The 107,863-nt window shown below is 32.3% G+C and overlaps 3 protein-coding genes and 1 long non-coding RNA gene across 15 annotated transcripts; 3 read left to right on the top strand and 1 right to left on the bottom strand.

The window, feature by feature from the left end:
* The first annotated feature begins 20,943 nt into the window (after window positions 1-20,943).
* LOC132748323 (DC-STAMP domain-containing protein 2-like) lies at window positions 20,944-45,912 on the top strand. 3 transcript variants are annotated; one of them, XM_060737903.1, is made up of 9 exons: window positions 20,944-21,349; window positions 22,018-22,227; window positions 22,908-23,746; window positions 24,353-24,411; window positions 24,457-24,483; window positions 24,888-24,986; window positions 25,718-27,890; window positions 42,627-43,670; window positions 44,478-45,912. In XM_060737903.1, the coding sequence occupies exons 1-7, from the start codon at window positions 21,151-21,153 to the stop codon at window positions 26,874-26,876; spliced, it is 2,592 nt and encodes an 863-aa protein (XP_060593886.1). In that variant the 5' UTR covers window positions 20,944-21,150; the 3' UTR covers window positions 26,877-27,890; window positions 42,627-43,670; window positions 44,478-45,912. The 3 variants fall into 3 exon arrangements, with proteins under 3 accessions (XP_060593886.1, XP_060593887.1, XP_060593888.1); XM_060737905.1 differs by lacking the exon at window positions 24,457-24,483 and having other exon boundaries at window positions 20,945-21,349; window positions 24,353-24,429; XM_060737904.1 differs by lacking the exons at window positions 42,627-43,670; window positions 44,478-45,912 and having other exon boundaries at window positions 25,718-28,368.
* Window positions 34,198-37,541, top strand: LOC132748324 (DC-STAMP domain-containing protein 2-like). The gene is made up of 3 exons (XM_060737906.1): window positions 34,198-34,419; window positions 34,586-34,740; window positions 36,383-37,541. The coding sequence occupies exons 1-3, from the start codon at window positions 34,198-34,200 to the stop codon at window positions 37,539-37,541; spliced, it is 1,536 nt and encodes a 511-aa protein (XP_060593889.1).
* A 9,139-nt stretch (window positions 45,913-55,051) lies between the features above and the next one.
* LOC132748321 (uncharacterized) lies at window positions 55,052-93,479 on the bottom strand. 10 transcript variants are annotated; one of them, XM_060737894.1, is made up of 9 exons: window positions 84,018-84,299; window positions 71,237-71,287; window positions 63,140-63,229; window positions 61,086-61,422; window positions 60,046-60,237; window positions 59,571-59,753; window positions 59,074-59,183; window positions 57,724-58,490; window positions 55,052-56,485 (listed from the first exon to the last, which is right to left on the bottom strand). In XM_060737894.1, exons 2-9 carry the CDS (start codon window positions 71,284-71,286, stop codon window positions 56,154-56,156), a joined length of 2,061 nt encoding a protein of 686 aa, XP_060593877.1. In that variant the 5' UTR covers window position 71,287; window positions 84,018-84,299; the 3' UTR covers window positions 55,052-56,153. The 10 variants fall into 10 exon arrangements, with proteins under 10 accessions (XP_060593877.1, XP_060593878.1, XP_060593875.1 ...); XM_060737895.1 differs by lacking the exon at window positions 84,018-84,299 and adding an exon at window positions 73,598-73,744; XM_060737892.1 differs by lacking the exons at window positions 71,237-71,287; window positions 84,018-84,299 and adding an exon at window positions 93,187-93,479.
* Window positions 93,480-97,745: 4,266 nt separating this feature from the next.
* LOC132748320 (uncharacterized) lies at window positions 97,746-107,030 on the top strand. Its single transcript, XR_009628238.1, has 3 exons — window positions 97,746-97,867; window positions 106,357-106,428; window positions 106,963-107,030. It is a non-coding gene; the product is annotated as an uncharacterized LOC132748320 (long non-coding RNA).
* Window positions 107,031-107,863: the final 833 nt, after the last annotated feature.

The following is a 107,863-nucleotide window of genomic DNA, read 5'->3' as shown; positions in this document are numbered from 1 at the left end:
ACAAACATTTGTGCCAAGTTATTTCAAATTCCTTTGATAAATGACAAAGTTATGGACCGGACACGAAAGTGTGACGACGGACGGACGTTCTCACAGCAGAGTAATAATGTGGCTACACTATTGTTCTCTCTATTGTTCTTTTTAGCCACACAAAAGAAAATAGCCACATAAAAGCATTACGGAATGAATGACATCAAAGAGAAAGAACTGTTACCTACATGTATTGTCCCTCTAGCCACATAATTACTGTCCTGTGAGTGTGGACAGACGGATGGAACCTATTTCTATATCCCCCTTTTTTCTTCGAAAAGGCAGGGGACAATAATTACCAGTGTTATGTGCTGAAGATGCTGATGACCCTGGTATAGAACCAGTACTTCCAGCACGCCCGAAAACAAACTGCTGGGCTGTTGTTGGACTAGCATTGATCTTTTTCAATTCATTTTCAATAACTATAAAGAGGAAAAAAACACACAAAATAAGTGAGTTAACAATTTAAGGACTAATGACTATGACTAAAACCAATATGGCTAATGAAATGTGTGTGAAAAATATTTGTTACATCATTGTAAAAATATGACTAAGTTATATTTTATGAAGACTAAATAATAATTTATATGACAAATTTATAATAAATAACATAAATAAGAGCCACCGCCAGGCCGGGGCAACACTCGACCTTTTTAACTTTTACTAAAAGCAAACAAATAAAAGGTTTCAACAAATTTTTTAAAATGTAAAAGGTCATTGCAGTCATAATTGTTGTTTTGTCCAGGTATGAATCATTTCCATACAAAAATGACAAAGTTAAGAAAATATTAGAAAAATTCAATCATTTGACCTTAATGGTTAATCATTTAGAGCCGTTAAAAGGTCAAATTATATATAAATTATTCAACATGTGGCAAGTGTCCACATAATAATTAAATCCTTACATAAATAAAAAAATTATGACAATTTCAACAAAATCAAATAATTTGATTTTGAGCGTCAAGGTCATTTAAAGCTCAAGGTCATTTTAAAGAAGGTCTTGTCCAAAAATGTTGTTTTGTCTAAGAATGTAGATAATCCATTTTTCAATTACAAAGTGACAGTCAATGCCTGTCTAATCAACTAGAAGCTCTATCCCAAATGCTTGTTCTGTCCAAGTTTGAATACAATTCATTCAAAAATAACAAAGTTATAGCTACCATGAGCAAAAGTCAAGCAAAATCAGACATCTGACCTTGAAGGCCAAGGTCAGCTCAACCTTAAAGAAGGTCTTGTTCAAAATGTTTTTGTCCTAATTAGTACTATGAAGACAATCCATGTATTTATTACAATGTTGCAGCCAATTATTGCAAAAAATAAACAAGTGAAAATCCAATAATTTGACTTTAAAAGTCAAGCTCATTCATTAGTCAATGTCGATTTCAGTGTGATATATATGAAGGTCATGTCCTAAAAGATTTTGCATCTAAATATTATATAGGTTTTGGACACAGGAAGGTATACCTCTTGTAGTGTCAGAGTTATGTCACAGACAAAGTTCAAAGTGTAAAAACAACCCAAATGTTGCGCGCGACACATTGTCTCAATATGGTGATCATTTCTGTAAAATAGTTGTAAAATCAGACTTCAAATAACAAAGTTATGTCCAGGACACGATTTTCCTGCAAGGTCATGCTGTGACCTTGACCTTCAAGGTAGCCCCCCAAATATTGCACGTGAAACATCATCTCAATATAATGATCATTTCTGTGAAATAGTTTTAAAATACAACTTCAAATAATGAATTTATGGACCGGACACGATTTTGCTGCAAGGTCATTCCGTGACCTTGACCTTCAAGGTAGCGACCCAAATGTTACGCCCGACAATTCGTCTCAATATGGTGATCATTTCTGTAAAATAGTTGTAAAATCCGACTTCAAATAACGAAGTTATGGACCGGACACGATTTTGCTGCAAGGTCATGCTGTGACCTTGACCTTCAAGGTAGTGACCCAAATGTTGCGCGCGACACGTCGTCTCAATATGGTGATCATTTCTGTGAAATAGTTTTAAAATCCGACTTCAAATATTGAAGTTATTGGCCGGACATAATTTTGCTGCAAGGTCATGCTGTGACCTTGACCTTCAAGGTAGCGACCCAAATGTTGTGCATGACACTTCGTCTCAATATGGTGATCATTTCTATATAATAATTTTAAAATCCGAATTCAAATAATGAAGTTATGGACAGGAAACGATTTTGCTGCAAGGTCATGCTGTGACCTTGACCTTCAAGGTAGCGACCCAAATGTTGCGCACGACACGTCGTCTCAATATGGTGGTCATTTCTGTGAAATAGTTTTAAAATGCAACTTCAAATAACAAAGTTATGGACCGGACACGATTTTGCTGCAAGGTCATGCTGTGACCTTGACCTTCAAGGTAGCGACCCAAATGTTGTGCATGACACTTCGTCTCAATATGGTGATCATTTCTATATAATCATTTTAAAATCCGAATTCAAATAATGAAGTTACGGACAGGAAACGATTTTGCTGCAAGGTCATGCTGTGACCTTGACCTTCAAGGTAGCGACCCAAATGTTGCGCGCGACACGTCGTCTCAATATGGTGGTCATTTCTGTGAAATAGTTTTAAAATGCAACTTCAAATAACAAAGTTATGGACCGGACACGATTTTGCTGCCAGACTTCCCGAAATACGTCGGTCCGACGGACATGTCCGATAAATTTTGATCAGGTCCGACGATTTTTTATTCTGGATCGGTCCGAATGTCCGGCTTTTATCCAAGCCACATGTATACGAAATGGCGTCGCTAAAGCTGCCAAACCTGGGAAAAACGAAAATCTACGTCAGAGGAGCGCGCAGAACAGCAATAAAAGGATGAAAAGAATAGACCTGAGACAAAATTTAATGAAAATGGAAGCAGGACCATGAATCGTTGGTGTATAACAGGGAGGAGATGAAAAATTCAAAATGCACTGTACGGAATGTGCCGATTTTTACGGCGAAAAAATTAAAAACAAAAAGTGTCTTAGAAATACAAACACAAGTTTTTCTTTGATTTTGATCAATTTTATTTGGTCTGACAGATTTCGTTTCGGTCCGACAGGTTTTCATGGTTTGTCAGACCGAATGTCTGACAGTTTTTTTTAACTTTCAGGAAGTCTGGCTGCAAGGTCATGCTGTGACCTTGACCTTCAAGGTAGCGACCCAAATGTTGCGTGCGACACGTCATCTCAATATGGTGATTATTTCTGTGAAATAATTTTAAAATCCGACTCCAAATAACAAAGTTATGGGCCGGACACGAATTCGGGACGTACGTACGGACAGACGGACAACCCGACAACTATATGCTCCCCCGAAATTTTTCGGGGAGCATAACAAAATAATACCCAGTTACTGTAACAAAATCCAACAAAATCTTGTCGCATGGGTTGTTGTGGCCAAGTATAAAGACAATACACCAAGAAATAAAAAAGTTATGATTAATATTTATGGCAACAACAAGATGTGAGACAACAGCAACTGAACCCCGAAATAACTCTTTTTTTTTTCTTTAAAGAAAAAAGCAGAGCTAAAAATGATTAAATCATATACAAAACACAGCATATAATTTACACAGTAACTTACAGCTTGACTGATCAAATCCCCCATCTCCAAAGGAATTTTCAGCCATTCCCCTGAAACACAAACACACAATAAGTTCTAACAAGTGTTTTTTTTCACCAAAATATTCGGCGAAATTTGGCCCCATTCCCCCCCTCAAAATAGTATGTTTTTTTCCGTCCTCAAAGCCTAAATTTCCCCCTATATGGCAGCACGAATTTGCCTGCAATAAATTTACTTTTTTTTGCAACTAACTGCCGAAAAATGTTTTATTTAATGCCTGTAAGAGTTACTGTTAAGCAAGGTTGTTTACAAATCGTTCTCTGGTAGGTAAGGGGAGCTACTCCCGGCATCCCAACAAGTTTAACATGCGACGCATCAATATTTTAGATCCGTATATTAAGAAAAAGAGACATATTTTAAACTTGTGTTGCAAGAGTTGCTCCCCTTTTCCACCGCAAAGAAAACAATATAAAATAAGTAAACAAAAAATAATTCCCCCTCCTATTGCATTTTTCCGCCTCCAAAGGGCACTGACCCCCTTCCCCCAAAAGTGAAAAAAAACACTGAATGAGTATGAAAATATTTTTCTTAAAGAAAAAACTTAAAGGTTATATTAAATAATTGTTTACAATTATAAATATCTAACCTCTAACCTTGTCATTTCAGAGATTTTTTAAGTTTTTACTATAACATTTATAAAAGGAAAACTTATGACCCCCCGGGTGGGGCCAATTTTGGCCCCTTAACTATAATTTAAACAATCTTGGTAAAGGTGTACTACACAACGATTCAAGTCAATTTCTAACCTCTAGCGGCCGTCTTGTACTTATAATTTTTTAATGTACATGGATTAAAGTCTTTCAAAGAGGGACCTTTCTGTGTAATTATCATGAGTTTTATATTATAACTTGTTGTTCAGTCTCAAACATCCAATGGACTGTCTTGATATGATTATGAACTTTAAATCCTCTCTCACATGCTACAGAAGTGACTGGGAAGACAAAAATAATTGACCTTTTCGAAAACCTAGCTAAACACTGTTTTCCGGTATGTTATGGATTTAGCTCTGAGGAATTACACCTATTGAAGAACACTATTATGTGATATTGATCATATTTCTATTTTTCTATCATTATTTTATCGTTTATGGTGGAAAAACTTGATGTGTTTGAAAATTATCAACCTTCCTGTACTTTCTATCGCAAATTTTCAAAAAAAAAAACCCAGTTATTTTTGTAATAACTAGAACTCTGCGAGTCGGATGTGTCACCTTGTGAACAATATAGTTTAGGAGAAATGGCCAGGACAAAAATGAAATATGAAAATTAACAAAGGGCAATAACTCAAAAAATAAGAATTGCAGAGCAGCAGTTTCTGTGCACTGCACTTCTTATCAATAAGATCTATCATCCTATGCAGTTTCAAGTCCATAGCTTTTATACTTAAGGAGAAATGTCCCGGACAAAAATAAAGTATGAAAATTAACAAAGGGCAATAACTCAAAAAATAAGAAGTGCAGAGTACCGGTTCTTGTGCACTGCACTTCTTCTTAATGAGATCTATCATCCTATGAAGTTTCAAGTCCATAGCTTTTATACATTAGGAGAAAGGGCCCGGACAAAAATAAAGTATGAAAATTAACAAAGGGCAATAACTCAAAAATTAAGAAGTACAGAGTGCCGGTTCGGGTCATTTTAAGAAGCATGCATACCAAGTTTGAAGTCAATCAGACTTATAATGACTGACTTATGCTCCGGACAAGCTTAAGGGGACGTCAACACCGCTGACGAAAGTAACCACTATAATTATGTCGCCTTTTTCAAGGCGACACAAAAATCTGTAAATTAAAACAGTCGTTGTTGTATCTGCCATAATAGATGGAGATATTTTCAGCAGAAACTTAATTACTTATGCATTTACTTTATTTTTTGTATTGAATTATTCATACAGTGATATGATATTTAATTATTTTCTAACAAAGAAATAATTGTTTTATAACACTTTAATCCAAAAAATTACCAAAAACATACTGGCATGCGAGCAGTTCCCGTACAGAAGCAGTACCTGTATTTTTCATTTAAACGCTTGATTTTTACATGCATTCTTCAAAAATTCATTTCAAATCAAGCAGATACATAAACGAGACAAAATCTAAGTGTCAGTTCGGCAGTACGTATAAAAAGTATCATTTTAAATCACTTTCACCTGTGCGTTGTCAAAACGTGACCTTGTTTTATCTGGGGAATTCCGTCCTTGCGCGCATGCGCAAACATACTTACACGTGAGGTATGTTAAAGGGTTTTCCACTAATACCACCTGTTTACAGATAAGAAGACAATGTGATGAAAACTTGTTTAATTATCAGAATTTTGACCAATATTACTATATAAAATAATTTTATGGCTTTGATGCGTAAAATATCATGCATACAAGCATGCGATCGCATGTGAATGCGTAGGGGGTAACGGTACCGGGTAATAGATACACGCGTTTAGTCTACTTTCTATTTCCTGAATTACATCTATTTATCTCTTCGAAAATGGTCTTTTCAACAATTATAAATGCAAAATAGGTCCGATATAATAAAATATTGTATAATTATAATGGGTTAAATTTTATGTACGGGAACTACTTCTCTTCATACAAAATAATGGATAATTTCGGTACCCCATATGAGGCCTCATAACTAAGGGTTATTCTATGTTTAGAACATGATGGAATTTCCATGATTTGTGTGACGAGCCGAATATTGATGTGTAACATTCAAATTTTGGTGAGTGAGCGTAATAAAAAATAATGATTAAGTAACTACGATTTTTGTACGGAAACTGCTCGCATGCCAGTACAGATCGTTACTACACGCACTTTAAGTGAATTCCCCAGAGCTGTGTACAGAAAGTACCGGTAAGCCATGTTTAGCTAGGTTTTCGAATTCGTAAATTGCTTCGTTTTAAAGCACCAAGCACAAACAGAAAGATAAGTTCCGTCTTTCCTAATTTTTTCTATCCATGGTACTGGTTGGAGACCATCAAAACCGGACAACCATCAAACCCGGACGGCCCCAAAAATGCTTAATTTATTCAGAGGTTTTCGATCTATCAGTCACTTTATTATCAACATGCATGTTTCTTCCACAGGTACTTGAAACAAACTATTTTTAATGTTCTATATAGGCTATATACTATAATAAGACATAGTCTTATAATAGTATATAGTTTGTTTCAAGTACCTATGGGGTTTCCCAGGGCTTACGCAGTCGGTCGCCATATTTTTATAAGATTGGCGATTATTTTGGCTACACAAACTGGCGATTATTATTTACTTCCAACAGTTTTTATATAAGGTGAAAAAAATGCAGTAGAGCGGGGTTGATTTAATCGAGTATCAAACCAAGAGTTGGAATTAACCTTTAACGATTCGCAACTTTGTTTATTTTCTTTCTCCGTAGGCCTAAACGAATAACATCCGGCCCGGTCTAAAACCGTAATGGATATGCTAATGTCGCGTACCCGTACCATTTCGCAACAAGTTCGGTATTATCCCGGAACAACCAATATTCAATCAGTTAAGCTGTTTTTATCCAATATTAAATGGAAGGACTAATGATGCTTTAAAATTATATTAGCTATTAATGCATCTATATACATTTATTCGTTTTTTTAAGTTTGTACATTTTTTAGTCTGCTTTTTGAACAGTAAAAAATAAAAGACTACAGGTCTAAGAATGCTGCAGACAAAATTTGGTGATCATCCATCAATTAGTTCTGTAGAAGCAGACGTTTAAAGGTATTTTTATTTTTAGCTTTAGCAGCCCCTAAAAGGGGCCAATAAAATTAGTATGAGCAAACTTGATAAAAGACTACCTAAGAATGCTTTAGACAAAGTTTGGTGATCATCCATCAATTATTTCAGTAGGAGATGATGTTCAAAGGTTTTTCTATTTTTAGCTTTAGCGGCCCCTTAAAAGAGGCCAATCTAATTAATATGATCAAACTTGATAAGATACTACCTAAGAATTCTACATACAAAATTTGATAAGCATCCATCAAATAGTTCTGAAGAAGGAGACGTTTAAAGGTATTTATATTTTTATCTTTAGAAGCTCCTAAAAGGGGCCAATCAATTAATATGAGCAAACTTGATAAGAGACTACCTGAGAATGCTACAGACAAAGTTTGGTGATCATCCATTAATTATTTCAGCAGGAGATGATGTTCAAAGGTTTTTCTATTTTTAGCTTTAGCTGTCTCTAAAAGGGGCCAATCAAATTAATATGAGCAATCTTGATAAAACACTACCTAAGAATGCTACAAACAAAGTTTGGTGATCATCTATTAATTTTTTCTGAAGGAGATGATGTTCAAAGTTTATTCTATTTTTAGCTTTAGCTGCCCCTAAAAGGGGCCAATCAAATTAATATGAGCAAACTTGATAAAACACTAAAGACTACCTAAGAATGCTACAGACAAAATTTGGTGATCATCCATCAATAATAAGTTCTGTAGAAGCAGACGTTTAAAGGTATTTCTATTTTTAGCTTTAGCGGCCCCTAAAAGGAGCCAATCAAATTAATATGAGCAAACTAAATAAGACTACCTAGCTACATGTTTTTAAAGAATGATACAGACAAAGTTTGGTGATCATCCATCAATTATTGCAGTAGAAGATAATGTTTTTTAGCTTAGCGGCCCCTAAAAGGGGCTAATAAAATTAATATGAGAAAACTTGATAAAACATTACCTTAGAGTGCTACAGACAAAATTTGGTGATCATCCATCAAATAGTTCTGTAGAAGCAGACATTTAAAGGTATTTCTATTTTTAGCTTTAGCGGCCACTAAAAGGGGCCAATCAAACTAATATGAGCAAACTTGATAAAACATTACCTTAGAGTGCTACAGACAAAATTTGGTGATCATCCATCAAATAGTTCTGTAGAAGCAGACATTTAAAGGTATTTCTATTTTTAGCTTTAGCGACCCCTAAAAGGGGCCAATCAAATTAAAATGAGCAAATTTGATACAAGACCACCTAAGAATGCTACAGACAAATGTTGGTGATCATCCATTATTAATTTAGTAGTAGAAGATGTTTAAAGGTTTTTCTATTTTTAGCTCTGTTGACCCCTAAAAGGGGCCAATTGAAATGGAATGAGCAAATTTAAGTGTGACTGTCACAAGGGTGCTACATACCAAACTTTAGGTAAATCTGCCCATTAGTTTCAGAGAAGCGCATAACGCATGACGACGGACATCGGAGTATTCCCCTTTGATACTAATAGCTCACCCTGAACCTTCGGTTCCAGTGAGCTAATGAAAACAATATGACCCACTCCAGTCATTCCCAGGAATATTCTAACCTAAATTCAAACAGCAGGTAATTACAAATGAAAAAAATGTTCAAGATATTAAAGTCAGGGCTTCCAAAAGTTGTAGAAAATTCCACAACAGTCTATTCAACGATTTCTTCAACAGTTCTTTCAAGGTTTTTAAAAAAAACTTGCACTAAATGTTATATAACATTGTACAATACAATGCATTGGCATGGGTACAAAAGGGCAGTTAAAGGTGTCACTTCATAGTACGCTTATTAGGGTGCAAAATGATTATGCATCCAACCATTGCAGCAAATTTACATTTCCCACTTAATAATATTATCAAATATGAAAACTTGTCTAGATCCTCCAGTTGGTATCACTTTAAAAAGACCTATTCTACAGTCATAACTTCAAAAAAATTGATAACAAACTAAGATTTGCTACTAAAATAATGAGTATCATGAGTAAGTTTTGGATATTCTATTGCAAATGATTATAGCTAGTATAAGAGCTTGGGTTTTGCACTCTTAATGTCCAAATGTTCATTGTCAACATTCTTGAGATAGTATTAAGATATTAGTGTTTATTAGCACTTATGAACTTTGAAATCAATTTAATTACTTAATTATAGAAGCATTTAATGTTGTTCGACCACAACTGAACAAAGAAAAAAACTTAATCTGGCATTTTCTGGGCCATCTTTGTTTGATGTTTGTCTGGTTTGGGTACAGCATAACTTATATGATATCTGTGGAATAACAAGAGCTGTCACAAAACGGACGAATGCCCCCGAATAGGCTTCTTAAGCACTCAGGTATTATGAAAAGAAAAGCCAATGAAAGTAACTAATTGCTTAATACTGTTCTTGTGTAATGAAGTGCTATAGCAAACTTAACACCTTGGGACAAGCGTCTTTGATGCGACACATCATCTTGATGTGGTAGACATTTATGCCAAGTAATTTTAAAATCATTCAATGCATGACTATGTTACAGTTTGGAAACTAATGTGTACCTTCAAACTCTTCTTATGAGCATAAGTAACTTCAAATTATTAGTGACCTTGACCTTGGAGTTAGGAACATGGATCATACACATAACATGTCATCTTTATGTGGTAGACATTTGTGCCAAGATATTTTAAATTCTTCAATGTATGGCAAAGTTATTGTCCAGACACAAATGTGTGTACCTATAATCCCCAACTGTGACAGTGTGAACCTTCAAAATATCAGTGTGACCTTGACCTTTGAAGAAGGGATGTGGTTCTAAGAACCGACACAACATTGTCATGTGATAGCATGGGTAAAAACAGCTTAAATGATTGTACCACGTTATTTCAATATCCCGTAATGCATGGAAAAGTTACAGTCTGGACATGATTGTTGTGTAAGTGGGGAAGCACGGATGGACAGACGGACATGAGCCTTAGCTCGAACACATCGTCTTGATGTGTTTGACATTTGTGCCAAACTATTTTAAAATGCTTCCATGCATGACAGTAACACTCTGGACATGAATGTGTATCTTCAAACTCTTCTCAAGAGAATATGTACCTTCAACTATAAGTGTGACCTTGACCTTGAAGGTAGGAACATGGGTCTTGAATGTGACAATGTTGCCTTCCACCTCTGGCAACAGTTCCAAATGTCATCCCTGGTACCTCTGGGCAACAGTTTTCCACAAACACCAAAGAAATAATTGTATAATGATGCCTCACCGTGTGAGGAATAAAATATATTTTGTCAATTAATTGTTTGTGCTATGTTATTGAAAAGATTGCTTATTCAAAGATATTGAAGTAAACAGTAGGGAAAGCGCTTTATTGGGTCATTCAGCTCGCCTTATTTTATGCAGATATTGTGATAAACTTCTTGCTTTTTAGTAAAAACCACTCTCTCAATTATAAGTCCCCTACTGGAATATAGAACTCACAGGTGAGCTGTGTGACTGCATTTTGTCCCATCATTTTTCATCCATTGTTATCCACAATTTCTAAAACTTTTACCATATACTAGTACTCATAATATTAGAAGAGACCTTAATCAGCAGGCCATCATCAGCCCTCTGTTCCTTGTCTACACTGTACACTATTCAGTCTGTATGTATTTTCATGGTCTACATTGTTTATCTTTATACATGTACTGATTGCTTGATGAAAACCAAAATAAAACAAAAGCTTGTAAGTCGGTCTTTATTGTAAAATCTAAATCTAAAACTAATTTCACAAAGTTCATATTTGTATCTAAAATAGTGCATGTTAAAAAACATTACTGCAGGTTTCTAGCTATTGCTAAAGAAAAACAACAGTTCAAAAAGATGGGATAGGGCCAATTTTGTTAAGCTTTTACATTGTATTTAGAAGGAATAAAGTTTCCTTTTAAAAGGAAAGGCTTGCTCAGTGTAGCTAAAGATACTTCAGCGAACAGGTTTTATAGTTCTGCTTGACCTGTTACTGTCGCAACGTCAAAATAAAAGCGACATATAAAGTTATGGAAGCCAGAACTAGCTCAGTGTGTCTTCATCTCTTCCCTTTAAAATTGTGGGGTTTTTTCTTGTTTCAATTTATTATCACAATTTGTTTTGAATTACGGTATTTGTATATCATAAAGGGTTTATACAGTTTTTTTCTCGAAAAAAAAAGTTTCACTTTTAAAAGGATAGGTAGGGTAAGCCCAAGACTGGACGAGCACCTGTGCCCATTTGTTTGAGCACCAGTGGTTATGCGTAAATAGGGACCAAAAGTCCACTGTTTATAACTGAACGGGAACATGCTGACGATAACAGTTGCAACTTTTTTTGTAAAAAATAATATTTTTTTGTCAAAAACGATTCGAAACCTATTCTCTATTAAAATAATCAATCGTAAAAATACTAACGTTGGCTCTCACGTGGAGATCAATTTATCGTACTGAAGGACATTTCATTTCCACTTTTTTCGCAGAGAGAGTCATTCGTTTTAGCAGTTGCTAATTTCATTTCTATAGCAGCTTTAGAGACAAGTGAATGCACTAAAAGACTTCGTTACGTGGTACCAATTAATAAGCATGTATCAACTATGTTACACCTAAAATATCTATGAACGCGGTAAGGTTAATGATATGCATGGGCTTTTTTTAGATTACCTCAGCAAGACGTTTAAACTATGTCAGTAGATCTAAATATAACTTGACCATGCACTAATATTCTGCTTGATTCGGTCACGATATTTTGGTAAGCAGGACCGCCCTTTGGAGACGGAATAATACTACAGTAACCATTCTCTATTTTATAACACTAATAAATACAAAAACCAATTATAAAAGAAACTAACTTTTGCGTCTTGAAAAAGAATTTAAACGGAATCAAGTAAAAATAGAAAAACAAACTCGGATTTCCAAAGTATCTAAAATAGCTTAGATTTCCGTAATATTACTTCGTCTGATTCCGCAGTATGACGGAATCGCCCGAATTGTCACGATTGCAATCGGAACAACCTCGGCTATTATAATTAATCCGAAGAGTGACGGAAAGGGCCGAAAAGTTGCGATTGGCACGATTGCAACTGGTTTCCCGTTCAATCATGCACTAACAAATGTAAGCAGGAAACCACCTAACCGGAACAACTTTTCCAAAACAAATAGGCTTGCAGCCGTGGCTGCAAGCCAAAAAAATCAATTACCCCCCCCCCCTTCCGGTTTGGGCCAATTTTGACCCAAGGCTTTAAATTTCAACAAATTTGGTAGACACCTACTAAAAGATGTTTCACTTTGTGACAGGTGAGCTAAAACCTCATTATTCAGTTATTTTATACACCTGCATTTTGTTTGTACCATATGTCAATGATGATACTGATTATAGATTGAAATTTACAGTTATTGATGATTTGTTGTGAAATATTCATAATGAAATATTCGAATTACTGCAACAATTGAAGTATTGAATGGAAATATTAAATAAATTACAATGTAAGCCAACTTATAAATGAACATCAAATACAGATCGTGTGCAATTAACATCAAAGGATGCTTAGATGTCAAAATCTACTTGCTTCAGTTTCAACATAAACAACATATACCTTATATGTATATACACGTATATATAACAACTCTTAATATAATATTACATGTACGTATGTATAGAAGTTAAAAATAATTGTAGCACATATGATTAAAAGTATCAACTAATTGATTGAAATAATTAATTAATTAATTAACATAAAAGCGTGGTCTCCTAGTTGACTATATTACACTGGACAAAGCTTTAACAAGAGCTGTCAGTAATGGAAGAGCAAAAATGTTAAGGGCAAAGAGTATATAATTTTTTCAAATTAAAATTATAAGTTCAAAGTGGAAATAAATCTTGAAAAGTAAGTGTTAAGAGTTATATGAACCTTGTTGTGCATGATATGAGTAATGACAAAGAACAATATTCTAAAGCGTAAAAGTAGATACTATTAAATTTTATTATAACAAAAACAATACTTTTTCAAATAAAATAAAAGTTAAAAAATTAAATGTAATTCTGAAAATATTGAAGCTAGAGTTATAAACCTTGTCATAGTATTATGATATGGGAGTTGGTCTGAAACTTGAATTTAAAGTTTAAATCCTTTAAAATGTAAATCCTTTTAAGAAAACAAGAAATGTCGAACAACACATGTGCCCCCCCCCCTTCTAGCCCTTGACTCACATTATTGGTTATTTTGTTATAGAAACTTGCCATAAATGGATACATGGAAGTGTTCGATTATGGAAAAATAAAAATAATGAAGACTTTGTGATAAATAGTTTTCAAGATAATGAGACATTTAAGACCCCTGCGACCTAGACCTTTAAACTAGTGACCCAAAATCAATAGGGGTCATCTAATAGTTATGACCAATCAATATTAGAAATATGAAGACTTTGTCATAAATAGCTTTCAAGATAAAGAGCTGAAACCATACAAACATTAAAGAACCCTGTGACCTTGACCTTTGACCGAGTGACCCCAAAATCAATAGGGGTCATCTACTAGTTATGGCCAATCAGTATGTGAAATATGAAGACTTTGTAATAAATAGTTTTTAAGATAATAAGCGGAAATCATTCTGACATTTAAGGCCCCTGTTACCTTGACCTTTGATCTAGTGACCCCAAAAGCAATACAGATGATCGGTTGGTTATGACCAATCACTATGTGAAATATGAAGACTTTGAGATAAAAAGTAACCAAGATAATAAGCGGAAATCATATTACCATTCAAGGCCCTGTGACATTGACCTTTGACCTAGTGACTCCAAAATCAATAGGGGTCATATACTAGTTATGACCGATCAATATGTGAAATATGAAGACTTTGTGATGAATTGTAACCAAGATAATAAGCGGAAACCATTCTGACATTTAAGGTCCCTGTCACCTTGACCATTGACCTAGTAACCCCAAAATTGATAGGGGTCATCTACTAGTTATGACCAATCAATATGTGAAATATGTAGACTTTGTGATGAATATTTTTCAAGATAATCAGCAGGATATCTTAATGCAGGTAGAACATACTTCAAAAATGTTAGTTTTAAACCTAACTACCAATATATGTTCTTTTTTGTCACTTTTTACAGACAATTTTCTATGAATAAAATTTGTTTAATTATCAAATTTATTATCTCGTGGCCACGACTTAGTAACATGTGCCCACGACAAATTATCTCGTACGCACGACTTAATTATCTCGTGGCCACGACATAGTACCTCGTGCGCACGAGATAGATAAATAAAACGCACACATGTCACCTCTGTGTCACCGTAGACATAGGACATAAACGACTGAGTTTACAATGCGTCTTCTTCAAATATTTTCGTGGCGGCATTATATGTAGTTAAGCAAGTCAAGCGAGACAAACTAACCTTTCCAAGTAAAATTCCAGATTTTTTAAAAGAAATATAAATATATTGATATTCTTATAAGCTAAATGTTAGAAATGATGTGCTATACATGTATATTGCCTTTTGTGATTGGAAGAATAACTTGGTATATCTTTTCTTTTAAACCTTTAGATGCTTTAATACAATTTGTCAGGGTAGTAATTCTGGAACACTTACAATGTTTCAGAGCACTCTCATTCGGTCAGAGACCATAAGTTTAGTTAAATGTTGCAATACTGTGTACATTTGGGCCACATAAGTCTATATAACTTATCCATTTATTTATTCAGAGGTGAACTTTAGTGATAAAATGATATTCGCTCTAAGTTATTCGTAAATTTTATAAGAATGATCCTTAGGTAGCCCTCCACGAAAGTTGAAAATGGATCCAGCTTGATTCATAAAAAAAGTTCATGGGCCCTGAAAAAGTAAACGTAAGAAAAAATGGTTTATTTAAAAGTCTGCTCCACAGAAACTTCAAAGCCCTTAGTGTAGATATGTGACATTAAGCATAACTTTGTGACTCTTAAAAAATATAGTGATTCGTAGATCCACGCTTACATTTATAGTAACACACATTTAAACCATAGCTTTATTGTAATATGATCCGCCCCATTGAAGCCTCTTGACTTTCTAGTGATGGACATCGTGTCAAGGATGTAGAGTCATTATAAATAAATATATTTTTTTGTAGTGCTAATGGGGTTCTACATAACATGTATTTTGCATAAAGTAGTAATTGTTTAAAATGTACATCTACGAGTACAATACTAAGCATGTCGGATTTCACTTTGACATATCATTCAAAATTATAGTATTTTATAATATTGATGAATACTTCAATGCAATGCACATTTAGCTTATAAAATAATATATAACGTTTAAGGGGAAGTAACTCAATTACAAGTCAGAAATGATTCTAAATAAATTACCTTTCTTGATAGCATGTAGAACACCTGCATGAATATAGAACAAATAGTGATAACACTTGGATGAATATAGAACAAATAGTGATAACACCTGGATGAATATAGAACAAAAAGTGATAACACGTGGCTGAATATTGAACAAATAGTGATAACACCTGGATGAATATAGAACAAATAGTGATAACACTTGGATGAATATAGAACAAATAGTGATAACACCTGGATGAATATAGAACAAATAGTGATAACACGAGGTTGAATATTGAACAAATAGTGATAACACCTGGATGAATATAGAACAAATAGTGATAACACCTGTATGAATATAGAACAAATAGTGATAACACCTGGATGAATATAGAACAAATAGTGATAACACCTGGATGAATATAGAACAAATAGTGATAACACCTGTATGAATATAGAACAAATAGTGATAACACGTGGCTGAATATTGAACAAATAGTGATAACACGTGCATGAATATAGAACAAAAAGTGATAACACTTTGATGAATATAGAACAAAAACACGTGGCTGAATGTAGAACAAAATGTGATAACACCTTGATGAATATAGAACAAAAAGTGATAACACGTGGCTGAATATAAACAAACAAAGTTACAACACGTGGCTGAATACAGCTGAACCTATATAAATTATGTCTACATTATAATTATTACTAGATATCACATCGAATTTTTGTCAAACTATATTTTGATATGTTTCCATGTAACCTAAAAAAGCAATGAGCGTATGACACAGATAATAAACTGGTTCATCTGTTCAGTTACAGATATTAACAAAAATTGTAAAAATTGATACAAAACCATTGTCAAACCACAATCTCTTTCGCTCACAATAAAATGGATTAAAACATTACATTCACCTCTGATTGTACAAAAAATCTTTCATAGATTGATTCTTGTTTAACATTGACGCAAAAGCTTTTGAACATGACAGAGGAATACGAATTTTATATCAAGATATATTATCTCAATTTAAAACGTCTAAATTGAAAAAATAAAATGAATTTGATGTAAACAATATCTTATCGATCTCAATTTAAAACATCTAAATGGACAACATAAAATGAATTTGATATCATATGATATATTATCTCAATTTAGAGCGCCTAACATGACAACATAAAATGAATTTAATATCAAAATAAGTTATCTCAATTTAAAACGGGTAAATTGACAGCATAATATATATATATATATATATATTAAATTACTAAAGTTTTGCAAATAATAATTATTTCTAGATTGCATAAAATCAGCATAACTGCCTATTCACACCTTATGACAAGGGATTAAACATCCCCTATATAATCTATATTGAACCCTTTTTTGTTTAACCTGTCTGCAAATTTCGTCAGCAAAGTATACCGACCCATCCATTTTTGCGTATCAAATTGAAGCTAATGCATCGCATTTTAAGTCATTAGAACCAGTCTACAAGATTTTTTTGGCGCAAATGGCACAAAGTTTGAATTTCTTGAAATATTGTGGTTGGAGACATGCAACTTTATATACTGTTAATTCCAATCAAATGATGAAAACATTTTTTATGTAAATCTGGGACTTAAAATTGTTTTATTAACATACTTAATGCCCGTTTTGGAAAATCTCTGTTGCAGAGGTAATTTTTCCATATACTTACCAAAACATTAATCGAAAATTTGATTATTGAATTTTACAAGAGACTTTTATTTTGATACTACTTTTTATATGATAACATAACATAAATTGTTCCCTTTGTAAAAAAAAATATCCCTAATGCGCCAAGAAAATGTCCATTTATTTGGTAACATTAAAAAAAGTGATGTGAAGAACAGACTTGCATTATCATACTATATTCAATATAAATAATATATTTCATTTTTTGTTAAATAATTTTAATTTATAAACATTCATTCATTGTGCCTGTCATGTAAAAATATCTCCTAATATTTTCGAATTAAACACATCCTCCACAGCAAAAAGACTTCTCGCATGCTTCTTTTTTAAGAATCAAACTTGTACTTTTCATACATAGCGTAAAAGAAAATGCAATAACTGAAAGAATTCTTAGGAGAAAAATGATAATGAGAGGTACTTTGTGCGTGGGGTTTATAGAAAATAATGTTTACAATGTTGTAAGTTTCAAAAAATCTCAATATCAAAACACTAAAATGCTTAAATCATTTTATTTTGCATCATTAATCAAATATGGGTTAAAATATAGTTTAAGTATCTTCTTTTATAGAATAAATATTTTTCCACAGTAAAGTATATGTAAAAAAACACAGGACCAAAAATATGAAAAATGCTTACATCTTAATTAAGATCTCTCTCCACATTCAAATTCACAAATAAAGAATGCATTTCTTTTGAAATTTACAGAAACAAACTTTTAAGACCATTTTTTTCCACAAAAGATTTTGTCAAGTGACATTTGTAGGACATTCGCACGATTAACTGGATGGGACAAATCATTTCAATATAAAAATCATCAAGAATTGTAAATCATTGAATTTGTGCTGTTTATAAGGTGACAACATTTCACTTATTCATTTTCGCAATGAACGTTTCAATACCCATCAATTCTTGGAAACTACTTTAAGTGAAGTTATTTTTTATGGTCAAGTTAAACAAAATTATTTGTGCATTAAATTAAAATAAGGATAACGATATTTTGAAAAAAGTGATGCATTATTTAAAAAAGGAATGCATTGAATTAAGCATTATTTCAAAAAGTATTGCATTATATTGAGCATAATTTTATTTGCTGCCAACAATTAATATAAATACTAGTCAAATATCAATATATGCATATACAAAAGTAATCACTTTAACAGTAGAAAGTATAGATATGCCATCAATACAAGTCATTGTTGGACTTGATACATATCCCAGGCCTTTTTGCTATATTCAGTTTTCGAAAAAATAAAAAAAGAAGAAGTTTTAATCAAAGGGCTGCAACCTCTGTGGTATTTTCTGATCCTTGCAATCTAAATCGTACAGTATCTGCATGTATGTATTTTCATGTATAAGTTTATTTTGATATACTATAATTCATCTTGCAGGGCACCGAGTTGCAGCAACTGCGTTTAGATTTTTTGCTATAACAGTTTGAGTTTGATACATACGGAATTTTGCATGACCAGAGTTTCTAACTTGCATTATGAAATCATTTATGTACATTTTTTATGACAGCCACACTTTATCCTTGCATATCGTGGCTAATTCCTTCATGTATATAATATTTCACTACTCTTTGTGTAACACGTAAAATAGCGCTTTGTTTACGTGGAATAAATTACCGAGGGTTTAATTATAAGACCGTTACTTATGGTAGAAATTGATTATCGATCGTCGACTGCCTAAATTCGTCCCTGTCCTAGAGTCAACATCCTTACTTTATTTTTCAGACAGTCTAAATATAGGCGATCACAATAATCCGAAGCTTTACGGAAATAGCCGAGCAATTTTCATTGATTAAAATGATATTCATTTGCGTGATTGTGCATTTATTGACAATTCTATAAGCCAACGCTACTTTTAAACTTTGAATGCGTTATAATTCGCTGAATACTTGTAACAAAATAAAAACAATTCTTTCTTTTACATCGATAGCTTTAATCTTTAAGAACTGCTTTTTGTTGTAAGGTTTGTCTGGAAGCGCTGTTCCTGAGATTGAATGTCAGCATTGTATTTCCTGATCTGCGATCAGAAAACACAAAAAGTTGCTTTGCAGTTTAGTTGGGAATATCATTTTTGAAAATGGGAAATAAAAAGAACATGTTTGTTATTATGGCTTGGGAAAGGGCAACTGGTTTAAGGTCAAACACTTCATTAGCCAGTCTTGTAGTAAACTGAATATACTATCATCAACTTAAAAATGTATATGTTTAAGTTTTAAGTTTTATTTACATATTCTCTGTGTGCATACAAATACAAGAGAAAATACATAATATCAGACTATAAACGTCCGGCATGTTGTCTTTGTAACAGATAACTAGACAAATACTAATAATAGACTCATGTATAAAGTACAATTCCCGTCATTATGACATAAACTTTATTAGTTATATTACTAATTCAGGCACTCATTTTAACAATTATCAACATTTTTGGACACAATTATGATTTTGAAGCGCAGTTCATCAAATACATGTACATGTATTATTGTCCACTAATACATCCGTTGTGAGAATTGAACATACTTAAACGACGTAGTTGTACCACTTTCACGTACTTATAATATTGTCAATGATGTGCTTGAAACTAGTCCCCTCATTAACTGATGTCAGTAAAGATCAATATGAGCTCAAATAACTTTCCGTTGTCATAATTACTTTAATATTTCATATTTACGCTACTAACATCAATGTATGGATGATATTTTGTTTTTACTTCCTTCTTCTCACAGCAAAACGACACACAATTTATATCATGTGAAAACTGAAAATAAGCGCATATAGCCATCTCTGATGAAATGATATGGAAAGAGATTTTGCTCAGGCTGCGCGGTTTTTTGTTTAGGTTTTTTTTCTGGAGAAAATGCCATTGACTATTTTATATATCGCGAACCTCTGAAAAACGCACCTCTTATAAACAATATTTTTTTCACAACAACAGTCAAGTACTGAAGTTTATATAATAAATTTTACATCTGAAGAACAAGCTCTCTTTCAGCTACAACCAAACTCTTTGACTACCAAAGGGTTTCCCATTGCAGAGGTTGCACTAGTGTGTTTTAAAATTAATATATGCGAATTGTTATGTAACAAGTTTGGAATGTTATTGGTGCATCATACATACTTTTGTTAATGATAATGATGCATTGAGGACTTAGGCAGTTGAGTCAGTATTATCATCAACAAATATATACGTCGCATAACTAAAAGGTATCACAGGTTAAACGATTATGAATAACCATTTTAGGAAAAAGAAAGAACAAACCACAAAGAACATTTTTGTGTGACTACTGTTTTATCATAACAAAGGATGACTGACTACTAACAGTTAGTAATACGTACATCATCACCAGTCATGTAATTATTATTGTGACCGTGCTTTCTTTTTCTTTTTCTGACCTTGTTTGTAATAATCGCAAATAATAACACATAAACGTTTAGTTAACAAAGCCAACTTTTAAGTGCATGTTTCCGGAGAAGTCATCCCATACTATATATAAATATACCATATCCGCATATAATTAAGTTTCAAATATTTATCTATAGATTTGTTTGAAGATATGGACACTAATCATTTATTTCGAACCAACAAATTAATGAAATCATAGTGAATTTTGAAATCTGGAAAGGTGAACTTCTCATCATCTTCTACTGTTTTTTTTTACCGATCCATGACTGTGATATAATAATCCTAGCTGATTGTTAGAGGTTCCTTGCGCTAAAATGTTTAATGCAGTGTGCGACTTTGACGGATCTGATTCTTTAAAATGCATTTCTTTAAGAATTGGGGACCACCTCACGGCTGTCCATGTTGTTGACGAAACGTGGTATATTGGTTTTAATGAGAGAACGAAGGAAACTGGGGCTTTCCCTTCAGCGTGTGTAGTTCACGAAGAGGGCAAGGACTATACACCATTGCCAGGTTTGTTTATATTATATAATGATATTTTGAAGCTATACAAGAGCATGTAGAGGTAATTAAGTGTTTGATTTTGCATTTGCAAAACAATCCATCAGAATTATAGGCGACAACTTCTACTGGTGGCGATGGGCTGATTAGTTCACAATTTTATAGTTCTGCTTCACTTTAATAATTATATCACGCAATAGATTATGCTCATATCGGACTGGCATGACCTAAAACAATACCCTTTATGCTTATCACCGAACAAGTTTACAACACTATTGTACGATTTCACAAATGCATTACCCGGGCGAGGATTGAACCCGTGAATATGCCAGTGGACTGACAATACGATTACTCATCTGTAAGACAGCACTTCATTTTATCATGTACGTCTTTCTGTTTGCATACCAGAATGAATATATACCTGGAAATTTCTTTGTTTCTATTTAAGCTGACAAGAATTCTTCTCCCCGATGGGTTTCATTAAAATGAGTATAGCTAGTTTTACTTTGCATCACTTTTTTTACAACCGATTAAAGACAGTGAGTCATTCATACGCAATGCATATACTGTAAATCCAGTATTTGTAATTTGATAGGTAACCCAACCTATGTGAACAATGAAGATGAGAACTGTGTATGTATATTACATGTTTTACAAAATATTGTTTCCAAAAATTGTAGCAAAAAATGTTAACACAGAAGGATTACCAGAGAAACCCGTTTATGCAAACATTGCAAAACAAATTCAAGCCAAGAAAGCAGCTCTTCTTGATGAAGAAAACAGTCAAAGAACTAACTCAAGCAGGCCCATGGAATTTGATGTACATAAATTACGCAAAACCAAACCGGAAAAAACTTTCAAATTGAAAATTGTTAAGAATCCCAATGAAGGTAAGATTGCAGTCTAACTCAATATGCATATCATATTATTTCAAACAAACATGTAATAATATTATGAGATTATTAAACATTTTTGAGTACAATACCTGAATTATTTTAGACGACTATTCAGCTGTTAAAGCAGCATCGGACAAGGTGCTAGCTGTGCACGAGTCCAATAGAATCAGTATTGTTCTCAGCAATGTATATTAACCTCTCTATTTCACACCACCATTTTTTGACATTTCGATAGAACCTTGAACATTAATTTTAAGGAATTGATATGAATGTTTTTATCCTGAAAATAAAAAGGAAGCTAGATGGAGTACGATATAGATATTCTGAACCCCGAATATGAAAACGAGGCTACATTGGGTACGATATGTATTTGATGTAGATTTTTTGACTCTGGAAATGGAAACGGGGCTAAACATATAAGATTGAATCTGATTATGAAAAACGCTGAAAATTCATTGGTTATATTTTATAAGGTGTGAAAATAAAGAAATTAACTTAACTTGATCTAATGTGTGAAATTCGTCTTAAATTCTCGTTAAATGTTATATAATTCAGGTGATGTTCATATTTGATAAATGAATTTTCATTGGAAATGGAATAACAAAACAAAAAAATGTATTTGATTAATGTATTCTATAACAAATCTATCCAAATGCATTTTGAATATATTATAGTTGAAAAAGAAACAAACAGCAAAGCAGAAGAAATATTTTCTAAGTCTAACACATTGAGGACCGTAAGATTTGATGCTGTCACACTAGAACACTCGATTAGTATCCCAGAGTCTATTTCATCGTGGCAGGATTCTTCATTTGAAGACTCATTTCGGGATAAACTTTCAAACTACGATGATTATGTCAAAGATGATACAGGCCAAAAACCAAGGAAAAATGAGGAGAATTCTGACGATAGCTTCCACCGTTTTGGCAAACTTAGCTCATTCAAATCAAGTACAGAAAATCTTATCAACAGCCCAAAAGAGGAGAAAAGAGGTATAAAGGCACTGATTGGCATTATATCCGGAATAATATTGGGAATTTTCTTATTCCTAGTGTACCGGTATAGTTTTGGATATACCTTTAAAGATGCAGGGATCTTAACGACCGTACTTACTGTATTGATTTGCACTGGTTTGGCTTTTTCATCCTTCGTCAGATGTATTATTGCACTAGTTGTTCCTAATTTCTTCTCTGGCATTGGCAGAGCAGTTTTGTTGTCGGCCATATTTGCTCTTATTCTGAACCAGCCTATTTCTAATATATCACACAATGCAAGAGAGACCGGTAGCAGTATGTCATGTATAGTTGAATTGGCCGTAAATCAAACACGGGAGCTGCAAGGTGAAATGGCTATACCATTAGAAAATCTGACAAACTACGTGAGAAAACGGAATGAGGAGCTACAATCAGTATCAAACCAACTTGATTCAAAGTTTGACATTGTTAAAAGCATTTTGGCTCAACTTGGAGACGGAGCTGCCAGTGCTGATGAAGCATTAGAAGTTGTCATAAAGGTATTTACTAGTAGATTGCTATAACTTTTAATTAATCGAAATATGTCGTGGAAGAATGGCTTTAACCGCTTATATGAATTATTCCTTGTAAAATTGACAATAAATGTAAACTAACGTAACTCCCCTTAAAATGTATACACTTGAAACGAGACCCCTATATATTATGTTACAACAGTTAAAGACAAGTTTTTTATATTTATATGTGAGTGTTACTTCCTTCGTGTCTTCTAAATGGAGGTGGTTTCGTCAGCATGTTTCCAGACAGCTCGTGTTTGTGCTTTATCTTATTTTCTCAATAGTAATTTACGGGGTCATAGTATCAATAAATGGCTAAATGTTCGATTTTCTATAACTTAAATAACTACTGTTTAATTAAAAAAAAGTGTTTACCTTAAGACCTATGACATTAGCTAAAGCTTTATATAATGATTTGTTAAAGCAGTGACATAGTTGTGGAACAAAGATATCTAGCTACCTGTATATTTGCAGGATGCATTTACACATGTATCTATTCATATATATATCTGTAGTATCCAACTGACGCTTTATATAATAATTGACAAGATTCTTTCATTATCATATCATCATTATTTTCATTTATTGTAGAAATGTCGAGAGGCTGTCAATTCTATACAAGGAGAATGTAGAAGAAAATGTGACGAACTGTCTTATCCTATTAAAGAGTATGTCTAATTTTCATTCTTCTAACTCAGACACATCGTAAATATTTACTCAAGGTGGTCGTTAAATTATATTGTATTATTCTGCTTATTTATACGTTTTAATTTGTTTGACTTTTCTCTTGGGAAGGCAATTTCAATATTTTATTTCTAAATTACCAGCTGTTTTATTTATATGATAATCTTTATATGGCATCTACCTGTAGGTATTGAGTTTCCTTATTTTCCTGCAAAAATGCTCTTTTGGTATTTTTAATAAAATCTTAAAGATTTATGTTTATCGAGCTGTACAAACAAAACCGTTAGAAAAAATAAATCACATGCTGCTTGATATAAGCTAACTATCCTACAATTTTTAATTGATATTTTATCTGAGACAACTTCATTAAAGCTTCCAACTCGAATCATCCTCCAGTTAAATAATTACACGTATGTATTTACGTTTAGTGACTATACTTTAGGTTTTGCGGACGGTCATTTTGTGAAGACTTAGATTTCTCTAAAAGTTGTAATGAATTGGCTTTTGGTGTAGATCTCAATGACATCACAAAGAAAACAAGGTAATGTACGATCTATGTTTAAACTGTATTTTTGATATTCATCTAGTTTTATTAATGAGTGCGGAAAGATAAAAAGAATATATACGAAAAAAATGTATGTGAAAAACCTAAACAATTCATCATAGAAAAAATAGGAAATCATACAGAACTTACAACATCTTGAACTTAGGAACAAGCAAATTATAGTTTTGAGCTTCATTATTCTGTTTAAGAACTGTTAACCTACTTCCCTAAGGCTAGAAAGATGTCCGAAAGTGAAATAACCTGCCGGGGTACCGTACCACTCTTGCGGAATGATATTTCCTTAAATATATACCAATGATTAAAAAATGTTGAGATGTGTGCTAGGGGAATGTGGACGGTAATACTTGTGACTTCTACTTGATTCCACCGACCATGAACAGACTCAATCAGATCTGCAACATTTTCAATTTTGTCGTTTTATGCGTTTTTAGTGATTCTTTATTTCTCTCTATTTTATACGATTCAGATTTAAAAAAAAACACACGAGTTTTGCCTAGTCATTCAGTTAATTTAATCAGAGCATGCCATTATCATATTATTACTTTTGGCTAAAGGTAAATGAATAAAACTGATGCATTTAAGGAACGCCGTTTTCAAATTGATAACAACAAATTATTGTTAATGACCTTAACAAAGAAATATATATGTTTCACTTCTGAGTACGATTGATTTAAGTTTTCAATTTCTCATATTCTTCTTTTTTTCAGAACAACACTAGATGATGCAATAAACTATTTTAAAGTTGATATGGTCATCTCGGGCGAATTTAGCGGTAATACAAACGTTTCTAAACCGGCAACAGCAATACAACATGAGGTGGAAAAAGACATTGGAGGAAAACTAGATATATTTGATAGCGTAATGTCAGCAACTCGGCTGTGTATCTCTCTATCTTTGTTTCTAATATTTCTTCAATCCTTTTGGTATCTTAGAAATTATCTAGCCAAGGACGGATATGACAATATTTATATCACTAAACAATTTAAACAAATGGATAAAGAAGCAGGGAAAAATGGTAGAGAAACCGTATTGCCATTAAAACCACGGGAGAGAGAGGAGTATGTAGATACTGTATCATTTAAACTTAACTCAACAGAGTTATCTTACTCAAAACTTGGACTGATCCAAGTGTTATTACATTTTCTTCTTTGCGTGCTCATAGTTTCGTTTGACTATGCTTTGTACTACATGTTAAACATGGTCAAGGAATATGGCAATCTTGAAATAGAAATTAAATCATCCGGGCGAGTTAAAATATATGTTAATGGCGATGGACCTGTGGCTGAGTTTTATAAGCTTTTGGTCAATCCTTATAACCTCGATCGAAGTTTCAACAGAACCCTCGACATCGAGCCGTGTTTGCCAGAACCTCGAGGGCCATCAGGCTCCATGATTCCAGTCTTTATAGTTCTTTACATCATAGCACTCGCAGTAGTTTTACTTCGAGCATATGGTATGCGCCTAAGAAGAAAAGTCTCAGCATATTATTGCCCAGAACAGGAGCTGGCCAGACTAGATTATCTTCACAAGAAAATACGCCACAGACGGGTGGGATTTCTAAAATTCTTGAGACAGCAAATCAAATCTGCACATAAAGAAGAACAAGTAAAAAATCAACTGCGTTTCTCTACGTGGCTTGCATTCAATTTTCCAATCTTAGCGCAAATTTTACCAAAGAAAGAGAAACTTGAATGTACAAGTTGTGGGCAACGAGACACAAGCTTCAACAAGGTGCAGTTGACAAAATGTACTGGGGAGAAGGGCGGTATGACATGTGATGCCGTTTATTGCGAAGAATGTTTTACTGTTCTCCAGAAAACCTGCCCCCTTTGTTCAATGAACGAAAATGTGGTGCTCCGCGAATAACGAAATATAACTGAAAATATTATTTGCAGGAATTTGAATGGTAGATGTATTTACTTCCCATAACATTTATAACAGGATTGACTTAATAGAATGAACTTGAAAACAATTATCTTGACACTATATAAAGCTTGTACCTTCTTAGAAGCTTCCTTTTTGTGTATGATCATGTGGAATATTGTCTTTGCCTTTGTACTTTTTACTCGTTTTATATGTGTATCAAATTGATATTGATTACTATATGGCTTGACTTAGATCATTTTCTTTTCTAAAAATTACATTTTAAGTACTTTATTAGCTTCAACAAAAGTTTACGTAAGAGTGTCGGTAGTAAGACTTGAAGAGAAACTCGAGAAACAACGTACGCGTCTACTGAACATGTTACAGATATGGCCAAACAACATTTTGGCAATGCTATGCACGTTAGCTGATATGGGATCACCTTGTGTTTGATGATGGACTGAGATGATCCTGTCAATTCAAAACTTTATTGGTTCATTTTGATCATACTGTATAGGGCATCACTGCAATAATATGAGAGCAAAATTGTATTCAAAAGAGAATACATTTTCAACACAAGCTCAACATGTTATCAAAACGGTGAGCTTGTGTAAAATATTACATCTTTCTATAAGACTGTCTATTGTTTAATATGATAAGGCGCACATATAACTCAAATCTCACAAATGGTGTTTATTCTTCACACACAATTAAGAATAGCAAATTATCTTTATTGATCAATTAAGATGGTTTCATCCCATATTACGTTACGATTGTTTCATAATAATAAAATCGCCCATTTTAAAGTAGCCATTGTAAGTGTATGTTCCGGAAACTTAATTAATTTCAAAAAAGATATTTGTTATCATTTCCGAACATGTTAAAGTTAACATGTTAATACTCTTTTCTTCGCTGGTAGTCATTATTGTGTTTGATTTCGACGGGGAAATAATTGGCTTACAAGAAGTGTTTCATGAAAACAGAGGGACACATGTTACAGACATATTCACTTATCAGGTGTATTTATTTTGTTTTTTATTTATTTACTTTCCTTTTGCAAAATATAAACATATTTTAAGCCGCAAGAATTTTTAAATTTCAATTAGAATCTTCAACTTATTTTAACGTTAAGTAGAAACTCTTCAAATGTCAATTAATTGAAAAAAATGAGATATTGAGGCGCTGTAAACCAGGATTTGTTTATTCGCTCCCACATTTATATGGACAGAATGAGGAGTATCTCTTACTTTAAATATGTTTTATATTGCCTTAATAGTTATTAACAGTCATATTATTAATCGTATATGCCATGCAAAAATTGAAAAACGCATGCTTTCATTGTCAATCTATTGGACTTCTATGCTTTGAGGTGCAAAAAAGAAATAGATAAATAAAAAAAAATAGGTGAAAAAGTCTGATTTCCCTGCTTTTGTTTTGTGTTGCAAAACATACCGTGAAAATACAGAAGCATTTTGTATGTTTTCATTATCAGTAATCATTGTCTCTTGTTTCTCGTTGTTGTTGTTGTTTGTTTTTTGGTTTGTCATAGTTACCTTTCTTAGTAATTCGTTTGCAAGCGTTTGCCGTTCGCTTTATAAACGTTAATCATTCGTTATTATTTGTTTATTATTGTAGACCCTCGCGTCAGGTACCTGTTAGTTTACTAGATAGATCTGTTATGACTCGCAAGTATTGGCATGTCATAGCTACCTATTATTCGTTTGCAAGTGTATGCCTTTCGTTTTCTATACGTTAACCATTATTATTTGCTTTCAACCATCATGTATCAGAATAGCTACAATACGTGATGGGTTATGGGTCGTTATAATAATAATAATAATAATAATAATAATAATAATAATAATAATAATAATAATAATAATAATAAAAGCAACAACAACATTACTTAAGCTATCATCTAAACATCTATTCACCAATTTATTGGTTTGTTTAATAAATTGGTAATTATATTACAAAACATTCTACGACAGACAATGTCGTCCCGGGTACTACTTGTAGGTCTCAGCGGGTATCTTTAAGATACTAGACGAATTTAACGCATATAAATTGATGTCGTTAAATAATTTCCGTAAATATTAATGATAACAATAGAAAAACGGTGTTCTCTATCAGACTGTACTCCTTATCACCTCCGTCTCCCTTCTTACCATTGCTGCTTGGACAAAAAAAATACAACTCAGTCTGCTTGACTTCAGACATAATTTTGTTTTTGTTCGGATTCAACGCTTGGTTTATTGTAGTTTTACGAAATAAAAAAATACATGTACAAATTATCAAAAAAGTTCATTGAATAATAACTAGAATAACTGAAGAAATTGTTTATACGTGCTGAAAAGAAGTTTTCGAGAGTGTCGGGGTATAGTGTCAAATACACTTCAAGGTACACAGGCGTCTGCAAGTAGTACCCAGGACCACAAGAACCCCAACAGCATACTATTCGTTATGATTCGCACACGTTCGCAGGCTATCGCGAAGATTTATTGGTTATTATTTGTTTGGGTCGTCAGACCAAACAAATAATGGTTACGAAATTTCAGAGCCTAACGCTGTTAATTGCAAATGCCTAAAGTAGTCCACTTTTTTGAAGCGGTTACTTCCCTTTATATGTACACTAACGCCGAAAAATTTGGGGGAGATCAATGCGTAAAGATTGTCAAATGACAGGCGCATTAATTTTCAAGCAAAGTAGTTCCCGAATGGTCGAAGATTTCTAATACTGTTTCATTCTTTATAGATATTCATGCTTACATTAAGATCCATGATTATTTACATCTGAGTTTAACAACAGGTTTAGCGTCGAAATAATAAGAGTTACAAACCCTAATTTAGAACGATATGGTTTTCTTCAGGCCGTGATCCTAAACTTCACCGTGGCCGAGGGGTTTGCACGCTCGCTTATGAATCGAGAGGTCTGGAGTTCAAATCCCAGTTGAGGCAACTCATTTTTTTAAGTCAAATAAACATTGAATTGACTATCAGTGTTGCAATTAGTCTTATAACCAATTTACTACAGTTAAAACACTGGAAAGCATTGGTGGCACTATACAAAAACAAATTGGTTTATAATCTCACAACCTTCACCTTTCTGACATTCTGAGACCCAAACAAATTCAGCGCCTTCTGTGCTTTGATATAAATAATCTTACCATGAGCCGACAGCTTACAAATCTTGTATCCGTATTGAAACGGACATTAACAATGGGCAGACGAAACATGAATTCGCTACATTATTTCAACATGTTCAAAAAATTTCCGGAGAACAAAAAAAATACAAAGAATGAAAATCGCCCCAAATGCATCAATACGAATACCAACAGAATGCGGAAAACAACGTCAATTGTTGAAATAATTAGGGGACTTTTGTATCCTTTATTCAAAGTAATAATAATATCTTTATCTAAAGAAGGTAATACATGAAGATAAACCATCGTAGAAAACAAATAACATATCTTAATTTTAAGTGTGCCTTCTAAACAATACAACACAAAAACATCACAAAACAATAACCACCACTTAGTATTTCATTAAGATTTTATCTTGATTTTTTTTTTGACAAACACTCCTTTTACATATCAAATATCATTTATACAATTTTCATTTGCAAATATTTAAAAAAAATATGCATGGATATAAGTATTATAACATAATGACATAATGACAGAGTTTTGAAGATATTTAATTATTTGATCTGCAACATATGTTCTTAATACTTGGTTTTTTTAAAAGATTTCAGTTATAATAGATGGTAAACTAATTATTTATGTTTAATTTGTCCGCTGGAAAGATGTGCTTTTATCATTAGTTTGGAAATAAGAAAACTTTAACATCATGTTGTGTATAATATTATTCAGAAACATATATCTGTACAGTAAAGCAAATGTTACCAATGCTATTTATTACAAAAGAGTCAAATCATTTAACATGATTTTTATTTATTTATTAATCTTATAATTATGAATCTTATAATTATGTCAACCACTGAGACATTATATGCACACTTTAGCTGCAAAAGTTTGAAAGTTAAGAATATAATTGTCTATTCTTATGATGTATAAAATCTAGTTTTTCCTTCACATGACTGTACAATAGACAAATAGGTAATGAAATTATTGTACAAATACAACAAAACATGACGTCACAAACATGACAGTGTGTATTATGATTTTGTTTAATGATTTCGTTGGTAGATACATCTAACTAAAATGTTAACATTTTTAACTGGACCTTGAAACAGTTACAACTTCCACGCCGTGGTTGAAACCCAAGTGTAACCATATAGAACTGTTACTTGCAAGAAATGTTTCTTACAGAAACAAACAAACAAACATACACAAATAAGCCACTTGTGCAGAGCTCAAATGATTTTGAATTGTAATCTTTTCCTTTTTAGATATGTCATATGTTATGTTCATATTTTACAATAACCCACGGTGAGTAGGGTTTTTCCATAAGCGTCAGTTCCTTATCTCAAGCCCTTGCACGCGGAAATGGCGTCCTGGCACCGTATTGGGCGCCTGAAAAATGATCAAAATGACAAAATGTATTTTTGTTGATGATTCCAATATTTGATTGAATACTGCTTGCCATTTCAAATATCTCTTATTGTCACCTTTTACATTTTGTTTTCATTACAAATCTTGTAGGGTTTTACTGTAGTATTTAGTATCAACATAACAACAAATTACGAAATAATTGAAAATGGGTGTGAGATAATAAAATGTTGTAGAATAAAATATTACTATTTATCATATAAATGTTCATACTAAATCGCTTAAAACTTTATAAACATTTATTTTGTCCATCAATATTTAATTACAATGTCCGAACGATACATGTCTCTTTTTTATCAATATTTGAAATACATATGGAAAATATGTCCATTGTAGACCAATCGACTATAACATATTTATTTCTGTCAGTTAGAAGTTAGACACCAACAATATTTTGATTGATAAAGCAGAAAAGAAATATTCGCATAATGAAAACAGTTTCCAAAATATCGAAAGTAACGCAGGCAGAGACGTCAAGGAAAGTGTGCTAGGGTGTGTGAGTCTCTAGAACAGAAAGTGACGGCTTCAAAGACAAGCTATTTGCTGGCATAACAGCCCTTTCTAGGGCTTCCTCCTTTTCATATTGGCTCGGGTTACTGTACATTTAAATTCTCATTGGCCGCCGGAAAGTGACATATTTTCGGCTTTGAATTCGTATCTTTGGCTAATACTCCGTGGAAACTGCATGAAGATAAATTATCACCACTGTGCTTCAAAATTTACCCTTTAAGGGCATGACTGGTGACATGACCGGAGTCCGTTCTCGACTGCGAAATCTGCTATTTGCGTTTGGGGATGGGCCCTCATTAAGCATAGAATACCGACCGACCCGCCGGAATATCAGATCTGTTTTATGATATCTGTCTTGACTGTTGAAAATACAACATCGAAAGGTAATATGACTAAGACTTTAGGACAATTTCACTATCGACAACATACTTTCTCGCTGATGTACAGCCTCGAGGAAAAGAAGGAAGTAAGTAGTGCTAGTTAACAGCCTGAATCGTAGAAGTTTTTTTATCAGAACTGGCTGGTTGTCTGGAGACACAGATACAACTCCAACTTGGCTTTCGAGGGATCACTTTTTTCCAGTTATTTATACATCACAACAGCAGGTGTCAAGTGCTGTGTGGCAGCTGTAAAAAAAATGAAATTCGCCGTCTTTCACTTCAGTGTTGTTATATTTTGCTGGTCGGGATCATTGAGTCCAGCACTATTAAGTGTTGAGAATTGAGTACCGCTCAAGCCAGTGCTAGGGTGTGTGAGAGATGTTGCACATTTTCATTATCCCTCATGTACAGACTCAATCAAACCGAGTCTGCAATTTTCATGTAATTTGCTTCCGAGGGATCACTTTTTTCCAGATATTTATTTCAATGAGATTACATTAAGATAATGGATGGACAATACTACTACCGAAGCCATATTTTCTCGCGGATGCTCATTATCCGGTGAAAAGTGGCATAAGATAGCAGTGGTACACCTTTAATTATCAAGGAAGGTGAGCTGGACTGTAAGTAAGACGGAGGCACACTTAGAGGTGATCGGGAGACGGAGACACAGTTCCATATAGTTTGCTTGATTTGATAGATTGGGAGATTTAGTTATATTCGATATAAATATTGGTGTTTTTAAGATAATTAATGATCACCAATCATTTATAGAATAATTGTCACTAATAAATAGGCAGATTGAGGAAAATTCTTTTTTTATGTTAATATTTTAAATACCCGGAGATAGAGTAATCAGCTCAAAAGTATTAGTTTTTGTTATTTCTTTTCGAATTACGATTCCGTAGGCAGAGCATCGATACCGCCGTTAACAGTTACCCTTTAGCTTTATCTTCCGGTCTGTCCCGGCAGCTGACGCTACAAGATTCTTATACTCAGATATATCAGACAGATATTTATTGACTGATTTCACCGGGTCTAAAACACCGCCTCACACCCTGTGTCGAAAAGACATAACGATTTTCAAACGTATATCTTCATTTGGCACTTTTTCTTGTAGTAGCATATGGATATACAACTTCATTTTAGGGCGAAGATTCTGAGAGGCGTTTTTCTTGAGATGTTGAATTTCACACTTACTTTGAGTAAAATAGATGATGATGATAATTATGATTATGTTGTTGTTAAGAGGTCGTAATCTACAGAGAATTGTTGTGCAGTTATATTCGTGGTATTTACATAACTTTATTATCATCGAGGAATTTATATTCTTAAATGTATGATGTTTTACAGGAAGTGACGTTACATTAGAAGCTCAATCTGCGCATCAGTACCTTGTTGGAGGATTCACCCATTTAAAGACTATTTTGGGATAAATACGGTGCACAAGATATGGCAATTAAAAGAACGGAATCGTTTAGAAGTTACCATCGGTTTGGTAAACTAAATGCATTTAAATGCCGAGTAGACAGTTTGATAAACAGTTCAAAAGAGGATGAACGATTCCTGAAGGCAATATTTGGGATAATATCGGGAATAATTATTGGGATTCTAATATTTCTGGTGTATCGATACAGTTTTGGATACACTTTTACAGAAGCAGTAATCTTAACGGGTATTCTAACTGCTTTGATATGCACAGGATTGGCACTTTCATCCTTTATCAGATGTATCACTGCACTAGTTGTCCCTAACCTCTTCACTGGAATAGGTAGAACTGTTTTATTATCGGCCATATTTGCTCTTATTCTAGAATTTCCTATTTCTAATATATCCCATAATGCAAAAGCGGCCGGAGGCAGTATGGCTTGTGTTCTTGGAATAGCAATAAATCAAACAAAGGCACTGCAACTAGAGATGTCTATACCGTCAGATGATCTGAGAAACTATGTCAGGAAACAAAATGAAGAACGTAAGGCCCTAGTTGATAAGTTGGAATCAGCATTTGGCATTTTAACGCAAACATTGGATTTGTTGGACGACGGATCAGCGACTACCGAATCAGTTAAATGTAGTTTACAAAAGGTAATTACGTAATTAATTAAGGTAATTTCAAATAAATAAGTAAATTGTACATATATAGATATCTTTAGGTATACAGATACTTTTAACAGATACTTTTAAAGTGATTCAGTTGCTTTATTCAAGATATCTATTGGTCCTTATAATTAATTTTCAATTTTTTTTTCAGAGCTGTGGGAAAATAGTAATTTTGTTGCAGAAAACATGTAACATAAAAATTCGAGCAGTTGAACAATCTATGCAAAGAATTTGTGATGAAAAATGCGATGCAGCCTCCAAGTTCCTGTACAAAGAGTGCTATAAAATATACGACCATTTAAGGAAGTATGTATATATAGACAATATCGTATTAAATCTGTAATTATTTCTCCATAATAAAAAACAAAGAAAAAACGAAAAAAAAACTCACACACACACACACACACGCACACACACACGCACACACACGCACACACTTAAAAACAAAACAAAACAAAAAAACAAGAAAAAACAGGTGAGTTGAAAGTTGATGAAATTTGGAACTATCAGTAGTTGATGTTTTATCACCTATTTTTATTTACTTTATTATATCCGATCACAAATCAAGTTACACATGTGTGTTATAATAACACTTTGTTAAGCTTTTGTATATTTATCATACAAGTATTAAATACATGTACATTGATGTGTCATTATAATGAAACGTATTATCTACAAAAAGTTGAAAAAATATGGCTTGTCTGTTGTGTTTTTAAACAAATATTGAGCAAAACTTTAATTAGAATTTGTTGTCGAGAAACAAATATGTCTCAAAAAAAATAATTAAATAATATTTCAGTTACTTACAATGAATAAGTTTACAAATGCATTATAGACTGATCTAAACCTCCTTTTTTTAGCATATTCAAAGGAGAATCATTATGCAAGGGCTTCAATTTCTCTAAAAGTTGTTACTTCGATGCTGACTGTCACCTTATCTCAAATAAAATCAGGTATGTAATAAGATATGCCATTGTAAATTTGAATCAATGTTGTAAAATTATCGTGCTTTAAACAGAAGTTCGAACAGTATAGTAAACAAAGGAAAAAATAGAACAAAAGAAACCTATATGAGTTTAAAAGAAGCGCTTCTACACATCCAAACAAAAACATAGTACCCAGTTTGCCGAAAAATTCTTTATGTTATATTATTTTTATGCACTGTAAGTCACAAAATTTACTGAAGATATAACATGGCCATAAACATATTTTGAAAATTGATGTAGATTTATCTACCAATTTATTCAAATCTGTAAGATACGAAGTTTATTAAACAAGACAAATCTTTCTGTATAGATGCTAAGCCTTAATTTGCAACCAGAAATGCTTGAAGTACAAGTTTTAAATCAAAATGCGCTTGAACAAGATCGTTTCGTGTGTTGAAACTTTAATTGGGGCATGCAAATTAAAACATTATAAAGTATTGAAAGAAACCTATTTTGTCCTGTTTGATTAACTTCAAAACTTATAGGTGTGGATAAAAGGGTAGAAAAACCAGTAGTCACTTGTCAAATCTGAAAATATGTACATGGAACAGTTTATATCTTCAATAACTTCGTCAAATCAGAAGCTATGAAGCTGAAACATATAACCGAGTGTGCCATAAACATTACCTTAATGAATCAAAATAACATGCAAACGTAACATAGAAAACACAAGCAGACTTTATACATAACGTAATGGCTACCGAGTCATGAATATATACGTCAAGTTTGCAACCATTCACTCGCTTGAGCCAAGTGTGCAACAACTTCATGTTCTGCAACTTGTTGCCCGACCCGTATGTAATATAGTTCTTTCCGATAAATTGTTTTTGTATTATTCGTGTAATTTTACTCACGGGTTGCAATATCGTTGATCTGACCGTAAAGAAATACATGCATAATATTCTGAGTACGATTAATTTAAGGTGCAAAATTTACAATTTATCATGTTCTTCTTTTTTCAGAGCAACACTAGATGATGCTATAAACTTTTTTAAAGTTGATATGGTCATCTCGGGCGAATTTAGCGGTAATGCAAACGTTTCTAAACCGGCAACAGCAATACAACATGAGGTGGAAAAAGACATCGGAGGAAAACTAAATATATTTGATAGCATAATATCAACAACTCGATTTTGTGTGTCCTTATCTTTGTTTCTAATATTTTTAAAAACCTTTTGGTATCTTAGAAATTATCTAGCCAAGGACGGATATGACAATATTTATATCACTAAACAATTTAAACAAATGGATAAAGAAGCAGGGGAAAATGGTAGAGAAACCGTATTGCCATTAAAACCACGGGAGAGAGAGGAGTATGTAGATACTGTATCATTTAAACTTAACTCAACAGAGTTATCTTACTCAAAACTTGGACTGATTCAAGTGTTGTTACATTTTCTTCTTTGCGTTCTCATAGTTTCGTTTGACTATGCTTTGTACTACATGTTAAACATGGTCAAGGAATATGGTAATCTTGAAATAGAAATTAAATCATCCGGGCGAGTCAAAATAGATGTTAATGGCGATGGACCTGTGGCTGAGTTCTATAAGCTTTTGGTCAATCCTTATAACCTCGATCGAAGTTTCAACAGAACCCTCGACATCGAGCCGTGTTTGCCAGAACCTCGAAGGCCATCAGGCTCCATGATTCCAGTCTTTATAGTTCTTTACATCATAGCACTCGCAGTAGTTTTACTTCGAGCATATGGTATGCGCCTAAGAAGAAAAGTCTCAGCATATTATTGCCCAGAACAGGAGCTGGCCAGACTAGATTATCTTCACAAGAAAATACGCCACAGACGGGTGGGATTTCTAAAATTTTTGAGACAGCAAATCAAATCTGCACATAAAGAAGATCAAGTAAAAAATCAACTGCGTTTCTCTACGTGGCTTGCATTCAATTTTCCAATCTTAGCGCAAATTTTACCAAAGAAAGAGAAACTTGAATGTACAAGTTGTGGGCAACGAGACACAAGCTTCAACAAGGTGCAGTTGACAAAATGTACAGGGGAGAAGGGCGGTATGACATGTGATGCCGTTTATTGCGAAGAATGTTTTACTGCCCTCCAGAAAACCTGTCCCCTTTGTTCAATGAACGAAAACGTGGTGCTTCGTGAATAACGAAATATTACATGACACTATATTTCAAGGAATTACAACTTATATGGGTCACTAAATGGAATAAGTCTTAATTATTGACACTTTATACATAAGCTAAAACCTTTTTTGAAGACTTTTTGCGTGTGATCCTTTGTGTATTTCAATTTTATGCCGGCTCGCCACGGCGAGCCGGTATTACGTTAGGATTTTACTGAGAAACAACCTAAAACTCTGAATACATCCAAAAATTTAATCGAAGCTTGGCTTCCAGCTTTCTATAAAAATTTATTTATCAGGGCTAGGATCCAAACTTATTTAGCCAATCAAATTTAATCTTACATAGCGTCAAAAAACCTTCAATTTTCACGCCATATTTAAAAAGCAGCAAGTATTGTTTTGAGCGCAAAGATATTATGATGATTAAAAATGTTTGTTTTCATGAATTCTTTTCAATAAAGCATATTAACAATGACTTTTGATTTAGGTATTTCACCTGTTCCTCTGTAGTAAGTTTTCGTTTGGTTAATTAACATAAGTGTACACCTGGTTCTGTGCATTTTTTCTTTTTCCTTTTTTCCGGTCATTTTATCCTTTCCGGTATTTAGTGTATATATTTACTGGCCGGGATCCGGGACGCCCGGACTGGCCGGGATCCGGGATCGTATAAGATATAGAGGAAAAACTTATAAACTATATTTGTGTTGATTATTGTCGTAATGAAAGGCCATTAAACGTTAAGTTTTTTTATTGTATGTAATGAACGTTAAATTAATTAAACTTTGGATATAAATATATTTAGAGCTATTTATCAACTTAAAAATCACAAAACTTATAATTATATGCCTAATTAATTGGAAAAATCAAAGACTACATTCTTGAATTGGTCAAATCCCGGGATCCCTTTATGTTTTAATGCGATCCCAGCTTTTCTGAAAACTATATTCTTGAACTGGCCAATTCCTTGGATCTCTTTATACTTTAATACGATCCAGGCTTTTCTGAAAACTATATAATTGAACTGGTCAATTCCCGGGATCCCTATATGTTTTAATAGGATCCTGGCTTATCTGAAAAGCATCTAAGACTGGTTAATTCCCGGGATCCCTATATTTTTAATAGGATCCCGGCTTTTCTGGCTGAATTAATTGACAACTTGTGTTTACTTTAGGACTTGTCTCTGTCACTCATTTCAATACTAAATATCATATTACAACTTAACTTCGTATAAAGAGACATCTTTATGAATTCTACCTATCTAACATTTATTTGGTCAAGGTCAAAAGGCCATATAGTAAATGTGCATAGACAAAGGGACTTCATTCTATCTGTTTACATGCATCTTCATATATACTCATAATCCTCTTTGTAAAACTGAGTGAAACTGGCTTCCATAACTTTATGTCACTTTTATTTTGATGTTCGCTGAAGTCTCTTCAGCTAACAGAACTGTCATTTTTACATTTAAACGCACCCCTGGAAAGAAATTACGAAGCGAGTCGCTACTAGCTTTTTTAAAAGCTAACCTTGTATTGATAAATATATGGCAGTTTGCGTGTCTTGGTGTAAATAGTCTGTTGCTGCCGGTGTTGCAAATAATAAAAACACATTCACATGTATCTGAAATCATAGATAGCGAAGCTTTCCAACAATTAGACGCATTACGGATGCTTCGCACGGATGCAAATATAAATTAGCAAATGTATAATATTGTGCTTTACATGTTGAGTTTAAAAGTTCGAGTTTTAAACAAAAAATAAAACGAATGCATATACACATATTTAAAAAAATAAAAAGAAAGCATTTAACAAGATTGTTGTAGTGTACGTTGTACATATGGCATGACAATTATTTATTTCGAACTCATTTTTATTATTATTACAAGACGAAACCAATGATTTCACAACTCAGAGACATCATTAATTTAAGGAGCATGAGAAAACGTGCATTAACATTTTTTTATAACAGATGCATGAGCCGTTGTTGAACGTTATTGAATATGCATGACTAAGGGCGCCATGTAAAATAACTTACAGCCATGTTGGCACCGATAGTTTCAATTATCAAACATATCATAACATAACTTCAAATAGAATCTGTAAAAGTTCGACAATTCAAAAAAGAAAGATTGTAACAATACGAAAAAGCGAAAATGTAACAAATGTTTCATACAAGTGCGAAATTGAAAAACACGAAAAACACGACTCCTTTTGTGTCATATTGTGGCCTGATTTTGTCGTCCATTCGCATTTTATTTTCCCTCGAGAATGCGAAAACATGAATAACGACAAAGTTTTGAAATCTTATCTTTATGTAACAATTACGTAAAAAATGAAAATTGTTTTTAGATGAGACAAACTGAGACGCTGTGGGCCAGGACTTGTTTTTTCTTCCATAATGACAATATTTGAAGTGTTTCTTACTTAAAACATATTTTCTATTGTCTTAATAATATAGATTTGCATGATTAATCATAGACGCGTGCTTTCGCTGTCAACCTATTGGACTTTTGTGATTTTAAGCAGGAAAATGAAAAAGGAAAAAAGCATGAAACCCCTGCTTTTGTGTCTTATTTTGTATTATAAAACGTTTCGGAAAAATAAATAATCACCAAGTCATGCTTGCCATAACCTCCATATGATTCCAGTTAATAATTCGCCATAGTTTTGTTTCGAGTAGAAAAGTCTCAGCATATTATTGCCCAGAACAGGTGCTGGCCAGACTGGATTATCTTCACAAGAAAATACGCCACAGACGAGTGGGATTTCTAAAATTCTTGAGACAGCAAATCAAATCTGCACATGAATAAGAAGTAAACAATCAACTCCGTTTCTCTACATGACATGCATTTAATTTTCTTAGCTTTAATCTTACCTAAGAGGGGACGACTTGTACGTTCAAGTGGCAGTCAATGAGACATAAGGTTCAACAACATGGCGCATATAAAATACAAAGGAGAGAAGAGGGTGGTATTATGTATGATGTCGTGTATTGCGAAGAATGTTTTAGAACACTAAGAAATGCGTGCCCTGTTTGTCCGTAATATACAGAGAGTGACTTTTTTTTAATAAAATGTATTATTCGGCCCATCTTCATCATAAAATAGTTTTGGAGAAATTTTTAAAGAAAATGATCCACCGTATATTGCTTTACATTAAAGAGTATTTATTCAAATATTAAAACCACTATATTGTTTCATAAAAATGTACACATCAAGTTATATATGATAAAATAGGTGGAGAGATAAAAAGGTAGAATGCCTTTCAAGCATAGGTAGAATTCATTCTAGTATAAGTGACAGATATTTGTGACGATACTATTCCAGGCCCAAATTCAGGACATCATTTTTTTTATCGGAAACGACATGATGGTTATATTCTCTTTATTGAAGCACACTTTCTCAAATTAAAATAATGTAACTAATAAATTCATGTGTCATGGCTAAGGCGTTGATAGAAAAAAATCAATGTCATTCATGAAATTTCTTAATTGCTTTAATCCACAATCGACATTTTAATCGTTTATTTCATGAGTGTACATATTTAACCAACGTATTTAAACAAAAATTCCAAATTGTCATCCTTGTCGCCCATCCAACGAAGTCAGTAAAACGATATGCTTACGTAGCTTATTGAAATTTCGTAGTGTTCAGGTGTTGTGACTTTTAACAGTTAATGAAAGGGTTGGAAGAACAGCAGGTCACACGATAAACGAGACTTCGATTGTCTTGCATTACGCAGCTAGATAACGTATGAAACGCACCCGGCCTATCTTGTGAGATATATAAATACAGATAGTCAGCCGTTTACGTCCCCACTAAACCTTCCATTAACACCCATCTACTTTGGTCTAGTTATATTGGATATATAATTAAAGGTATGAATTTTATTTTATCATGAAAAGTTAAAGGTCGTCATGTCTATAAATATCTATTAAAGTAAACATTATTCTCTTAATTACAGCTGTATAAAATTTCTATGCACGTCGAAAGATCGATCTATAAATGCCAAACTAAAGAAAGGTTGTCTTCTTAAGGATGTTTCCTTTTTTAAAAACGTTAAGATATTTTGTTAACTAAATGCATATCAATAAATACGTAAGAGGAAAAAATGTAACTTAAATTTAGTTTAAATGATGTCAGTTAAAACATCTGCAAATAGAAAATGGAAATTCAAAAAGGAAATAAAGTAGAAACATTGTCCAAATACTAAAATGTTTTAAGATTAAAGAATTACGATTGACGGCATTCCACGATTTACTTGCAGGAAATAATGTATTAAATCAGTTTTAGAAATAACATAATTGGTATTGTTTATATGAAATCGTGAATGGCTTATTCTATCTGCGATGTCTTCTATCTTTGTTTGTTTATTAATGCATTCGTTCGCATGTTTTTGTTTTATTTTCCTGCCTATCTACTGATCTGAATGGAATGGTAATGGTGTTGTGTGCATGAACAAAAGCAAACTAGGTATTCATATTAAACACCTGGCGGATTTCTGAAAATATATTCAACATCTCGCATAAATCATAATCAATTACAGTATTTGTTTAAAGGACAGTTCTTGGAAATCGGGTAGAAAAAAATGATTATGTACTCTGTGATAAATAAAAGCAATTTTCAGCTATTTGTTTTGTATTCATTTCTTCCACTTTCACAAATTGCTATTTAAATAGTTTTTTCGTGATAATAAATCTACAAATGACAGCAACTTTAAGGTAATTGACGGAGGAGCCCTATTCATGTATACATAATGTAATTAAGTTCCATGCAAAAGACAGTATATAACACAATTATAACGTTCATGAACCCAAATCGAAATTCCCTCTTTCTCTGTCCAGCATATTTTTCGGAAATTCAGATCTATCTTATGACAGTGGATTAAAATAAAGTATTTGTGCAATCATAATTTCTCCTTTAAGTCGTCTGAAATATACAATTATTTTAAAGTAAAGGAACTGTTTAATGTAATCTTCACATATTCAAATATAGTCATATATTAAATTTTGGTGTTGACAGTTACCTAATTGTAGACGATTATAAGGTCAAAAGTGAATTGGATGTAAATTTGTTTGAATATAATTAACATAGATTAAATATTCTTACAGATGCAATTGAACCATCAACTTGTGATAGCTGGGCTATGTAGCCAGTTAATAATTGCACTTCCACTTATACAGAAGAAAGAAGCATGGGGTTCAAATAATGAAGATGAACAGATGATTGCTAATCATGATTCATTTGGAATCACTCAAGATGTTTCTGTCCTTCCAATAGTAAAATACGAAAATGAAAATGGAAACTTTGTTGACATGGAAAATGATCATTCCGGCATCAACACTGCAGAGAGTCTAGGAGAGAACGAGGAAAAGATAGCTGAAGAGGACCCTTTGTCTGGAATTTGTCAGACTCCCGAATGCATTCAACAACTACAACAATATATGGAATGGCGCCAGAAAAATGGATATCCGGTCTATTCAGGCAGATGGGGAAAATAATTGAAGAGATAATACACACGTGTTCATGTGATTTCTAACTTTCTAAACACAATGATATTTTACTGTAATGTCGTTCTTTAACATTTACAGCAAATAAATTTTAACTTTTGGATGTTAATGACTGATAAACAACATGCTTGTTTTGTTATTACTTTAATTACGCTTTTATTTATTCTTTCAAATATCCGTTTGATACATGGTAAATGTTTAAGGTCACCACTTTATCTCTGTTATTTCCAAACTATACTATACTTAATTTTACCGTCGGACAACCTCTCAAGTTATCATTGGCGGACGCGATGTACATTCCATTTACAGATTAGTAAAGTGCGTCATAGTTAAAATAAATTGTCAATAGAAATTCCAATCTTTGATGTGAAAATGGCAAATTGAATTACTGATGATAAGAGATCTTTTCAAGACTTTAAGAAGCCCAAAATGGATGGCCTGTATACATCTATAAATACCTTTAAGTGTAGAATTAATCCATTGATGCAAAGTTGTTTATTGTTGCTATGGATATGAGGTCGGCATATTATATAAATGAGAAGATAATTATTAATAAATTTAGAAAAGTGAGTAATTTCATGGTGTAAGGATTTGCTCTTACATTCGATTATTATTTTTTAAGAGTCTTTACGAACACAATGCAGGGTAAGTACTTGTTTTTTTATATGTTCGTTCCTGTTTATTAAATTTGCTATCTTTTTACAAATTCCATTTATTGTAAAACAGCTACTTAATGTCTGAACAAAAAGTTGCTAAACTAGAAAATATTTCAATATCTCATGAGTATTTTATGTGATATATTTTTTAGTTTCCACTCGACTAAGGCGTATAATTAGTTTTTACAAATGAATTTTATTACGAAATTGGTTTGTTGCTTTCACGTGACTCCTTTAATATAGAGGATATTAAATTATGGATTTCGTATTGAATATATTAAACGACTTGAATACAACAGTATAACGTGAGTTTAGTAAATTCAATACGGATTTAAAACGACTAAAATAAAAAAATGACATAACCTGAAAATTCGTAAAAAAAAACCCATATAAGTTTGACTTCTCTACTTTAACAAACGTGCCACATGCTTATTTTTGATTTTTGTTTACTCAACGGCATGAAAAATGTACACATGTTACTATATGTCCTTTCCACGCCATAGCTATTAAAACAAAATTCCATATGTATGTCCCATATTGGATGTGACCCTAATATTGATATGAAAATGCTTGAAAAAATGGTTGACCGCTCTATGGATAAGAGTAAAAATGTCGAATCAAATTAAACATCGGTGAAAATAAAACAGAGGCTCATTGCCGAATAATTATATGCACTGCCGCACCTTTCCGTTTTACCGGCACGGTACTAGTACATTGTATGTGATAAATAGAGACTATGCAGTTGTTATTTGCATCAGGGATATATCAATTTATACATTATACATATCCATTTCAGTCACCATAGTTCTTTACACATTGTCAGTAACAGTTTTTGGAGCTTCTATTCATCTTGAGGAAAGCGAGAAACCTCACAACTTTATAGATGGAATCGAGGAATATAAACTTCCCGAAGAGTACAAGGACATTGCAATGATGTGTGATTTATTTAAAAGGCTTAATGCTTTAACTAATTTTAAATCGATGCCGCCAAACACTCTCAAAGATGATACGTATATCACCAGTGAAGACAGTGATTTGAATGGAAATAACGAACTTGATGTTGATAATTTTAAAGAGATGCAAGTAGAAATGGAAACGGACAATGATTTAAATACGGATATTTCAAGTATAGGACTTGCTGACTTAAAGAACAAGCAGACTGTACGTAAAGAACGTGTAAGAAGAGACGATAGTGACGCTTTTCCAAAAGAGCTGCTAGAATCACTACATGGCGTATGTGTGACAGATGAATGTTTACGAATATTGCGAGAATTCTACGAATGGAGACAAATGAACGGTTATCCTGTCTACACTGGTATCTCGCAACTAGGTTGACACATTGAATAACAGCATCAAAACGAAATTCTTTACGGAATTGAAATGTCATGTTGAATTGTTTTAGCGTTAGTTCAATATATGAAACGTTTAATAATTGAATAAAATTAAAATATTCTTTGATTAAATTCATATTTAGTTATATTTCTTATTCAGGCGTACGCTCATGTTTCGTAGAAATACATAGGCAGAATGAAAACTGTCCACCATAAAATTTAATTAAACATTGCATTATTTTAAAATATGATAGAAGAAACATGAAAGCGAAAAGTGAAACAAATTGCGGATCTAATGGCTCATTCTCGAAATGTCTGCCCTTAAAATTGAAGGTTTTTATACTTAATGTTTATATTTTAAAAAAAACTAAGTATCGAATTAAATTTATATGTAGTTTATCATGTGTAAACTTATTCAAGTTTGATGAAATCTGCGTGAAATACATTATCTGCAATTTCTTCCTTCATATTATTATTATTATAATTTGAAGAACAGTATTTCTTCAAATTCTGTGTGCGTCTTATGTTTGAATGAAATCATTTGATTGAGTTCGTTATAAGAGGAGTTTATCAATAAGTAACTCTTTTTGTGAACTTTCTTCTAGAAAAAGGTACATAAAATCAATGAAATCTGCTTCATCATGACTAATCATACTCTTTCAGACAAATATTTGTCATAATTATTATTCAATGCAAAAACAATTTTGATTCTAAGAAATGTGTTGCATTAATATAATTTATTTTTTTCCGTTATCTTGTATAGAACTTATAGACCTTACTTGAATTGAAAGGATAATTGGCATGCTTGCTATATTATATGTTTATATGGACATGAATTGTTATTGTTAATGGTATTATGTTAAAATTGTTCTATATCTTAAATTAAAGCTGTGAAAAGGGCGTTGTTGCTTTATAACCTTTGGAAGGAAATTCTTATGTTTTAATGAAATATTAAACTCGACAGCCAAATAGTATTTTCAAATCAATAAGTTTATTAGGCTATGTGGTTTGCATATCACATTTGACTAGGAACGGCTTTTTCTGAAAGATAAGTTTTTTGTTATACTATAATATAATTAGTAGCACAATAAGTGCGGTGTTGAGTACAGTGATGTCAAATTTAGTTAGTTATCATGTTTCTGTTTAAATAATTTGTAAATATCAAGGATTGATTTATTAGATTTCAAACATGGTATTATAAGCTTATGGCCTGATTTTAACGTGCAATATTAACTTTTTGTTAAGTGTAAAAAGAGGTCCACTTTACCATAAATAACGTGTGATACAAAAACCCAGCCCCATCCACTAGGGTCAGACCTGCCTTTTTTAGGGCCACATATTTCATCCATAGAGGTAGATACTCTTGCATTAAGACCTTGTTACTGTTAAATGCATTTGTGAAAATGAGATTAAGATAGTCGTCAAATTTAAGACTTTTTCCGCATTATTTTATCCCTGAAATATTCTAGTCATTGTCTTAAAGGTATTTTCCATCCGATTCTTTTTGAAACTAAATTGGTCATAATTCATAGCTTGTTTATTTCAAATACATTTTTCTACACTGCTTCGTCAGACCCTTTAAGTTAATTTTCTTGCTACTCATCCTTGAATATTTTTCGTACTTTTGTTATGCTCATCGGGTTAACTTTTATATGTATCTGCATAATCATTTCTGTGTTTTATTTTATTTCACCTTTTGCAAGCAGGATGGTTGACCACACGTGACAAATTTATTTTGCCAAGATTTCGTTATATCCTTTCAACTTTTGACTGAAAATAAATTCCTTAATGAAATATGCTCAATTGTTTTCTTATTCTTAATAACGTTGACTAGAGTACCTATTTCAATTATTCTTGGACTACAGTTTTCATGAAACATGTCATTTTTGGATCTCAGTGGATCTATTTTTGTTATATTTTTGACATAACGTACTGTTTTACTTTTGAAAAAGATATATAATTGTTAAGAATGATAATTATCAATAATATAATTAATAGTTTTTTTTAACCCATATTGACGTTTTCAAAATAAGGTTTACCCATCATTCCATACAATTTCACTATGAAATTCATTGACACCATCACGTACAAACATACAGTAAAAATTAAATTGCATTTTATAGTCTAGGTTTCATGCTTACGCACGTTCACCGACTTTACAGCTATTACCCCTGGTCATCGGGCTACTAGTATCTATCTGTCAATCTCCCTGGGGAGTCTTTTAACTCCGCTTAGTGCAGCCGACACTTTAAATTATACCATCCTCGCAGGTACCCATTTACACCTGGGTGAAGTGAAGCAATCGCAGGTAAATTTCTTGCTCAAGGAAATTAGCAGTGCCCCTGGTGGAGTTCGAACCCGGGACCTCTCGATCCCTAAGCGCGCGTCCTACCACTGGACTACTGCTCCTACAGTACTCAAAGTTTTCTACCCTCGTGTATATCGTTTTTAGGTGATTAATGTCGGTTACGATTGAAACAAAATTCATTTGGCAAAATGTTAAATTCCGAATGTGATTTTAGTTAAATCAAATCAAAATTTTAATAGCAAGTTTATAAACGAGAACGTTTTGTCGATATCAAATTTGATGAAATTACCGGAAGACACTTAAAACCCTTAGAAAAACGTAAGTAATCTCACTGTGTTTTTTTTTTTTTTAATAATTAAAAATTAACAATTACATGTATAATTGACAATTTAATCGTTGGCGGTTATATAAAAAAATTTTTTGTATAAAAATATATGAAAATTATGAATTTTATATCAAATGAACACATCAGTCACTTATTTGAGAGTATCGGATAAATGTGTGTGTGTGTGTGTGTGTGTATGTACGCGTGCGCGCGTGCGTGCGTGTGAGTTAGTGTGAAAGTTTTAGTTTCTCTCATGTGCAATGAATGACAATCGCTCATTATTATTATTATTATTATTGTTGTTGTTAATGTTGTTGTTGTTGTTGTTCTACAAATCTATACTGAATAACTGGTCATCATGTCTACGTCAAGAGTTTGGTTAATTTAATGGAGAATTGATCGATATTTATTTCGCTAAGGTTGCCAGAAGATTAGGTGTACACAGAAACTCAATAAATAAATACTTTCTAAAGTAGAATCCCAAGACCACAACATAATTGAGAATGTTTCGAGAGAGCTTCTACGACGTGCCCAAAGTAATGGATCCCTTCTGCAAACACTACAAACTCGAAAGAGAAATATGTTTTTTTTTCTATCGGGCGGCAAATTAAAAAAAAAACTCAAAGTGTAATAGCTCTAATTAATTATAATTACGTTTAGATGTAAATACTCGTTAAAACCTGAGCTCAGCATGTAACATTTTTCTGAACTGAAAATAAGAATCCATTGTTTCATTGCTTACTATTGATAACGTTAAAAGTCTGACACTTAACAAATCAATATTTCTATAGTTTCAATGATTCAGAAATATAGATGAACAGTAGTTAAACAACCATCCTAGTTTTTGATGTTCGAATTAATTAAAAACTGAACATGAGCAAACACACAAATAAATGATATATCTACAAATTAAGCTAGAAAACATTACGGTAGTAGATGTTTATATTCAATTCTTTCACTAGAAACATACCACAAGTGAACACCCCACACAATGATACACAATGGATAATATTTATCAAAGCTTATGAGCGTGTTTCTTGCTTGCTGATAGTTACGTTGGATATGACTTTTAAATCGACTTTATTGTATTGTCATTGGTAGAAGTATTATGTAATAGTTATAGTACACGAAACGAGGTAGTTACGAGGATATAACACTGGCTGGGGCGACATCAAGGGATGTTTCTGCTAAAAAATGGCGAGGCCGTTAGGCCGAGACAATTTTTGCAGAAACATCCCGAGATGTCGCCCAGCCAGTGTTATATCCTCGTAACTAACTCGTTTCATATACTATAACTGTTTTATCGCAATGGCATAACGTTCTCTTTTTTGTAATAGAAATAAATAAATAAACAAATAAATAAATAAATCGTTAGCTACATTACAGTTATTTATGATAAGGCAGGGTTTTTCATGTTGTTTTCGCTGCCACAAAAACAGATATACAAAAGACATCCAATGTTTGAGGCGGATTGTAAACTGTTACCAATATTAAAGGGCTTTTTTTAATGGAAATAATTCATTCAGCGGATGTACCTTTTGATTAAATGAGAGTAAATTTCATTTCATTAATTATCTTTGTTTATATTTTTCATTGTATTTATTTTATTTTATTGATTCCATTTTTTTTCTTTGCTACTGGGAATGTTCGTTTCCACTGCCCCATTGGAGTCTCTGTGGAAAAAAAACTCAACCGCTATATAACAGTCGAGTTTTTTCCTATATGAATAAATGAAAAAAACTGTACTGCTATATTTCAATATAGTTTTCAAATGCTCATTGAAGTGTACTGAGTATACTGGGTTAGTAGTTAGAATGAATATTTCTTTGTATTGCGTATTTAAATATGATAAAATTAAATTATTATTTGAAATAATTGTTCAATCAAAGCATCATATGAAACTATAACGCACCTTTTTCCTATATGTTAAATTCTCAATCCAAAATGAAAGTAAAAGGCACAGCAGATTTGTTTCCCTTTGCTTTTGTATGGAGTATTTTCATTGGTCCGAGGTTTTCATGTGACCAATGAAAATACTCCATTTGAAGACAATCTGCTGCACCATTTTACTTTCATTTTGGATTGAGAATTTGACATATCGGAAAAAAGGTGCGTTATAGTTTCATACAAGAAAAGCATTGATGCAAAACATCAAAGGGCGTCCAAGCAAGAAATGCAGCAAGTGACGATGAACTAGTAGACATATGATGACAAGATATTCTTATAATCTTTTCAATGGTTAATTGGTTTTTACCAGAATTGTATATCACTTATGAATGAACGGACGAAAAACATAGTTCATTATGAACTTTGATTGGCATGCTAGAGATTAGAATATTACTTGTTAATTATTCTTTATGATCGTGATTATTAATAGTAACGGATATACATGTATACAATCATTTATAATTCATATGTGTAACGCATGATCAACACCACACTTGTGAAATTGTCCCTTATTATGTTATCGCTATTAGCTCTTAAGGTATCTGTTCACACTAAGTCTTAGTAAAAATATGACACTGGTCATATTACCATGTTGATCATGTTGAGCATAATAGTTTTATTATACAATAATTGTAATATCTATTTTAATAATAAAAAAATACAGATTTTATGAATATTGTTTTCTTTTCTTTTGTTTTTATGTGCTTTTTTAATACTGAGTTTTTACGTTTACTACTCTTTTGTTATTAAAATTGTAAAATAAATTTTAAGAATTCAATTGTCATATCAAAACTGAAATAAAAGTCAGTAAATTATGGTTAATCTTTCAATATATAATATTGTTTATTCTTAAACCAATGGCATGTACATTTGTATTTTTCTTTATCATTTTTTAAACTATCAATTGAATAATTCATAAAATCTAATTTGTAACTTTGCATAATTCCTCGTCATCTTTACTAAACACTAAACATTAAATAAAATGTTTAAAAATTGATAATGTCATATTAATACCATAAAAATGTACCTTTTTTCTCAATCATTGTACATATTTATTGTTTTTATCTCATAAAGATAAAATGAAACATGCTATTGTTGTTGTTGTTGTTGTTGGGTTTTTTTTTAATTGTATGTTTATGTATAATAATAATCAATAATCTGAGTGTAACCAAACTAAGTGACAAATATTCATTTTGGAAAAAAAGCTTATTTATCTGTAAAATATTTGTTCTGTTCTGTAACGATATCAAACATCTACTCCAAAATCGGAACAGACCGGACAATAAACGTGTGATACTATTCGCTGGTCACTAGTAAATCCCGGTCAAAATAGACCGGGAGAGACCGGGAATTACCGATAGGATTAATCATTCTATTTACAGCTTTCGGATACATGTACAACAATAACATTACATAATAACCCACTGTGTACTATAAAATGATAAATAAAAAACCCCGAAGAGCGCGATTGATTGACGGAAAAGGTTATTTCATTTGAAAATGTTTGCATTGCGAAATTCTCCAGTTCGCTATTCATTGTACATATCGCGACATTTCATTCTTAATTAATAATCAAGCACCCTCATACCGATCGGAATGATCGGCTTTTATCATGACCGACTAAAAGGCTCGAGAAGTTGCTGTCGCCCTTTCACAAAATCTGATTTCATTCCATAAGGGGCGCCGCGCTTCGGCGCGGACGCCAATGATGCTTTGATTGAACAATTATTACAAATAATAATTTAATTTTATCATAATTATTTAAATACGCAATACAAAGAAATATTCATTCACTGTGAATTTAGTGTGTTTTACTCGTGAGAGTTATACCGAAACAGTGCAATCAGATCTCTTCCGAGTTTTATTTGTTGACAGTTTGGGCTTGAATATTACTTGCTTCGTATAATCAGGTGTGGGTGTTGTTTCCTTAAAAAGTATTTATTTATCTAAGATTTGACACCAGGATTGTAAAGATCGGTGAAAAATTGATCAATATATGCGCTGATAATTGAGATGCTTGTGATATTTCTATGCAAAATGAAATTAGAGTAAAATACCTTTATAATTTTTTAAAGTCATAAAATTTTTTTTTCATAAAATTTATTTTTGTCAATACTTATGATGTTTGGATGATGTTTAAGGGTTTTGGGTTGTAGAGGGGGAACGGGTGTATAGTGTAAGTCATGTCCACTCGACGTTCACCTGTGGCTTAGATCATTAGAAGCCTAAAACAATCGTACACGGAACTACATTGATCAATTTTTGAAAAAAAAAACTTAATTGAATTACAAGACAAAAACATAAACAAAACTTACAATTAGCCGTTTAAATCAGCCTTCCGCTCTTTCTCGGAAATGCCGTTCGCTCGTTTTACCATATACCACAATTTTGAAGTGGAGCCGTGAAATTAGATGATAAAGAATGGCATAACAATAAAATATATTCCTGTAACTATGTATTTTTCAAATGAATTTTTTTTTTGGAAATGTTTTTAAGCAAACTTTTACCAACCGTTTTATTTCCTTTTTTCATTCATTTCCATAGGGCATTTACAAGGTGTATAGCTATATGAAATGGTTTCTTTTTATAAAATCTAAAACGGCTAAATCATGTTGTTTCCAAACAAAGAGTTGTAACATAGAATAAGTCTGTTAGCTTTCTGAATTAAATATTTACGTGAACAGAATAAAAGCATTATGCTGCTATTTTAAGTATGGTTTTGATTCTGTACATGCACGAAATATACAAAAAATATTTCTTCCATAAAGATACCGGTATTTATGAATTATCCTTATTCAATATTCATAAAGAAATCATTTAATAAGTAAACTGCAAGCAGAAAGTATACACGTAAGTCGATCAAGTCGAATTTGTATATATTACAATGTATGGACATTGCCTTGAGTAACACGCTAAAAGAATATGAAAATGTGAGAATTACTATCATTTTAACTGTACCCTTTAAATTATTTGTATTATCCTTAGTTTGAATATTTTAAAATTTGGATAAGGAAGGTTTCAAATGTATGCCAGCGCACTCCCACGAACGCTGGATAATTTCAGTTCATTGTCTTTTAGCACTAGTACTACTGTCTATACGCAAGTATGTATGTGTGTTTAAGTTTGTTTATACTCGGCGCCGGAATAACCATATGTCCAAGATTATAGCATCCTGCCGGTCCACTACGGTAGTCACATCTGGGACGTCTTTTTCAAGCCGAATCTTCTGGTAGCCCAGTCTTCATTCGTTGTTGGTAAAGGAGACGACAATACTGTCAATGCATCAGCTTTCTGACCGACGATAACAAAACCGACCTTCGTAACGTTAGCGCCAACCCTCCAGAGTTAGTCACGACAGGTCAACCAATCACCTCTGGTACTTGAGATGACTTGACCTTGACCTGCCGTGTGCCTTCTCGGCGACGTGCACGCCTCTGGAGGGATTTGGAGAAGTAAATTCCGAGTTGGGTATCATTTTATATTTTCTCAATAAGGGAGACAATCACACAAGGCCGTCAAAACAAAATAATATAATAGTTTTTGTTCTTTCTGTATGAATATCACACGCTCATTGTACAAGTATAAAGTGAGTGTAAAATATGCGAGGAATGATATATAAAAGTTTCTTTGGAGATTTAAAATGTACACAAATCTTCATAGTGAAACAATTATTTCATATCGGAGTTATCATATATAATGATATGATACGAGACATCGTCATTTGTTATAAATTTATACAGCTATGTGTATTGCAAAAGCAAAAAAATGTTATACAGAAAGAAACATTTTAAACAGAATTAATCATTATTTAACTATTTTGATCTAATTCATAAGATATATTATTAGAGTAAAAAATGCATTTTATACAAAGTGATGCAAAATGTCAAAAAAGGTTAACATTTCTGATGACAATGCATTCGGTTCTGACGTAAGAAAAATGTATAAAAGCAATAAATGAAACCACTGAATGCTTAAAATACGATATCTGGATATGTGTTCCTAAAAATACAAAATATATCAGAAAAATACGTACCTAAAAATACATTGTCCGGTATTTAGGTACTCATTGACCGCTGTACAGTACCCTACTTTCGTTTCAAAATTCATATATTTGGCTAATACAGGTACTCTGAAAATTGCATGGAGGTAAATTATCACCACTTTGTGCTTCAAAATTAACCCTTCAAAGGCATTACTGGCGAACTGTCTGTGGTCCGTACTCGACAGCAAAAGCCGCTTTTTGTATTTTAACAGACGCATGGGCACCCTCACTAAGCATTGACTACATATACATATTGAACACATTTCTTTTGGTTTTGTGGATGTTAGGCTGGTAGGTGTTATAAAGATAGACAAGTGATCCAATGTTACAGCTTTTAACAATATCAATCCCCAGGGACATATCTGCACCATGAATAAAGAAAGCAGGATACGTAAAGCCCCATTTACATAGTCCCAGTTTGGCGTCCCGGTTTACCACGGTTTAGTCCACCGGGATCAACCGTGGTAAACCGGCGTAGGGCCGTATCGATTCCGTGAAGTACCAGGACAAACCGTGGTGAACCGGGTCAAACCGGGAGATCGCCACGATTGTATTAAAATGTTTAATGCAACCAGGACTCACAAGCACTCATCGGGAAGGAATCCCAGAACCGTGTTCTATCGGCTTGGCAACGGGAATCGCCGGGGAACCACCGTATCTATACCGCATCCATACCGTGACAAACCGTAGCAAACCGGGATGGGTGTTAATCAATATCCAGACGGCAAAGCCCCGGTGATGACACGATGTCACTACGGTAAAACAGGCAGAGCTACGTTAGAGTCAGGGTTCATTTTGTTTAATGAATGACCATGAGCATGGATTATTTGTTAAATGAGAGTAGAAAAAATCTTCAGCTGATGCATTTTCAGCTTCAGGTACTTCAACCTCTGTATGCGTTGTAGACACAGTTTTTTCCAACTTTTTTCCCCTTTCTTTTGGATGGCATCTCTGCTGTCTTTTTACAAAATAACTGATGTCAAGTTTTGCTCTCCATAAGTTGGTGAATAAGCCTATTTAATATTTGATCATTTATGTTCTGAATTGACATTGAATTTCTATGAACGTGCTTCATTTTCTTGATTTTTTTATGGCAACGTAGCGCATCGTTTAACAAGGTCTATTGAATTAGTTGAAGTGCAAATGTTTTAATTATAATCATTAATTATATACATTGTTGTACTTATATATGAAATATTGAGAACTATTGATGAAATAAAATGCGTATTTTCATTCCCCGTAATTTTACTGTAAAAAAAATTCACTGCAGTGAAACATATATTCCGTATTTTCACTGGTGTCATGCCTAATTTCATTCAATACACAACTTTTAAGGGTGATCTTTCCGGATGATTCGTGTACAAATGAATTAACTGGTAAAGGTAAATGGTACTGTACATCAAAACTTAAAATGACAACAAATTTCAATATTTATTTATATGGAATGCTTGCAGTAATGACATAAGTATAAATGAAAAATAAATAATTATTTCATAGTCATTTAAAACAGTAAACATACACAGAAAATAAAGTTAAATGCACATTTGTGTTTACCTTCAGAAAAATATTATAACTCTTAATGATATATTTATAGTAGAATATATCACCTGGTTACATATTTATTCATATATTCACTTACTATGAATATACGTGTAACGACCATTTTCTTCTTACTGAATATTCATGTGAAACAGGCAGTGAAAATAAATAATAACACAATCCAAACATTTATAAATGCGGTAGTTGTGATGATGTAATATGAAACAATAGAGCCGCTTATTTCTACGTGATTTATTACTCTGAATAAGAAAGTTCTTGGTTCCTTTTATGAAGAGACTGAAACGCAAATATTTTCAATAGAATATCAGTACAGTTCTTTCTGCATATTTATTTCAACTATCTTACATATCTGTAAACAAAGAGTTCATTTTGGATACAATCGGAGACGTACATAATAGTGTAACTTATGTTGAAATATGTTGAATACTGTGAAGCAAACAAAAAGAATGGCGATCGTTCGAAATCAGCTTTTTTCTGGCGAACATAAACATTTCCCGACGGACAAAACTGGAAACCCAGAAAGATATCAACATTAAATCTGGCAATCTTTTGTTATTAAGTTGTTTATATATATATTTCTGGGTTTCCACTTTTGTAGAATTAATTTACTACAATGACTAATGATGATAGGTCACATTAATTGGTGAATATGTACAGAAAATCTTAAAGCGATTCATTTAAAATTTTCATATTTTAACAGACCAATTTCACTACCACAGTGTAATAATGACGTATATGAATTTACACAAGACGTGAATCAAATAAATAGGATGTTGTATTGCTGATTAAAATGCTTAAAAATCACACTTAACTGAGAAATTGTACCACCATTCACCATCTTTCCTTCTTCACAAAAATAGAACAAAAAAAAAGAAATATTTTTGTGAAACCTCGTTAAGATAATAAGTTAACAATAATTCCACTAGTTTAATAAACTTGAATCATGTTAAACATCACCATTATCTCATAAAGCAATCTAAAGTCAAATCTTTATTTTCTTTATGTTTTTCAGTAACGACAGCCGCTATATCGTCGCGACCCATGTCACGTAACGCCATCGACAGTACGTTCACAGCGCCGTCCTTTTTGTCTTTCATCTGGCGTTTCCAGTAAAGTAGAATCTTGTACGTGACGTCAACCATTCCAAGACCGTTAGATATGGCATCAAACCCAAGTCCAGTAATAGTACTATCTGGCAGGTCTAAGTGGACTGCTAGTGTGAGACCTTCTGGTACCAGCCTTGATAAAGTCATCAAACTTTTGCCAGACAAAATTCGAGACTCTTTTTCCACTGAAATATAATAATTTGGATACATGGATTACATCATCTTGCTTTAATAGCTGGACTGTATTTCTCATGATACATTAACATCTGATTATAGTTCGAACCACTCAATCAATAACAATAAGGTAAACCTAATACACTATATAACATAATGAATAGAACAATACAAAATGTATGTTCCATTGGGTAGATTTAAAACAAAAAGTAAATAATAACAAAAATCAAATTAACTAGCAAAGGGAATACCAGCGGAATAAGCACTGTTTACATGATATCGTCTTCAGAAAATGTTACTACATGATTTGAAGTGTCATTTATTTATTTCAAGTGTCGAAACATGCTCTCTATATGGTAATAAAGATAAACGGTCCTCTTTGAAGATTTTATCTATCTGTTTTAGGAAATTGTGAATAATAAATCCCTATATCTACTTTCGTATGTTTCATTGTTTGGTTAAGATACGTAAAGAAGTAAAATTGAATATATTTGTCATTTTTATCACCCCCTTTCAGCTGAACGCTATTTACATATGTTTACAGTATTTAATAAAAAAAATATAATTATTTACGAAGCAAATATTTACTTGATCCCCGCCATTCTTATAATAATAAATTCTTACGATATGTTATTCTCATAACATAGGTTCTAAATAATAACTTAACATTTTGTCACATTCAATCGTATATATATATAAGAATGGAACAGAGACGTGTATGACATATAGCTCTGTGATGAATATTTATACTTTGACTGATGTCCCCCCTCCCCCAAAACAAAATGTGTGTTTTTTCTACATTATAAAAAATAAATTTTAACTATGCAGTTGTTTTTTTTTAGTTATATATGCTGTAGTTGCTGCTGCTGATAGTGGTGATAATTTTTAATCTCCTTTACTTGCATCATTAAAAATCAGGAAATATCAACGCTAAAAATAAATGTATATATTTGTATATTGTTCGAAGTACATGTACAAATAAAGGATAATGAATAAGTCCCCATTTATTATATGTGTTTAACAAACAAAACACTTATTGCATGGTTCAAAGTTTGTTTACATGTACATCCTAATGTAATTTTATATTGGTTTAAAACTATTTTCACCGAAAGCATAATTATTGTAATTAAAGACTGAACTCGTTGGTTTAAACATGCAAATGTTTTAGACATGAAAAATAAGTATTATATCGCATTGCCTTCAAACATAAGTAATAACAACATATCTTAATTAGAGAATAAAAACTTACAAATAATTGGTTTCCGGCTGGTTCTCATTAATCGTTCCATTACCGTTGATGGTAAAGGTTTGAATTTAGGGACTGAAGGTTCGTCCTTCTTTTCTTGTTCTTTGATATTTAAATCAAACTCTATCTTAGGTTTCTCCTTTTCAGGTTTGGGCTCTTCTGGTACAAACTCTGGTTTGAAATAAGCTCTAACATTTTCCTCCGGTATTTCAACTTTGAATTTTATAGTAGATGCAAACTTTGCTAACTGATCCGTAGAATCTACAGGAACAAAGCTTATATTGCCAATCAGTTCTTTCTCTTCATTTGTTTTTGGCTCGATCACAAAACGTCTATAACTTTCTGGTAAAAATTTGAAAAATTGCAATTCTTTATTGTCAAGATAATCACTTTCAAAGCTCACTTTAATGTCTTCAGTAACTTCTATACCCCACTTCATTCCGTCAAATATTTCAAACCCGTTGACTTCTGGTGCTTTTTGTTTATGACTTGGAGGAGGTGGTCGCCTTGAACTAAATGCTGGCTTCTTTTCCTCCTCTTTGTGAACCTGAGATTTGTCTATTAACTGATATCCCTTTTCTTTTCTTTCCGCGACTTTTTCTTCCTTTCTATTAATGGGGCAACATTCAAGAACGACAACCCATAATTTTTCTTGCAAGTTTATAAATACAAGTATTTCACCCATTTCTTTGCTTACGCGACCTTCTAGCACCGTTATAGATCTATGTAGGGCAGTTTTTCTGTTTGGTTTGGACAGAGCGACACAAAACCTGAAATTCACAGTAGATAATTTAAAGGGAAAGTTGAGAGTATTTCTACTATGTAAAACAGGCTAATTAATATTTGTTTAACTATCAAAGGCACGAGAACACTCGGACATTAGTTGTTTGCTTCTTTTTTGTTGTTATTTTGCCCTTTTTTTATTTTCCTTTTTTTGTTAGTAAATAAAGCAGTTTAGTGTCACTGAAATAAGAGAGATAAGATTTAAGAACTTCTTTAGAATGAACAAACCTTTAAAACAAACATTCAAACAACAACAACAACAAAAGAAACGGACATTAAAATTAAAACAAAATGTCTGAAACAATCTCTCAATAATAAATAATTAAAGATATTAGGCACATATTGCATAATCAACGGGAAGCGGTTGTCTAGTGGTTAATGTGCCTGCTTCTCAATCCAGATATCATTGGTTCGAGCCCTAATCTGGTCACAACCATGTCTCTCCATATGACACCAGTACTGGTTGGTTCCAGGAAACGGACTCGAAAGTTATTGATATTAATATAAGTTGCAAGAACTTGCTTCGAAATGAGCTTAAATAAATATGTTTTTAATAAAGAATCAGCTAACGTTGACAATGTTTTAACATCGAATGTCACCGTTGTCCGTGTGAATTTATATGCCCCTTCTACTACAACCCATCCACTGGCGCTCTTCTGAAGTACTGCTATATCATCTGTCTGCAAGAACAAATAAACAATAAGAGTTGTAAACGAATGTAAAGTAAATGTTACTCCATAAATTTAGCATGTAAAAAAAACGAGCAATGACTCAAAGAGCAAGTTAACATTTGACATCTGGAAAAAAACAACAGATTTCTTAAAGCTGCATGCCTCTAAAGAGCAATTGTTTTTTGCTTTTGTTTTTTGTTGTTTTTTGTTGTTGTTTTTTTTTTTTCAGGAAAATCAATTAATATTTTAGTCTACATTGGAATTATTTTGGTTTTATAATGTCAACATTCAATCTAAGGGGCTAATAATCTATTTGCAAAAAGATCTATAACTGAAACACGTTATGTACGTCCATGCTATAGTCATCAAAACAAAGATTTGCGTGTTTCTTTTCACCTTTTTTTCTTCACTTTCCTCAAAGCCAGCAGGAAGTGGTAATTTCACTGACACGGCTCTTTTGAATGTTATTTGGTGTTCTGGTAGTATATCGATAAACTCCGAGGTTTCCAGTAGCTCGTTTGTCTCGTGGGGAAAATTCTGTTTAGCCAACTGAACTTTCTCAGGTGAAATAGGGTTTATCTGAAATAAAACAATAATGAACATTTCATGACTTAACAATAAATTCATAAATAAGCTGAAGTATTTTTTTCTAAATTTCTATCGTCTAAAATCATTGGATTTACTGCCTTTATTTCGTTCATCTGATAAATTACATCAATAATGACATCAACACATACAAATGTCGTCATAGAAGTTTACGAAGACATGCAATAGAATTTGAGTCTTTCTTTGTTTTTGTTGTTGTTGTTTTTTTTTTTTTTTTTTTTTTTTTTTTTATATATATATATATAAAGACATGTTTACAAAATACCTGTATTGTACATTGAAAGTTCTTGTCTGTTGTCTTTTTCGGGAATCTAATGCTTATATATTTGCTAAGTCTCGAGTTGTACAGACATCCCTGAACAGTCACATCAAATATCTCCTTCTTCGGGGTAAAGGTCACAACAAACATGCCGAGTCGGTCGATCTCTAGCTCTACACATGGTGACTTCCCACCCTCCTGAAAATATACATCTACATGAAAAAACTCAGCAAAAGTGTGATTCAAATAGAGATTGGTTACTAGATTTAACTAGAAATCTATTTTCGTCCCAAAGAAAATAAATGTATATTTAGTAAACTAGTTATTTTACTAATAGTGGTGTCTGATTACTCTAAAAACGGACGTTTAATAATAATGTATATAATTCACTTATTGTTTACCTTTTCGTTATTAAAAGTTTAATCAACTTTATGAACAATGGACATTATTGTAACTCGCTACCCGATACTCTAAGTTCGTTCATTCACAAATACGGCATAAGGTTGTAGACACAAACAAAAAATGATTTTATGTATAGAAAATTAGTAATACTATATCAAGTATTAAAACATTTTTGACAAGGGCATTACCCAATTATTGCCGATACCAAATAATTTGTTAACCAGTTTATAATTTATAACAAACGCGGTGATATTGTAGATAATTTGTTTTGAGCATAATCAAGAAATCATTTGATTAATATACATGTACATCACAAAATAAACCGTTCAAGTGGTTTTCAAAGTTTATAAGCTTGTAAATAGCCGCGAGTTGAATTCTGACGAAATTTACAAACTGACATATTATAACATCAATACATACATTGTATATCTTTATGTAAAAGGATATGGAAGGCTTTCGTTTAAAATGTTGTAATATTCTCTGCATTATATTCAGGACTAATTTGGTTGTGCTGTGTAAAATAATGCAACATGAAGGCTAGTACATTACATAAATAACACACACACACACACACACACACACACCAAACGCACGCACGCACGCACATACACACAAAATGTCATCTACATTTAGAGTATATATACCTTTTTCAAAAAACCAACATCGACCCATTCGTTTTCATCCTTCCATTTCCCCTTGACATTAATTTCGGAATGTTCGGGGTCTATTGGGTAATATGGAATTTGGATAACTACGGCCTTTTTCAGAATACTGACTGACGATGAAAACAGAAAAATCTCGCTTGTTAAATGTTCGTGAACCGGAAGAACCGGAGTGTATTTCCATCGTTGTGTAGGTGGCGCTACTTCGCATGTGATGTTGTCCTTCTTGTTGAAGATGCTTTCAGGCACAATCAGTTTTGCGCCGAGAGGGAGTCCAAAGTTACCGCCCTTCTTTCCCGGCGAGTAACTTACTTTTAAACTGAAATTATAAGAAACATAATGTTTCCACATATGAATATCAGACTATAAACAATGTTCCGGGGCTTCGTAATTTCTATATTAGAACTCATGATAAGATTTTTAAGCTATAAAGAAAGTACATGTACTTATTTATCACCCTGTAAAGTGTTTGATGAAGGTGGTCAATTTGAGTGTTTTAAACGAAGCAGACGACAGATAAAGAGCAACAATTAAGAATTTCAAAATATTTATTTCGTGATTTAAGAACCAATCTACCTTAACTCTTCAACAATTATCAACAAAAATAGAAAATATACAACAGAAGTATCCCTTACCCCTCTTTATCAACTTTTTGCTGTAAAATATCCGTGTGTCTTAAACACTGAAACATGTCTCTGTCATGGTTTTTTAATTTGTAATTTCTTTAATTAAATGCTTATAGTAACATAAAGTACAGTACGTTGGGTAAATAACTTCACGGTTGTAGCACAAATACAAAACATGACACAATTAGTATACACTTACAACAAAAGAGCCTAGTGTAGAAATACTTTGACAAATTATAAAGGTATTTTATTAAAGTAATATATCTCATCCTACATCAAAATAGGCGATCAAATTATAAGTACGATGTCGCTATTTCAAATCCGAGTTGTTTGTTTGTTGTTTTTGTGTGTGTGTTTTTCTTAAACCGGTCATTTCTTAGAGACATAGCTGTGTCAATATTTCTAAAGCTAGTTTCATTAAGAAAACGTTTAAGTAAAAGAATAGACAACTTTTCTCCCTTACTCGAATCTGTGATTTGATTAAATATGCCGGGATTAAAATACATCAAAGGAACGGCATTTTGTTATCAAGATAACATCTAGAAGAGAAAACATAGTCACAAAATATCTTTCGATGAAAGAAAAGTACATTTACCTACACTTCTTGTAAAAATCTAAGAATCCAAAATATAAGCACGGACAGAGAGAAAGACAGGGGGGGGGGGGGGGGGGGCAAGATAGAAAGTGTAATCTAGATTGTTACAACAAAACTTGATGTGAAGTTTTCATTTAACTCACATTAGTGGCTTCAGGGGTATAAAAGTATTCTTAGCAAAATGTTGACTTGTAGTGGTTACAAGTTTCCTATACATGTACTTTATACGGAGGTCGTCATTAACCCATGTTTGACTGTGCTGACCGACCGTCATTAACCCATGTTTGACTGTGCTGACTGGCTGTCATAAACCCATGTTTGACTGCACAAACCGACTGTCATTAACCCATGTTTGACTGTAAAGACCGACTGTCATTAACCCATGTTTGACTGTACAGACCGACTGTCATTAACCCATGTTTGACTGTACAGACCGACTGTCATTAACCCATGTTTGACTGTACAGACCGACTGTCATTAACCCATGTTTGACTGTACAGACCGACTGTCATTAACCCATGTTTGACTGTACAGACCGACTGTCATTAACTCATGTTTGACGGTACAGACCGACTGTCATTTACCCATGTTTGAGTGTGCTGACCGGCTGTCATTAACCCATGTTTGACGGTACAGACCGACTGTCATTAACCCATGTTTGACTGTACTGACTGACCGTCATTAACCCATGTTTGACTGTACTGACTGACCGTCATTAACCCATGTTTGACGGTACAGACCGACTGTCATTAACCCATGTTTGACGGTACAGTTAACTGGTTTATCTGTATGACAATATAAATAAATATACGTACTGTGCGTCGTCCTCCAGGGTTGGTCTCTCTGTGTTCACGGACACGTTCCACGTGTTATCTTTCCTCATACTCCCTCCACTTGTCTCGCTCCTGTAATTATGTAGGATAACAAATGTATACATAAACTATATACCGGAAAACAAAAAACAACTAAAAATACATAAATATATAGGTACATAGTTATATAAGTAAAAACAGACTGGTAAACAAATATAAAAGTACACAAATCAATAGGGAAACAAATAGATAGGTAAAAATAAATATATAGGGGTAAAATATACAATCAATCTCATAGACTGGTGCACTGATAATAATAATGTCAGCAAATATACAGGTAATGTTAGAAAACGTTAATAAATTCCAAACAAACACAAATATTGGTAAACAAAAATATTGATAAATAAATATATATAAACAAATAAAAATGTTGGTAAACAATGAATTGTGTAAACAAATTAACATTCTTTTACAAGGACAATGGTAAACTAAATAAAGTCAAACGTTGATAAATTTTAAAGTCGACATACTTCAACACAAATTTCGGTTTACAGATAAGTAAGAAAACAAATTCAAAGATACAGTTCACACACTCAACTGTCATATGTGCGTGACAAAATATTTTGTTGCTTAACGCTGGGTTCTTGGTCTCTATTGATTTGCTACATGAGATAATTATATATAAAATATAAAGGGGCTCAAACTTTTGAGTCAAATATCAATACAACTAAAGCTAACAACTAGTGAAGAATTTATTCTATGAAATTGTAAGATTTTAACAAATGCACAGTAATATAAATTGTAGATAATTTCGAGCTAGTATATAACGTGAAGTATAGAAAAAAGAAATTACTTTGGTCCTATTTGTAGTTGTCAATGTTATATGATATTTGTATACAACATGTTTTATGTAATGTCTCAATTGAACAATTTATGTTCCTGCCAACGACAATAGTCTTCAATAGATTTTATAGACAAATTAATTATTGAAAAGTTTTGTAAAGGAAATATAAATAAACTGAATATAGCGGTCGACAGTGAATGTCAAGTAAAAATGTCAGGATTCAGGTAGTGTATCTTTGTTAAAATAGGTTTATTCAAAGTCGAGTTTCATAAATTATCTATCAAATTATACAATAAGAATGGATCAATTTTCAGCTGCGACAAAAGTGTGGTTATTAAATGTTTGAAGTTTACTTTGTCTATGCTAAAAACTTCCTCCATGTTGCAATAGTCAATTATCTATTACTAGACAGTAAGCCGATCTGTGTTGTTATTCAATAAAATCTTGATCATTCTTTATAAAATATGAATTTCACGATTGACTGCACTATTTCTTATCATGCCAGTAGAAATTAAATCTCTACAAAGAAAAGTTTTTAAGTACTTTGTTGATGAATAGTCGGAGGCATATGCAAAAAAAATCAGCAAACGTATAATCAATTTTAAGAATGTTTCAAGGATCACAAATGACAACAGATCAAAGACAGTATCAACCTGTTGACATTCCTTTACTTTGTTGGTATACATTAAACAAAGTATGTAAAATCAAAATATTGATAGCGGGAATAAAACAAATAGATGAAGAGTAAAAATTATGAATCTGAAATTTCTCTAAACAGTTATTAAAAAAATGTCAATGCAGATTTTTTTGGAAACATTCTACTTTTTCATTATTTATAGCTCTAAATTCTCCTTGTTTAGAATATTACCTATATAGAACTGGCTAAATATGTAGATATTGCCATGTTAAAAACTTTTCTATTCTAATAACAATACTTTATCACACACCATTTTTCTATACAGAACTCTTGCGTTTATTTCTTAAAATTATACAAGATTTACTCGTTTATCGCTAAATCCTAACAGTTGCTTACGATAGCGAACATAAAATATAGAACTGTATATATAATTTAAACAAGAACTGTTAAACATGTACTTATCTACGTCCATTAACTTATCCATATTTAACCAAATAATATTGAACTCTGTTTATCAATATCTATTTACGATATATGTTGTCATTAAGACATTAAAAATTCCAATGGTATAATTGTTTCTAAGGTGGCATGTGGTCTTGGCGACATTTTTCTATGATCCTCGAACTGTTCTACATATTTTATAAACTATAACAAGACCGTTAATGAAGCGGACGGCTACGTAACCCCTTAGGAATTATTCCAATTATACCAACGTCACCATTTCATTTAAAGTAACATGGACTTCATTGAAATAGATGCTGAGTAAAAAGAAATCAAAGAGATTATAATTCGATACGAATGGTATAGAATTCTAACATAAGCAATATAAGCCAATAGGTGTGTACTACAATGTATGATGATTTCGTTCAATATTTAATCAGTAACATTTCTCTGTCAGCATATCTAGCGTTACATAGCTCACTATAATTTTAGCAATGGTGAGCTGGTTACAAACCTCAATGTAGGTTTCTTGTATTATATATAGTCGTACTTGATAGTCTAGTTAAAATAAAACAATCCCTGGTGCGGAGTACAGACATGTCAAAGAAAATGAGTTTTTTATTATTATAAAACTTCGAATCAATTATTTGAAAAAAAGAAAACAAGAACTTCCAATGACAATGACTAAAGTCATACATGTATGTAAGAGCATTTGCTTACAATATAAATGTTACAAGGCTGATTGAAGCATTAGTATTTTGACCAAAAAAAAATGGATAAAAGGAAGACCTACAAATATTAAGCTAAACTAAAAGAAACAGAAATTTAAAACAAATTACCTTTTACCAACATTTTTCTTGTTAACTCCTTTAATATTTTTCAGATTTTTCATTTCAAGTATGCTTACGTTGATAATCACAAATTAATAATGAACTGTCAAAAGTTCCTTTTTTATTTTTCAACTATTGACATTGACCGTTTAATACAGAACGGTTAATTTGCTAATCCTAATCTCTAACTAAAACATTCCTTATGAAATAATAAACTCTCCATTGTTTATCAATCAATATATAACACGTAACCATGTGTATTTTTTAATCTTCCAATGCTACACAGACTCATTGACCGATGAAAATCACTTCCGAAAACTATTTAATAAACCATTGACTGAGCTAAGCAAAACGACTTTAAGCATTTAACGAATCAGATATGTTCAGAGCGCTGTTACGAATACGAGGTAGAATGTTTAAGTCAGAAAGAAAACACGTTGAAAAGGATATCAAATTCAACTTCATGGTTCCATGACAATGTATAATTGGTCCGAAATGATTAAATACTATACCGCTGTATAGAGACACCATAATTTATTGAAAACACATAAACTAAGTTACCCCCATTTATAAAGAATCGATAGGCAGAGAAGCTCGCATTTCACATATCAAATGATCAACAGTTCCTATTCAAGGTTTGAAAACTATTAATATAATTTGTTTAAAATTGGTAGGTATTAACTTACTCTTTTTAACTTTCAAACTGTAAGGATATAATTTTATTATGATCTTTGTTCAATCAATTTTGCCATGTCCCTTTCCTTTCTAGTAAGAATTGTCTAATGGATCAATTTTCATAAAGCAAATATAAACTGCGAAAAAAGTCAATAACAGGCGTTTGTCATAATAAAAAATTACAATGTACCACCATCGATAAAATGATTTAAGATTTGGGGTCAGAAACAGGGCAAAAGTTCGAGCACGTTTCAAATTTGTAACTGCTAATTTGTTAAAAACACAGGCTCTCTTGCAACACATATCACATTGAAATACAGATGATTTATCAAACCAGATGACCATACAATACACCGAAGCTGGCTTACAATATAGATTGCATTGAAATACAAATGATTTAACGGTACAGATGACCATATAATACACTGAGGATGTCTTACAATACAGATTACATTGAAACACAGTGCAAATGACCATATAATAAGGACTGTGAATCTTTGAAATGCAGATGATTCCACAATGCAGAAGACCATACAATAAGGACTGTGAATCTTAGAAATGCAGATGATTCAACAGTGCAGAAGACCATACAAAAAGGACTGTGAATCTTTGAAAAAGCAGATGATTCCACAATGCAGATGACCATACAATAAGGACTGTGAATCTTTGAAATGCAGATTATTCAATAGTGCAGAAGACCATATAATAAGGACTGTGAATCTTTGAAATGCAGATTATTCAATAGTGCAGAAGACCATATAATAAGGACTGTGAATCTTTGAAAAAGCAGATGATTCAATAATGCAGATGGCCATACAATAAGGACTGTGGAACTTTGAAATGCAGATTATTCAACAGTGCAGAAGACCATACAATATAGGCTGTGTGACAATATTTGTAAGGAGCTTTGAATTAAAATACATATGAATTAACAGTAAAGCTGTCTATACAAAATAGGCTGTCTTACAAAGATATGAAACTTTGAATTACAGATGATTTTACAATATAACTAAGAACTTATAGTCCAGGAAGATTTTACAGTGCAAATGATCATAACATAAAGACTGCCTTTTCTTTTACTGTAGTGAGGGAACTACTTAACCATTTTTAGAATCAAGCGCGGATGAATACTGTTTATGTTATGTTATAAATCAAAGTTATCAATTAATTTGATAAGTGTTTTAAAAATTTCTACTTTGTTGGGAGCGTTTTAGCAGGTGTCATTAAACACCGGTCTTTATTTATACAAGATCAAATATTATAGCTTTAACAACTGAAAAGTTCAAACCTATATATTACGTTATGTAAAGCACTTTCAATAAAAATAAAGTTGAACTTGTTGCAACTTTTATTACATCGACAATATTTGGATATCTCGTGTTTATAGAAAATAATTCTAAAATAGGGAAGTAATCACTATTTCGTACATAACAACTGTATACAAACCATCAGAGTAACTATTTATGTCCGCAGTTTCTAAACATTGGTTAACAAAATACAGGAATAATTGAAGCCTAAAGTAAACATTGATATTCAACATCACACATTATAAGTGCATTATGTAATATAAAAACGATCTGTTTCAATCGTATACATTTATTCTACGTCAATTTATATGCCATTATTAGCTGCAATTTAAACCATATGTAAATAAATGAGAGTGAAACAAAGTGTTTTTTAGTAATTGTACAGCAAATTTCTAATTGGCCAATATAATGAAAGAAACTTTAGATTGTATTTCCATGTACGTTATCAGATGACAATTAGCGATCGGAACCTCATTTCGGCCATACACAACAGTCTAATAAACTGCTTTAAGACAATTAGCGATCGGAACCTCAGTCCGGCCATACACAACAGTCTGATAAACTGCTTTAAGACAATTAAATTAGCGATCGGAACCTCAGTCCGGCCATACACAACAGTCTGATAAACTACTTTAAGACATTTAGCGATCGGAACCTCAGTCCGGCCATACACAACAGTCTGATAAACTACTTTAAGACAATTAGCGATCGGAACCTCAGTCCGGCCATACACAACAGTCTGATAAACTGCTTTAAGACAATTAGCGATCGGAACCTCAGTCCGGCCATACACAACAGTCTGATAAACTGCTTTAAGACATTTAGCGATCGGAACCTCAGTCCGGCCATACACAACAGTCTAATAAACTGCTTTAAGACAATTAGCGATCGGAACCTCAGTCCGGCCATACACAACAGTCTGATAAACTGCTTTAAGACAATTAGCGATCGGAACCTCAGTCCGGCCATACACAACAGTCTGATAAACTACTTTAAGACATTTAGCGATCGGAACCTCAGTCCGGCCATACACAACAGTCTGATAAACTGCTTTGAGACAATTAGCGATCGGAACCTCAATCCGGCCATACACAACAGTCTGATAAACTGCTTTGAGACAATTAGCGATCGGAACCTCAGTCCAGCCATACACAACAGTCTGATAAACTGCTTTAAGACAATTAGCGATCGGAACCTCAGTCCGGCCATACACAACAGTCTGATAAACTGCTTTGAGACAATTAGCGATCGGAACCTCAGTCCGGCCATACACAACAGTCTGATAAACTGCTTTGAGACAATTAGCGATCGGAACCTCAGTCCAGCCATACACAACAGTCTGATAAACTGCTTTGAGACAATTAGCGATCGGAACCTCAGTCCGGCCATACACAACAGTCTGATAAACTACTTTAAGACAATTAGCGATCGGAACCTCAGTCCGGCCATACACAACAGTCTGATAAACTACTTTAAGACAATTAGCGATCGGAACCTCAGTCCGGCCATACACAACAGTCTGATAAACTACTTTAAGACAATTAGCGATCGGAACCTCAGTCCGGCCATACACAACAGTCTGATAAACTGCTTTAAGGCAATTAGTGTGCGCGTTTATCGCAATCGCAACCTCGGCCCGGCCATACGAACTGCTTTAAGGATTCTCTTTTAGCAGTAAAATGATTTACATATCAAGCGCATAAGAATTTGAACAGACAATTCAAATATCTTTATTTTCTTACATTTTTTTTCTCTCAAAAACACAGTTTAGTTTATGTTGGTGACAAGTGATGTGAAAATGTTATTTTTAGATTCTAACGTAGGATGCCCTGATTATGCGACGGTCCAGTTTCACGGACCTATTGAATAAATGCTGCGATTTTGAAAAAGCAATGTTTCAAAGTGTTTAATATATAAAGTTAATACATTATGTTGCTGTGAAGAAAATGGTCAAATATACTTTATTTCTTACAGCATATCATTTTTTTTCTGAAAATCCCTCTTTTGGGCACTTTTTTTTTCCTTAAAACGGGTATTGTATTATAATTTTAAATGTTTCTGATTCAATTTTCTCATGTATGCTATGCTTACGGCTGCATTCTAAAACACTGTTTTAAATGAAAATTTTAAAAAAAAATGTTGTTTTTTTTTAAACAATTCGACTGATGTAAATATGTTTAAAGTAAAGATATATTTTGTATAAAATGTATAGATTTTTGTGGGGGATTCTGCATAGAATATTATTAAGTTAATTCCAATAAAGATCACTGTAAACATCTTAGGATAAAAAATTATTTTAATTTAGACCCAAAAATCTATCGTTGAATTCTATGTCAAGAGTCTGCTGTGTTTGCTTATTACGATTTAACCTACCCTGGATAATGTCCAATTTTGATCATTATTGTACTGCCTTTAAAAATAATAATAATAATAATAATAATAATAATAATAATCATTAAAATAGAGAAGGACATAATAGAGTTCAAAACACACTTATCTATGCTACCACAAATATCAATGTGTCTTTCTTTTTATCTTTTTCTAAACTATAAAATTAAAGATAAAGATAATAATGTAAAGCATATAAAGTATATGATAAAGACAAAAAAGCATGCTGACCAATAAAGGTATGTGAAAAAATAATGAATATGACAGAAAAAATGATAAATGAATAGAATAATAAAATGGTAATAAAGATATAAAGAAAACAAAGCATCCAGTACATCGGCGATAACATTAAAATGGCGTTATAACTGTAAATAATTCTAGAAATAATTCAAAACCCCTTTTCCACTGAGAAGTTGGTATGAAAAAAATATAATAGAATGAAATGTTTTGGAACTTCTGTACAAAGAAGTGATCTATACACATCGCATGTTTAAAAATTCTTAAACCCCTTTCATTCTCTGTTCACAAACAAATGCACTTATAAGTCCAAATGCCGGCAATTGTTTACTTGATTCTGCTTACAAAGTGTTCATTGCGTTTGCTATTTGGAAATGGATTTAGATACATGTATAATTTTTACTGATCATAACGCTCAATTCTTGAACATTACTTCGTGTATTCTTGTGTTATCGACTTAAAAACACACACCAACATCATATCTCACAGGTACAGTCCAGTCATACAGGTTACAATCATGAGAAAAAAGAAAAGTTGAATTGACAGGTCAATATAGTATAGGTGATATCATTTCTCAAATTTACCCTTCCCAGAATGAATTAGATCTTTTGTTTATGAGTAACTTCCCAAAATAATAAGGTTAAATATAGAAAATTGAAAACAAAGGGGAAAAAATAAAAATAAAATAGAGAAACTAAAAAGAAAACGAAATTAAAGCTACATGTGCGAAAAGCGACTTACTCGTTGTCCGAATCGACACCATATCCGGTTATATTTACAGTTATCTTCATTCTAAAGGAAGTATAAGTAAGATTTACAATATAAATATCAGTACCTTTATGTCGCATTATAGAATCTGCTTAAAATGCCCATTTGTGAATAATGGAAATACACTTATGGTATTGTTGTTGTCGTAGTCCTCCATACTGACATTATAAAATAATATACGAGTACTTATACTAAATGTTTTTTTGTTGTTTTTTTTTCATAAAAAATTATACAAACTCTATTGAAGAACTCTTAAAACAAATATGCTACGCAATGCAAAATAGAAAGTTTTGAATATACATTATCATTATTTGAAAGTACATCGGGCTTTTGTTTCCCTTCCTTTTTGTAAGACATAATTATTACAATGCGATAAAGAAACATGTTTTGTCTGTATTAACAATCCCTTTAAAGCAATCTAAATATTTACAAACTCTTGTGTTTCATATGTTACATTGCAGTAAGTGTGTTTGTATGCACGCTTTGCGTGAGGCATTCGGGATAATTACTTGCGGATCAAATTCATTCTTTTCCTTAATCCTCTTTGTCAACCAGCATTGATAAATGGACGTTGAATGAAGTGTTTCCATACTTGAGTATAGAAATATTCAAGTAGCTTAGCTGCAACGTGACAATGGTTGCAGGATTTTCTCAATTAGAATTAGACGGTGCTAAGGTACTTATTTTTCCTAAAAAAATGGGCTTTAGAATAATTGTATCTGAACTGTCCTCAGAAAATAAAATTGAGTTCACAATGGACAAGTGCCAAATTTATTTGCCGTTTCTATCCTATGTTCAATAATCGTTCACGATATTTGTATATATGATACATATCGAAACGTTTATTTATACATATAAGTTGCATGTCTTTTCCGCAGTTAAAGAAATTGAACCAGATTCAACGTTGTGGGAATGATAAATAACAATTAACTACTGTCTATATTAAAAAAAACATAAGTAAGCCAAATCAGTTCCATACATTAAAGCAGTATGTCCACTTACTCTGATTTGCTTAAAATAACATGTATATAAATCTTAAATAAATTATGACACTGATATGTACCTGAATCTTGGAGATCTATATCACAATAATATTTATAACGAGCGATGTTTTGTTTGCGTGACATAATTGTTTAAGAAATTCAGTCGAATCATCGTTATGTTTCATACTTTTGTAATACATCTATCTGCTAACTGGTGTGATCTCTGAAATTCACACATATTTAAATTTCACACGCCACCGTAACACAACCTTTTGAATCAGTTCCCGATGTTTACGTCCCACACCGCGTTCATTCTTTTCTTTTCAATATCATATTCATGTTTTGCATTTTGGCTATTAAATCGTCGAAGATATTTCTTTAAGATTGGTACACGTATGTGTTCTTTTATTTATCTATCTATTTATTTATGTACGTGATTTTTGCGGAAATAACAGACCTATTTGAGTGTTTAAAAAAGAAAACAATAACTGAGATGTTGTGACCGAGTACTTTGACCTGTTTATTGTTATTTTTTCTATATGTTCCCTGAGCATTAGGACTTATATATGAACCTAATCTTTGATGAGTCTTCAAAAGTCTATTGATTGTACTTAAACATGTTCTTGGTAGTTCAATATTAACGCCGCAGTTCTTATCGTGGGTAAATTAACCCAAAGATGTATGCAAATACACAAAGACGCCGCCATTTTACAGCCATTAGATTAGTGTCATTATTTCTATCCGTTATGTTCCAAAAACATTATTACTTTATGATATAATAAATGTTTAAAGTTATAAGTGTCAAATGATTAATACAGACACAAAACAAAATGTTTGACTTCACGTCTAGAGTAAATAAAATATGTAGCGAAATGCTACTTCCATGTTTGATGTTTCTAATTTAGTATTACTGTCTTTGAAAGGAACTGGCAAACGTAGCTAACCAAATATTTACTTGATAAGCCAACGTAGATTAATGTAAATGTAACTTCAAAACGGCAAACAAGATTATACAATATTTTGTACTTTTTGGGGGTAAAAAAGTCACATACATACTTATATTAAAGTACATGACGATCAAGATAATTTTGTAATGATTTATTACAATATTTCCCAACCACTGTCATTTCTTTTTTTATGTCTGTAAAAAAAACAACTGAAACAATCCCAGTAATCATAAAGAATTATAACAAAATAAATAAATATATATATATAAATAAAATCTCTAACTTGCCGCATATAAGCAAAAACGCTAATTTAAATTTAAATTTAAAACTTTAGTTTTTGTAAGTTGAAATTCTGATATCATTAAACGAATCAATATAGATATATTAATATATTAATTTTTTACCTTTCTATTTCAAGGGTTTGTCAGAAAAAATCCACAAAATGATTAATATGTTTATATATCTCAGAATACAGTTTTCTAACTCATTAATAATCCTCGTTAGTCAGAATAGGATCAAACCTACACTGAACATGTTTACAAATATTTATTATTATATATTTTATATCTATATAGATACTTTATGATTAGTTTACTCGTATACAGTACACACGTGCCGTTGACGTCAACAACGACAAATTCGGTTCAGATGAAATCCGACAACTGTAGGCAGAATTCCCTTCCAAAATTACAAAAGAATATGACAACGTCACCATAAATGACCAAACATAATATTGCTGCTCCTTCTAGTATCATATTTAGGGATAGAAATAGTTGACACACCCGCGATTGATATATATACAGTAAGGTCTCAAGTATTTACATATTTGATAAAGAACTAGGAAAGATATCAAATGGTTCGCCAACAATTGCTAAATCGGGAAAATTGCGGCAATAAAACGGTACCTTGTATAAGTTAAGGAATTATCTTTCAGTTAATCTTTAAACAAAGGCGAAACCAAAGGTCGTGAACTCTGACAGGGGAATCACCAATAAAATCAATACTGAGATAGGTATTTCTATTATAAATTTTTCACAAAAATGTGACTTATGAATGATTTATCATTCAAAGCTTCAATTTTAAACAACATATACATTTCAAAAGCGATAAGATTAATGATATTCTAAATCAGATAATAAAAAAACTTATAGTGATATTGAGATATTTGAACTCAAAATGACTCCATGAAATTAACGTTCATTTGAAATATGCAAGATATATATGACTTTAAGGAAAAAACCAAGGGGGCTGCCAGGCATCTGTTTCGTAATATCGTATTTAATCTTAAAAACAGTTTGTTACAGCAAATCTTACCTCGAGATTTTAAGTCTTAAACCCATCATATAACTTATCCGATGCTCAAAACTGTTGTCATTTTTGTCTTTAAATAAATATTAATTTGATGCCCTGTTTTATAGGTAGCTCATAAACAAGAAATCCTTTGCTAGCAGTTATGGCATAGTCTGGTCTAAAGATATTAAGTAAGCAAAACATTTCAATTAAGGTGCTGTACAGTAAGAATTGTCGTTGTATAAACGAAGTCGATATTGGTTGCTATGTACTTAATTCATATTTTTCTTCCGTCAAAGCCATTAAAGGTTTTATAGGAATTATTGAATTCCATATTTATCTGTCTTCAATTCAGTGCATGATGGGTTACTTTATGTTATAACTTATTAAGCAGAGAATACAGGGGTATCCCAGTGTGACGGGAGGCAAGCCTGAAGGAATTCATTCAGTTCAAATCGATCTGTCGTGAATTTTCTTTTTATATTTAGTTTATCAGTATGCGCTGGAGAAAAAAAGCCATACATAGTTCACTATTAGATGGTATCATTTGTTTGTGGTTTTCATTGAGATATCATGTTACGTTCATTAAGAATTTATTTATATCACTACTTTTCTTTCAGAAATATTAACTTTACCACATTGTTTTGATACGTAAAGGATCTTAAATGAGTTTTAATTTCAAATAGATATACCGTGATATAAAACTAACAGAACAGTCCACCCCACATAGGATCATTTTAAAGATGTAGGAAATTTGACTGTATTAATTGCACAATCGCACGTAGGTTCTTCTTTTACAAGGCTTAGTGGGCAAAATAACAAAGTAAAACTTGGTATAACAAAAGCTGACGAAGAAATTATTTATTTTTTATTGCATTGAAGAGACAATATTGCCTAAACAATACATATTTCAAATTTGTATTTTAATATCGACAACAGCTCAACCATTTGTGTGAAGGTTTAACCTCACTTATTGACGGAACACTTTAGTTTATTAGAAAATGAGCGATATATTATCACAAGAGCTTAAGTGCCAATTACACGACTTTGCCTAAGACTTGCTTGTCAGTGTTATGATATGGGCTGAGTATAATTTATAACTTATACACGACAACACTGGAATGTCAAAATCTTAATAGCATTTACAATAATAACTTGTGAATTTACGGTGCACAATCTCGTCTGTCCGATGAAGTATTTACGATTAGAATAAAATGGCATAATTTGGGGTTAAACCGGTCACAATTGAAAAAAAAAATTTGAACATGTTTGAAAGGATACACCTATCACATGTCTTGTTACAAAGGGTACACCTGTCACATGTCTTGTTACAAAGGATACACCTGTCACGTGTCTTGTTACAAAGGATACACCTGTCACATGTCTTGTTACAAAGGATACACCTGTCACATGTCTTGTTACAAAGGGTACACCTGTCACGTGTCTTGTTACAAGGGTACACCTGTCACATGTCTTGTTACAAAGGATTCACCTGTCACATGTCTTGTTACAAAGGGTACACCTGTCACATGTCTTGTTACAAAGGATACACCTGTCACGTGTCTTGTTACAAAGGATACACCTGTCACATGTCTTGTTACAAAGGGTACACCTGTCACATGTCTTGTTACAAAGGATACACCTGTCACGTGTCTTGTTACAAAGGGTACACCTGTCACATGTCTTGTTACAAAGGGTACACCTGTCACATGTCTTGTTACAAAGGATACACCTGTCACATGTCTTGTTACAAAGGGTACACCTGTCACATGTCTTGTTACAAAGGGTACACCTGTCACGTGTCTTGTTACAAAGGATACACCTGTCACATGTCTTGTTACAAAGGGTACACCTGTCACATGTCTTGTTACAAAGGATACACCTGTCACGTGTCTTGTTACAAAGGATACACCTGTCACATGTCTTGTTACAAAGGGTACACTTGTCACGTGTCTTGTTACAAAGGGTACACCTGTCACATGTCTTGTTACAAAGGATACACCTGTCACGTGTCTTGTTACAAAGGATACACCTGTCACATGTCTTGTTACAAAGGATACACCTGTCACATGTCTTGTTACAAAGGATACACCTGTCACATGTCTTGTTACAAAGGATACACCTGTCACATGTCTTGTTACAAAGGGTACACCTGTCACATGTCTTGTTACAAAGGGTACACCTGTCACGTGTCTTGTTACAAAGGGTACACCTGTCACGTGTCTTGTTACAAAGGATACACCTGTCACGTGTCTTGTTACAAAGGATACACCTGTCACATGTCTTGTTACAAAGGGTACACCTGTCACGTGTCTTGTTACAAAGGATACACCTGTCAAATGTCTTGTTACAAAGGATACACCTGTCACATGTCTTGTTACAAGGATACACCTGTCATATGTCTTGTTACAAAGGATACACCTGTCACATGCCTTGTTACAAGGGTACACCTGTCACAAGTCTTGTTACAAAGGATACACCTGTCACATGTCTTGTTACAAAGGGTACACCTGTCACATGACTTTAAGGAATACACATGTTGTGTGTTTTGTTAGAAAGGATACCCCTGTCATTTGTCTTGTTACAAAAATACATATGTCGTTTGCCTTGTTACAAAGGAATACACCTACATTAATTTTTTAGTACTTTTTTTATTGTTTATGACTTGATTTATGTTATCAATAGAACATATATTTATTTAGACACTCAGTTCAGTGGATTAGAAATGATAGATTACCACCTTTGATCATCACTATAACATTTTAGGTCGACATACTAAGTAACATGGACATATTTTATCATGAACGTTTATTTATAGAGATTACTATATGCCAAGCTACCAATTTATTGATGAAATATTCCTAAAGGACATGGGTTTTGAAACACTCCTGACCTGGCTCCCTGGTCTAACGATATGGTTACATATATAGCATTTCGTAGGGATTATTATTACGTTCCATGTTGAATTCTTTGATATATTGTATTTAATGTTCTTAAAACATAAAAATAATACGGTAGTCTGCAAATGTTTTATAGACTTGCTCAATCGCCATATCTTTAAACATTGATTGTTAATCACAACTAAGATTTTATCAAATACTTTTTGCCTCATTATTTACGAGCGGTTATTTATATGTTGTATACAATGTCATGGCGATCTTAAGCTGATTTTGATGTTGATAAATCGTGTATCAAATGACCTGTTAAACAAACGACGACTTTTAATCTATCAAATATATGCAAAGTTTATGCTTGTTTACATTTTAAACTCGAATGATTTAAATTCATGAGTGACTGAAACATGTTTGAACACACTCGGTGATATTTTGATTGAATGTTTAAGAACATGATAACATATAATCTATTGTTTCCTGTAATAAAGGAACTTCGTTTTTATATATATTATATACTGTGTATATATATATTCCTCTTTTTCATAAAAAGGGTGATATTCTTTACATAGGCCGCAATATACTGTCTTTTTACATGTAGTAGATTTTATTTTGTATATTAACTATATTTCGCTATTCTTTGAAATTTAACTATAACACAGAGTCAACAATGGTCACGGTAATTGTGTAAAAGATGAATGAAAAATATTAATACCCCCCACCCCCCCCCCCCAAAAAAAAAAAAACCAAAAAACAAAAAAAAAAAAAAACATGAAAATGTAGCAATAAAAATGGTTGGCCTTTTCTTTAATTCATAAAAACTTAATCGTAAGTTCCTTTATGTCGGTGGAAAAATTTTGATTCGTGTGCTAAGTTGGATCGATTCGCATTAGCATAGCGTTAATCTTATATCAGAGAAAAGATTACTATTTTGATATATATGTTCTAACTTGTCATAGTAAAAATGGACAGTTTTAATTAAACGTATCAATAGAGTTCATCTCATGTAATCGGATCACAAAAGTTTTATATCTTGCACTAGGCGTGTTTTCACGACTAAATTTTAGTAACTGGTGTAGCTGTGATAAACCATCTATCTAGGAAATCTGTCTGTGATGCACATTAGTATTACTATCATGTTGGTAAAACCTGTCAACATTAATAATATACTACAAATGTCTCTAGTTTTATATAGATATCTGATATTATACATCAGATTTAGCTCAAGTAATGACATGTTTAAATGGTGTTACATTATACACTGTAGTACAGGAAATACAGTATATCAGAAACTCCACAACAGGAGCTACAGAATGTACTGTATAAGTACATGTATTTACAGAATGTACTGTATAGGTACATGTATATACAGAATGTACTGTATAAGTACATGTATATACAGAATGCACTGTATAGGTACATGTATTTACAGAATGTACTGTATAAGTACATGTATATACAGAATGTACTGTATAGGTACATGTATATACAGAATGTACTGTATAGGTACATGTATATACAGAATGCACTGTATAGGTACATGTATATACAGAATGCACTGTATAGGTACATGTATATACAGAATGCACTGTATAGGTACATGTATATACAGAATGCACTGTATAGGTACGTGTATATACAGAATGCACTGTATGGGTACATGTATATACAGAATGCACTGTATAGGTACATGTATATACAGAATGCACTGTAATAGGTATATGTATATACAGAATGTACTGTATAGGTACATGTATATACAGAATGCACTGTATAGGTACATGTATATACAGAATGCACTGTATAGGTACATGTATATACAGAATGCACTGTATAGGTACATGTATATACAGAATGCACTGTATAGGTACGTGTATATACAGAATGCACTGTATAGGTACATGTATATACAGAATGCACTGTATACGTACATGTATATACAGAATGTACTGTATAGGTACATGTATATACAGAATACACTGTATAGGTAAATGTATATACAGAATGCACTGTATAGGTACATGTATATACAGAATGCACTGTATAGGTACATGTATATACAGAATGCACTGTATAGGTACATGTATATACAGAATGCACTGTATAGGTACATGTAAATGCACTGTATAGGTACGTGTATATACAGAATGCACTGTATAGGTACATGTATATACAGAATGCACTGTATAGGTACATGTATATACAGAATGCACTGTATAGGTACATGTATTTACAGAATGCACTGTATATAAGTACATGTATTTACAGAATGCACTGTATATAAGTACATGTATTTACAGAATGTACTGTATAGGTACATGTATTTACAGAATGTACTGTATAGGTACATGTATTTACAGAATGTACTGTATAGGTACATGTATTTACAGAATGTACTGTATAGGTACATGTATATACAGAATGTACTGTATAGGTACATGTATTTACAGAATGTACTGTATAGGTACATGTATTTACAGAATGTACTGTATAGGTACATGTATTTACAGAATGTACTGTATAGGTACATGTATTTACAGAATGTACTGTATAAGTACATGTATTTACAGAATGCACTGTATAGGTACATGTATATACAGAATGCACTGTATAGGTACATGTATTTACAGAATGTACTGTATAAGTACATGTATTTACAGAATGTACTGTATAGGTACGTGTATATAAAGAATGTACTGTATAGGTACATGTATATACAGAATGCACTGTATAGGTACATGTATATACAGAATGCACTGTATAGGTACATGTATTTACAGAATGTACTGTATAGGTACATGTATTTACAGAATGCACTGTATATAAGTACATGTATATACAGAATGCACTGTATAGGTATATGTATATACAGAAATAATGCACTGTATAGGTACGTGTATATACAGAATACACTGTATAGGTACATGTATTTACAGAATGCACTGTATAGGTACATGTATTTACAGAATGCACTGTATATAAGTACATGTATATACAGAATGCACTGTATAGGTACGTGTATGTACAGAATGCACTGTATAGGTACGTGTATATACAGAATGCACTGTATAGGTACATGTATATACAGAATGCACTGTATGGGTACATGTATATAAAGAATGCACTGTATAGGTACATGTATATACAGAATGCACTGTATATAAAGAATGCACTGTATAGGTACATGTATATACAGAATGCACTGTATAGGTAGGTACATGTATGTACAGAATGCACTGTATAGGTACGTGTATATACAGAATGCACTGTATAGGTACATGTATATACAGAATGCACTGTATGGGTACATGTATATAAAAGAATGCACTGTATAGGTACATGTATATACAGAATGCACTGTATATACAGAATGCACTGTATAGGTACATGTATATACAGAATGCACTGTATAGGTACGTGTATATACAGAATGCACTGTATAGGTACATGTATATACAGAATGCACTGTATAGGTACGTGTATATACAGAATGCACTGTATAGGTACGTGTATATAAAGAATACACTGTATAGGTACATGTATATAAAAAATGTACTGTATAGGTACATGTATATACAGAATGCACTGTATAGATACTGATACAGTGTATATAAAGAATGCACTGTATAGGTACATGTATATACAGAATGCACTGTATAGGTACATGTATATACAGAATGCACTGTATAGGTACATGTATATACAGAATGCACTGTATAGGTACATGTATATACAGAATGCACTGTATAGGTACGTGTATATACAGAATACACTGTATAGGTACATGTATATACAGAATGCACTGTATAGGTACGTGTATATACAGAATGCACTGTATAGGTACATGTATATACAGAATGCACTGTATAGGTACGTGTATATAAAGAATGCACTGTATAGGTACGTGTATATAAAGAATACACTGTATGGGTACGTGTATATACAGAATGCACTGTATAGGTACGTGTATATAAAGAATGCACTGTATAGGTACATGTATATACAGAATGTACTGTATAGGTACGTGTATATACAGAATGCACTGTATAGGTACATGTATATAAAGAATGCACTGTATAGGTACATGTATATACAGAATGCACTGTATAGGTACATGTATATAAAGAATGCACTGTATAGGTACATGTATATACAGAATGCACTGTATAGGTACGTGTATATAAAGAATACACTGTATGGGTACATGTATATACAGAATGCACTGTATAGGTACGTGTATATAAAGAATACACTGTATAGGTACATGTATATACAGAATGCACTGTATAGGTACGTGTATATACAGAATGCACTGTATAGGTACATGTATATACAGAATGCACTGTATAGGTACGTGTATATAAAGAATACACTGTATGGGTACATGTATATACAGAATGCACTGTATAGGTACGTGTATATAAAGAATACACTGTATAGGTATATGTATATACAGAATGCACTGTATAGGTACGTGTATATACAGAATGCACTGTATAGGTACATGTATATACAGAATGCACTGTATAGGTACATTTATATACAGAATGCACTGTATAGGTACATGTATATAAAGAATGCACTGTATAGGTACATGTATATACAGAATGCACTGTATAGGTACATGTATATACAGAATGCACTGTATAGGTACGTGTATATACAGAATGTACTGTATAGGTACATTTATATACAGAATGCACTGTATAGGTACGTGTATATACAGAATGCACTGTATAGGTACATGTATATACAGAATGCACTGTATAGGTACGTGTATATACAGAATGTACTGTATAGGTACATGTATATACAGAATACACTGTATAGGTACATGTATATACAGAATGCACTGTATAGGTACGTGTATATACAGAATGCACTGTATAGGTACATTTATATACAGAATGCACTGTATAGGTACGTGTATATACAGAATGCACTGTATAGGTACGTGTATATACAGAATGCACTGTATAGGTACGTGTATATACAGAATGTACTGTATAGGTACGTGTTTATACAGAATACACTGTATAGGTACATGTATATACAGAATGCACTGTATAGGTACGTGTATATACAGAATGCACTGTATAGGTACATTTATATACAGAATGCACTGTATAGGTACGTGTATATAAAGAATGCACTGTATAGGTACATGTATATACAGAATGCACTGTATAGGTACGTGTATATACAGAATGCACTGTATAGGTACATGTATATACAGAATGCACTGTATAGGTACGTGTATATAAAGAATACACTGTATGGGTACATGTATATACAGAATGCACTGTATAGGTACGTGTATATAAAGAATACACTGTATAGGTATATGTATATACAGAATGCACTGTATAGGTATATGTATATACAGAATGCACTGTATGGGTACATGTATATACAGAATGCACTGTATAGGTACGTGTATATACAGAATGCACTGTATAGGTACATGTATATACAGAATGCACTGTATAGGTACATGTATATACAGAATGCACTGTATGGGTACATGTATATACAGAATGCACTGTATAGGTACATGTATATACAGAATGCACTGTATAGGTACATGTATATACAGAATGCACTGTATAGGTACATGTATATACAGAATGTACTGTATAGGTACATGTATATACAGAATGCACTGTATAGGTACATGTATATACAGAATGTACTGTATAGGTACATGTATATACAGAATGTACTGTATAGGTACATGTATATACAGAATGCACTGTATACTAACATGTATATACAGAATGCACCGTATAGGTACATGTATATCAAATAAATTAAATTGGAGTATTTTAGAGCTGTTTCTTACCAATGTTACATCTTCCTAACAAGACATACAATGTATCTATATTTTGCTGTTGTATAGATGTACGGAGATATACATGAACAGACTTCGTGTTAGTCATAGTTTGCTTCAATAGATCTAGAACTTGCTATATGATAAGTTATGTTCTCAATATCAACTAAAAAATAAATGTTGCTAGAATCCTTTCCAATATTTTTTAAATTTGTTTTATGACCTTCGTTTTAGTGTACATCATATAGACAGGGAGAAAACTCGTTTGTTTGGTGGACATGTAGTGTTTTATTATTATTCAAACTTTATAGTTGTAAAGATTAGGATGCATGAAGAAATTCCTGCCAGCATGGTGATGTGGATAAAGATGTATGCGTCATAGAATAACCTTTCTTATCCTCCATTCACATCAATATAGAATGCCATTAAAATATCCTAAAATCTAATTTATGCAATATATTTACCAAATCTTGCCACTCTAATAAGAAGTACAAATATCTGTCTCAAAATGCCAAATGTTTTATATGTCTCTTATCCGGTTATGACTTAATTCAAATATTTTATCATGTCTATATTGAACAGTTCTTTTAGTGACAGTCTTTAGTATACATCGAGATTATGTGAAATAATGTAAGAAAATAAAATATTTAACAGTTTAAATGGACATGTTTTCTACTTTTTATGGCGGCGATTATCTCATACAATATTGTAATTGTATATGTATTAGAAGAAACGTTAAACTAAATTTGCACCTGCTCCAGAAAGCCAACTAAATAAAATTGTATTAAAATAAATATTGCAAAAGTAAATTACCTTAATCCTCATAAACCATCCATTTATAGTATATCCGAAATTCAATCCGTGTATACAGAATAGAATGTATACGAAGAGTATGACCAAGTGTATCTATGGAGCGGAACAATTAATCCTCAATAAATATTGGACAGGGTTGGTGATCCTTTGATCACCTGTACACTCTTGCACTGTTAAGTTTAAACATTTAAACAATCTTGAAAGACACTTGTTTGTTTTTCTTTCACAATGAACGTCAAAGGGATTTTAGAAGTTTAATGAAATATTATAATTCTCAAAGTAAATATAAAACAGACGTAGCTGAAATGCACGCCTGAAATAAAACACCGATCACTACTGATTGTATCGATTTATATTTTTTTTAAGATAGTTTGATACCCATGAAAAAATCCAGAAATCGACTGGCCTTGTCCACAGCCATTGCGATTCTTTGGTTGTAACAAAAAATATCTTCATCTTAAACAGATGCTTGTAATTTAAATAAAATTTAAACATAAAACTTACATCATACCTTTTAAACATTAAACGATAGTCCTTTAACATTCTCAATTGAGATTGTGTTTGACTTTTAACTATCCTTTACAAAACCTCTATTCTATATGTTTCTACTAATTGCCACATATATTTTACATCAAGGGTATTCCTGGCCTGCTTACAAAGACAAAATCAATTAGGACTAAAGGAAACGTTTACATCAATTATAAACAATGCCAAAAGCTTTTATTTTTCCAGGGAAATTTAAGACGCTGCAATTAGTATCCTGTAACAGTAATAATGTTTAGCTAAATCGACATCATTATCATATTTCCTGACCAAAAAAAAAATCACTTAATAAGGACATGATATCTGCAAAGGGAGATAATTATCATCACAAAGTTATACTTGACGTTTTTTTAGACAATGCTATCCAATTACCTTAATATGTACGGTAAAAGATACAATCTGAACGTTTGTTTAAACAATGCATTCTATTCACATGTTGTAGAATAATTTTGACAAATGAAAATATAAATTATCTACCAGTATTAAAGAATTTGCATATAAGCTTTACATAGTTAATTATGTCAATAGTTGCGTAATTTATATACATATAAAAGGGTTGTTATTTCATGATTTATTTATTTTATTAGGCGTCGCATTACATTTTATAATCTCACAGTAAATACATATAGTTTCCCTACTGTAGTAAAATATTTACTTATTAAGATATACAAAATACATTCAGATTTCAAATATAATATAACACGCCCCAGACTTTTTTTTCTTTAAAAAAAAACAACAACAAAAACAAACTGTTATTTACATAAAAAAACTTATTTGGTGAAAAAAGTTGAAAATTATAACCCAACCTATTGGGTATAGTCATAACGGGTAAATTTATACCAGTGTAGGATTATAACTGGGTATAAATGAATGGTATTTGGATTATAACGAGCTAGAAATTTATATATAACAGCTATAGGGTTAAAACTGGGTAGAAATAAAATGGTATTTGGATTATTACTGGCTAGAAAGTTATAACGGCTAGGATAATAATGGGGTAGAAATAAAATGGCATTTGGATTATAACGAGCTTGAAAGTTATGACAGCCAGGGTTATAATGGGGTAGAAATAAAATGGCATTTGGGTTATAACGAGCTTGAAAGTTATGACGGCCAGGGTTATAATGGGGTAGAAATAAAATGGTATTTGGGTTATAACGAGCTTGAAAGTTATGACGGCCAGGGTTATAATGGGGTAGAAATAAAATGGCATTTGGATTATAACGAGCTTGAAAGTTATGACGGCCATATAACTTTCTAGCTCGAGCTTGAAAGTTATGACGGCCAGGGTTATAATGGGGTAGAATTAAAAATGGCATTTGGATTATAACGAGCTTGAAAGTTATGACGGTCACGGTTATAACGGGGCAGAAATAAAATGGTATTTGGGTTATAACGGGGTTATAATCTAAATGCCATTTTTAATTCTACCCCATTATAACCCTGGCCGTCATAACTTTCAAGCTCATGCTAGAAAGTTATAATGGCCAGTGTTATAACGGGGTAGAAATAAAATGGTATTTGGATTATTACGGGCTAAAAAGTTACAACGGCTATGGTTATAACGGGGTAAAGATAAAATGGTATTTGAATTATAACAGGCTAGAAAGTTATAACGGCCAGGATAATAATGGGGTAGAAATAAAATGGCATTTGGGTTATAACGGGGTAAAAAGTTATAACGGCTAGGGTTATAATGGGGTAGAAATAAAATGGTATTTGGGTTATAACGGGGTAAAAAGTTATAACGGCTAGGGTTTTAACGGGGCAGAAATAAAATGGTATTTGGGTTATAACGAGCTAGAAAGTTATAATGGCCAGGGTTATAACGGGGTAGAAATAAAATGGTATTTGGATTATAAAGGGCTAGAAAGTTATAACGGCTAGGGTAATAATAGGGTAGAAATAAACTGGTATTTGGATTATAACGGGGAAGAAAGCTATATCGGCTAGGGTTATAATGGGGTAGAAATAAAATGATGTTAAGGTTATAACGTGGTGGAGTTATAACTGGGTAGTGTGTAAATTTTATCATTTATTTTATTTGCCGTATTTTTTATTTTTTATAAAAATACATCTATCTCAGCGAATAGTAGCGTTTATCAAAATAACCTATACAAACGCCTTCAAACGGAATTTTATTATTTGGTAAAATAAAAAAATTAGCATTGCTAAGAATACATTTAGTGTGTATATTAGGACTAGACCTAGCACTGTATTTATTATATCAAACTATTTTTATGTCGGGAATAGACCTAGCACTGTATTTATTATATCAAACTATTTTTATGTCGAGAATAGACCTAGCATTGAATTTATTATATCAAACTATTTATATGTAGGGAATAGACCTAGCACTGTATTTATTATATCAAACTATTTATATGTAGGGAATAGACCTAGCACTGTATTTATTATATCAAACTATTTTTATGTCGGGAATAGACCTAGCACTGTATTTATTATATCAAACTATTTTTATGTCGAGAATAGACCTAGCATTGAATTTATTATGTCAAACTATTTATATGTAGGGAATGGACCTAGCACTGTATTTATTATATCAAACTATTTTTATGTCGAGAATAGACCTAGCATTGAATTTATTATGTCAAACTATTTATATGTAGGGAATAGACCTAGCATTGTATTTATTATATCAAACTATTTTTATGTCGAGAATAGACCTAGCATTGAATTTATTATGTCAAACTATTTATATGTAGGGAATGGACCTAGCACTGTATTTATTATATCAAACTATTTTTATGTCGGGAATAGACCTAGCATTGTATTTATTATATCAAACTATTTTTATGTCGGGAATAGACCTAGCATTGTATTTATTATATCAAACTATTTATATGTAGGGAATAGACCTAGCACTGTATTTATTATATCAAACTATTTTTATGTCGGGAATAGACCTAGCACTGTATTTATTATATCAAACTATTTATATGTCGGGAATAGACCTAGCACTGTATTTATTATATCAAACTATTTATATGTCGGGAATAGACCTAGCACTGTATTTATTATATCAAACTATTTATATGTCGGGAATAGACCTAGCACTGTATTTATTATATCAAATTACTTATATGTCAGGAATAGGCCTAGTACAGTATTTATGATATCAAATTACTTATATGTCAGGAATAGGCCTAGTACAGTATTTATGATATCAAATTACTTATATGTCGGGAATAGGCCTAGTACAGTATTTATGAAATCAAATTACTTATATGTCAGGAATAGACCTAACACAGTATTTATGATATCAAACTACTTATCAAATTAATAACCCTGTATTTACTTCTATAATTGTCCTCTTAGTTACAGTATTAAAGTAATAAACTTTGATTGGAAGAGAGGTTTCCCGTCACCGCTAGAACATACAATTGGCACAACGTCTCTCCTCTATCACGAGTATACTCAAATTATAGAAGATCATCAAAGTAAGTTCTAGATTCTTACCTCTTCCTACTATTCATATTTTTCTTTGGACCTGATGAAGCCATAATAAAATAGTGCTACGCCTTTATTTGTATTAAATGTCACACATACATCCTTTAGTTTTCAACATGAACACTACTTAACATGTGTCTAAAAATGGTGATCGCACGGTCATTATACAACTTCTTAAATTAGAATTTCCGGTTTTAGTATTTCATTTTTTCTATCATTTTCAAGTTGAAAGGAATGCATGTAACACCGTTTAGTAAACTGTTCACACAGATAAAAGTATAATATCATAACAAGTGATTAAATTAGAAATCCTTCCCTCGCCTTATCAATGTTTAAACTACTCCACTGTCTTATTTAGTCTTCACTTTATTATGTCCAAACAGTCCATTATGTCAGAGAATTGATAATTCTTATATTGCCATATATCAGTCTTCATTCCCTAAAATAAATGCGCGTAAAACTAATTCGTACAAAGTCTTACCAAAACTAGAATTTTAGTTTGTTTTTAATTAAACAAGTAGTGATTTATAGACAATGATAAACCATATCGCCTGTAGACGTGTCTACTGGTAAGTTTGTCAAGCAAAGTTTCTTATTACAGTGACAATGATGATGATTGATATTTTGTTTGTGTCTGATATTATATTATATATTTTGTCATTTAATTCCATTACTGCTAATGAGTGTTAATATTTTCTACAAGTCTGGCAGCACGAGATCGAGCACTTAGATTAACCGGTTACGTCCATGTACCGCTTTATCATATTTTTAATTCATTAATATTCTCTAACTGACATTATATTGAATTCATGATTTATGAATATTCCGTCAACTTTTTCTCGTATAGATTTTTCCTTAACAATTTATTTGTCTATCCGTCCTTTTAAAAATGAACAAAACGGTGTTATCTATTCTAACTATTAACACCTCATGGAATATTGCAGTTCAAAGGGCGTATTGATTTTACTTTATATCAAAATGCAAAATGTCTTTTTATATATGCAAAAAGAACCCCCTTTTATTCAATTTGGAATCATTGAATAGTAAACGAAGGTCAAACAAAGTTTCATTATAGTTTCTTGTGTCAGGAATATTAGCAAATATTTGTGTATATTTTAAATTGATAGCTAACATTCTGCAAATTGTACTAATTATTCTGTTACACAAAAAGTCAAGGAAAGAATAGTATCATATCTACATGTATTTTGAGACATACAGATAAGCACTGGAAGCTCAGTAATGCTCGAACATTGTATCCGGACATGTGTGTTACATTACTTAACATAAAATCGAATAAAAATGTCGACTAGTTATAGAAAAACTCTAATTTAAAATCGCTCGAGAAAGTACATATATATATTTTGGACAATAAATACCGTCTATAACTGAATCTTTGCGTTTAAACGAACTGACGAATAAAGCCAATCATTCTAATCATGTAAGTAAGCAGCAACCAAATATACCATGGCCTTATTTAGTTTTAGCTTTACCTTTTCTGTCATTTATCAATTTTGACGTTCCCATTACGAGCAAATACGACCAAACAATATTGAAGTCACTTTTGATGGCAAAATAAACATATAAATAAAAGACACATATTTAGGCTTCCATATTTTGTTCAATGAAAACATGAAAATTGATTACAATTTAAACCTGTCGTTAGGGTCATAATTACCATTACGGTAACAAAGGATACCGTGATCAAAGAATTAAATTCTAGATGGCAAATTTAAAGTGTATTATAGCATTAAAGATAATGATTTACGATGCGTAAACATGGATGACGTCAATGATGAACTCCATTTTCAGGTATTGGTCACACAAACTAATTTGTCACATTCGTCTAAAAGACAGTCAGACATATCATATCTTTATTTTTTGTAATATTTCTAAAATAAACTAAATGATTGATTTTTTTATGTGACTTTTGTGTCCATTTTTAATCTTTTTTTATCTTTTTTTTTTAAATATCATTTATTCTTTCTTATAAAAAGACGAACAGTTTCTCTTCTAATGAAAACGTTACATGTAGTTTCAGGTCTTTAATGGAAAAAAGAGAAATGACGTTTTCTTTAATTTCAAATCTCAAAATGACCGCATTAAAAGAAAGTACACATTTTTCAAATTACCGAAGCGGACATCGGTTGTTTATAACACCGGACAATCTTCGTGCTGCCACCACTATGTTTAAACACTTGTTTAATGTCCTTGTCTTACTTTGTTTTTATTTTAAAGGAACTCCACTGAGATCTTATAGTCAAAATAATGAAATTTATAATTATTTTATCAATTAATTGATGCACTTAAAATGGAAAACTACGCCATAGATAATAAGTGAATACATGTTTATATTCGGTTTTAATGCGGGTTTTCCGGCAGATTTGATTGAAAAGCGTTGCAACGCTTTTCATTATGGAGTCAATTTGCGCAATAAAATTTATTATACCAGACAAGCGGAGTCAACAAATGATCTAAAATTATGCTCACAAGTAATTGGTTTAGACCTACATAAAGTTATACAAAAGTCTTGAAAAATATTTTCGGTCCCTTCATGTCAAAAAATCTCATTGGAGTCCTTTTACAGCGTATGTATTGATATGTTTTTATTTATGAGTTTTAAATTAAGCCAATTTTAATATCTGAGTCGTATCAACTGTGGAATCTGTCCGGCCAAGTACGAGTTTCGTTCAACTAAAATGAAATAACCTGGTCAAATATCAGTTTCATAAAACAATGTAACTTCTATTCTTTGGAAAATCATATGCGTGAAACCGTTGCACAATATGGTCATGCATTATCCTGTTCTACACTTCGTGCTGCACAATTTTGATAGCCGAAGGTTGACAGGTTGATAATGATCAGAAAATTAAACTTTTGATTTTGATTGTAGTAGGTCTCAAGGGGCATGCTATCTTGACTTTTTTGCAATGGTTGTCAAATCCGCGTTGCTGTGGCATCGTTCGTTCCCGCAACAGACATAGTTCGTTGAAAAAAAAAACAACAAAAAAACAGAAATCACAGAAGATAATCATCTTTTGAAAAGAAAGAATTTAGTACATGTATTTGAAAAGGGAGAATGCTACAGACCTTCTGCTGTATAAACATATAAAATATGTCTTACCCATATAAAATATAGTAAGACTTTCAGAAAACGATTACTGAGAAATTTCATTAACTTAATATTTATTGGTTTTGTGTGCCCAAGTCACTAATGTCTCTAAATTATTTGACAGAGGGCCAGTGTTTAGTGAAAGTTTAAATTAAGATAAAACTGAATTGTCAATAACAACCGTCCTCTTTTATATGAAACGGACAATGTTTAGACCTGCAAATATTGGCAAGTGTTAAAGTAGAGCTTTTGTGATCACGCTGCATAAGTTCATCTCAAGAAAATATTATGGCATGAATTATTCGCTTTGGCTCCGTGAATAATCAAGCTCTTCTTGTTGCTTGAACCTCGAAACGTGTATTTTACGTGTGTTGATAAGTACAATATCAAATAAATAAGTAAAAAGTCCACAACCATCAAACCTACATTGAATGAGGCGCTAGCCAAATATGGTATCGATTTGCAGCTGTGTACGAACCCATTGAGACCAGTATTATATTCAAAAATATATATATGGATCACTTCGTTTCTCATCACCAGAGTTTTGACATTTTAAAATTGAGTACATATAGATTTTTAACGGAGTAAAATGAATTGTTATTGAATTTTGTTCCCGAAAATGAAAACGAGGTTAGATAAAGTAAAATGTTATTGATATGTATTTTTGTTGTACACTGAAAATGCAAACGAGGCTAAGTTCATAAAATTGGATTCAATTATGAATCATATTAGAAAATCACATGGCACATACAATAGAAGTTCGTGACAATGTCATGTGACATATTATGTGTCACTTCAAATGGCATGTGTCGTCCTCCAAAAGAGACACTTGACCTAGAATAAATCTCCATCGGAATTTAAATCCCAATGCGCCTGAGACCGGGGGAGACGAGTTGTACTAGGCCTACTTGGTTTAAACAATTCTACAGTTTGACACAATAGAAAAAGAATAAAAGCCATCAATATGTGGATTCCACAAAAAAAACGTCAGTGAAAAAGAGATTTTCTCATAACCAACTTCTCCATATTCTGTGAATAGATGAAATTAACTCGCCTAAATTTAAAAAAAGTTTAAAAAAATAAAGTATGAACAACAACAACAACTACCACAACTACATGTAGTAAGTTATTTGTGCTTTCTTTCTTCATCTGGAACACTTTGCCGATTACCAATAGATAATACCAATCATCCAAAAATTAACGGGAAAACGCTTAAAATGCCATTGTTCAATCGAAATTGCCGTGGGTTTTTGGTCATTTCAGGTTTTGGTCGAGGGGATGTTGGTCACAGACACACAGATATGACACGACTATAAAATATAGACAGTTAATAAAAAATATGTTGCCACGCAATTAATACACATCCAAGTACGGAAATCGAGTTATGAACAGAAGCTGGGATGTTAGAAGGGCATTTTTTCAGAAATAAGGAACCTTCAAATAATCTACAATATTATCCTTATGAAAAATGTCTTCCCATTAAAGTTTGGTAAGAAACAAATAGTACCATTCAGCTAATAATCCACATAAGCAAAATGATTGTTTCTGCTAAAATTTTATGAAATATGTATAAAAATGTTACCCTACCCCACACATTTTAACATGTAAATCCCTTAAGTTTACCAAAATGAGTGCCTGTTTTCAAAGTTTCCATAAATTTTCTCAAAAGTGTATTGGTTGATCTTGTAAAATATTAAATACTTTTATCGTCTAGTTTTGATTTTATTACACTTTGAAAATATTCGGTTCGTTATTTGTTATTAGATTTAGCATTATTTAGCCAATGAATACCCATGTTAATTAAATAGTTAAAATTAAACACTTTTTCTTCCTAAAAGCGATATGAGAGATACGTGAATAATGTTAAAAGAAAAAAGATAAAAAAATAAAGTTGACCCTTCTGGGGTTTGAACCCACGTCCTTAAGTTTCAATATAGTTACCAGTAGTTCTAGCACCAACGCGGAGACAATGACTTAGAATGGTCATACCTTAAAAAGCTGGCAAGTACGAAGATCACGAAGTCGCGATAGCTTGGGTGTACTTACTTGGGTGTTTTTTCGTTCTTTTTGTTATCATTTTCTGAAGAGTTACTATCTGTTGAAAATCCGTCCAATGCTACTTCTTCTCCTTTAACTAAACTAAATAAGTCTTTATTTAGACGAGAAATGCTTTCTCTGCGAATGAGACTGTTGTATGATGGGTGAGACAATCTCGCCCGTAGCGTGCTGGGTCTGGGCGTCATATGTACAGGATCGGAGTAATCTATATCCGGAATATCATCGTCACTGTCCGTTTTAGTGTTTACCTGAAGCTCTCCTTTGCTATCCATATTTTCAAACTGTAAAATAGTAGGTGCATTTGTGAAAATGTACCATTTTCAGTATCAAATAAGATATGTTAGGCCCATAAACTGAAATAACAAGTATCAGTGGATTTTGTTACGATTAGATTGGCAATCTATTAAATCATTCATTTTTAATCCCGAGCTACGTTCATTTCTATATCTACTTTAATAAATTTGAATGTATGCATTTTGTGACCATGTTAATATTGTGCACGTCTTTAATGAATAATTCATCTATTTATTTAATGTTTGACACACTGCTGCTTCGCACTGTGTCTCTTTATAAGTATTCCTGAACAATAGCAAAAAGTACACTATATTTTCTACAAAACCCAATTTCAAAACATCATCTTTCAGCGATTAATCCAATGCATATACATGCAAAAAAATTATTGAAACATCTAAAAACATTAAACAAATCTTACCTTAAATAAATGTTTCCCTTAGCAACCGCACACCGTTAACATATAAAGCTTGAATTTGTTCCGACTCTTTAAAAAGGAGGGTTTTTATAAAGTTCTTCTCTGCTATATAAACTATTTACGGTAGATAATGTGTCACAGGTCGGTGATCCAGTATAACAACTCATAGAACATATTCCATTTTCACTAGATTCACATTAAAAATTACATGTTTAGATGGAACACTGCTTGAATAGCTTAAATACAAATATGATTTTAGTAAAGCCTTTGATGTGACATTATAAATAATATTGAAGTGATCAGCAGATTGGAAAGGCGAGACAAACATTGTACGAGAGAGAACAAACTCCTTCACAAATGGCTATTTGTTTTCCACGCGACTACTTCACGTCGATAAATTTTGGTAATAAAATTGAAAACATATATAAACTGTTAAATTACAAAATTTTTGACGAGGTCATCATTCAAAGATTTTAAACAGTTTATCGGAAGGCGCACGGTCATTTAAAATAAAATCCTTCCAGGAATTTAAAATGAAGTTCAAATTTATAAATATATAGCAAATTCACTGTTTATGTTTTATTGCGATCAACACAATTCCATCAAGTTACTTGAGATATAAAATTCATTAATAACAGCTATTCGAATTGATAAATGCACATTCTAGTCATCATTTAGAGAATATTGCAACATTTTGAGTTTTAAAAAATCTTCAGCAAATTATAAAAGCAGCGACACGAATTAGTAATACGGGTTCCAAGCCTTATAGATCACATTCTCTGCAATTATAAAGAACGAGTGTCTCAGTCTGGGGTTCCTTGGGTTCAGCGATCATTTTGATGACTTTTTGTACAAGAAAGATATATAAAAAATCCGGTTAATTGTTATATTATTAGTTATAAAGATTGTTGACAGGTTATATGGCCCTATATAAACGGCTATTTGTAAATATAACCCGAGCCGCTAAACAGCCGTTTATATACGGCCATATAACCTGTCAACAATCTTTATAACGAATTTATAATACAGCAAACATCATTTTTTAAAGAAAAAAGTCAGATTTCTTCATGAGTCGACAGAGGCCGTGTATATAAAACTATATAAACGTCACGATTATCCAATGAAAAGTGACGTTACAAACGTGCAGTATTATAAATATGTTAACATACGCTCTCTTGAAAATTACTCTACACAAATTGCATTGCGGATTTGACTCAAACAAATTGGAGTTCTTACTTTTATTCTTTAAATGTTAATAACGCATGGATATGTGTGTGTGTGTGCGATTGTGTGTGCGTGCGTGCGTGCGTGCGTGCGTGTGTATATATGTACGTATGTATCCAATTTAAGATCTAGTAATTTTAATTTTGTTTTGCCTCAAAATGATTCTCATGTTACAAACACATTTTTCTACAATGCCACAAATGACTGGAATTCTTTACCAATTAATATTAGGTCAACCGAAAATATCTAAAGTAAAACTTTTCTTAAATAATGAAACTGATAAACAAGTGAATAATACGTTTATTTATTATTAAAATTATGTGATATGTTTATTTATTACTAAATTGATGTGTTATAAGTGAATTATATGTTTATTTATTATTAAATTGATGTGTTACTTATGATAAAGTTTTGTAACATGTTTATGTTGTATTTGATAATGTTTTAGCTTATATACGGAATTTATTTCACTTTGTTTGTGTACAATGTACTTGTTTTATTATATCGAAAATGTGTCTTGAACAATTTTGCAAAAATTGTCATTTATTTTAACTTCTTAATAATTCATTTATTATTATATAAGTTAGTGATAATTTTACAGTAAATGGACCCATTGGAAATAAGCTTTTAGCTTAATGGGCAATCCTAGGATTAATTTTATAATTATTTTGTTGTATTTTTGTGTGTTTTTATAAAAATGCAAGTTGATATATGTGATACTATTGTATGTGTTTATGTATATTCCCTGAATAAATCGATACGATCATTGTGAAAGGATTTAGTTAAGATATAAAAGCATGCATTTTGAACATATATTGTAATAAAGTTAACTAAGTAACAATGCAGGCCAGGTAAAATAAAATGTGTGACTGGACTATAGTAGTCAACGTTTAAGACTTACTTTCTAAAATTATTTTTGATCTATTAAATAAATTAGAAATAAAATTATCAGGAAGAAAGAATTTTAAAATCAGTACGTGGAACAATTATATTGAAGCTGGCTGCATCATATTAGGGGAGATTGAGTGCAATAAGTTTAATTTGGAAAGGTAGTGAATTTATTTTTGACGCCCTAGCGTCTACAGGATTTTTCTATTATGAAGAAGATGTGAACGGCAAATTGCATCAGGAACGTATATAAAAATACCATGATAGCTATAATAGAAATAATTCATATCAGAGAAAATACTAAATCATTTCCATTCCTGAAAATCAGTAGCATATATACAGTATTTGAAAGTTATCCCCAAACTAAGTGTTATTTGAAGTTGTTATTATATTTATAATTCGGAGCATTACTTTTGATCAAACTTGATGTTTTCTCCGGGACTACTTGATGTTGTACATCAATTTTATTCTTGTGATTTATAAGAGTGTAAGGAATGTTCGATAACTCGTCTAACACTTGTGTCCAAAGCTCTCCGCAGTTACTTAACCTCTTGTTCAGTGTGCCAGGCAATGAAGTAAACACCATAAATAGTTTTACCATCGCTGAAACTAGTACGTATACTAGTGCCATTAAGAATTTGCATATACGATTATGATAATTATGCACACATAAAACATGAGCGTACCCAGTACTTTATGACAGCACTTGTCCTGCAAGTCAAAAATTATTTAAACACATATGTAAATAAAAATAAAATAAAATTCTGGCAATGATTTTGAAAATATGCATGCAACACGTAGTGCTATATTCACCACACGGTTATGGCAAATAAGTAAACTTAGTATCATAAAACAGAACAAATCTTGAGCTTTTAAATAATGAGACACTATTTAAAAGTACATGTACATACACATGTACAATTCGACTTCCTTGGTCTGTCTAATATATTGGTCTGCTTTAATATAAATTTATTGCAAACATATAAGTCTTTATTGCGAAATAGATCTACTAACAGTACAAAATTGTTGAAAAAAAAATGAAAATTTTATGTTAAAGTAATGTGTTCACCACTATCCCTCACCCGATGTATAGCGGGACTTTAACTTTCGTTTCCGAAATGTATTGATTAAATCTTCACTTAAAATACTTCGCTGAGAATTGTACAATACAACATGCATTTATCATGATTTCCGGTCATTTTGGCGTCAAAAACAGAAACATTTCAACATTTTCCAATGTGGATAAGGAAGGCAGGTAAGTAAATCGACCCTTTCCGCAGCCATCCCCTGCTTTTCCTTGGAGTGGTGGCCGGGGTTACAAATGGTGCTGTTTGTGCCCTGTCGAGGCTGTAAAATGTCAAACCGTACATTAAGTTTGAAGATCGTTAAGCACGACAAAATTGTTGTTTGTACTTTTATTTCTTTCAAATTGGCTTTTTCAACCTTGGCGATTTCAGTTTACTTGAATACTGTATTTTATACATGTTTCCTGTTTTTTAAATTTGTTTTACATCATATCTGTGATATGCAGGTTTCATAACCACTCTGGCCATAGCTTTCGCAGAAAATAGGGAGAGAACCGTCAGAGGAAACTCGGGGAAGGAACTGGTAAGGGAGAGAATATTCTGAAAACCCCTCAGTTTCACCACATCAGTATTTAATTTAGTGCCGTTCAACCTGCTGGGTCACCCGGAAGTTTACGTGTAATTTCATGCGCACGCCTACCCGGAAGTTATCAGAAAACTCCAATCAGTTTGCGACACATTTGCCGGTAAATTAATGTTCGATAATAACGTATTTATTGTGTAATTACATCATATAAACATCTGATAATTGCATCAAGCGAAGGTATATTTTACATTCTTTTCATTTTCATTCAGCTTTTTTTGTTTTAATTCACAGTTTAATCGGTAAAACTATACACGTGGATTAATCTTTCTGATGACAGGTGTAAATAAACTTGGTGGGGTATTGTGATTTTGTGTACCCTACAGTAAACATTATGTTATTTCACTTGCGTAAAATTGAAATTCTGTGGAATAGTTTATCTGAAAACAGGTATTGTTACTCAATTAGAGGCTAGGGTACCTGGAGGGGAAAAATGATGGAATTTGGGAACAAAATGACAATTCAGCTAATTTTTCTAATTTCGCAAATTATCATAGCTTAAGGTCTTCAGCATACCCGTTTATATACTTTGACATGACGTGAATGCTGACAGATCCATAGTGAAAGTCTACCAGTAATGCCAGGAATCTGACGCTCGCATAATTTCATTCAATTTCATGACATATGATATTTTTTCATTGCTCTCTCACTCGGATCTAAGGCAGTCATTTCAATTTTTTTCAGTAAAAAATAAATTTGACAGTTTTTGTTGTAAAACTGAGTTAAAATTAGGCGTACTGGTTAATTAAACTGGACAAACTATTCATGCTGAATTAGGCTATCATCTATCATGCTGTGTAGTAATAGTAAAGTGCGTATAAAACTATGTATAATGATAATCTGTTGGTGACCTAAGTACATAAAGCAGAGCAACAGATAAGCTTTAAAAGTGAATTGGGTATTACTCCATCATTTCCTTTGGAATTGGGTATTGGCTCCATTTAATTGGGTATTCAAAAACTCGTTACCCTATGATTTTAAGATCAATCACGGATTTATATTACAAGGATCGGACACTTTCGTTTAGCTTAAAGTCCAGTCTCGCGCATCGCGCGGAGTGCGAAATATGACAGATTTTCACAAGATTATGTGGTGTTATTGCAGCTTTGTGAAAAATTATACACATATGAATGTATTGATACAGTATTATTTTGTGCAGCTAAAGTATTAATATATGAAAATATGCCGATAGAACGCTGCGACGTTTAGTTAAAAAGTACCTAATTCAAAAATTATTCGCCTATTGTTTAGGCATACTCTCTACACTTTGACGCCCTTTTACGTCAAGCATAGATTATTACCGCGATTCAGATTAAGATAATTATTTTTTACATGGTTTAATGGTGGCATTGCAAAAAAATGTTTCTTGATTGCTAAAATACTTTTAAAGAAATTCATGTTTGAAATGTATCTTTATTTCCGTGAATTAGTTCCAAATGATTTGTACATTTTTTATTTGATCTACCTGAATATTAGTATAAATATAGTAAATATTCTACTAATTAGTGTATTAAATATATTTTCAGATCATTCTAGACATTCGTTCATATATAGATGAATTTATTAGATTGGCAAGGAAGAAACTTTTATTGGCATTCAGAACAGCTGTTTTATGATATTATTTTTTATTTTGAAACAGATTTTTTTTTTCATATTTATCCTTCACAACTCAAGTCAAATGATTCATTTGTCATATGTTTATTTTCATTATTTTTCAAAGAAAGGGCTATACAAATTAAGTTGTTTATTTTCAATTTTATTTATAAATGTTAATAAAGAAAATAGATTTTCATTGTATTTGTATATATCCTCTTCAGAATCATTTTCTTACCACACATCAGGGCTCTCAGTAGGGTCAGAATTTCACGAGTCAAAGACTCTTTGGCCAAAATTTTCATGAGTCAAATAATTTTTTTCTTAAGTGTCATTTGACTACATGAATCATTTTTATGTTACAAAAATTACTGTATTGGAGGTCATTTTGTGTAGATTCTCAAGTCTAAATTGATAATATTTAACATGGAAAAAATGCCTAGTTATAATGTATATATATATATATCCCCCCCCCCCAAAAAAAGACAACTAAAACAAAAACAAAAAAATGAATTGAATCTTTACTGTGAAAGAATAAATTAAGCAGCAGCTTTTCTGATTAAAAGTTTAAATTATAAAAAAATATCTTTACTGGTATGCTATATATATCATATTAATTTTAAAAACCAAAATGCACTAGGAATATTTAATGGAAATAACAAATGTACAGGCACTCCAAGTAAATCAAAGACGTATCATAAATCTTTAAAAGCAATCAATAATTGACACCTCAAGTATGTAATTCTTATCAGTTGTGTAGAGCTATTTTTAGCGCTGTCAAATTGCATCCAATGATGTCGCGCTTCAGTGCACAGGCTATAAACAATGCTGTGTATTACACACGGTGACATTTTTTTGAGTGTGATTTGAAAATATGTAGGATTTGATAGGTAATTAGGAGTAGATTGAAGGTAATTATTATTGCATAGCTGAAAATCCCACTTGGCAAATTGACTCTTGTGCAGATTTTATCACGTGTCAAATTTGTGCATTTCCTGATTTTCACGAGTCAAAACCCGGATCCATGTGTCAATCGAGAGCCCTGACACATGCCATGGACTGTAGTTAAAGACCACTAACACGTATACATTCAAATTCTATTTGTTTTTGAAGATTGAGAGTTGAAATTATCACATGTTACCTGGTAATTAACCCCCTTCAAAAGTAATTAAACTTCAAAGAAATTTAAGCGATGTGTAAAAAATAATCAACAGTTACTTTTATTTCGCATAATACTGACTCAAACTGTAAAGATTTTTATTGTTTTTTAGCGTTACATTAAAAAATATCAGAAATATCTTTCTACAGGCATTCAATTTGAATTTCAAATAAACAGAATAATTAAAATATACAAGTGTAATAATTAAAATATACGAGTGACATTAAAAAGGCCGGAATCGAGACAGCCACACGAGAGTACTTTACTGTTACGATGAGTGTCTACTTCACTGCACCGACATTTGAAAAGAGATTTAAAAAAAAAAGTCAGGGCTCACGCTGTCGGTCGCCATAGTCGCCATTTGCGATTATTTTATAAGATTGGCGATTATTTTTGCATTTTGGCTACAAAATCTGGCGATTATTTTTTACTTCCAACAGTGTTTATATAAGGTGTAAAAATCGATAATGAACGCAGTAGACCCAATTAGCACCAGCGGGGTGCATTTAATTGAGTGTCAACTTTTTACCGGTCAGGTGCTGCTAACTATATTGCCCGAGGTGATAAAATACATGCGAGATGTATAATTGTATAAGTACTTTAAAGATATTGTCCAGCATGATTGTATAAGTACTTTAAAGATATTGTCCAGCATTTAAAATAGCCATCAAAGATCCGTCAATTAGCCACAAAAATCGTTTTAAAATTGATAAACTGGATATTGACTTACCCAAAATTTACCGTGAATTCCAGTAATAGCAAATTTTGATTTTTTTTTGTTTTAAGCTACTTGACTAAATCGCCAGTGGAAAACAATGGTAAAATATTTAAAAAGTATTTAATTCCAAACAACTATTTGCACAACAACCAAAATTGTGAATATTTCTTCAGAAAACAGGAAAAATCCGATTGTCACATATTTTCGCGACACCGATAATTTTGATATTTATTTAAAGGTGAAATAAGCTATGTTCTGTTTAAAAATCTTTACTTCTATGGCAGAAAATTTGTATTACATTGGTGATGATGATATTTTTCAGTAAATTATTCAGAAAAAAGGCTGCATTCTGTGAATGAGTTTGCAAACTTGTGTTATTTCTATAGGCTAATATGACCTAGATCTACTCCAGTTCTGTGTGAAATGTGGAAATTGACAGTGGTTATAGCTGACAAAATTTGATCAGAACAAACAAAAAAAGTTGTCTGATAATAGCATTATGTAAAGTTATAATGAATCTTTAATATTATTGTTATACAGTAATTATACTAATTATAACGTTTTTATTCTGTTCTATAATAACAATTAAAGTTGTGGTTCTATTAAAAAAAAAGGTAGTTATCAATATACACAAATGAATCAGTTTATTTGAGAATCCTTATAAAACTGAAAGATATAAATGTAATGTTTATTTTATCAACTGCTTATGTTGTTAATCGCTAATTCGTGAATAGTCCGCTGAACTTTTGGCTATTATTTTTTTAAGTTAAAATTTATTGGCTATTATTTTATTTGAGCCAGTGTGAGCCCTGAAAGTAATGATATAAATGATGAAGAAAATTTAAATATCCTATGAAAATGGCAATACATGTATTGACAATATCAGCAATATCTTGTATTTAAAAAGATGAATAAATTTACTTCACGTGTTGAGCGAATTGTAAAGCCTGCAATACATTACCCGTAAAACAATTGTGCATAAATTAATTTGACTACATAACCAAATAAATCTTAAATATTGCATCTTTGATCAACTGCATGTGAATAACTTCCATCGGCTTCTTTTTTATTTTGAAATTGAATTTATTATGTTACCGTAATAATAAATTTCAAATATCTGCTTTTTATATAAAAAATGTAAATTTACCGCGGATTTCGTCAAGTTAATTTCTTAATCGTCGTTGCGGACAGATAGTCTGTATCTTTAAAAAATAAATTAGATATTTGAATTGAACAAGCATTTTTCTTGAAAATAAACTTTAAATTTCAAAAATCGGATAATAAATGGAAAAGCTACATGGTATTTTGTAAAGTAAGTATCCGTTGCGAACGGGCATTTTCGCTTAGCGCCTATAAATTATCGATCGATGTACCCTTATCGGGTGCACGACAAGATATTTAAGCATTTATATAGGGTTAACTGGGAGTGTCCGATCCCTGTAATATAAATCCGTGGATCAATTTGGGTATTCAATTATAAGATATGAATTTTATGTCAATAAAATTAAATTTAGATATCTTAACTGTTTTAAAAAGAAAATAGGATTAACAATTTACTAGAACTTTTCACAATTGTTTTATTTTTATATAAAATGCTCATGTTATATTCCATAATATTTTTAACAAGTTCGTTTTCTGACTGATTTTTGATTATTTGCGACTGTTTTGTTTCAAATAATTTTCCCTTTTGTACGACGCCATATTGCTTTTCAAAGCGTCTATTGTTACAGCTGGGACCTACTTATTGACGGTCTCCGCAAAATCAACGGTCTCTGCCGGTCTGTAAAGACCGTCAACCTGAGTAGACAAATCGACGGTCTCATGCTTAGTCGGTCTTTGGAGACCGGGGACCGTCGAAGACCGGAGACCGTTGATTAGTTGGCATTGATTCGGGAATATTCGGATATCATGCATATCGATATAATTTGTCCAAAACTACGAGTGTACGACAGATTAATTTTGCGGTGATGAAAATGACAATACGCACGGGTTTTTAAGACAATTGCGTATTTTAATTTTTTTAATGGGTTTTGATACGCATTCTTAAAAAATCAATTGCGTATTTTATAAAATTAATTGCGTAAATACGCAAATACGCACCTTATCTGTTGCTCTGATAAAGTAACCAAATAATTTTTTATTGGTAAAAAAAATTCAGCACTTGGCCTCCATCTTTCCAAAATGTTTGACCACATGATAATGAGATTGACCTTTAAGGGTTGACTAGCTCAGATGGTTAAAAAAACAAATACCATGTGCTTTTTTTTCCTTACTTTTTGAAAAATAGTGAAAAAAGAAAATTTACTGACTTCTGTATTCAATAAATAAATAGAAACATTAATTTTGAATTATTAAGTGACTTCACCCTCAGCTCCCATCAGGAAGAAGTTTGAAGGCATATGGAGAAAGCGCATTGATTTAATCTGAAAAAAAAGTTTTATCTCTTTACAGTTTACTGAGTAATATATTTTAATTAAGTTATATATAAAAAATGTACATAATAGTAATACTAAATGAAATGCAGCTTTTTTTTTATTTTTTTTTTATTAAATGAGTACATGTTTTGAGTACATGTAATGAATAATAAGATATAAAGTAATTGGACTGTAATCAAGCTGTGAACGTCAGATGGTCTGTCTTTCAATCAAATAAAAACAAACAAAATTTCTTTCAAAAATGTGCAAGTTATTTTCCATTTGTTCAAATCTGTTTTTATATGCCTGAAAGAATTTTGGAGTTGCATATCATGTCACATAGATGTCTAAATTGTAGTCAATAATCGGAAGTAACTGTGTTATCACCAGTTTAGTTTAAGTTATGCCTGGAGGCTAGGATTAAATTTATTGAAGGCACTTTGAGATACGTAAAGATCAGTAAAAATGGTTTAGTAAAAAAAAAACGCGGCAAAGTCGATTTTGCTTTGATGTTCAAACTCAGCAAAGTTCACAAACTTTAAGCAACTATCATTACCTTAGTGCAGTAATGGATTTAGTCCTTATAAATGTAATAGGAGTTAACCAGTTATTTCACTAAGGTGACACTATGTGGCTCAAATCGCCCAGTTGCTAGAGCACTGTGTAACAGTGTTTCCCACAAATTATGCCATATGAGGTCTTGCATAGCTCCTAAATGACATAGCTGGCACAAAACGATGAAATTGATGTTTCACAGTTAAATAGGCAAATTTATTGACAGTATTAATATTTTGATACCTTAAATGGTATAGAATGATGTTAAAATAATTGTTTTATCAGATAATGCACAAGAATTAATTGGAAAGAAGGTATTTGCAAATGAAAAATAAGGTAAAACAAATGTATTCTATTCTGTTTAGGTTTCGTACAGTGTTCTAGATAATTATTTTTACTCAAGAGTCAATACTGTTTTTTATACTTCAGAGTAAACTGCCAGTTTCTGGCCAAATGAAGGAGTAAAATTGACTCTCAGTTTTAAGAACTTGGGAGTCAATTTGCCGCATATTATGATACATTATATTTATACAGTACAGCCTGAAAAAAAATCAAAAACTGTTCTCAGTTTTATAATTTATCAGAAATATTGCAGCATGGCAAGGTGTTATTTATATTTAGGTTTAAGGCATATTATTAGAACTTGAACCATTTTTATGTGAAATGAAGTAAATGTATACATATAAACAGTTGTGACCCACACTGAATTCTTTTAGCTTGTGGGCTAATAATCAACCATTTATGTACCAGATTACATGTTGAGATTACTGTTTTATTTTAAATTTAAAGGACAGTAAATTATCTTACATATAAATGAAATAAAATAAGGTGTGATGCATAACTTAGTTTCATTGTATTTTTTTCTTTAAAAAATAGGAGCTAGGTACACAATAAAAGGTTGCAATTAATTGATTTTTTACCGTTCAATGTTAGACTTTTGGATGTTGAGAACCCGTTCTGTGGCCCATTTTTCGTTGTTTGGGTTTCGAACAAGACATTATCAATGTATACAACTTGATAATTTGATAAAATTGACAATATTTATCGTCTACTTCAATAACCTGACAGACGCTTGATTTATCTTATGTACATCTATTACCGAGCGTCTCAGTGATACAAAGTCGACTGGTTTGCAATTATAAACCCAGGCTGAGAAAATAACACACCTTTATAGAACAGTACGCTAACCAGTCAGTCATTTTTATCGGTGTCAATGTAAACATTGCCTACGCCAAATTTGTTTACTAAATGCGTAAACTGTAATTATTATGCGTATATATACGCCAAAATGATGACGAAGCTGGCGTATCCCGAGTATTTGCTTGCGTAAATGACGCTGATACGCACGCTATCTCTAATGCTGTTCGTAATGTGTCTGATCCAAATATTTGACACTGCATCAGAAGAAGCCAGGACTAAAAATGTAATAGTCGACTAAATTGCTAATAAGACATAATTTCCATTCAGTCAATTATCTGTTGATGAAATGTCATGGATCAAGTAAAGACTATAAGAAATAAAACTTCTGAAAGCTGATATGTGTTAAGAGTTTAGATATTTTGCTAAAAGCATGAAACACCATCTAAAGCCATCTCTACCAAAATGTTCACGTTGTGGCCCAAGGGAGAGAATGAGGGAGAGTGTTCACGTGTGTCAAGAGTTGTCATGCTTTGCAGTGGATATTGTCGACCCAGGAAATTGTTACCCTGAGGTGTAATATGCCAATTTAAGGGTTGGCAATATTGACTAATACTTCAACATCATGAGTTATCATAAAGAAGTAATTTGCATATGTTAAGTGTATATCACATTTTTTTTCTAGTGACAAAATGTAAAGGTGATAACATGACCTGATTTTGCCAAAATTGGCATAAAAAAGTTTTGATATAATAAACTTTTTAAAACTCGCTCTACAAATGACGGTTCAACTTATTCATTTATTTGATATATGGAATAACTATGGATCTTAGAAAAATGTTACACATTTTATCTGCAGACACAACAAGATTGTTAATATTGTTTTTACAGGTCAAACCAAAAACTCGAGCTATGTTTCATTTTTACAGAAGTATAAAAATCAGTATTTTCTTAGTCAAAATTAATACTTTATTTTTTTTTACTTATTTACCTTAAAATGAAACATGTTTTGTATGTATATTGGACAAACTTAAGATTTACTGATGTCTTCAGTTTTTGTATTCCAATTACCTTTTCTATTTTTGTTTTACAGACTGATCAATGATGTGGCGAGACAGTTTGGTTGTCATAGCAACCATTTTGTTAATTGGTTTGAAATTCTCAGGTAACTATGAAGTCATGAGAAAATATTGATTTGGAAAATTGTGAAATTTGATATGCAAATGATTTATCATGTAAATTAAACTTGGGCTTATCAGCAAGGGTGAATTAGGTGAAAGCCTTGTTTATGCCTATATTGCTCTCCCAGCAGATAAAAGATAAAAGTTCTGCTGAAAAATTATGTCCTAAGCTATCATTTCTTGATGATATAAATAAGCATTTTAATATCTGGTCATATATGGGTTTGAAAAATATCATTAACCAATCTAAGTGTCCTTTTTTACAGATGCTTCAATATAATTCTGTCAGTTTTACAATTTATTGGCTAAAGCATATATTTTTTGAGTGTGTTAAACTGCATTTGTTCTATAGATGTTGAGTAATTTGTATTTATTTTATAATTTACTAAGTTACAAATAGGCATATCTGTTAATACTCTTTGCCAGTAGACGTGTTTTGAAGATGGGCTCTGCCTACAAGTACATGTACATGTATGTCATTCTAGCCTAAATTATAGTAATTGTACATATATTTTTAGATGCCCATTTGGCTGTGATGTCTGTGGATTTAGGTAGTGAATACATAAAGATTGCTCTTGTGAAGGTGAGAACTTGATAAAAATGTTATTGATATATTTAAAAAAAGATAATTTATATCGCAAATAAGTATGTTTTGTAAACAGCTGTCGTGTTTGTATTGTACTGACTTTAAATTTTATATGGTGATTGTAATTAAATGTAAAAGAACTCCTGCTTTCCACTGACAGTATATATAAACAGTTATTATAACCCCACACAACGAAGTTGCAAGGGGGGTATACTGGGTCTGCCCCGCACAACAAAGTTGTAAGGGGGGTTTACTGGAATCAGCTTGTCGGTCTGTCCGGCGGTTTTTCCCCAATAACTTAAGATTCCTCTGACACACAGTCTTCATATTTGTTATTTAGATTGGTCATGAATGTAGATGATCCCTATTGATTTTGAGATCACAAGGTCAAAGGTCAACAAGGCTTCCATTAAGTTTCAAAATTTGGAAGTCAGAGACTGCAAAATCTCTGATTTTGGAAGTCACGTTATATAGGTAAAGAAGAAAAAGTATTAAATTTTGGAAGTCACAAGCCAAAATCAAGGAGTAAATGACTCCCAAGCTTCCATTAACAGAAGCCCTGGGTCAAGGTCACAGGAGCCTTGACTAAAAATAGTTTGTCCGCCCAATAACTTAAGATTCCTTTGACCCACAGTCTTCATAAATATTTTGCATGGAGGTTGATCATGAGCATTAGGTAACCCCTATTGATTTTAAGGTCACTGGGTCAAAGGTCAAGGTCACAGGGACTTTGACTTCAAAAAGTTTGTCCTCCCAATAACCTTGGTAAAAGGTCAAGTCACAGGGGCCTTGACTTAAAGATTCTGACAAAGTGGTATGCAGGAGTATTCACG

The sequence above is a fragment of the Ruditapes philippinarum genome, unplaced genomic scaffold, assembly GCF_026571515.1.
Source record: "Ruditapes philippinarum isolate M1 unplaced genomic scaffold, ASM2657151v2 ctg1969_1_1_1_1, whole genome shotgun sequence".
Classification (NCBI taxonomy): Eukaryota; Metazoa; Mollusca; class Bivalvia; order Venerida; family Veneridae; genus Ruditapes; species Ruditapes philippinarum.
This window is presented reverse-complemented; position numbering and strand designations above follow the sequence as displayed.

Bases quoted from the DNA above. Each gene is read 5' to 3' on its own strand.
- LOC132748323 (XM_060737903.1), top strand. From the start codon at position 21,151: ATGTTTAATGCAGTGTGCGACTTTGACGGATCTGATTCTTTAAAATGC. The intron at 24,412-24,456 runs GTCTTATCCTAT...ATTCTTCTAACT, and splicing joins AGAAGAAAATGTGACGAACT to CAGACACATCGTAAATATTT. The intron at 24,484-24,887 runs GTGGTCGTTAAA...ACTATACTTTAG, and splicing joins ATCGTAAATATTTACTCAAG to GTTTTGCGGACGGTCATTTT.
- LOC132748321 (XM_060737892.1), bottom strand. From the start codon at position 93,470: ATGGATAGCAAAGGAGAGCTTCAGGTAAACACTAAAACGGACAGTGAC. The intron at 61,423-63,139 runs GTACGTATATTT...TTATAATTTCAG, and splicing joins ACCCTGGAGGACGACGCACA to TTTAAAAGTAAGTTACTCGC. The intron at 59,754-60,045 runs GTATTTTGTAAA...GTTTTATTTCAG, and splicing joins ACTTTCAATGTACAATACAG to ATAAACCCTATTTCACCTGA.
- LOC132748324 (XM_060737906.1), top strand. From the start codon at position 34,198: ATGGCTTGTGTTCTTGGAATAGCAATAAATCAAACAAAGGCACTGCAA. The intron at 34,420-34,585 runs GTAATTACGTAA...TTTTTTTTTCAG, and splicing joins TTAAATGTAGTTTACAAAAG to AGCTGTGGGAAAATAGTAAT. The intron at 34,741-36,382 runs GTATGTATATAT...TTCTTTTTTCAG, and splicing joins ATATACGACCATTTAAGGAA to AGCAACACTAGATGATGCTA.